At 39.6% G+C, this 144,179-nt stretch overlaps 1 protein-coding gene and 1 non-coding gene across 2 annotated transcripts; one reads left to right on the forward strand and one right to left on the reverse strand.

Moving 5' to 3' along the window:
• Window positions 1-4,943: 4,943 nt before the first annotated feature.
• On the reverse strand, window positions 4,944-114,019 carry lds (transcription termination factor lodestar). The gene is made up of 21 exons (XM_076173191.1): window positions 113,859-114,019; window positions 92,591-92,790; window positions 89,932-91,153; window positions 82,688-82,801; window positions 75,992-76,126; window positions 69,148-69,269; window positions 58,784-58,898; window positions 57,012-57,147; window positions 51,652-51,861; window positions 46,533-46,730; window positions 46,064-46,234; window positions 37,428-37,590; window positions 33,151-33,256; window positions 30,735-30,959; window positions 24,066-24,280; window positions 22,184-22,290; window positions 21,275-21,402; window positions 11,641-11,844; window positions 7,906-8,112; window positions 7,398-7,555; window positions 4,944-6,817 (listed from the first exon to the last, which is right to left on the reverse strand). Exons 1-21 carry the CDS (start codon window positions 113,859-113,861, stop codon window positions 6,667-6,669), a joined length of 4,290 nt encoding a protein of 1,429 aa, XP_076029306.1. The 5' UTR covers window positions 113,862-114,019; the 3' UTR covers window positions 4,944-6,666.
• Window positions 84,425-84,580, forward strand: LOC143018445 (5.8S ribosomal RNA). The gene has a single exon (XR_012965743.1). It is a non-coding gene; the product is annotated as a 5.8S ribosomal RNA (ribosomal RNA).
• Window positions 114,020-144,179: the final 30,160 nt, after the last annotated feature.

Below are 144,179 nucleotides of genomic sequence, written 5' to 3' on the forward strand. Positions count from 1 at the left end.
AGGATCAGAAGGATCATCGTTGTCATGGCCGTGCATCACTTCCTTAGCTATTTCTTTGGTTGATTGGAGAGCGTAACCTGGGTCCCCCTCATCCACAGTGAGCCACTCCTTGACGTCCTCCTCTGTAACTGTCTCGTAATCACCCAGGGCCTCCTTCACCTCTCGCACCTCCTGATCAAATCCTTCAAACACTTTTCACATATCCTCATGGCCTTGTAGCAGGGGATTCCAGGCATTGGCCAATGTAGAAGGGGGCACCTGTTTCCACACTTTCTCAAGGTTGTAGATTGCTATTGTCCTCTGGGCTCTGGTGTCTCCTTCTTCTTCCCCCTTGAGCGTCACACAGAATTTCCTGCATAAAGTGCCGGCGGTAGCGCATCTTTACTGCTTGTATGACGCCCTGATCCATTGGCTGGATGATTGAGGTGGTGTTGGCGGGCAAAAACATGCAACGGATCCTGCCATCTCGTGACACTAAATCCTCCTTGGCAGGGTGGGCAGGGGCATTGTCGAGGAGGATTAAAGCCTTCACGTTGTGTGGTGTCGTCTTCAGTTTGGTGATCTGGTGCTTGGTGATGGAAGGGACAATGATCTTATGAAACACGTCCTTGAAAACGCTGGAGGTGAACCAAGCCTTTGCTGAAGAAAAATAGTGGACAGGCAGGTGGTCCATGCAGTCCTTCAGCACACGGGGGCTCCTTGATTTCCCCACCACAAATGGTGTAACCCGGTGTGTACCGTCAGCATTAGCGCCAAACAAGACAGAAATGCGGCCCTTGTCCAGCTTCCTTCCTGGCGTGTCCTTAACAGCTGTGCTTGCCTGTGTGTTGTTGGGCAGTGCCTTCCAGAATAGTCCGGTCTCATCAAAATTGTAGAGTTGATGGGGTAGCAGTCCTTCGTCACTCACTAATTTCCAAAAATCGTTAATGAAAGGCTCCACAACATCGATAGCAGCACTAGCAGTCTCTCCACAGACCCTCTTGTTTGCTAAAAGATGACACTTTCTGAACCTAACAAGCCACCCAGAAGAAGCTCTGAAGTCATTAATACCTAAATCGTTTGCCAGGGTTTCCGCTGCAGACTGTAGATCTACACCCCGCACTGGCAATCCGGAAGATACGTGCTGTTGCTGCCACTTGAACAACGCCTCGTCTAGGTTTTGGTATTTACCCAGTTTCATGGTCCTCGGTCCTGAATCTTTGTTCTTGTGGTGGAAGACAGCTGGGAGATGCTTCTGAGTGAACTGCCTTAACTGTGGCCCTGCCTTTTTGATGTCCGTAACAGTAGCATTCCCAATGCCATATTCGTGGGTGATGGACGTTCCCGATTGACCCGCCTTCAGCTTGTCCAATATCTCCAGCTTCTGCTGTATGGTAAGGACGACTTTCTTCCTTTTCCCGGTTTCTTTCGGCATGGTGATGTAGAAAGAAGTGAGGTCGAAGCACAGGTAGAACGCGACTGCCCAGTGTGAACTCTGTGATGCGACTGCCGCCGACTGACGATGTAAACAATGAAACCAAACACACGCTACGCTAAACATAGTACGCTTAAAACGTATTCATTTTAACTGTTCTTATCAATTTTAAATGTGTTAATATAGTACATATGTAGTTACTTTTATTTATTTTCATGTTTTTGATGTTTTATAACGTTTTAGTATAGAAAAAATTTGAATTTAAATACATTATCCAAATCAATTTCGGATAATCCCGTTTTTCGGATAATTGGGGTTTTACTGTATAGTCAAATGTGCTAATTATTATAATTGAATTATCCCAGCAACCATCACCCAACACAAAGTGAGGTTGTCTGGACACAAATATGAATGTGTAGGTGATGAATACGAGAAATGAAAGTCTATAAATTTTTATTTTGTACAAAATCAAAATACATTTTTCTTTCCAAAAAGTAGTAGGCTCAGAATCACACGAACTTCAGAAAATTGAATAAAAATAAATAAATGGTGAATGGATGAGTGAGTGAGTGTGGGGAAGATAAGAGTAAATGACAGTATACTGAAGAAATGAGAAAACAAGATTTCCTCATATTCCCTAAGAGGGGAAACAAATGGGTGCATAAATACTAATCAAAGATTGTGTAGCAGAAATTTGTACATATACCAAGGGCCACTCCCACCCATTTCATCCCCATACTCCACTACCATTCACCATCCCTCCCTCTTTTCTTGGCTCCTTCTGGATGACTGGTCATCCACTGCTCTGGATCAGAAGCAATGCAACAAGAGACAGCACACCCACAGTAAGGCTGCTTCATTTAATTGGTGACCCCCCCCCTTTCAGCTATATCAAAATACCACACATATACTCCCTCACATCACAGCATCATCCATATACAATCATTCTCCACTCACCCCTTCCTTCCTCAACAGACATCCCCCTTTCCCAATTCCCTTTAAACCTTCAAACTACATCCTTGGTTGCCATCTCTGCCTTCTACACCTTTTACTAATCTTTTTTTCACTCATTCTTTCATCAACCCTATCTCCCAACTCCCTTTCCACCCCCACTCTCCTCACCTCCACATTTCTCACTCTATCCAGCCCAATAACCCATGCCATTTCATCTCACACACATTTAAGCTCTTCCTCTCTTATTCCATGTTTCTGCCCTCGCACAGTGTTGTCAATACACTCAGAAAGCATCCATTTCTAAATGCCTATTTCTCATTATACTTTTTAATCCCCCAATCCTTTCTATCTACATTCTACCTCCACTCCTCCCTTTCCCACCACATCCGTCCCCAAATATTTAAAGCTGTCCACTTCCTATAATCTTTCTTCCTTAATAACTTCCAATTTGCTGCCATCCTTTCCCCTTGTACATCTCATCACCTTACTTTTACCCACATTTATCTTCAACTTCCTTCTTTTGCACACCTTCTCAAACTATCACTAATTTCCTTAATCCCTCCTCTGATCCTGCTACAAGTGCAGTGTCATCAGCAAACAACTGGTATCTCCCATTTTTCTCCTAACCCTTACATTTACCTGTCGCACCACCCTATGTATAAATTGAACAGCCATGATGACATTACATATCCCTGGAGAAGTTCCACGTTTACCTCAAACCACTCGGTCTCTCTATTTCTAATTCTAACACAGGCTCTATTACTTTCATAAAAACGCTTGACTGCTCTTAACAGCTTTCTTTTTATCCTATATATCTGCAATACCTCCCTCAGTGCATTCCTGTCTACCCTGTCATAAGCCTTTTCCAAACCCATAAAGGCCCAAAAACCATCCTTACCTTTTCCTAAAGTTTTCTCACCTATCTGCCTTACCACAAAAATCTGATCCATGCAATCCCTACTTGTCCTAAACCCACACTGTTCCTCACCAATTACTCCTTCTGTTTCTCTCAATCCTTTCAATCAAAACCCTCCCATAAGCCTTCCCAACTACACTCAACAAGCTGATCCCTCTGAAACTGCTACACTTGTCCCAGTTTCCCTTGTAAAGTAGAACTATACATGTACTCTTCCAGCACTCTACCCTCTTTTAGACAAACATTAACCTCACCAGCCATCACTGTATCTCCCTTTTTTTTTTTACTCTTTCCACATGACACCCATCCAATCCAGGTACCTTACCTGGTCTCATCATTTTAATAACTGCTTTCACCTCATCTTTTGTCTAAAAGAGGGTAGTGCTGGAGGAGGAGGTGCCTGTATGGTCCTGTTTTTCAAGGGAAAAGGGGGACAAGTGCGAGTGTATTAGTTTCAGAGAGATCAGTTTGTTGAGTGTAATTGGGAGGGGTTTTGATTGAAAGGATTAGGAGAGGAACAAAAGGAGCAATTGGTGGGTTTAGGACAGGTAGGGGTTGTGTAGATCAGATTTTTGTGTTAAGGCAGATTTGTGAGAAACATTTAGGAAAAAGTAGGATTTTTTTGGGCCTTTAGAGATCTGGAAGAGGCTTATAAGATAGACAAGAAGGCACTTTGGGAGTATTTCAGATATATGGGATAGGAGGAAAACTGTTAAGAGTGGTCAAGAGTGTTATGATAGTAGGAGAGCCTGTGTTAGAATTAGAAATAGAGAGTAAGTGGTTTGAGGTAAAGGTGGGACTATGCCAGGGATTATGCCTTGGCTGTTCAATTTATACATGGATGGGGTGGTGCAAGAGGTAAACGCAAGGGTGATGGGCCAGGAACTGGAGATGGTTAAGAAAATGGGAGATAGGCCAGTTGTTGTTTGCTGATGGCATTGGACTTTAGCAGGATCAGAGGAGGAATTAAGGAAGTTAGTGATGGAGTTTGGGAAGGTGAGCAAAAGAAGAAAGTTGAAGATAAATGTGGATAAAGGTAAGGTGATGAAATGTACAAGGGGAGAGGATGGCAGCAAATTGGAAGTGGATAGCTTTAGAAACTTGGGTGCAAATGTAGTGGGAAAGGGAGGAGTGGAGGTAGAATGTAGATTGAGAGAAGCAAGGAAATGCCTTGGGGTATTAAAAAGTGTAATGAGGAGATTGTATAAAGGAGTGATTGTGGTGACAGCATTGTATGGGGGGCAGAAACATGGAATATAAGAGAGGAAGAAAGAATTTTAAATGTGTTTAGATGAAATACCTGAAAAGTATAATAGGGGTTACTAGGCTGGATAGTGTGAGAAACAAGGAGGTGAGGAGGAAAGCAGGGGTGGAAAGGGAGTTGGGTTGATGAGTTCTGGGATGGTTTGGGCAGATGGAAAGAATAAATGAAGAAAGGTTAGTATAAAAGGTGTGGAAGACAGAGGTGGGGGGAGCGAACAGGAGTGGGCGACCAAGGTTGATATGGATGGGGTAACAGAGATATTGGGAAATAGGGTACTTTCTATCGGGGAATGGAGAAGATAGGGGTAAATGGAGAATGGTTGTGTATGGATGCATGGGAGTGGGTGGGGGATGAGGGATTTCTTCTCAAGCATGAGGGGATGGAGAGGAGGGGGGGGGTCACCAGTTAAGTGAAGTGGCCTTGCCGTGGATGTTGCTGCATTGCTTCTGACCCAAGGCAGTGGACATGATGTTGGGATGATCCTTCATCCAGGAGGGAAAGGGGTGGTGAATGGGATTGGAGTATGTGGGGATGAAATGGATAGGAGTGGACTTTGGCTACCTCTCTTGTAAAGGAGAAAAAAGCTTTTAGTATATGTATGTACCTCATCTTTTCTTGTTTTGCTCCCAATTTGTAACTTTATAATAAAGAGTGAAAATCATATATTTATTTCTACCACCCTACCTACAACACATGGCTTGTATATAGTTTTACATGTACAATGGAAAAAGGGTCAATGACCCCAGTTTTACAAAGTTTGGGGCATTCACTTGAGATTGGTTGGTTTTCTATATGTCAAGATAACTGAATGAAATAAGAAAATATATGCAACAGCAAAGCAAAGACAAGACCCAAAGCCCCCAAATAACTGGCAACTGATTAGTAATAAGGTGTATGATGTTTGAGATGATTAGAACCAGGGAATTATGATATATATATATATTTTTTTTTAAGGAAGTTAAGAGAAGGGGAGGGAGGTGAGTCAGCCAGAGAGGAAAAGGTAAAAGGTGCAGATGGTCAGATGTTACTAGAAATGAAAGTGTATTGGGAAGATGGGTTGAGTATTTTAGCTGTACAGTATGGAGGAGTATAGGGAGGGATTGATTGTGACAGTGGGAGGTGCTAAGAAAATTATGGTGATGGGAGTGGAAAGTGGAAGATATGTAAGAAAAGATGAGGTACAAGGAGCTTTGAAAATAATGAGAGCTAGTAAGGCACCTTGGTTGGATAGGTATCATGCAGTGTTAAAAATACAATTATAGTGGCCTGTATAGTTCCACTTTAAAAAGGAAAAAGGGACAAATTGTGTTGTAGTTTTAAAGAGACCAGTTTGTTGAGTGTAGTTGGGAAAGCTTATGGGAAGGTTTTGAGAGTATTAGGAGAGGAAAAATGGGGAGTTGTTGGTGAGGAGCTCTGCGAGTAGATGCGTGGATCAGATTTTTGTGGCAAGGCATATTTGTGAGAAAACTGGCAAAAGGTAAGGATATTATTTGGGCATTTATAGATTTGGAGAAGGCTTATGACGGTGGACATTAAGGCACTGTGGGAGGTATTGCAGAGAAAATTGTGATGGGGGTGGATGTAAACTGTAGATTGAGGGAAGCAAAAAAAATTTCTTGGGAAATTGAAAAATGGCATAAGATGTAGGCATCTGGGAATGGATGCACAGAGATGATTATAAGAAGAGGGTGATTGTGCCTATGACACTGTATGGGGTGGAAACTTGGAATTTAAGAGACAGAAAGAAGTGGTGGATGAGAGTGGAATAGGTGGGAATGGGTGCATGCCTCTGACTTGGCTATTTCCCTTATATGGGTGAAGAAACCCTTGAAATATATATATATATATATACACCCACATACATGCATAAGACCTGTTCTCCTTTACAAAGGTGGCCAAGTCAAATCACACACCCTTTTTATATACATTAAATATTGTTGAAACAAGCCCAGACTCGTGAGAAAAATGCAGAAAGGGGAATCTCCAGTCCCCTTAAACCTTCACCCCCCATTAGATACTTTTTATGACAAGCATGGTGGCATCTTATTATACACAGAATTTATATGAATTCCAAATCTATTGTTTCTGGTAACAATAGGGTAGCAACCCAATGAAGATCTATTGGACATTGAAGAGTGCTTTGATATCATCCAGGGTGAGTTTCTGTACAGTCTTTCTTTGTGCTCCAGACATCACATCGCCTGCCAACTGGATTTTCTTCTTCTGCAGGTCAAGTATTCTTTCTTCCACACTGTTTTCGATGATAAACCTGTAAATTAATTAAAATAAATAAAAACATAAATTATATCATGTTCATGTACGCATCCCTTTTCCAAGTTATAAAAGGTGACAAAAATGGTATGGGTATAGGACTAAGCATCCTACTCTTTGTAGCCCCCCCAAAAAAAATCAAACCAGAACCCCAAGGTTTGGGTCTTTTAATGTGTGTGGATGTGGTACAGATGAGAGTAAAAGGTAAGAGATAAGCATTATGTCTGTGAGAAGAATGATGTGTTGGCATTGAGTGAAACAACAAGTTGAAGGGGAGGGGCAAGTTTGATTATGGGAGGGTGTCAGGAGTGAAGAGAGGATGAGGGAGGCACATACATTACTACATATTTTCTACTTTTCATGCATTCACAGATTGGTTACAAAGTAGGATGAGAGAATCATATAAGAGGTATTTTTCAAGTGGATGAATGTGTGGGTGGGTGCATGAAATAAATCTGAATGGCAATTAATAAATAGGTTTGACACTATAGTCCTCAAAATTGTATTGTTTTCATAAACCAAGACCACCCACAGGAATTAGTGAGGTTTCATTATTTATTATATTTTGTCATTCTTACCTATGAATAAAGACTTCTCTCTTTTGCCCGACCCTATAGATACGGTCACACGCCTGTGCCTCCATCTGGGGATTCCAATGAATGTCAAGCAGGAACAAATGATTGGCTCCAATTAAATTGAGACCAACACCACCAGCAGCCAGTGAAAGAAGCATTACCTGGAGCAAATATTTCAATATCTGAAGTTCCACAGGATTTTTTTTTTTTTTTTCGTTTTCCTTTTTTCACGTCATTATGCAACATTTCTAAAATATTCAAAAGGGTGAGAAAATTATATTACCACTATTGTTGTTCTTTTTGTTCTATAGCACCAATTTCAGTAGTTAACTAAAGATTATTGCAGTCTTATAGCTGAATTAATCTTTTAACACAGTAACCATAACAAGAGAATGCCCATTTCCATTATACTCTAATGTGATGAATAGAAAATATAATTCCAACTTCCTTTTATGAGTTGTATAATGATTCATATCCTCACTTGGCACCAAAAACTATTATATTGACAAACCTGTGGTCCTTTTCTATTGTTATTGAAGTCATCCACAATGCCGCCTCTTTCTTTAACATTGACTTGCCCAGTGATAGCATGACATCTGAAGCCTGAGTTACACAGATGTGACCTGACAATTTCTAATAAAGAAGTCCACTGAGACACAATCACTGCTTTTTCACCACTGTCTTTCAATTTTGCAAGTTCTTCTTCAATCTTTCGTATCTGAGGAATAAAAGTGAATGATTCTCAGAAATAAATGTACATGGTTATCATGATGTAGTATTGCTTTACTGAAAACGATGAGGACAAATAAATCAGTTGATTGATTAATTGATTAATGACAAAATATACTCAAGTATATTTTGTCAATTAGTAATATTTGGACAATTAGTAAACAAATGAAGGACAGGATAAAAGCAGTAGAAATGTGGATTTGGAGAAGGATGCTGAAAATTTCATGGACAGAATTTAAAACAAACGAAGAAATACTGCAGCAAATAGGAACACAGAGGGAAATATTAACAACCATCAGGAAAAGACAGTTACACTTTGTAGAACATGTCATGAGAAAACAACAATTAGAACATACGTGCCTAACAGGAAAAATAGAAGGAAAGAGGTCAAGAGGAAGACCACGCATAAAATATGTAGACGGATTAAGGACGTTTGAAGGAGAAGAAATAACAAATGCCATCTTGTTAAGAAGAGCCATGTGCAGACAGGAATGGAGTTCCATGGTGGCCAACATCCAAGTCGATACGGCACCCCGGTAAGGTAAGGTAATACTTACGTAACAGCAATGGCAAAATAAATATACAACAAATTTCATTACAAAAATACTGTATAATACTGGGAGAAAATGAGAGAAACATACAAGGTTTATGTTTGATATTTAGGAAGCACTTGAAGTTTAGTGCTGCCATACTCAGTAAATGCACCCCATACCATAAACAAGTCTGGGTGTTTTACAGTAGCTTGGATGAAGCATAAGTCAAGAGGGTCACTTCAGGGCTGCTGATACACATTTCCACCTCTACTGTCAGACACTGTAAAGGTGGATTCATTGCCCCACAGTACACTCGGCCACTTGTCACTATCCCAATTACTATATTTATGGGCAAAAGCGACTACTGTGCCTCGGTTTAAGGGTGAGAAGAGGCTTCTTGACATGTCAGTGACTTAAGTATAAGCGCTGCAATCCTACGATTCACAGTTTGGATTGACACCTTGCCAAACAATTCAGGGTTACTTTCCTTGCAGTCACTCATGGATGAGACTGAACCTAATGTTTTATAATTGTCTTGGCACCTTTTACTGGTTTTCAGTGCCTTTCCCCCTTTATCTGAGTGGGAGTGGAGAAGCCATCCGGGTGAAACTTGACAACCCAATGTCTAACGTTTTGTGAACACATACCAACCTGTTCAACTATTTCCTTCATTGTAAGACTGGATTTCTTAAGGCCAAGACCTGGGCAATGGTTTCTTGCAATAAATCCTTATCAGAACCCATATTCACTACACCCAAAGACCTTTATTACGCACAGATACTCTCTTCTCTTCCTTCACAACCACCAAATACCAGCCTCCGGAAACATATTCATAATCATATCACTCACCGCTCCATTAACACACTGAAAGACAACACACTGCTGCATGCCAGACCCCCTGATATCCACCCTTCTGAATCCTCTCTCCCACGAAAGGACAGAGTCCACTTGGCCAGACTGCGATGCGGTCACCACCCAGCACTTCAAATCTACCAGAAGAGGCTGGACGACCGTGTTGTGAACAGCTGCCCAGGATGTAACACTTCACCCCATACCATACAACACATAATGGAAGACTGCATTATACACAATCATGCACGCAAACAACACAACATACACTCTATAAAGGATTTGTGGGAAAACCCAGTTTCGGCTGTGGCCTTCCTTGGGGAGACGGGACTGCTCGGACAGACAGTCTAGGGAACGACAACAACAACAACACTGGGGGGGTTACAAGGGGCTGCAGTGGAGGATGAGAGGCAGGGACACACAGGACACTTGTGGCACAAATCCTCCCCCCATGGTGGCATGAACAACTGAGCATATTGGTTTCTGGCAGGATGATTAGCTTCACCCACAACACAATGATGGCAGGCAGCACATTCAAATGGCACAAAAACTCACCCCCCTTAAGGGTGTTTCCATTTTCGACATTCCACTGGTCCACCATGGCCCTGGCAGACTACCTCTATATAAACCACTGTACACACCTTTGTGAATGGACAATATATTGATGTGGCTCAGAGGGTTTTCTCTTTGTCTCCTCTATTTACACACAATAGGGCAACGAGGGAGTGTCACCATATAAATGAAGCAGTGGGAGTAAACCATCTTAGGCTGTCAGGCCCAGCCATAGGTGTGCTGCATCTTGCTGTATTGCTTCTGACCTAGGCAGTGGGTGGCTGGCAGAGATGAACCTTCATCCACAAGGAGCTAAGATAAAAGGAGAACAAGTGGATGTTGGATGGATATGGGATAGTTGGGGGCTGGATTCATACCTGGCTGGCTACCTCTATTATGGTAAAAAGATTTGATAAACACCTCTTCTCAGTCATTACCGCTCACCACTCCTACTTCCAGCCATTCACTTCATCTCATGTATTTTTTCACACACTTCAAAACTTCCTCCTTAAAACACATATTCTTTTTCCACTATCTTTTCCACCCTTAGGGCCACAGACATAGGCTATCTATATACCAAAGGCATCTTCCCCATTATAAGGGAGGTAACCAGCCAAGGCACGAACCCACCTCATCCATCCCAATTCCATCCATTATCCATCTCTTTACCTTTCATCTTGGTTCCTCAAAGAAACATGGTCATCCCTGTCTCTAACCCACTGCTTGGACAAGAAGCAATGTAGTACACATAAGTCTCGTAGAAAAAACCCTCTCATATCTTGTAAGAACTACACTGCCACAATTTTGCTCAGGGCACCATCAAGCACTGGAACAGTACCAACACAGAATAGGCCTTGGCATAAATTCAAAATTCACCAGATGCAACCACACTAACAATCATTATACAACAACACAATGCATCTTCCCTAAGTGATTTAAGAATCTTCCTGGAGGCTGTTGCTAGTTACCTGAAGGCCATGGGTCTTCTGTGAGAGAGACCAGAGACAACAGATTGACTGATTGATCTTCCACCCTTTCTTTAAATTTATTCTACATATTCCTCTGATTCACATGGTACTTATAGTATTTCCCTTTCTCACTCCACTCACTCTGCCTCCCTTTCATTTCTCCACATCACATTCACTTTCAATCCTTCTAACAGATGATGATCAGACATTAATCCACTTTCTTCCCTCAAAACATTTACATCTTTTACTCCACATATTTTATGGACACCATTACATAGTGCATTAATATTTTCTCAGTTGCTTTGCCAATTCACTTAGTTGATTGGAATGGAAAACAAGGGTTGGTAAGTGGGTGGTATGAAGAACTTTCAACAATGATACCACTAACCACTCCGACCCATATATATTTATGTACATATTTTTTCTTTAGCTCAGTAATTGCAATGATCTATCCTCTTTACATACCCATCTCCAGCATTTTCTTTCCACTTTCATTTCTATCAGGTACACCATACTTCCTAATTGTATTAGCTACTGGCTCATCTATTACTTTAACATTAACTAGATAAATCCAAGAAGAATAACCTTAATAAGGCAACTGAGTCAAACACTAACCTTAGAGCTTTTTGTTTCGGTCTTGAACAATGGGTTGTTTAAACACAAGACTTTCTCACGAATGCTCTGATCCACTTCTTGTTTTGATTCTGCTGGCTCATGAAGACTCATCTCATTCATTTGGGTAGCAAGATCTACATCCAGTGAACCACTGCTATTTGGGGTATCAAAACCATCTAACTCACAGGTATCTGAATCGGCCATCTGTAGGAAATATGTACATGAAGCACCTAAGGGCATACAAAATGAACAACAAAAAATAACACAAATCAGCACCTGCAACTTTAAGGTAAATTTAGAATGTGACAAGATTAGATTAATATGGTCTGGAAATTCTGTCAGCTGTAAATAAAATACAGACCCTTTCATCAAGTTCAGCACCTACTAAACTGAGGTATCAGTTATTAGTTAACCTGTTAAGCGTCTGCAACTGCTTATGCGGTTTTCCAATTTCTTTCCACAATTGCACTCAACAGTATATACCGTTCTCAACTTTAAAAGCTCCTTTCAAGCTGTTTCTGACATCATATCATGTTTATACATATAGAAAACTACAGGAACATCATCTGACAACATTCTGAGTGCATCTTGAAGTTTGTGGCAACTTTTGCTGGTTTGCTAGAAGGTAGCAAAGAAACGTTTTCAGTATGCGATGAGCATTCATAGAATTATATTTTCATATTTCCTTGAGATATTAAAAAAAGGGACAATTACTTTCGTTTTTCTGGATTTTTCATGTGTGTGTGTGTGTGTGTGTGTCCTTTTCTCCATTTTCTTGTCATTGAATTTAGCATTTTTTTTAATAAAAAGAAATCAAGTAATTTTTTTTCTTTTCCCTAATTTGTTCATTATTCCAACATTGACTAAATATGTATATTTATGTCAAAATAGACAAATAGTTTGAAAAATACAAAAATTATAAAACAAAAGCAAACAAGTTCATAAGAAATGAGTAATAGCAACAACAACAACAAAAAGTGCCCTACACTTGAAAGAGGGTGACACTGTCAAAGTGCCAATGGTAGCAGCGGGTGATGCTTAACAGGTTAAGTGATGTTCTTTACATGAAATTGAAACAGGCATTCACTACATCAAACAGCTCTAATTTAAATAATTCAAATATAGGGACTGGATTTATATATATGTATTAATATATACATAAATACATACATACCAATTGCTTTTCCCCCCTACAAGGCAGGTAGCAAAAGTCAAAGGCATAATCCTTTCCCACCCATTTCATCCCCACTTACTCCACTCCCATTCACCACTCTTCCCTCCCTCTTTTCTTGGCTCCTCCTAGATGATAGATCATCCCTGCATCTCGCCCATTGCCCTGGGTCAGAAGCAATGTAGTAAGACACAGCACATCCACAGCAAGGCTGCTTCATTCAACCTCTTCACTCCGGGGCACATCACACGTCTGGCAGCATTAGCTGCCCGACGTGCGATGTTGCGTCATAATAATCGCATTATAAAAAATAAAGTCAGTGCTCAATTGTTCGTTCTCTTTCACCCGTGTATTTTGATAACCATAGAAAATTGATGAAGCCAGTTTAGAGAGAATGGAAATTATGTAGGTATGACTACAATAAATATAATCAAGATGGCGACGTCGGCATCATCGAGTACCCATTTGCTCCTCACGCCGCCTACGTAGGCGTCACCGTATGGAAGTGGTTAATAGGCGACCCTCCTCTCCATCCCCTCATGCAGAAAAGAGAAGGCAGGGAGAAATCCCTTCAGGCTGCATCAAAATATCATCCATACATACTCCCTCAACCCTCATCCCCTACTCACTCCCTTCCATGCATCACAGCATCATCCATACACAACCATTCTCCACTCACCCCTATCTTCATTCTTCTCTCTTCCTTCCTGTATCTGTGATGGGGTGATACATGGTCAGTCCGGATGTCATTAGCGCAGTCAGGGGTTGGGTCATGGAGGGTAATATGTGTACCTTGGGTCAGGTCACTTGCCAGCTCGGGGTTAACCCTTCCATACGGTGCCGCACACGTAGGCGTCATGAGGAGCAAGTGGATTCGCGACGCTGCCATATCGGCGTCTTGATTATATTTATTGTAGTCGCCCCTGTGTTTTTACATTCTCCCAAATGCGCCCTGAATCCCATTCTCTGTGGTTTTCAAAATTCGCGGGTGAAAGAGAGAACGATCGATATAAGCGGTGACTATATTTTATGATGCGAGTATTATTACGACACGTCATACGGCTGGCATTGGCTGCTGCCCCGCGAGATTTAAGTCCCGTACCGAAGTGGTTAACGGCCGGTCAGTGACTTGGATGAAATGTATAGTAACCTAACAGCTTTAATTCTACATGCACAAAATAAATTTATTCCCCTCGAGTCATTATGGAAGAATGGTAATACTCCCAAACGGATGACAGGCTGAAACATGAGATCCGAATGAAAAGAGGACTTTACATAAGAATAAAAAACAGGGAAACACATCTCAGATCCAAATATAACGATACGGCAAGACTAGTTAAAAAGAATACATACACAGCGAAATGTAACTATGAAATTAAGGTTGCCAGACAGGTAATATCCAACCCAAATGGGCTATTTCATCTTTACAGAACAAAAAATAAAGAAAGGATAGGCCAAATTGAAATTGATGAAAATGTTATGATAGAATCGGAGGAAAAAATGAGTGAGGCGTTTAACAAGTATTTTCTCTTAGTGTTTATTAAGTAGTGGTTAGATAAGGTACCGACTGCAATCCAATTTTCAGTGGGGATAAAGAAAACAGACTAATATCAGCATTAGTAGGGTAGAGGTAGTCAAGCAGATTGAATGACTTAAAGCTACAAATTTCCCGGGTCCAGATAAAAAAAATTCCGAGAGTGCTTAAAGAGTGTAAATTTGAAATCTGCGACCAGTTAACAGAAATATTTAATAAGCCGGTAGACACTGGTTTTGTGCCTATTGCTTAGGGGTAGGCAAATGTTCCTGTTTTTAAGAAGGGAGATAAGTCATCTATATGCATCTACAGGCCAATCAGTTTGACATTAGTTGTAGGTAAAATGCTTGAATCAATAATAATTAACAGACTCAGAGATCACATCAAGAGACATAATTTGATTCGTGACACACAGCATGGTTTCTCCAAGGGCAAGTTATGTGTGACTAATCTTCTATCCTTTTACAGTGAAGATATAAGGCATTCAACAAGGTGCCCCACCAGAGACTACTAAATAAAATCAAAGGCCATGGCATAGGAGAAAAAGTGTTAGAATGGATGGGAGCTTGGATCAAAGACAGAAAACACTGTGTCACCATAAATGGTGTAAAATCCTGGTGGGGGAGTGTTTCTAGTGGGGTCCTCCAGAGCTCTGTTTTGGGTCCCCTACTGTTCATTATGTACATAAATGACTTTGTCATAGTGGCACCCCATACAGACCCTAAAGTATCAGCTGCATGCTACTTAGCAGCTTTTAACCCCACAATAACATGCAGCCAATACCCAGACAGGGTATGTAATTATTTATTTCTATATTTCTGAGAATTTATATATTTACATAGTGCTTGGTATTATGTACTGAATCCTCTCTTTATTTATGTACTGAGAGTCTGTCTATTATTTGATTGTTTGTATATAGCTGTTGGCTGAATGTATCGTTATTTAGGTTGATCTATGTGGATTTGAAGATTTGGTTGTGGATTCAGTTTTGTGTGTATCTATTACTTTATGTCTATGTATGTAGATTCTAATGAATGCTTCAGTAATGTTGATTTGAAAAATTGGCAGTGAATTATGTGAGTATTTATTACTTTAGCTCTGTTTGATGCCTCAGGTATTAATATCCACCACTCTGTGTGGGAAACTATTCTTTTTCAGATCTCTTCTATAACTCCTTTTTGAGTTTCTTTTCATGTCCTCTTGTTTTTCTCTTATCCCACTTTATCAAATCATCTCTGTTGAGGACTTCCATCCCTTTCATAATTCTGTAGATGGTCAGTAGATCTCCTCTTTCTCTTCTTTGTATCAGGGTTGGTAGTTCCAATTTGGACAATCTTTGTTCACTTGTCAATTTAGAGAGAGTTGATGCTGACTTTGTTGCAGCTCTTTGAATTCTTTCTAATTTTTTTATATTCTTTTTAGTACTGGGTGTCCATAGTGTCACAACATACTCCAATCTTGGTCTTATCAGTGTAACTAATATTTTCTTTACCATTTCCTCGTCCAAGTAGTCAAAGGCCACTTTCACTGATCTTATTAAATTGAAGATTTCTCCAACTATTGTATTGATATACTTGTCTGGTGATATGTCTTTGCTGATAATTACTCCCAGGTACCTTTCCGAGTTTACTTTTTTAACTTCCTTTGTACCAAGTGTGAATGTAGTAATTTCAGAGGGATTAGCTTGTTAAGTGTAGTTGGGAAGGCTTATGGGAGGATCTTGATTGAGAGGATTAGGAGAGGAACAGAAGGAGTAATTGGTGAGGAACAGTGTGGATTTAGGACAGGTAGAGGTTGTGTAGATCAGATCTTTGTGGTAAGACAGATATGTGAGAAAGCTATAAGAAAGGGGAAGGATGTTTTTTGGGCTTTTATGGATCTGGAAAAGGCTTATGATAGGGTAGACAGAAAGGCACTGTGGGAGGTTATGCAGATATAAGGGATAGGAGGAAAGCTTCTGGGAGCTGTCAAGAGTTTTTATGAGAGTAGTAGAGCTTGTGTCAGGATTGGAAATGGAGAGAGTGAGTGGTTCGAGGTAAAGGTGGGACTTCGTCAAGGATGCATTATGTCGCCCTGGCTGTTCATCTTATACATGGATGGGGTGGTGCGAAAGGTAAATGCAAGGGTAGTGGGTCAGGGATTGGAGATGGTTAAAGAAAATGGAGAAAAGTGGGAGGTGAGCCAGCTGTTGTTTGCTGACGACACTGCGCTTGTGGCAGGATCGGAGGAGGGATTGAGGAAGTTGGTGGCCGAGTTTGGGAGAGTATGTGATAGAAGAAAGATAAAGATAAATGTGGGTAAAAGTAAGGTGATGAGATGTACAAGGGGTGAAAGTGGCAGTAGACTGAAAGTGAGCATTAAGGGAGAGCGACTGGAGGAAGTGGATAGTTTTAGATACTTGGGTGCAAATGTGGCAGGAAAAGGTGAAGTGAAGGTGGAGGTAGAATGTAGATTGAGAGAAGCGAGTAAATGCCTTAGTGGATTAAAGCGTGTAATGAGGAATAGACATTTGGGAATGGATGCTAAGAGGAGACTATATGAAGGAGTGATTGTGCCAACAGCACTGTATGGGGCAGAAACATGGAACATAAGCGAAGAAGAGAGAAGGAGTTTGAATGTGTTTGAGATGAGGTGTCTGAGAAGTATGATGGGGGTTACTAGGCTAGATAGAGTGAGAAATGAGGAGGTGAGGAGGAGAACAGGAGAACAGGAGTGGAAAAGGAGCTGGGAGATAGGGTTGATGAAAGAATATTAGGATGGTTTGGACACATGGAAAGAATGAGTGAAGAAAGACTGGTAAAAGAGGTACAGAAGGCAGATGTGGAGGGAGTGAACATGAGGGGACGTCCTGGGATGAGGTGGATGGATGGGGTGAAGGGGGCTTTGGGGAAGAGGGGAATGTCTGTTGAGGAAGGAAGGGAGAGGACAGAAGACAGGGGTGAATGGAGAATGGTTGTATATGGATGATGTGATTGCATGAGGTGGAATGGGTGGGGGATGGTGGGTGAGGTAGTATGTGTGAGGAAAATTTGACGCAGCCTGAAGGTATTTCTCCCCGTCTTCTCTTTTTATGCAATGGGGGAACGGAGAGGGGGGTCGCCGATTTAATGAAGCGGCCTTGCTGTGGATGTGCTGTGTCTTGCGACACTGCTTCTGACCCAGGGCAGTGGACAAGGTGCAGGGATGACCCGTCATTCAGGAGGTGCTAAGATAAGAGGGAGGGTGGAGGGGTGTGGAGTGTATTCAGGGATGGAATGGGTGGAAATGATTTTATGCCTTTTTCTTTTTGGCTATCCCCCTTGTAAGGGGGAAAATGCCTTGGTATATGTATGTACTAATATTCTATTTTTAATTTTTTTCCAAACTACATTATACTACATTTCGATGTTGAAGTTCACTTCACCCTTTTGACTCCATTCCTAGACTTTATCCAGGCCTTTCTGTAGTGATTCACAGTCTTCCTCTGTATTTACCTAGTTGTATTTACCTAGTTGTATTTTGCGGGAAGGGGAGCTATGCTCGTGTTGTCCCGCCTTTGTATCTTGCAGTGTCTAGTTTGTTTTTAAACTCATGAATGGTTTTTGCGCATACTATTTCATTGTCCAGTTTGTTCCAAGTGTCCAAAACTCTATGAGGAAAACTGTTTTTCTTCAGTTCTCTTCTATAGCTATGTTTTTTTATTTTCTTTCCATGTCCTCTTGTGTTTCTTTTGTCCCAGTTAAGTAAGTTCTCACTATCGAGTACCTCTGTGCCTTTCATGATTCTGTAGATGGTCAATAGGTCACCTCTCTCTCTTCTTTGCTCCAGTGTCGGTAACTCCAGTTTAGCCAATCTCTCTTCGTATGATAGGTTTGCAAGTGCAGGTGCCATTTTTGTAGCTGCTCTTTGGATTCTTTCTATTTTCTTTATATTCTTTTTGGTACTGGGGGACCACAATGTCGCTGCATACTCTAATCTAGGCCTTATCAATGTAACCAATATTTTTTTCATCATGTCTTCGTCCAAGTATGTAAACGCCACTTTTATTGATCTTAGCAAGTTGTAAGTCTCCCCGACAATTTTGTTAATCTGTATATCATAGGACAAGTCGTTCGTGATAATTACTCCCAAATCTTTTTCGGATCCTACTTTCTTTACTTCTTTGGTTCCAATTGTATATTTTCCTGATATTCTGTTTTTGCTTTTTCCAAACTCCATTATGCTACACTTCTTCGTATTAAAGTCCACTTCCCATTTCTGACTCCAGTTCCATACCCTATTTAGGTCTTCTTGCAGTGCTTCACAGTCCTCATCAGTTTCTATTTTCCTTAGCAGTTTGGCGTCATCGGCAAAGAAGCTCATGTAGCAGTTCACGTCCTCATCCATGTCATTCATATAGATAGCAAACATTATTGGTGCCAGCACAGATCCTTGCGGTACTCCACTGATCACCTCTTTCCAGTCTGAATATTTTTCTCTGAGCACTACTCTCATCTTTCTACCAGTCAGAAAGTCCTCTATCCATTTTAGTAGGTTTCCCTGTATTCCTCCTATGTGTTCCAGTTTTTTTAGTAGTTTTCTGTGTGGTACTTTGTCAAAGGCTTTTTGCAAGTCTAGGAATGCACAATCAGCCCATCCATTTCTTTCTTGCACTATGTCTATTAGTCTTGAGTAAAAGCATATTAAGTTTGTGGAGCATGATCTTCCTTGTCTGAATCCGAATTGTCTTGGGTTTAATATGTCATTGTCTTCCAGATGTTTTACCCATCTATTCTTGATTATTTTCTCACAAATTTTGGCAATGGTGCTTGTTAGAGATACTGGCCTATAGTTGGTGGGTTCTTCTTTGTTTCCTCCTTTGTGTATTGGTACAATGTTAGCGTTTTTCCAGTCCTCGGGTATCTTTCCTTCTTTGAGTGAGCTGTTTATTAAGATGTGTATTTTGTCTGTTAGTTCTTCTTTGCACTCCTTTAGAATCCAATTTGCAATACCGTCCGGGCCATGTGATTTTCTGACATCCAGCCTTGATAAATGTTCTGATATTTCCTTTAGTGATGCTGTAAACTCATTCATGAGGGGAGATTTCTTGTTTTTGTCTATGTCACAATTCGGTATTTTCTCTCTGGTGAAAACAGATTTAAAGTGATTGTTCATGACTTCGGCCATCTCTAAATCTTCTGTGTATTCTATGTTTCCTTGGCATAGTTTCACCAATTCCTGTTTGTTTTTAAGTTTACCATTCACATACCGATAGAATAGTTTGGGTTGCTCTTTGCATTTGTCTATAATATCCTTCTCATGGTTCCTTTTCTCCTCTCTTCTCACATTAACATACTCATTTCTATAGTTAACATAAATTTGCCATTTGCTTTGTTTTTTGTCTTTTCTCCACTTTTTCCAAGCTTTGTCCCTTCTGTACTTTAGTAGTTTTGCATCATCTGCAAAGAAGTTCATATAACATTCCACACTTTCATCCATGTCATTTATATATATGGCAAACATTATTGAAGCCAATACAGAACCTTGTGGGACTCCACTTATCATTTCTTCCCATGTCAAGTTTTTGTCTCTAAGTACCACCGTCATTTTTCTCCCATTCATTTCAATAACTTTCCTTGTACACCACCTTTTGTTTCAATTTTTCTTAGTAGCTTATGGTGTGGTACTTTATCAAATGCTTTTTGTAAATCTAGGTAAGCACAATCCACCCATCTGTCCCTTTCTTGTATTATTTCTATTAGCCTCAAGTAAAAGCAAATCAAGTTAGTGGCACATGATCTTCCTGGTCTAAAGCCAAATTGTTTTGGATTCAGTATATTATTTTCTTCCAGATGTTTAACTCCTTCAATATGGGCCAAAATCTCGTGGGCAGCATTAGCTGCCAGACGTGTGATGTTGTGTCACAATACTCGCATTATAAAAAATAAAGTCACCGCTGTATTCATGGTGCTCAGATGAGAGGGAGGGTGGGAGGGGTGTGGAGTGTATGTAGGGATGAAATGGGTGGGAGTGTTTTTATGCCTTTCCCTTTTTGGCTACCTCCCTTGTAAGGGGGAAAAAGCCTTGGTATATGTATGTATGTATGTACTGCTGTATTAATCGTTCTCTCTTTCACCCGTGAATTTTGATAACCATAGAAAATATGATGAAGCCAGTTTACAGAGTATGGGGGTCACGCAGGTACAACTACAATAAATATAATCAAGACGCCGACGTCAGCATCCTTGCGTACCCACTTGCTCCTCATGACGCCTACGTAGGCGTCACCGTATGGAAGGGGTTAATCCATTTACTTTTGATAACTTTTTCACATATTTTTGTCATTGTGCTTTTCCCAATTGGTGTCTTGTATTCCATATTATCCACAATTTCAGGCACTGGCATAAATATTAAGTCTACTCTCGATGGTTCTTCATTGTTTCTATATCTGGTATTCTCCTTTACCCATTGAGTCATTGTGTATTCAATGGTCATATCCAGAAGTTTATTACCCCAAAGGTCTTCTCAACCTTTCATTGTTATTTCTTCCCAACATATTTCTTTTAAGTTAAAGTCACCCATAATTACTATGTTTCCTCCTCCTTTCAGTAATTCAATTAATGCTTTCTAATGTATTGACCACAATGTACTAACTAAATGATATAATGTAGGTAATACACTAATAAGGTATATATATCTATGAAATAACATCTTGTGTGCACATGCTACATGTAATACTTCTAGATTTTCAGGTCGTTTTCTTATGCCATATTTTCATAATGATTTTAAATACTTAATCACTAATATCTTCCATACTCAGACTCAACTTTTCATGTAGGGTTAAGATCTTGATGAGTTCTAAAAATGGGCAGTGAGGGAGAGGAATTTCACCAACTGGTCCCTCCATTACAAAACTTTGATCAAACTGACCTGCAGGAAATAAAACCATGGATATGCAAATATTGACCCACCGCTTTGATGAGAGATGCATGGCAGCACACCTGACGCAGCCTCAGGAGGAGAACTAGCACATGGTGTGTTTTGATGTCACCAGAAATGGCCAAATTATCTTCATTAAGGGAAGGGGTAAACCTGTAATCTGCAAATTCAATAAAAAGAAAAAGATTAGTCCATGTGTATATTACAATATCAAATGAAAGAGAAAGAGGGAGAGAGAGAGGGAGAGGAACAGGGAGAGGAGAGAGAGTGAGGGGGGGAGTGGGAGGAAGAGAGAAAGGGAACAACAATAGAAAGAGAGAATGGGAGAGAGGTGGGGGAAGGAATGAGAGATGAAGGGGAAAAGGGAAATGAAGGAGGGAGGAGAGAGAGAAAGAGAAAGATGGGGGTTGAGAGAGAGGTGGAGGAGGGGAGGGGGAGATAGAAAGAGAGAGAGGAGATGGGATGGGGAGGGAGGGAGGGAGGGAGGGAGGGAGAGAGAGAGAGAGGAGAGAAGGAAAGGAGAGTGATAGAATGATACAAAGGGCGAGACAGAAAGAGGGAAGGAAAGGGGAAGAGATTTGGAGAAAGAGAAGGAGAGAGAAAGAGAAAAGGGGATGGAAAAGGAGAGGATGAAGCGACGAAGAGGGGAGGAACAGGGGTGGGAAGGAAGGAAAGAGAGAGAGGGGGAGGGGAGGGAGAGGGAAAGAGTGCTAAATGATTATGGAATATTTCTTATAATTCTTTGCAAATGAGATCCCTTCCACCTGTCATAAGTTTTCTTCTAGCTAATGCCCTACAATCTGATTCAATTTGCAGATGAAAGTGGCAACTTCATCTCACTGATTTTCTTTTTACTGTAATCCCCAAGGAATTTCAGTCAGCTTGTAATGTACTCTGAGTTTAAGTCCTTATCTGTACAAATACAAAAGAAGCCATTTTACCATTAGATTTCTTCTGAATATCCAGCTGAGGCTTGTCTCCTCCCCATTTCTGTTTCTTCTCCTCATCCTTCTCCTCTTGGGTTTTCATGTAATGGATGAGTGTAGACCTGTCAAACACAAATATTAATACATACAAACATACATATACCAACAACTTTTTTCTCCTTACAAGGGTGGAAGCCAAAGTCAAAGGCTGTCCACTCCCACCCTTTTCATCCCCACATACTCCACTCCCATTCACCACCTCTCCCTCCCTCTTTTCTTGGCTCCTTCTGGATAACAGGTCATCCCTGCATCTTGCCCCCTACCCTGGGTCAAAAACAATGTAACAAGACACAGCACATCCACTGCAAGGCTGCTTCATTTAAAGGGCAACCCCCCCCTCCATCCCCTCAGGCAGAAAGAAAGATGGAGAGAAATCCCTTGGGGATGTGTCAAAATATCATTCACACATAACCACTTCCTAACCCCCCCCCCCCAAATCCCCTACCCACACCCATCCTTGCATCACAGCATCATCCATACACAACTATTCTCCACTCACCCCTATCTTCTGTCTTCTCTCTTCCTTCCTCAACAGACATTCCCCTCTTTCCTAATGCCCCTTTTAACCCATCCATCTCATCCTTGTTTTCCCCTTCATGTTCATTCCTTCTACTGGTCTTCCACACATCTTTTACTAATCTTTCTTCATTCATTCCTTCCATGTGCCCAAACCATCCCAATACTCATTCATCAACCCTATCTCCCAACTCCCTTTCCATATCCACTATCCTCCTCACTGCCTAATTTCTCAATGAAAGAAGCCTTTGAATACATGGATGAAGAAATGGTAAAGAAACACTGATAAGACACACACACACACACAAAAAAAAAAAAGAAGAAGAAGAAGAAGAAGAAGAAGAATTCACAGAGCAATGGCAAAGATGGCACCAACACTCTAATTTTGGATAAACTAAATCTACCAGCCCTGGAACAAAGAAGAGAAAGAGGTGATTTGCTAACCATCTACAGAATTATGAAAGGGATGGAAATTCTTGATAGAGACGACTTACAAAGTGGGACAGAAGAAAAACAAGAGGACACAAGAAGAAACTAGAAGGACAGTTACAGAAGAGATCTGAAAAAGAATAGCTTCCCACACAGAGTGATAGATATCTGTAACAAACTGAATGAGGAAACAGTGAGTGCTAAAACTATACAAGATTTTAAGAACAAACTGGTTGTGGAAAGATACAAATTAAGCAGGTCACTATGAGATGTGGATGTGCTGTGTCTTGTGACAATGCTTCTGACCCAGGGCAGTGGACAGGATGCAGGGATGACCCGTCATCCAGGAGGTGCCAAGATAGGAGGGAGGGAGGAGGGTGGAGGGGAGTGGAATATATGGGAAATGAAATGGGTGGGAGTGATTTCTATGCCTTTTTCTTTTTGGTTACCCCCTGTGTAAGGGGGAAAAAGCCTTTGGTATATGTATGTATATATGCACTATGAGCATAGCTCTCTTTCCGTAAAATATAACTAGGTAAACACACACACAAAACACAGACAAATGTCCAAAGTTTCTTCTCAGACAGATATATGTAAAGGCCTGTGGACCACTATAAGCCACTGTGGAGCTGCAGGTTTCTGGTCAGTGAAACTCAAGTCAACAATTATCATTACCAACCCATTTAACACCCCTTACACCTCAACTCAAAGGGTCACTCCTCTTCCCTGCCACACTGTTCAAGTCAAGGGCAATGCAGTTGGGTACAGCAGTTAATTTTAAGAGGTGCTGGATTAAATCATTATGAATGAATTTACTGAATAAACAAACAAAATCACAAATCTACAACTACACATTATACATGATTATACATGAAAAAACCCTTGAACACACCTGGAAAAGGCAAAAACTGTGTCATATATCTTCCTCTCCTCTTGTGATAGCTCCAACTTGTGTTGTATTGCCTGCCTAGGTGGCAACTGGACAATGGCTTTGCCTGTCTGATTGTCCACTTGGTCTTTTGTCCTTCGAAGCATCATGGCCTTGACCAAGAGGTTCAGCCGTTGCATTCCCTGGGCACTGTTGTTCTGCACCTGATGCTTCCAGCACTATAAAACCAAAATAAAACAAGGTAATATACATGTCTGTAAGCATCACCTTTATCCCTCTATCCCCAACACTTACTGATAAAATCATAAGAGTACTTTCAAAATATTGTTTGCTATAAGGAACTATCTATACATTACCAAGGGCTTCTTCCCTCTTCAAACGACAAGCCATCTCATTCCTCACTATGATGACCAATGTATCATCTGACATAAGAAAGACTTCCCCACACTCAAGACTATACACCCTTCATAGAAAGCCAGACAAAGCATACAATCTATAATCTCAAGCACTCACCTGCTTCTGGTTCATACAACACAAGTAACATCCATCTGAAACACCTTGGACAACATGGAATGCATGCACTTACCAACATTGCAAACTACAGCTATTCACACAACACATTACAATCTCCAAACCTAAAAAAGACCCAAGAGTTCCAGCATCACACCACCCAATCACACTTCTCTGCACCCCCTCTAGTCATAAAATACCTCATACTACAACTCTTCACACCACATATCCCCCTTGCCAAATCACAACACATTTTTAGACCGACACACATAACAAACACTTCTCTAATTGACCTTACATAGAGTTTTTGACAGCATCACTTCAGATAGGCCTCCAGAAACACAATATATGATACAGACATGCACAATAATATCAAAAGATGGCTGGCCAGTTATTTACATACATATACAAAGGAGACAGACGAAGGAAAAAAAAAAAAAAAAAAAAGGGGGGGATAAAATCCACTCCCACCTATTCCAACCTCCACATACTCCACTCCCATTCATCCCCCTCCCTCCCTCTTATCTTGGCTCCTCTGGATGATGGGTCATCCCTGCATCTTGCCCACTGCCCTTGGTCAGACGCACTGTAGCAAGACATAGCACATCCACAGCAAGGCCACTTCATTTAATCAGTGACCACCCCTCTCCATCCTCTCATACATATAAAGAGAAGACTGGGAGAAATCCCTTTGGGCTGTGTCAAAATATCATTCACACATACTCCCTCACCCCATCCCCCTACTCCTTCCATGCATCACAGCACTTTCCATACACAACCATTCTCCATTCACCCCTATCTTCTGTCTTCTTCCTTCCTCAACAGACTTTCCCTTCTTTCCCAAAGCCCCTTTTACACCATCTATCTCACCCTTGGTCACACCTTCATGTTCATTCCTTCCATCTCTGCCTTCCACATCTCTTTCACTAACCTTTCTTCACTCATTCTTTCCATGTGTCCAAACCATCCCAATACACTTTCATCAACCCTATCTCCCAACTCCCTTTCCAACCCTACTCTCCTCCTCATTTCTCACTCTATCCAGCCTAGTAGCCCCTATCATACTTCTTAGGCACCTCATCTCAAACACATTCAAACTCCTCTCTTATGTTCCATGTTTCTACCCCATACAGTGCTGTTGGCACAACCACTCCTTCATACAATCTCCTCTTAGCATCCATTCCCAAATGTCTATTTCTCAGGCAGAAATACCTGTGTTATATAATGGCCAATCATCACACACAAGAAACTTTAGGAATGCAGTACCTCAGGGCTCTGTCCTATCCCTCATACTCTTATCTATACATGCACAATATACCCACACCCCATAACCCAGAAATACAAGTCACTTCATATGTAGACAACATAACAATTACATGCACACATTCTAATGCAGAGCCACAGAAATACTACAACCATACCTCAATACAACCAACACCTAGTTTACTACAGACTCAAAATTGCCCCAACCAAATTCACAGCCACACTTCTCATCAAATGGACAGCAAAGAACACAAATACATACCATGCCTTTTTTTTATCAACAACACATTCATACCACACCATTCTTGGCATAGCATATCACATCATTCAAACTACACATCACAAAGACAAAATGCACACCTGGACTCAATGCACTTAAATCAATTGCAAGTACAACATTTGGACATGACAAAGAAACTACCATTACAGTATACAAACTATATGCTCAAGTTTTGAATTATGCAACCCCTGGATGGGCCTCTAATCTCACTGAGACCCATAAAGATAATTACAGGCAGCACAAATACAACACCTACAAACCATTTACACCATGAAATGAAAGTCCTCAAAGACATGAGCGGTACACAAACACTTGCTGCAGTCTCCACAAACACAGAACACCCACTACACCATATGGCAGAACACCCATGCATTTAAATCATTCACTGGAACAACATTTGGACAAAACAAAGAAACTAATACTACAATATACAAACACTGCATATGCTCAGTGATGAATTATGTAAGTCCCACATGGGCACCTAATCTCAGTGAGACACACTTCAACACCATTGAGACCATACAAAACAAAGCCCTAAAAACAATTGCAGCCTGCACAAATACAACACCTACATACCATCTACACCATGAAACAAAAGTTCTCAAAGTCAAGTATCACCTTGACATGAAAGGCACACAAACACTTGCTGCAGCCTCCACAAAAACAACACACCCACTACACTACATAGCAGAACATCCACACACACCAAAAAAAAACCACCCAAATACCTATATCACACACAAATACTCTCTTCTCTTCCTCCACAACCACCAAATACCAGCCTCTGGAAACATATTCATAATCATATCACTCACTGTTCCATTAACACACTAAAAGACAGCACACTTCTGCATGCTAGACCCCCTGATATCCATCCCTCTGAATCCTCTCTCCAACGAAAGGACAGAGTCCATCTGGCCAGACTGCAGTGCTGCCACCACCCAGCCCTTCTGAGCTATTAAAAGAGACTGGATGATCACACTATGGACAACTGCCTAGGATGTAACACTTCACCCCATACTATTCAACACATAATGGAAGACTGCATTATACACAATCATGCATGCAAACAACACAACATACACTCTATAAAGGATTTGTGGGAAAACCCCATCCTGGCCATGGCATTCCTTGGGGAGATGGGACTGCTTGGACAGACAGTCTAGGGAACGACAATAACAACAACATTACAAAGGATTACAAAGGATTACAAAGGATTACAAAGGTGGAGCATGCCGACAGGAGACCTTTTGGTCCATATCTAGGTCGGATGCGAAAAAAATCATAATAATAAAATAATAAATAAAAACTATAATAATGTAAATAACAAATAAAGTACATAAATGAATGCATAGGTATAGTTAAATAACAAACAAACAGGTGAATAGTAAATAAGGATAAATTGACATAGAACTAATAATAATTGAAAATCAAACAGACAAATGATAACAAAACAAAAACAAATAATATAAAATAAATCATAATCTTTATAGCATCTTGCTTAGGTGTTTATATAAATGATTCTTAAAGCTTCGAACTGAACTACATTGCACTACCTGTGCAGGAAGTTTATTCCATTCATTAACTACATGGTTGGCAAAGTTGTTTCTACCTACTTCCAAATTGAATCTATTTTCGGACAGTTTGATACCATTGTTTCTTGTCTGATTCTCATTCAATGTGAAAATTTTGTCACTTTTGATGTTGTCAATTCCCTTTAGAACTTTAAAGACCTGTATCAAGTCACCTTTGAGTCTACGCTTTTTTAGGGAAAACAGATTCATATGTTTTAGTCAATTTTCGTATGATTTATTCATGCCAATATCAAAAGAATACTCAAATGCCTATATCACACACAAATACTCTCTTCTCTTTCTCCACAACCATTAGATACCCACATCTATAAGCATATCCATAATCATATTATTGTTCACTGCTCCATCAACAACACATTACTGCATGCCAGATCCCCTGACATCCATCTCTCTCAAGCCTCTCTTTCTTGAGAGGACAAAGTTCACTTGGTCAGGTTGTGGTGCAGCCACCACCCAGTCCTTCTAAATTACCGTACCAAAGGCAGATAGATGAACGCACTGCAAACATCTGTCCAGGCTATAACACTTCACCCCATACTATACAACACATTATGGAAGACAGCATTGTACACAATTATGCACACCAACAACACAACATATACTCTATAGGTACTCCGGAATCCACGCGCGACGCCACTGTCGACCATGTAATGTTTACGTCGCCATTTGTTGCGGACCACTAGCTTCTGTTTAGTTTAATCTGAATGCTTCCCACATTCAGCGGATGCGCAAGATATTAAAATTACCTTGTTGTTTTGCAAGTGTATGCCCAATTCTTTAAATAGAAAATTTCTTCAGCGATTTGAACGGAAATTTGGTTATCAAACTCGGCAACATAGTTTTCCGAGTAAAAATATTAAGGTAAGGTATCACTAAATATTATTTAAATATACATAAACATGTTTATCAACCTATTTTCTCCCGGATATGAGAAGCTTAAGAGCGTTGATCACTTGATGTTTGAGCTTAGGGTCATCACATATAGGCATATCACCCATGAATCTGATGTGTCCAGTTCATGTTTGATTTTGTTTACACATCACCATTGACGACCAAAACCACACAATGACGTTTTTGCTCAAATGCATAATTTATATATAAAAAATAGCATATGGTTGCATTATTTGACCTATTTCCTTCAAAATGTGTGATTTCCATGTAAAATGATTGAAGAGAAGTTACGTTTTTATCCTCTGCAAAATTACCAACCGGCAACCAACGCCGACCAAACCCAAACAATGATGGCTTTTGCTCAAATGTATAATTATAAATAAAAATTAGCATATGGTTGTATTATCTGACCTATTTTCTTTAGAATGTGTGACTTCCATGTAAAATCATCAAAGAGAAGTTACGTTTTTATCCTCTGCAAAATTAACAACCGCCAACTGCCGACCAACGTCGACCAAAGCCGACCAAAACCACGCAATGACGGTTTTTGCCCAAATGCATAATTTATATATAAAAAATAGCATATGGTTGCATTATCTGAACTATTTTCTTTAAAATGTGTGATTTCCATGTAAAATCATCAAAGAGAAGTTACGTTTTTGTCATTTGAGCAAAAGCCATCATTGTTTGGGTTTCGTCGGCGTTGGTTGCCGGTTGGTAATTTTGCAGAGGATAAAAACGTAACTTCTCTTTGATCATTTTACATGGAAATCACCCATTTTAAAGAAAATAGGTCAAATAATGTAACCATATGCTATTTTTTTATATATGAATTATGCATTTGAGCAAAAACCGTCATTGCGTGGTTTTGGTCGACGTTGGTAGACTTTGGTCGGCGTTTAGCGAGACCCACCATTGACAGCCCCATGGTTGCCATGAAAAGGCAAATATGGTATGATGGAGATGTCTCACATTGTTTTTGACATGCTCATGTGATTTGTTGATCTATAAAACCCAAGTATTCCGAATTTTAATCAAATTGGACCAGTGGTTTAGAGTTAATGTGTATTTCTTTACTGTAATTTTTACAAATTACTACCCTTAATTCTAACACTTTGTTATGGTAAAGTCTAGCCAAAAATGTGGGCTAAAAAAATAATTTAAAAATTGTATCTCCCTTATTTTTCAAGCTATTTCAAAATTTTTAAAAGCATTTTGTTTCTAATAAAGTTGTCTTTCATATGCAACAATAATTCAAGTTTTTTTTTTTTTTGTGGGGGTACCTATACTCTATAAGGGGGGGTGTTGAATATCCTTTTGGACTGCATCAAAATATCATCCATCCATCATATAGATATATCAATCAATTAATTTGCTACTCCAATCCTCAATTGCTACAAGCCCTTGAACCCTATAGCCACCGGTTCAGCCCATATGTCACTCAATGAAAAGATATTCTGTTGCTGTCTGGAAGGCTATCTCCAAGTCTCTTACCACATTACCACTGCACTTTGGTACAACCTTCCAGGCTATATATCTATATATCATGCCTTGGCTGGCTACCTTCCTAATATGGGGGAAGAAGCTCTTGGTATATAAATAGACTTGTAGATAGATACAGGAGCATTTCTTTGTGCTGCATCATTTACTGATCTACTTTATCTCCTTCCACACATTCCCATTTCTTACACTCTCTCTTCCCTATTCTATTGACAGATCATGTGCATTCAAAGCTCTTACCACCTCATCTATCTATTTCATTCTAATTTTTTTTCTCAGGATCACCTCCACATTTTTCACTCTATCCATTCTTTGAGACACCATCATATTTCCCAAACACATTCTAAAAACATTCACCTCTTTTTTTCAGCCTCTCTTACACTCCAAGTCTCTCTTCCATCACAATCACTCCTTCATACTATTCTTTCTACATCTTCCTAAACAACAATTATTCACCACACTTTCCAACAGCATCCAAACATTTATTCACTTCCTTCACTATGTAACTCTTTTCCACCACCTTCATCCCTTGATACTTAAAACTTCTCCACTTCTGTGACACTAGAGTACTTAATACACCAAGGGCTTTTCCCTCCTGTATTACAAGGGAGGTAAATTACACTTAATACTCACCGTATATTCATCAAAGGGTGAAGCTCTGAGGAAGCGAAGGAGCGAGAACAAATCCATTTCCTTGTTGTGCAATGGTGTCCCTGTTACAGCCCAGCGCCTGCCACCCTTCAACATGCAAACTGCCTGTGCTGTCTGGCTCTTATGGTTACGGATAGAGTGTGCTTCATCCAGGATAATTCGGGTCCAGCCAACATGATAAAGACACCCCTGATTCTTGGGTCGCATCTGAAAATTCATCACAGAATAGAAAATTTTTACAATGCAATAAGTACAAATTCAATAAGTCCAATTCAATAAAAACATAGTTGTTAAAATCAATTCAAAACCCCTCAAAATCATCTATGAAAGATTAGGACCAAAAAATAATAATTCTAATTTCCAGGTTTTAAACTATTTTAAATACAAGTGTAATTACGAAAGTGTAATGAGGAATAGACATTTGGGAATGGATGCTAAGAGGAGACTATATGAAGGAGTGATTGTGCCAACAGCACTGTATGGGGCAGAAACATAGAACATAAGAGAGGAAGAGAGGAGTTTGAATGTGTTTGAGATGAGGTGTCTGAGAAGTATGATGGGGGTTACTAGGCTGGATAGAGTGAGAAATGAGGAGGTGAGGAGGAGAACAGGGGTGGAAAGGGAGTTGGGAGATAGGGTTGATGAAAGAGTATTAGGATGGTTTGGACACATGGAAAGAATGAGTGAAGAAAGACTAGTAAAAAAGGTATGGAAGGCAGATGTGGAGGGAGTGAACATGAGGGGACGTCCTAGGATGAGGTGGATGGATGGGGTGAAGGGGGCTTTGGGGAAGAGGGGAATGTCTGTTGAGGAAGGACGGGAGAGGACAGACGACAGGAGTGAATGGAGAACGGTTGTATATGGATGATGTGATGCATGAGGTGGAATGGGAGGGGGATGGGGGGTGAGGTAGTATGTGTGATCAAAATTTGATGCAGCCTGAGGGGATTTCTCCCCGTCTTCTCCTTTTATGCATGGGGGGACAGAGACGGAGGGCTGCCGATTTAATGAAGCGGCCTTGCTGTGGATGTGCTGTGTCTTGCGACTCTGCTTCTGACCCAGGGCAGTGGACAAGGTGCAGGGATAACCTGTCAGCCAGGAGGTGCTAAGATAAGAGGCAGGGTGGAGGGGAGTGGAGGGTATTCAGGGATGGAATGGGTGGGAATGATTTTATGCCTTTTTATTTTTGGCTACCTCCCTTGTAAGGGGGAAAAAGCCTTGGTATATGTATGTATGTAATTACGAGATTGGTAGAGCCTGTGTTAGAATTAGAAATGGAGAGAGCAAGTGGTTTCAGGTAAAGGTGGGACATCACCAGGGATGTGTCATGTCACTATGGCTGCTCAATATGTACATGGATGGGGTGGTGAGAGAGTAAATGCAAGGGTAATAGGCAGGGGACTGGACATGGTTAAAGAAAATGGAGAGAAATGGGAGATAAGCCAGTTGTTCTTTGCTGATGACACTGTGCTTGTAGAAGGATCAGAGAAGGGATTAAGGAAGTTACTAATAGAGTTTGGGAAGGTGTGTGAGAGGAAAAAGTTCAAGGTAAATTGGGTAAAAGTAAGGTGATGAGATGTACAAGGGAAGAGGATGGCAGCAATTTGGGAATGAGTATTAAATGAGAGGCTGGAGGAGATAAAAAGCTTTAGATACTTGGGGGCACATGTGGTGGGAAAGGGAGGAGTGGATGTGGAGGTAGAATGTACATACATACATATAACTATGGCTATTTCCCCCTTAAAAGGGAGGTAGACAAAAAAGAAAGGAATACAACCCACTCCCATCCATTTCATCCTCTCATTCACCAAACCTCCCTTCCTCTTAGCTTGGCTCCTCCAGATGATGGATCATCCCTGCATCTTGCCCACTGCCCTGGATCAGAAGCAGTGTAGCAAGCAGCGATCAGGGTGAACAGCAATCCCTAGCAGATGAAGAGAGACTATCACTCTACAACCTTGAATCTCTTGCAGAAGACTCATGGTTCTCAGGAATCTGGGCATAGACACCAGGTCCATCATTACATTGCTCCAGATCTCTTTTGCAGGAGACCTGCAGTCACTAGGTAACTGCCCCAGATGTAACCATCACACAGAAGACAATGAATCCCTCATATGCTACACTGTCCCTCTCACTACGATAATACAAAATATCTTGTTTGAGTGATTTATGGGCCAAACCAGAGGCTATTGCCAGTTACCTAGTGACTGCAGGTCTCCTGCAAAAGAGATCTGGAGCAATGTAATGATGGACCTGGTGTCTATGGCCAGATTCTTGAGAACCATGAGTCTTCTGCAAGAGATTCAAGGTTGTAGAGTGATAGTCTCTCTTCATCTGTTAGGGATTGCTGTTCACCCTGATCTGGAGCACCAGACAACAAAATTAAAAGTCAACTTACCACATTACCATTGCTGTCAATGTCTGTACTCTTCGGTTTCCCTGTTGGAAAGGCTTCTCTCATGGCCAGCTGGTATGTTGTCAGAACTATATCATACCTTGCCAGCCTGTACAAAAATATATTTCAAATTATAATAAAATACAGTTATTGTATAGTATTTATGATAATCCTTACAATATGAAAAACATATATCAACATTAGCACTGAGACTATGTGAATTTATTTCCTTATTCAAACCCGTAAGGCACCTGGTCTGGATAGATGCCATGCAGAATGTCTAAAAAAAAGGAGGTACAGTGATGGTGGACTGGTTGGTGAGGTTATTCAATGTGTGCTGGAGAGAAGGTAGAGTGCCGGAGGACTGCCCGTATAGTTCCACTTTACAAGGGAAAAGGAGACAAGTGTGAGTGTAGTAGTTTCAGAGGGGTTAGCTTGTAAAGTGTAATTGGGAAGGCTTATGGGAGGATCTTGATTGAGAGGATTAGGAGAGGAACAGAGGGAGTAATTGGTGAGGAACAGTGTGGATTTAGGACAGGTAGAGGTTGTGTAGATGAGATTTTTGTGACAAGACATATGTGAGAAAGCTATAGGAAAGGAGAAGGATGTTTTTTTGGCTTTTATGGATCTGGAAAAGGCTTACGAAAGGGTAGACAGGAAGGCATTGTAGGAGGTTTTGTGGATATACGGGATAGGAGGAAAGCTTCTAGGAGTTGTCAAGAGTTTTTGTGAGAGTAGTAGAGCATGTGTCAGGATTAGAAATGAAGAGAGTGAGTGGTTTGAGGTAAAGGTGGGACTTTGTCAGGGTTGCGTTATGTCACCCTGGCTGTTCAACTTATACATGGATGGGGTGGTGCAAGAGGTAAATGCAAGGGTAGTGGGTCAGTTCAGGGATTGGAGATGGTTAATGAAAATGGAGAAAAGTGGGAGGTGAGCCAGCTGTTGTTTGTGGATAACACTGGGCTTGTGGCAGGATTGGAGGAGGGATTGAGGAAGTTGGTGACAGAGTTTGGGAGAGTGTGTGAAAGAAGAAAGCTGAAGATAAATGTGGGTAAAAGTAAGGTGATTAGATGTACAAGGGGTGAAAGTGGCAGCAGACTGGAAGTGAGCATCAAGGGAGAGCGACTGGAGGAAGTGGATAGTTTTAGATACTTGGGTGCAAATGTGGCAGGAAAAGATGGAGTGGAGGTGGAGGTAGAATGTAGATTGAGAGAAGCGAGTAAATGCCTTGGTGGATTAAAAAGTGCAATGAGGAATAGACATTTGGGAATGGATGCTAAGAGGAGACTGTATGAAGGAGTGATTGTGCCAGCAGAACTGTATGGAGCAGAAACATGGAACAAAAGAGAGGAAGAGAGGAGTTTGAATGTGTTTGAGATGAGGTGTCTGAGAAGTATGATGGGGGTTACTAGGCTGGATAGAGTGAGAAATGAGGAGGTGAGGAGGAGAACAGGGGTGGAAAGGGAGTTGGGAGATAGGGTTGATGAAAGAGTATTAGGATGGTTTGGAAAGAATGAGTGAAGAAAGACTAGTAAAAGAGGTATGGAAGGCAGATGTGGGGGGAGCGAACATGAGGGGACGTCCTAGGATGAGATGGATGGATGGGGTGAAGGGGGCTTTCAGGAAGAGGGGAATGTCTGTTGAGGAAGGACGGGAGAGGACAGAAGATAGGGGTGAATGGAGAATGGTTGTATATGGATGATGTGATGCATGAGGTGGAATGGGTGGGGGGATGGGGGGTGAGGTAGTATGTGTGAGCAAAATTTGACACAGCCCGAAGGGATTTCTCCCCGTCTTCTCCTTTTCTGCATGGGGGGACGGAGAGGGGGAGTCGCAGATTTAATGAAGCGGCCTTGCTGTGGATGTGCTGTGACTTGCGACACTGCCTCCGACCCAGGGCAGTGAATAAGGTGCAGGGATGACCCGTCATCCAGGAGGTGCTAAGATAAGAGGGAGGGTGGTGGGGAGTGGAGTGTATTTGGGGATGAAATGGGTGGGAATGATTTTGTGCCTTTTTCTTTTTGGCTACCTCCCTTGAAAGGGGGAAAAGGCCTTGGTATATGTATGTATGTATAAGGAAAAATAAGGCAAAATGAGGTGAAAGCAGTTATTAAAATGATGAGAGCAGGTAATTCACCTGGGTTGGATGGATGTCATGTGGAGTGTTTAAAAAAACAGGTACAGTGATGGTGGACTGGCTGGTGAGGTTGCTTAATGTTTGTCTAAAAGAGGGTAGAATGCCAGAGGACTGGAGGAGTGCATGTATAGTTCTGCTTTACAATGGAAAAGGGGGCAAGTGTGAGTGTAGTAGTTTCAAACGAATCAGTTTGTTGAGTGTAGTTAGGAAAGCTTATGGGAGGGATTTGACCAAGAGGATTAGGAGAGGAACAGAGAGAGTAATTGGTGAGGAACAGTGTGAGTTTAGGATAAGTAGGGGTTGCATGGATCAGATTTTTGTGGGGAGGGGTAGTGAATGGGAGTGGAGTATGTGGGGATGAAATGGCTGGGAGTGTATTTATGCCTTTGACTTTGGCTACCCCCTTGTAAGGGGGAAAAAGCTGTTGGTATATGTAAGTCTATCTACCTATATACTAAAAGGTTTCTTGCCTCTTACAAGAGAGGTAGCCAACAAGACATGCACCAACCCACCACCCATCCCATTTGTTTCTCTTTTAAAATCTCGTCTACTTATGAAGGGCCATCCCTGTCTCTTGCCCAGTGCCTGAATCAGAAGCAATGCAGCAAGACACAATACCTCCACAGTAGAGCCTGACAGTCATAGTTTATCCCCACAACCACTCATCACCTAATCAGTCAAGAGAAAAAATGAGGAGAAATCCCTTTGGGTCATGTCAGTTTATCATCCATTCTTATCATTATCATAATCCTTTAATACATTACCTCATCACTCCTTCAACTTACAATGAAACTATAAGTACATCATTAAACTTAACTGATACCATTCTGCAGTTCATTTCACAACAATTGCTTACCTTTTCCAACCAAAACTCTCATTTGTAAATTGTACAGTTTGGACATAATATTTGATATTTCACCAATATTAAGGATTATTTTGGGCTCAACGAGTCTGGTGGGAGGCATGGAAGTTGTTGCAGAATGTGGGTACACATGCACATTAAACTTAACTGATACCATTCTGCAGTTCATTTCACAACAATTGCTTACCTTTTCCAACCAAAACTCTCATTTGTAAATTGTACAGTTTGGACATAATATTTGATATTTCACCAATATTAAGGATTATTTTGGGCTCAACGAGTCTGGTGGGAGGCATGGAAGTTGTTGCAGAATGTGGGTACACATGCACATACACTAAAAAACTCTCCTCCATTGGAGGGGGGTTGAACAGTCCAAGCATACACTCATTCCAGACCCCTCCAAAAACCCATCTGTTGTCCCTCCCATCTTAGCACCTTGTGGATAAAGGGTCATCCCTGTTCCTCTCAACACAATTCAGGTCAGGGGCAATGCAGTAAGACAGAGCACTTCCACAGCAGGGCCTGACAGCCAGAGCTCATTTATCCCGTTTCTTTAAATGGCAACTCCCCTCCCTTATTTAATCAATAAATATACAGAGCAGACAAGAAGAATATAATTTCAGGGAGTGTCATTTTCTCGTCCATTTACAACCACTCTCCATTCACTCCCATCTTTTGTATTCTCTTCTTTGCTCAACATTTCTCATGCATTCAATATACCTTTAAACCCATTCATCCACCTCATTCTCAGGTTCCCTCTATCCACTTCCACTTTCCACACTATCTTTCTTCACTCATTCTTTCCATAAGCCCAAACCATCTTAGCATTTTTTGATCAACCCAATTTGCCAGCTCTCTTCCCACCCCTACTATCCATCTCATTTCTCACTCTATCCTTGCAATAACCACCATACTATACTTTTCAAACAAGTTTAAGCTCTTCTTCACTTCCTTCTTCAAATTCTAAATCCTTACTCTATACAGTGCCATGGGCAAATTATTTCCCTTGTACATTCATCCTCAGATACCCACTTCTCATGACACTTTTCAATACTCCTAAATATTTACTTGCTTCCCTAACTCTATGGTTTACCTTCACTACCTACTCCTTCATTACCTGCTACATGTGACACCAAATACACAATTCTTTACTTTCTCCAACCTTTCACCCATCGAACTCATCCCAACCATCAACCCCTGCATATTTCATCACCTTAATTCTTTCTTCATTTACTCTCGGCTTTTTCTTCTTACATACCCTCCTAAACTGCCATAGTTTACCTCTTTAAACTCTTCTCCCGATTTTGTCCATGATAGATAAGAAAGTCTATCCTATGAGGTTTGATGTGTCTATTAATTTCTCCTTCCCACTGGCTCAAGAGAGAGGCTGGGCACACCACCAGAGTACCGCTGGAGGTCACAAGTTGTGGACGTTTCCTGTGTTCTGTAACATATTAAAATACAAAGCTAATATGCATGTGATCACATCATTTTTAGCTTCTATATTTTTAAGGATACCACATACCATATACTAAAAACTACATACTACATACAGACTATATACTACATATATACATATACCTCCCTTATAAGGGAGGTAGCCAAAAAACAAAAGCATAAAAACCACTCCAACCTATTTCATACTGGATAAGAAATAATTATATCCACTGTTGGACCAAGTTTTATTGAGAGGACAACCACAGTTAGTGATCGATAATAGTCCATGGAAGGAAATGCAGATTCCTGTCCATTCTGTTTTATAGGTCTGTTTCCATATAGCTATTCTATCTCTCTATATAACAAGGACTTCTTCCCTTTATAAGGGAGGTAGCCAAATCAAAGGCAAGCATCCAATCACACCCATTCCACTCCTATCCACAACTCATGTTTCCCTCTAATCTTAGCTCCTCAAGGATGAAGGGCCATCCCTGTTTCCTGCCATATGTCCAGGTCAGAAGCAATGCAGCAAGACACAGCACAGGAAGTAAATGTCTTGGGGAGGTTGAAAAGGGTCATGAAAAATAGACATCTGGGAATGGATGCAAACAGAAGATTATATAAAGGGATTGACCATGCCTATGGCACTATCTGGGGATTTCAATTTCAGGAAAAACTTAGTTGTCCTCCTTATTTATTTACGGGACTTTAATTTACCGAGGATTTAATGTTAACCTCATTCAATTCTTAACACGCGAGAATTCCTCTCACAAATGGAATTATAAAATTTCACTTATATTTTTCTTTTAACATGTTGGATGTTCATTTACTGAGGAGCTAGCCCAAACTCGTGGGATTAAATTATTTCACGGCATAACTTTAATTCTTTGGGTTTTTTATATATCGAAGAATTAGATTTTTTCTATTTTACTCACATGCAGGACTTTATCTAGGGAATGTTTCATCCTCATTTAATTGCATAATGTATAATTACTTTCGACGAGGGAAATGTTTCAACCTCAAAACCTCATTTACCGAGGATTCATTGTATTTCACATAGTTTTTGTTTGAGATATCATATACCAAGGGGATTGTTCATCCTTGGAACATGTACAACCGCACATGCCTCAGGCACAGAGGATTTTGTAAATTCCATGTTTTTTGATAGTTTAACGGCTCCTTTCACGACAATCACTCATATATATTTTTATATATATTTTTTCATTTATAGAGGGAATTTCATTTCATCAAGGAAAGGCATAAACCTTGGACACCACATATATCCTTTTTTAAATTAATTTCTAGTGGGACTTTTAATTTTTCGTAGTTCCTTTTTCCTAGGTAAAGGTATAACCTGAAACATAATTTTTTCGTATCTCCTTTTTTCCTAGGTAAAGGGATAACCTGAAACATCGTTTTTTCGTATCTCCTTTTTTCATAGGTAAAGGTATAACCTGAAACATTGATTTTTTGTAGTTCCTTTTTTCCTAGGTAAAGGTATAACCTGAAACATAGATTTTTTGTAGTTCCTTTTTTCCTAGGTAAAGGTATAACCTGGACACGACCGCACTTTTCGTACCTCCTTTTTTCCTAGGAAAAGGTATAACCTGGACACGACCGCGCTTTTCGTACCTCCTTTTTTCCTAGGGAAAGGTATAACCTGGACACGACCGCGCTTTTTGTACCTCCTTTTTTCCTAGGAAAAGGTATAACCTGAGACATCGTTTTACAAAAATAAAGTTTCCAAAATATTTTCTGGTTCTTTTTCCAATTTTAGATCGCGACACATGTTTTTTCAAACCGAGGAAAATTTCTTCCTCTTTGTACTTTTCAACCGAGAGGGAACCGACTTCCTCCGTGATTTCATAAATCTTGTTTAATTGCCATTAACCTTGGCCTCAATGGTTTATGTTTTTTGCCCGCTAATACATTCATAGCTTGCTAATACATTCATTAGCCCGCTAAAATACATTCAGTAGCCCGCTAATACATTCAACAAATCATTCAATTGCCTGCAAATACATTCAATAGAGAGGGACTCGACACCTTCACTGGTTTCTTATTTCTGCCCGCAAATTCTTTCCATTTTTTCTTTCGGTTTGTTTCGATATTTTTCGTAGACTTATTCTGATATTGCCGCTTAAAAACGTAAGGGTATAGATCCTCATATGTTTCAATGTTGCCCATTTATTTTAGATATCCTCGTAGGTTTTATTCAATGTTGCCCGTTTATAAGATATCCTCATAGGTTTTATTCAATGTTGCCCGTTTATAAGATATCCTCGTAGGTTTTATTCAATGTTGCCCGTTTATAAGATATCCTCGTAGGTTTTATTCAATGTTGCCCGTTTGTAACAGATATGGTTTCACTCAATATTGCCCATTTATAAAATTAATATCTCTATACTCGTAGGTTTCATTCAATGTTGCCCGTTTATAATTTTTTAAACCTTGAGGGAATCGCCAAAAATTCTCACGTAAAATTTGTAGGACACCCTGTTTTTTTTTTTTTTTTTTTTTTTTGGGGGGGAGTATGCCTTCTTCATATCACTAATCACACTTTTTTAAATATATATATGAATATATCACATATTTCACAAATCTCATATATGCTCATAAATATTTCATACATGCTCATAAACAATGTCCTTCTCTCACGAGTGTACTGTTTAGCAATGTATTTGTGGTTAATGTATACAGGGAAATTTTTAGTTGTTAATGTATACAGGGAACTTTATCGTTAATGTATACTGGGAACTTAATTGTTAATGTATACAGGAAACTTAATCATTAGTCTAAACATGAAACTTAATCGTTAATAGGGAACTTTAATCCCACCGCGGCGCCACCAATGTCGTCCTCCTTGTTTACGAATAAATATGAATAGGTATATGTAAGTGGTAGCTGTGGCCAAGATAACTAGAATAACAAGGAACACGAACAAACGTATGTTTAAGAAATTATCACTTCACATTTGGTGGTGAATGAGACTAATGTTTCCTAAGTATGTGACTTTTATTATTGTGTGATATTAATTTATATTCAAATTATATAGTGAATGACTGTGATGTGTACGAGTGTGCGGGTGTGGGAGGCTGGACTTAATTAATAGACACCGAACTTGTATGAATGTCCTGGTTGCAGTTCCAACTGTAACCGCTGATCGTTGAACAAATCACTTGTACTTAGCTTTAGGCTAGACTGATAATAGTTTAGCTCTGATAACTTTAACTGAATACTTTTGGGTGTCCAAGCAGACTGAACTTGACACTGTTATGTTCTTAAGAGAGAAGACTGAAGACTGAAGTTTACACTATTGTTGGCTATAAGGAAACCTCTGGATGCTATAGGCTCCTCCTACAACTTATTATGATTGGTTAAGATTCTCTCTGTATACCACAAATGACCAATGGGCACACATGACTTTTTCGTAAACATCTCATGCAACTTCAGCAGAACAGCATATGGCTCGATAAGGGCCCAGCGTGCGATGCGTCATGCCCCTCGCGCGATGCAATGACGAAAACTAGTATCGACTAGTATCACTGTACTAGTATCAACCTCTAGTAGCAACTAGTGGTGATGGTGTTGGTGGTGTCGTCAAACCAATCACCACATAGAGAAGGTAATCTTTTTTTTTTTTCAAATATGTGTTTAATGAATATAGGTATAAATACCCCTTACATTAGTGTGTAATTCCACAGGGTATTGTGTTCCTCCCATGTATATATAAGGCATACTGAATATTTAATGACGATAAAATGAGCTTTATTGAAATTCTAATTACTTATGGGAAAATCCTTCCACATCATTCAGCTTGGTATGAAATGAAAGCTTAGAGTCTGGGGAACAAATCTTATTGAATACATTTTTTCAACCTAATACCTCTGATTTTTTTTTTTAATTTGTTTCTCTGAGTAATAAAAAAAATGCTGCAAAATTTAGGTTTCATAAAAAAAAAAAAAAAAATAAAAAAAAAAAAAAAAAAAAAAAAAAAAAAAAAAAAAAAAAAAACTGTAGAAAATAAAGGGCATGATGTTTACTTTCAAATTAAACAAAAATGACAAAAATCCATAAAGAACAACCAAAGATATTACAACAGAAAGAACAAAAACAAACTTTACAGGACGGGGGATTTAAATTTTCGTAATCATTTGTTTGATGGTTGCAATGTATGGCAAATCTCCAATTTCCTCTTCTTTGCTGATGAAGGGTGAGGTGAGGGTGAGTGGCATGGTGTGGGTGGAGGTGTAAAGTGGGCGTGGCTAGTAAATGCTTGTGGAGTGTTGGGCGCAGCTTTGCTGCTTTCCTCCTCTTTTTTTTTTTTTTCTTCTTCTTGTTTCTATTTCAGGCACTCACAGGCCCTCTCTATATTCTGCCATTTCACTCTCTTGTTTCTTGTTAATTTTCCCATGATCACAGCAACATTACAGGGCAAAGAATCAAAATTGTTGCATATGGTGAGAGCACCAGGAGTGATGTCATCTTCCTCTGACCTTTTCAAGAGTACAGGTGCCCTGTCCACTGTCTTTGTGGGGGTAAGCTGGTGGGAGGAATTGCCAAATATCTCCATAAACACAATTCTGTAGCAAAAAACGAAATAGCTATAGAAATGTTGACGCTATTTTAATATACAGAATGTTTTTTTTTCTTATACAATGGGGTAGCCAGAGGTTGCCAATATTTTATCTATTTTATTCTGTATAAAAAATTAGAAACAAAATACAACTGTATAACTTTGTACGAGTGTTGTCACCAACATAGAGATTCTTTTGAAATATTTACCTAAATTTCACTCATGTACCAGAATTTTTCGAAATATCGCTGGCGACGCTCTCTTAATGTTTGTCTAAAAGAGGGTAGAGTATAGGAGGACTGGAGAAGTGCCTGTATAGTTTTGCTTTACAAGGGAAAAGGGGACAAGTGTGAGTGGAGTAGTTTCAGAGGGATCAGCTTGTCAAGTCTAATTGGGAAGGCTTTTGGAATGGTTTTAATTGAGAGGATTAGGAGAAGAACAGAGGGAGTAATTGGTGATGAACAGTGTGGGTTTTAAGACAGGTAGGGGTTGCAAGGATCAGATGTTTTTGGTAAGGCAGATGTGTGAGAAAGCTTTAGGAAAAGTTAAGGATGTTTTTTGGGCCCTTATGGATTTGGAAAAGGCTTATGAGAGGGTAGACAGAAAGGCACTGTGGGAGGTTTTGCAGACATATGGGATAGGAGGAAAGCTGTTAGGAGCAGTCAAGAGATTTTACGAGAGTAGTAGAGCTTGTGTTAGGATTAGAAATGGAGAGAGTGAATAATTTGAGGTAAAGGCGAGACTTTGCCAGGGATGTGTTATGTCACCTTGGTTGTTCAATTTAAACATGGATAGGGTGGTGTGAGAGGGTAATGGGCCAGGGACTGGAGATAGTTAAAGAAAATGGAGAAAAATGGGAGATAAGCCAGTTGTTGTTTGCTGACGACACTGCCCTTGTAGCAGGATCAGATGAGGGACTAAGAAAGTTTGTGCCAGAGTCTTGGAAGGTGTGCACAAGAAGGAAGTTTAAGATAAATGTGGGTACAAGGGGAGAGGATGGCATCAAATTGGAATTGAGTATTATAGGAGAGAGGCTGGAGGAAGTGGATAGCTTTAGATACCTGGGTGCAAATGTGGCAGGAAATGGAGGAGTGGAGGTAGAATGTAGACTGAAAGTAAATGCCTTGGATTAAAAAGTGTAATGAGAAATATACATTTGGAAATGGATGCTAAGAGGAGATTGTATGAAGATGATTGTGTGGACAGCACTGTATGGGGGAGAAACATGGAACATAACAGAGGAAGAGTTTAAATGTGTTCAAGATGAATAGACTGAGAAGTATGGTAGGGGTTACTAGGCTGGATAGAGTGAGAACAGAGGAGGTAAGGAGAAGAGCAGAGGTGGAAAGGGAGTTGGGAGATAGGGTTGATGAAAGAGTATTGGGATGGTTTGGACATATGGAAAGAATGAGTAAAGAAAGATTGGTAAGAGGTGTGGAAGGCAAAGGTGGTGGGAGTGAACATGAGGTGCGACCAAGGATGATATGGATGGATGACGTAAAAGGTGTACTGGGAAAGAGGGGAATGTCTGTTGAGGAAGGAAGAGAGAAGACAGAAGATAGGGGTGAATGGAGAATGGTTGTGTATGGATGATGATGTGATGCATGCTATGATGCTGTGAATGACATTTTAATGCAGCCCAAAGGGATTTCTTTCCTTGTTATGGATGTGCTGTGTCTTGCTGCACTGGTTCTGACCCAGGGCAGTGGGTAAGATGCAGGGATGACCCATCATCCAGGAGCCAAGAAAAGAGGGAGGGAGGGGTGATGAATGGGAGTGGAGTACAGTTAGCGCAGACCATTTTGCAAACTTTTCAAATATGCATAACAGTCTGCATTTTTGGGACCTGTGTGATATCTCGTTCACAAAAACCATGCACATGAAAGTGACTAAATTGTAACCTTAAGCCATCCACCCACTCAATAGCCATACGAGACAAAGCACATGTGGTACTACTTTCAGTGGAAGTGTTTTTTTGTTTTGTTTTGTTTTTTTCATTGTCACTGGGTTTCTTTGTTTTTCCTCAGTGTTCACTGACTTTTGGGGTGTACCCTGCACTTTGCATGATGCCTGGAAATAGCACAGTGTGATAACATTGTGAAAGTGATTGAACTACACAATGTGGGAAAGAATAATCAAGAAATAGCCAAGGCAACAGATGTGACTGAGTGTACTTTATCCTGACTCCTAACAAAATGGTGCACAGGTGGAGGGGTTGATACCATGCCCCTCCACCATCATGCCAGGGGCAAAGCCCTGAAGGATAAGGCATGCACCCACCCATTTGTTTCCCTTTCAAAAAAAATCTTTTAGCTCCTTGTGGATGATGGCCCATTGTCAACTCTGGTTGTCAACTATCCTTATTTAACCCCTTCCATACGGTGCCGCACACGTAGGCGTCATGGACTTAGATCTCGGTGGCAGCAACCAATGCCAGCCGTACGACGTGTCGTAATAATACTCGCATCATAAAATATAGTCACCGCTTATATCGATCGTTCTCTCTTCACCCGTGAATTTTGATAACCATAGAAAATGCGATTACAAAAGAATTAGAAAGAATGTCATTATGGAGGGGCGACTACAATAAATATAATCAAGATGCCGATATGGCAGCCTCGCGAATACACTCGCTCCCCATGACGCCTACGTGTGCGGCACCGTATGGAAGGGGTTAATACCTATCTATCTGTATACCAAGGGCTTCTTTTCCCTTAGAAGAAGGTAGCTAAGTCAAAGGCACAAACCCGCTCCCACCCATTCCCCTTCCATCCACCATTCTTGTTTCCCTCTAATCTTTCCTTATTTAAAGTGGAGGAAAAATGAAAATAGAAATAAATAAATAAATAAAATTAAAGATGATAAGACACAGATCTTGAACTTGGTCCAAAGACAGAGTGCAATCTACTCAGAAACATACCTCTAGATACAGGTCATGGTGTTTAGTTTTAACAGTCTACTCTCCTTGACATCCATTTTGTAGTACAACTACATACATACCAATTGCTGATCCCAAAGTAAGTAATATAGTAAAACTTCAAAGATCCAGACTACCTGATGGTGCAATCCTGTCTAATCTCTAAAAATACAGGTCTTTCCTAAGTTAGGACCTGATCTAACCCTCACTGACCTATCTATATATCAAAGGCCTCTTATCCCAAACAAGGGAGGTAGCCAGCCAAGGCATGCACCCACCTCCACTCATCCATCACATTTGTTTCCCTATTATCTTAGCTTCTCGTGGATGAAGGGTCATCCCTGCCTACCACCCACTGTCTGAATCAGATGCAATGCATCAATCTGTCCAGATTAAAGGTGTGAGCATAACACCATGTAGGGCCTGTGCAGTTGCAATTCCACCCTCCTCCAGTTATGACACCAACTTCCTCTCTCATCTTATTGCCATTTCTTTCCCACACTCTCTCTCTCTCTCATTATTCTGCTCTGCTTTCCAATCTAAATATTTAGAAGGTGGGGAGATTCTTGTTCTTCAAAAGCTATGGTTATAAACTCTGGTGAAGCCAATGACTTCTGCCTGGGATCAGTATCTGACTGAGGTAGTGGCTGGGTTGAGACAGGAGTGGAGGATGACTGCATCACCACCCTACTTCATTTCCTCTTCCTCCTCCTCCTAGCACCAGACAAAGTTGACAGTTGTATACATTAGGGTCACTATTATGATCCTTAAACTGTATATTACAGTCTGCTTGCTTCAGAGCTAAAGAAGATAGGATTTCCATTATCTGAATAAGCAACCAGACATATGATAAATCAATACTCCAAGCACGTGTGGTACTACCTACAAATTAATTATGCATTTCCAAACACCACAAAGAAATTCTAAAATATAGTTACACAGCATGTTACATCTATAAAATTAATTCTATAACATTCTTAGTTTTACCTTTCCTTGAGAACCAGTCATCTTTAACTTCCTTGTTCTTCTCTTTTTCATCTTCACTTCCTAAGTCCAGCCCTGGGAAGTCCTCAGCAATGACACCATCTGTGACAAGTTCTTGGTGCTTCAGATGCAGGGACAGCATGATCAATGTTTTTCCTAGGCCCATATCATCCGCTACAATATAGGATGAAGACAACCACATAAGCTAATTCACTGATTTTCTTGATAAAACTGTGAGATATCAATTGACAAGATAGGAGGATGGCACTTGTATTTAGTATTTCATCAGTGATAACCAGCACTTTGAAGGAGAGACAAGACAATACAGTGTGAGGAAAGAGACAGGAAAATGAGAAAGAGGAAAAGTTATGAAGCAAGGATTAAACAGATGTTATTCAGAGTTCATCTAAATTGTACAAAGGGCATCCACATTCTCACATGGTTTGAGAACATGGATAATGACAATTCTTACCAAGTATTCCTCCTGGTGGTAACTGCTGCTCCCTCCACATCAGCCATGCTAGGCCCCTGCGCTGATGAGTCATAAGGTTTGACACCAATCCTTTTGGAGGTTCTTCTTCCTTTCTGTCTGTGTCAGGAGCAGTTTTCAGAGTATGATGAAGCTTCTCTATGGCATCACTGGTAATTCGCACCATCTCACGTTCACGAACTGGTAATACAAATGCAGCGGATTATGAGTAAAATACCAATAGTTTGAAAAATCAATAAAGAAATCAATCATAATCTTCCTCCCTTCCCCCTTATGTTTGCTTCTGTGGCTTTGATTTCTGTACTATTGGTGCAAACATGTGAATGACTGTGGATGCCACAACTTGATTACAGTTGCAATATGAAATCCATATCATGGTTGCTTTATCAACAACCAGATTATAGCTCTAATCAATATACCTAAGGACCTTTCCCTATTATTGAGGAAATGGACATAGCAAAGCACACATCTATTACATACATACATCAAATACCATCTAAAGCACCTCTCATCTTTGCACCTCATGAATGAGGATCCATTCTCCCTGCCACACTGCTTGAGTCAAGGGCAATGCACCAAGACATGGCACTTTCACAGTATGGCCTGACAACTGGAGTTGGCTTAACTCTACTGCCTCATCATATGGCAATTCCCTTCCTTATCCACTTAACCACTTCCATACAATGACAACAATGGTATCATGAGGCACAAGTGTGTATACGAGGATGCTGGTGTCTGTGTCTTGATTGTATTTATTTTGAAGTTGTAGCTGAGTGACCCCCTGTGTTCTGTGAACAGGTTTGATCTCATTTTCTATGGTTATAAACATTCAAGGTGAAAGAGAATGAGTAATACAGCTGTAATTTTACATTTTATGATGCAAGTATTGTGATGCATAATCAAATCATTGTACATCAGGCAGCCGATGTTACGCACGAAAATTTGACTCAAATTGAAGAGGTTAACTTCTGCAATACATTGGGTTGCCTGATGTATGATGATCATCACAATATGCACTTTATAAAATATAAAGTTACAGCTGTTGTACTCATTCTCTTTTACCCAGAATGTTTATAACCATAGAAAACGCAATCAAATCTGTTCACAGAATACGGGGGTCACTCAGCTACAACTACAAAATAAATATAATCAGGACTGATGCTGACTTTCTTGTATACTCACTCACACCTCATGATGTCTATGTAAGGCATCATCATATTCTAGGGGTTAAAATACATCATGGAGCAGATGAGAACATTCTTTTGGTCTGCATCATTCTTTCATCCATAAACAATCTCCCTCCACTCACCACTGCCTTTTACATTCTTCCTTGCTCTACAGATATTCCTCATGTATCCAGTGCCACCTTCATCCAGTCCATTCACCTCATTCTTGGTCTTCCTCTTAAGTTCATTCTATCCACTTCTTTTTTCCACACATTTTGCCAGTTTTTCTTCATTCATCCTTTCCGCATGCCCAAACCATTTCAGCATTCTTTTATTCACCCTATCTGAGAACTCTCCTTCCACCCTGTTCTCTGCATCACCTCCACATCTCTCACTCTAGCCATTCTAGTAACACTTGACATATTTTTTAAACACTTCATCAACAAAACATTCAACCTCTTCCTTTCTGCCTCCGTTATATTCTAATTTTTGTTCCTTAGTGTCATGGGTACAACCACCCCTTCATGAAAGTTCCTTTCTATTGGAACTTTCAAACCAACCAGAAATTAATTTGTTTCCTTTACTCTATAACTTACACATCCACTCTATTCACAGCCACCTGAGACCCCCAGTACTCAAAACTCTCCACTTCCTCCAGCCCTAAATATTCATTCAATATGCCACCATCATTACACCTTATACATCTTGAACACTTTACATTTGCCCATATTCATTCTCAACTTTCTCCTTTCACAATCCTTCCCTAACTCCACTGCCAACTGCTTCAGTATATCCACTGACTCAGATACAAGTGCAGTGTCATCTGCAAACAACTGGCTCACCTCCCACTTCCTCCACTCTCACTCACCAATTCCAAAACCATACCTAGCACCCTTATATTTACTTCCCTCACCATCCCATCCATATACAGGCTGAACAATCATGGTGACCTTATGTCATCCTGGTGCAAACCATTTGTTCTCTCCTTTCCTGAACCTCACACAAGCTCTACTACTTATATACAGGTAAACGTCGACTTACGATGGCCGCGACTTACGATTGTTCGACTTTACGATGACGACGACGACGACGACGATATGATAATTTAACCCCTTCCATACGGTGCCGCACACGTAGGCGTCATGAGGAGCAAGTGGATTCGCAACGCTGCCATATTGGCGTCTTGATTATATTTATTGTAGTCGCCCCTGTGTTTTTACATTCTCTCAAATGTGCCTGAATCCCATTCTCTGTGGTTTTCAAAATTCGCGGGTGAAAGAGAGAACGATCGATATAAGCGGTGACTATATTTTATGATGCGAGTATTATTACGTCACGTCGTACGGCTGGCATTGGCTGCTGCCCGCGAGATTTAAGTGCCGTACTGAAAATACATATTATAGTGTTTGAATATGGTAAAAAGGATAAAAATAATTAAATAAACTACTGTACATGTTTAATAGGCTATATTCAGTATCTCTGGTGGTTAATATACAGGTAGGCTAGGTACAGTGACCACGGAACAGTGATACACAAATTGGGGATCGACTTACGATGAAATCGTCTTACGATGGCTCTATCGAAACCTAATGCCATCGTAAGTCGACGTTTACCTGTATAAACTTTTGACCACTCTCAACAGACTTTTACCATCCCATAGAACCACAACACATTCCATATCACCTCTCCATCAACCCTGTTGTATGTCTTTTACCCATCAATGAAAGCCACCCCCCCCAATAATAATAATAATAATAATAATAATAAAAACTCATGTTTTACTACAAATACTTACACCACCTTCCTCTCCTAAACCCACTGTTCTTCCCTATCTTTCTGTTCCCATCTCAGTTATCTTTGTTAACACCTTCCCACTCATCTTAAAGACTGCACTTAACAGATTGATCCCTTTACAACAACTTAATTCATATTTATTCCTTTTTCCTTTGGAGAGTAGGATTATACATGTATTCTTCTTGACCACTAGTACACTTCCTTCCCATAGGCACACACTAAATAATCTCACCAGCCATTCCACTATAAATATTTCTCCCTTTGTCAGGCAGTTCATGTAACATTATTTAACCCAGATGCTTTACCAGCTTTCATCTTCCAATGCTCTTTATATCTCCTCTTTTGCTATAGCCCTATCATTCATCTCTTACATTACTGTCCTTTTCTTGGCATCTACCATGAACATAAATCAAATCCTCCCTATCCTTCTCTCCATTCAGCAAATCTCCAAAATACTCATCTTCCCTTCAATTAACATCTGTCCATCTGTATCCTTTATCTTATAAGCTTTACCCAACTTATCTCACTTGATTCCAAAACTTTCTTCCAAAACTTCTACCATTTTTCATATCTTCTATCAAACACCTAGCACACCTTTTGGCTCCTCATTTGTGAACTTTCCTCACACTGTATTTTGCTTCCACCCTCTTCATTATGTACCTCTCTTGTGCTTCCTTATTTTTTTTAATGACCATTGTTCATATGCTCACTTCTTTTCTGCCACCACCACTTTCACCTCTTCATCCCCATCATTCACTGTTTCTCCTGTTCCCTACCTTCCTCTTTATCCCACATGTCATCCCTGTACATTTTGGCTCCTCCTCCTTGAAGCATTCCAATTCTTCCTCTACTCCTTTACCCTTCACCATCCCATACATCACATAGCTTCACCTGGTATTCTTTCTCTTTCTCATTCAATTTGTTCATCTTCAGTAACCTCATTGCTTTCCTCCCTTTACTTCTCTTTTCACTCTTAATTTCCCCTCCACAATGTCAATCCACTCCCTTTTCTTTAGAACTCTTCCAGTCCTCCTTTTAGGAGCACTAAATACTTCTTTAATGCCATTTCAACTACCACTCCACCATTCACCCTGACCCACATATAGAAGAAATCACCTGTATGTGAGAGGGACATCTACCTCTAAACACTTGTATACTGATAATTCATATATTAAAGCAAAACAGGTGCTGCAATCACTCATGTAGTAAACTTGGTTCTGTGAATCATTTTTATTAGGTTTTCATGCTACTTTTTGAAGCATATGCCTTTTGCATAGAGAAAATTGAACTAAATTTTTACTTTTCTTACTTTCAAATCTTCATACATTGGAGTTTTGTAAATAGGGGATTCCCTGTACTTATGCTCAGCTTTCTTGTTGAATACTGTTTGCTATAATTATTTCCTTTTCAATACACATCTCCCAACATCTCTCCACTATCATTCCTTCTTACCACCCTAACCCTTTCTACTACTTCATCTATCAGCTTATCTCCTACACTAGCATTAAGATCCCCCAACACCATTACATTTACATCTCTCCCAACTCTCGGTTCACTTAAATCAATCCATACATCTTTCCTCTCCTCCTCACTTGTCTCACTACTAGAGCCCTATGCACTCAAATGCATTTATCTTCCATCCCAATTTCATCTTGGCACACATTATCCTTAATTACAATTCTCTCCACTCCACCATGCACTTACATATCTCATCACTTACCAACAGTACCATTCCTTTCCTTCCTTGTCCTCATGCCACTCCTAACACCCTACTCACTAACTCCAACTCACCTTTCCCTTTTGTTTCAATCAATACTAACAAATCCATCTTTCTTCTCACAAACATTGTACCAATCTTTTATCTTTTGCTTTCAGCTGTGCCATATCCATGTACATTTGACATTTAATAACCTAATTACTAGGGTTCTGGTTGCAGTCCTCCTCCAAGACCTTCTTAAGGCTGGACTATTCATGGGAGAAAAATACAGTGTGGGGAATCCCTAGTCCCCCTTACTCCATCCCATTCAGTTGCCTTCTACAACACACACAGGAACACAGTAGTGGTATTCTTTTCTCTCTCTCCTTCCACATCAAGATACCATAACATAAACCCTTAATTATGACATGATATCTAAACTTACCTGTGGACAGTTTTCCTCCATAATTGCGAGCCCCATAGTCCATATTAGTAGCATACATGGCATTGAGCACATTTTGAGGTAACTGTTTCAGGTGTGTTGCAGGTGGGTATAGTGGGTTTCTGTTCTTCTTCCCCTCATCATGATCATCATCATGAGTGATATCAATTAATGTGGTCTGACGAGGGCCTTTCTTCTCCGTACCTGATGAACCTGAAAATTTACTAATATTAAAGTTACTATGGTTGACTAATACATTAGATGCTATCTCTTGATGGGTACTGATATAGATAGATATGAATATATATATAAAGAAAAAGAGAGGTTAAGAAATATAGAAATAGGCATGATAAGTGAAATATATGATGAAAAGTCACAAGAATTCAGAAAATAGGTCAAGGACCTGTGAGTTGATACCCATGGCAGTTGGCAGAAGTAGTGTAGATTTTGGTGTTGAATCTGAACAGGAAATTGTCAATTTTTATATTAACGAGATAACTTTGAATCAGCCAGGAACAAGAATGGCATGAATGTATTACTGAAGACAGTAGTCAATTGGATGAAGACAGAAATGTCTATACACACGCTTAAACCAAATCTCAGAGGGAAAGAAAAGATGAATGAATAAATTGCATACATATACTAATGGCTTTTTCCCCCTTACAAGGGAGTTAGCCAAGGTCAAAGGCATAAATCCACTCCCACCCATTTCATCCCTACATACTCCAATACAGCAGTCCTTGAAAGAGCCAAAGTCACCAGCATCAAGGCCATGATCATGAAACACCATCTAAGATGGTCTGGCCATGTGGTGCGCATAGAGGACAAGACTACCAAAGAAAATACTCTTCAGTGAGTTAAATATAGGTGATCGCCCAAGAGGCCATCTTATGCTTCAATTTAAAGACCAACTCAAGAAATCCCTCAAGGAAGCTAATATAGACTCAAACACCTTTGAAGCTTCAGTGAGCAACAGGAACGAGTGGAGAAACAAAATTAAAGTGGGCACAGACCTCTTTGAAGTCTATGCCCACTTTAAATGACAGCAATGGGCAGAAAGAACAAATCAACCACAACCACCTCCCATGATTCAGTGTGATCAATGCCTTTGATTATTCAGGGCATGAAGGCTCACCACCATAACAATAACTAACCTATTATGACCCCCTCCTCTATTCAACCTTCTATTGGGACTGAAAACTATGATATTCGGATACAAGTAATGCCAACTCCACTCCCATTCACCACCCCTCCCTACCTCTTTTCTTGGCTCCTTCTGGATGACAGGTCATCCCTGCAACTTGCCCACTGCCCTGGGTCAGGAGCAGTGTCGCATCAGGGATGTGTCATGTTGCTGTGGCTGTTCAATGTGTACATGGATGGGGTGGTGAAGGAGGTATAGGTGAGGGTAATGGGAAGGGACTGGAGATGGTTAAAGAAATTGGAGAAAAGTGGGAGGTGAGCCAGTTGTTGTTTGCTGACAACACTGCACTTGTGGCAGAGCCAGAGGGGGGATTAAGGGAGTTAGTGATGACATTTGGGAATGTATGTGATAAGAGAAGTTGGAGGTAAATGTGGGTAAAAGCAAGGTGATGAGATGTACAAGGGGAGGAGATGGCAGTGAGTTAGAAGTAAGGCTTAAAGGAGAGAGGCTGGAGGAAGTAGATAGCTTTAGGTATTTGGGGCCTCATGTGGCGGGAAAGGGAGGAGTGGAGGTAACTTGTAGATTGAGAGAAATAAGTAAGTGCCTTAGGGGATTAAAAAGTGTCATAAGAAATAGGCATTTGGGAATGAATGCAAAAACGAGATTGTATGAAGGGGTGCTTATGCTGATGGCTTTGTATGGGGCAGAGACATGGAATTTAAGAGGCATAGGGGAAAAGTTTGAACATGTTTGAGATGAAATGTCCGAGAAGTATGGTTGGGGTTATTAGGTTGGATAGAATAAGAAAAGAGGTGATAGGAGAGGAGAGTGAAAAGGAGATGACAGATAGGGTTGATGAAAGCATATTGGGATGGTTTGGACAAACAGAAAGAATGAGTGAAGAAAGATCAGTACATACATACATACATATACCAAGGCTTTTTCCCCCTTCCAAGGGAGGTAGCCAAAAAGGGAAAGGCATAAAAACACTCCCACCCATTTCATCCCTAAATACACTCCACACCCCTCCCACCCGAGCACCTCCTGGATGACGGGTCATCCCTGCACCCTGCCCACCGCCCTGTAATCAGTAAGATTAGTAAATGAGGTGTGGAAGGCAGAAGTAGAGGGAGTGAGTCTGAGGGGATGACTGAGGATGAAATGGATGGGGTGAAGGGAGTGCTGAACAAGGAAAGGAGAAGGCAGGAGATTGGGATGAGTGGAGAGTAATTGTGTATAGATGATACTATTATGCAAGGAAGGGAGGGGCGGGAGATGGGGTGCTTTTGCGTGAATGATATTTTGACGCAGCATGAAGGGATTTCTCCTCTTTTTCTGCATGAGGGGATAGAGAGGGGGAGGGGGGTCGCCAATTACGTGAAGCAGCCTTGCTGTGGATGTACTGTCTTGCTGCCTGGCTTCCGACCCAGGGTAGTGGGTGGGATACAGGGATGACCTGTCATCCATGAGGAGCCAAGATCAGAGGGAGGAAAAGGTGGTGGAGGGGAGTGGAATGGGTGGGAGTAGATAGGTGTCTTAGACCTGGCTACCTCCCTTATAAGGGGGGAAAAGCTCTTGGTATATAGAATAGATAGAACATTGGTATTCACCAAAGATGGGAATAATTAGATGTATTAAACAATGTAAAGGTGTAAAAGCTCAAAACAATTAACCTTTTCAAAATTCTAGGTCTTGGGACCTGATGGGATCTCAAACAGGTTATTAAAACAAAGTGGGGAAAAATTGGTGTGGGGATTAATCATGGGTACCTGCATGTGGTGGTCCTGTTAAGATGTCAATTTTCAAAACCCCTCACCTCTATAAGGAGGTACAGCCCTGAGGGGCTGCCACTCAGTCCCTGGACTGGGCCCAAGATCTGTCTGTTAACTTTAAGTGTGTTTATTACGGCTCGGGTTCCAAATAGCGACTGTCAATAGAGCGACTTCACAACTGCGACTCTTTTAAAACAGCGACTATCACAACAGCGACCACATGATAGTGATTGTATTATAAGAGTGATCGTCATAATAGCGACATCATAGCATCAACTGCATGAATCTGCTCAGTGATAAAAAATTGAAACCTAAAGGGAATGGAAAACAATATTTTATTTGGAGTAGCTATAGAAGTCACATGATTTAAAAAGAAAAAGGCTAGTCAAACCAAACAACAGAAAGTCATATAGTCAGCCGGAGGGACCATGGGGGAAGGTCTCGAGCAAAGGAGGGGTGAGATGGGTAAGAACACCAGCCCACGGAGGGAGGGATTGGATTTGCCGCAACTTGCATCCTTTTTGTCCTGCTGTTTTGTCAGATCCTTAATGGTCCTGCTAGAATGTCCCACTACTTGAATATTACTTGGCTCAAGTGTCCGGGTGAGGAGGGAGGTGACGTTGCTGGTTGGTAAGATTAGTCTTCTTGTTGGTTCATTTTGTTGTTGCCGACCTTCCATTATTTTAATTAAGTAATATTCATGTAGTGGGACATTCTGTGAGCACCAATGTCAATGTTCTTGATAAAGCTCTAACGTGCGAAATGTTGTACAGACGCTCCTCTACTTACGTTCATTCGTTTTACGTTTTTTTTATTTTACGTTTGAACTGACTGTAAAAAAATGGTAAATTTTTTTTGTGAATTTTTTAGTTTAGCGCGCTCTCCGTAGTTCAAACGATACTTACGCATGACGCTGCATCCATTGTTTACATGATACAAACGACAGACTGAACGTGCCTTGCCTCCTCCTCCACCACCATCTCAATTTATGTTGCTTGAATTTAATTTATTTGAAATTAATGTTACAGTAAACTCGCGCTTATCTGAACGCATTTTAACCGAATAATAGCATTAACCGAATATTTTCTCAATACGGTAGCCATCGCTTCAACCGAATGTATTTGGATCTCAACCGAGCATTCAAACACCCCGCCGCCTCTTCCGCCACCCGCAAGCTTCACTAAGTGCTCACACGGTGGGAGCACACTCCATGTTTACACCTAATCGGCTGTTTATATTCTATAGAATATGTTTATGAACTATTATAAGCATTTCCATGTGTATGTTAAGTTTACAGGTACGAATATTGCATACGACATTACAGCATAAAACTCTACGGGAATGAAACACACAAAGTCGGATTAACCGAACATTTCGGTTAATCGGACATTTCTAATCCCCCTTGGAGTTCGCATAAGTGGAATTTTACTGTATTTTACAAAGTTATGTGTATAATTAATGATTTAGGGGTGTTTTATAAGATACGGTAATAGAATTTACGGATGTGTAGTACAGTAACAACTTACGTTCATTTTCAACTTACGTTCGGCCGTTCGGAATGCAACTAAAACGTAAGTTGAGGAGCGTCTGTACTACCAATATAGGCTTCGACCTTACATGGTGTTGTTCTTCACATTCTTGTCAGCTTTTGCCATTTGTATTCAAGTCTTAACAACCCAAACATTACTATGACCGATGACCGAGCGACCGACCAGTAAATTCGCTTCAGTGAACTTATCTCACAAAGTGAACATAAACATGTAAACACGAACAAATAAACATGAGCGATAGAAACATAAGTCTGCGACCTTTTGAGCATATTTCATTCTGAACCTATCTCACAAAGTAAACACAACTGAACACGTAAATACAAACACGAAAACACAAGCAATTGAAACATAAGTCTACAACCATTCTGACCGGTTGATAGTAAAGTCGCTATTGTTACAGTCGCTGTTATAATGCGGTCGCCATTATGACAGTCGCTGTCTTGAATGTCGCTCACCTAATTACGTCGCCCTTATGAAGCCGCTATTATGACTGTCGCTGTTTTGACAGTCGCTATCCTGCCCGGATCCCGTTTATTACACTCTTCCACATATGGGTAACTGACAACTGACAACTGTTCTCCTCTTCCTACCACTTTCAGTTGACTCCATTTCCTCCATCTTTCCATATTTGATTTGACTAATAGCAACTGCTCCCCTCCTGTAGCTATATGCCAGTGACATATAAACTGCCCCATACAACACAGTTAAGCCCAAATTTTCTTCCTAAAGAGATCAATGGGAGGGACTGGGGACACCACCAGCTGCTGTGAGACTGCTGGTTTCCAGTTGGTGAAAGCCAAAGGAACACCTATCATTATCATCTCTGCCCTGCATTATACAGGTGAGCACATTTAGGTTTTCTCATTGAAATCAGGTCTTCTTCTATTTCTTACTGACCTTTTCTTTCCTGAGTTGCAATGTTACCATAAGTGATCTGATGAATCATAATCTCCTTTTCTAACTGCGATATTTCTTGTCGGAGTTTGGCTCCTCCATCAGCCAGTATTCGGAGGTTGGTAGCATTGTAGATCATCTGTAAAGAAATACATTTACAAAATAAAAAAACAATTGGAGAATACATACATACATATACCAAGGCTTTCTCCCCCTTACAAGGGAGGTAGCCAAAAAGGAAAAGGCATAAAATCATTCCCACCCATTCCATCCCTGAATACACTCCACACCCCTCCACCCTCCCTCTTATCTTAGCACCTACTGAAAGACAGGTCATCCCTGCACCTTGTCCACTGCCCTGGGTCAGAAGCAGTGTCGCAAGACACAGCACATCCACAGCAAGGCCACTTCATTAAATCGGCGACCCCCCCTCACCGTCCCCCCATGCATAAAAGGAGAAGACAGGGAGAAATCCCTTCGGGCTGCGTCAAATTTTGCTCACACATACTACCTCACCCCCCATCCCTCCGTCCATTTCACCTCATGCATCACAACATCATCCATATACAACCATTATCCATTCACCCCTGTCTTCTGTCCTCTCCTGTCCTTCCTCAACAGACATTCCCCTCTTCCCCAAAGCCCCCTTTACCCCATCCATCCACCTCATCCTAGGACGTGCCCTCATGTTCACATAATATTGGGGAGAGGAAGGTTTCATCATATGATGATGATGTGAAGGGGATAAACTAGCTCTGGTTGTCAGGCTCTGCCTTGGGTGCTGACAAAGTTTGCCTTCCTGTGAAGGTGCTGAATTGTTGGATGGAGCATGGACCAGAACAAGTACCACCAACCACACTGTTAATCAAAGAAACCAAGGTAAGGGAGGCCAACAGGACAGCAGGTGTAAAGTTGGGGGCATGTTTAATGAAGAATCTGGAAGGGGGGAATGTTCATCAAAAAATCCAGGTATCCTTGTACACAACACAACAGACTGACCCACAAATTACTCATAGAAGAGATACTATGTTGGTGTCTGGGTATGGCTATAGTAGAGTAATGTAAGATTAGCTGCTTGGCATCTTCTGCTTGGTGACTGCATCTGAAGCGATTTGCACCTGTGGCTAGGCCTATTCTGTGTTACATACATATACTCAAAAGTCTTTTCACTTTTATAAGGGGGGTAGCCAGCCAAGACATACATAAACACTTCACCCATCCTACACCCATTTCTATCCCTTTCATCTTAGCTCCCTGTGGATGAAGGGCCATCTCTGTCCCCTGCCCAATACCTACGTCTGAAACAATACAACAAGACACAGCACCACAGCAGAGCCCAGTAGCCAAAGCTGTCGAGTGTGAACCAATTGATGGATGGATGGATAGACATATGGATGAGGATAGTTTTTTCATTTAATGAGAGGTGCCAAGATAGGAGGGAGGGAGGAGGGTGGAGGGGAGTGGAATATATGGGAAATTAAATGGGTGGGAGTGATTTCTATGCCTTTTTCTTTTTGGCTACCCCCCATGTAAGGGGGAAAAAGCCTTTGGTATATGTATGTATGAGAACCTATAACTTCTTCCTCCTACTAAATGACATAGCTCCAGTGACAATAAACAACAGTCTGCTTCTTCATACCAAAGTCTATGGGAGGGCCCAAGGATTGCCTGATGTTGTAGGTCTGCAGTTTCCATTAGGAGAGCTACAACTATTGACTGGATATGCATACTAGTGCCCCACTGATACTAACATATGAGCTAAATTTGTCACTCACCCTTTTTTCATTTAATTTCTTCTTCAAATCTTCCATTTTGCTTTCCACACTTGATTTCTTGCCTTTGTCTTCTGATTCCAATTTTGGAGAGGTTTTGTAATTGCTGGGATCAAACCTGTAAAATATTATCTTGCTTTATGATATACTTGACACATGGGGTTCCAACCAGGACCCTAAGGTTTTAATTTCTTAATGTGCATGTATGTCTGTGATAATTTTGGAAGGAATGTCAATGTAGGAGTATTGGGAAAGCTCAATGCTAGAATAGGGGATGAAGCAATAGATGGAGTGGTTGAGAAGTTTGTAGTGCCAGATAGAAATCATACTGGAGAGCCAATAGTAAAGATGCATTTTGAAAGAGTTGATGACAGCTAACACAGCATTTAAGAAAAAAGTCAAGCATAAGTACACATGGGAGAGGGTGGTGGATGGAAGGGTGTTGGTAAGGCATTAATGGACTATGTAGTGGTATCCAAAAGAAGAATAGTAAGGATGTCCATGTTCTTAGGAGAGACAGTGGGGGGAATATCAGATCATTTTTTGGTGGAAGGAAGTTGAGAGTGGAGGATAGGTGGAGAAAGAGGAAAAGGGCAGAAGGTAGAGAGGTCCTTAGAGTAAACTGTTTTAAATGAGAAGAAAAAGGAGCAGGAGTACAAGATGCTGAGAGAAGTGTGGGAGGCAGTGAAAGATAGAGTAGAGGTAGGAGTGGAAGAGGAATGGAGGTGTTTCAAGAAGTGCCTGTATAGTTCCACTTTACAAGGGAAAAGGGGACAATTGTGTTTGTGGTAGCTTAGATGGATCAGTTTGTTGAGTGTAGTTGGGAAGGCTTATGGAAGGGTTTTAATTGAGAGGATTAAGAGAAGAACAGAAGGAGTAATTGATGAGGAGCAGTATGGGATTAGGAAAAGTAGAAGATGCATGGATCAGATTTCTGTGGTTAGGCAGATTTGTGAGAAGGGTTTGGCAAAAGGTAAGGATGTCTTTTGGGCCATTATGGACTTGGAATTAGGCTTATGACAGGGCACACAGGAAAGCACTGTGGGAAGTATTGCAGATATATGGGATTGGGGGAAAGCTATTAAGAGCAGCCAAGAGTTTTTACAATAGTAGTAGAGCATGTGATAGAATTGGAAATGGAGAGAGTGAGTGGTTTGAGGTAAAGGTGGGGCTACATCAGGGCTGTGTCATGTCTCCATGGCTGTTATTGGTGTACATGGACGGGGTGGTACAGGAGGTAAATGTATGAGTAATGGGCAGGGGACTATCTATATACCAAGAGCTTTTTCCCCCCTTATAAGGGAGATAGCCAAGTCAAAGGCATGTACCTACTCCCACCCATCCCACTTCCTGCCACCACCTTTTCCTCCCTCTCATCTTAGCTCCTCATGGATGATGGGTCACCCCAGTATCCTGCCTACTGCTCTGGGTCAGAAGCAATGTAGCAAGACACAGTACATCCACAGAAAGGCCACTTTACTTAATCAGTGACCCACCCTTTCCTTCCCCTCATACAGAAAGAGAAGATGGCAGGGAACTGAAGATTGTTAAAGAAAAGAGAGAAGTGGGAGGTGTGCCAGTTTATGTCATTTGCAGATGATACTGGTTGTGGCAGGGTCAGGAGGGGGGAAGTTAGTGACAATGTTTGGGAAGGTATGTAGTAAAAAGCTGAAGGTAAATATGGGTAAAAGTAAGGTGATGAGATGTACATGGGGAGAGGATGGCAGCAAGTTGGAAGGAAATCTTAAAGGAGAAAGGCTAGAAAAAGTGGACAGATTTAAGCATTTGGGGTCACATGTGACAGGAAATGGAGAAATGGGAGTGGAGGCAAACTGTAGATTGAGAATAGCATGTAAATGTCTTCAGGGCCTGAAACGTGTCATGAGAAATAGGCACCTAGAAATGAATATAAAGAGAGAATTAAATGTAGGGAGGGTTGCCAATTAAGTGAACTGGCCTTCTTGTGGAAGTACTGTGTTTTGCTGCACTGATCTGACCCAGGGCAGAGGGTGGAAGACAGGTATAACTCTTTATCCATAAAGAGCTAAGATAAGGAGGAAAGGGTGGTGGATGGAAGTGGAATAGATGGAAGTGGAATAGATGGAAGTGGAATAGGTGGGAGTGGAATGGATGGGAGTGAAATGGGTAGGAGTGGGTATGTGCCTTTTGACTTGGCTACCTCCCTTATAAGGGGGAAAAAGCTCTTGGTATATAGACAGATAGATAGATGGATTGTACCTATGACACTGCATGGAGTGGAGACTTGGAATCTAAGAGGCAGAAAAGTTTAAATGTGTTTGAGAAGTGTCTGAGAGGTATGGTAGTGATTACAGGGTTGGTCAGAGAGAGAAATGAGAATGTGAGGAAGACAGTGGAGTGGAAAGGGAGTTGGAAGATAGGGTTGATAAAAGATTATTGGGTTAGTTTGGAAACATAGAAAGAATTTATAAAGAAAGATTAGTAAAAGAGGTGTGGAAAGCAGAGGTGGATGGAGTGAACTTGAGGGGATGACCAAGGATGAGATGGATGGATGGGGTGAAAGGGGCTTTGAGCAAGAGGGGAATGTCTGTTGAGCAAGGAAGGGAGAAGGCAGGGGATAGGGGTGAGTGGAGAATGGTTGTGTATGGATGATATTTTGATGCAGCCTGAAGGGATTTCTCCCTGTCTTCTCTATTTTCCATACGAGGGAATGGAGGGGGGTCAATGTGAGAGTGAACTGACCCTCCTGTGGCTGTGCTGTGTCTTGCTGAATTGCTTCTGATCTGGCCAGTGGGTAGGAGATAGTGATGACCCTTCATCCATGAGGAGCTAAGATAAGAGGGAAACAAAGGTGTGGGTGGGAATAGAAAGGGTGAGAGTTGGTGCATATCTTTGATTTGGCTACCTCATTTGGCTACCCTTGGCATATACTGTAGATAGACAAGCAGTGCCACTCCTTCCCCCCTTCACCCACACATCACTCCCCACCACACTCTTAAACTCAATCTCACCCCTCCCTTTCAACTTAGTTTCACTCAACACAAACACATCCATCTTCTTACAAACATACTGCCACTCTGCAAGAGTATACATAAAAAGCTGGTACAACAAAAAATGTAGAGAGGCTAAGGATAAAAGAGGCAAAGCTTGGAAAAGATGGAAAAAAAACAAAACAAAAAAACGAGTACAGACGCTCCTCTATTTACGTTCATTCGTTTTACATTTTTTCGATTTTACGTTTGAACTGACGGTAAAAAAAAAATTGTAAAAAAAAAATTTGGAGTGAATTTTTTAGTTTACTGCGCTCTCCGTAATTCAAACGATACTTGCGCACGACGCTGCGTCCATTGTTTACATTGCGCAGACGACAAACTGAAAATGCCTTGCCTCCTCCTCCTCCCCCTCCTCCTCCATCTCAATTTATGTTGCTTGAATTTAATCTATTTGAAATTAATGTTTTTATTTTACAATGTTATGTGTTTAATTAATTATTTAGGGGTGTTTTATAAGATACGGTAATAGAATTTACCGATGTATAGTACAGTAACAACTTACGTTCATTTTCAACTTACGTTCGGCCGTTCGGAACTTACGTTTTAGTTACGTTGACATGGATGAAGGAGTGGAGTGTTATGTGAATTTCTTCACAGATTACGCAAAAATACTAAAGAAAGTAGGAACAGAAGAGGATTGTGAATCATTATAGTTAGACCTAGACAAAATCTGGAAATTGATTCAAAAGTGGTAAGTGAACTTCAATATCAAGAAGTGTAGTATAATGGAGTTTGGAAAAAGTAAAAATAGAATATCAAGAAATTATAAAATTGGTGAAGTCAAAAAAGTGTACTCGGAAAGAGATCTTGGAGTAATAATCAGCAAAGACATGACACCAGATAAATGTATCATTAAAATAGTCGGAGAAACCTTCAACCTATTAAGGTCAATGAAAGTGTCATTTGACTACTTGGATGAGGAAATGATTAAAAAAATATTAGTTACACTAATAAGACCAAAACTGGAGTATGCAGCAACACTATGGACACCCAGTGCTAAAAAGAATATATGGAAATTAGAAAGAATACAAAGAGCAACGACAAAGTTGGCACCAACTCTCTCCAAATTAATATACGAACAAAGATTGTCCAAATTGGAACTACCAACTCTGGAACAAAGAGGAGAATGAGGAGATTGCTGACTATTTATAGAATCATGAAAGGAATGGAAATCCTAGATAGGGATGATTTATTAAAATGGGACAATGGAAAAACAAGAGGACACAAAAAGAAACTCGAAATGGATAACCACAGAAGAGATCTGGGAGAGAGAGAAAAAAAAAAAAAAAAAAAAAAAAAAAAAAAAGTTTCCCACATAGAGTACCGGAAACATGGAATAAATCAGATAAATAAACAGCATTTGCAAACACTATTCAAGATTTTAAGAAAAAAGTTGATGCTGAAAGATACAAAGATGGGTCACCACGAGCATAGCTCCCGTCCCGTATAATACAACTAGGTAATACCCTTTTACTCTCACATGTACCACATACCTCCACATCTGACTCAATTACTAGGATTATGGTTGAAGTCCTCCCAGACCCTGTTATACCTTCACTTTGCAATGTTTACAAAAGAGAGGTTTGATATGGTATTTGACTGCTACCCAATTTTCAGTGGGGATGAAGGAAGTAGACTGACATCAGCATTAGCATAGTAAATGTAGTCAAGCATATTGATAGACTTAAAAGCTACAAAATCCCTGGGTCCAGACAACAATTTTCTAAGAGTGCTCAAAGAGTGCAAATTTGAAATCTGTGACCAGTTAATGAAAATATTTAATCCTTTCCTGGCAATAATGAGTACACTCATTTTGTCAGTTTTTTTTTTTTCCAGAGCTGGACGAGTATATTTCTTTAAACATTTTACATTCTAAAGCTCACTACATGTATACTCGTCAATATTCAAATTCTCTGAGCATTTCTTTGTTCAAGACGAGTGATCTCATATGTCTGGCAACACGGCACAGTCACGTGTGTGTGCTTGGCACCAGTTTCCCCAATCCCCTAAAGACATTCAAAGAGATACATGCTTGGCTTTCCACCCTTCACCATACAACATTTTACTTTTATTTTTTGCATACTATTAATGGGTAGGGGTGAGTGTTGGAAGAGAGGCTGGAGGAAGTGGATGGCTTTGGACACTAAGGGCCAATGTGGTAGGGGGTGGGTTGGGAGGGGCAAGTGGATGCCTTGGTGGATTTGGGGGTGTGGTGAGTAGACTTTGGAAGTGGATACTGGGAGGAGAGTGTGTGAGGGGTTAGCTGTGCCTACAGTGATGTTTGGGGCGGATACATGGTACATAAGAGAGGAAGAGTTTAAATGTGTTTGAGACAAAATGTCTGAAAAGTATGGTAGGGATTTCTAGGCTGGATAGAATGAGAAATGAAAAGGTGAGGAGGAGAGCAGGGGTGGAAAGGAACATAGGAGATAGGGTTGATGAAAGCGTATTGACATGGTTTGGACACATGGAAAGAATGAGTGAAGAAAGATTAGTAAAAAAAGTGTGGAAGGTAGAGATGGATGGAGTGAACCTGAGGGGGTGACCAAGGATGAGATGGATGGATAGGGTAAAAGGGGCATTGGGAAAGAGGTTAATGTCTGTTAAGGAAAGAAGGTAGAAGACAAGATAGGGGTGAGTGGAGAGTGGTTGTGTGTGGATAATGCTGTGATGTATGCAAAGGAATGGGTGGGGGATTGGGGGGAGGTTAGGGAGTATGTGTGAATGATATTTTGACCCTGTTATACTTGTTCTCTTTCACCCTGAATAATATGTCACAGAAAACATGATCAAACCTGTTCACAGAATATAGAGGCCAGCAACAACTACAAAATAAATATAATCAGGAAGTCGATGCCGGCATCCTCATATACCCAACTCATGGCTCATGATGCATACATAGGTGTTATTGTATTCAAGAGGTTAACAAATTGTTCACATGGTTGCTGAAATGGCAAATGGACATACATCAAAGTACAACGTGCTAAATGTGGGTTTACACAACCCAGAAAGCAGGTATAGCTTAGATAACACATTTTTAGGGAAAACCGAGTGTTAAGAGACTTGGGAGTTCTAGTGAGTCCTGACCTTAAATCCAGGAAACAGTGCATTAGCACCAGGAATAGAGCTAACAGAGCATTAGTTTTCATTGCTAGGACGGTTATGAATAAAAATGCATAGGTAATCATCAAACTCTATCTGGCATTAGTTAGACCCATCCTTGACTATGCAGAACAGTTTTGGTCTCCATCCTATAGAATGGATATAAATTCACTAGAATCAGTACAGAGGAGAATGACCAAAATCATACATGGGCTCAGAGGTTTACCTTATGAGGACAGTCTTAAGCACCTTAACTTATACTCTTTGGAAAGATGCAGAGTGCAGGGTTATCTAATAGAGGTGTTCAAGTAGATCAAAGGCTTAACAAGGTCATCATATTAAGACAACAGGTCAGGACTCACAATAATGGATTTAACCACTTCCATACAATGACACCTACATAGGCGGGATGAGGAGCAAGTGGGTACTCGATGTTGCCGAAGTCGCCATCTTGATTATATTCATTGTAGTCATATCTACGTAATTTTCATTCTCTCTAACCTGGTTTCATCAGTTTTCTATGGTTATCAAAATACACGGGTGAAAGAGAACGAACAATTGAGCACTGACTTTATTTTTTATAATGCGATTATTATGACACAACATCGCACGTTGGGCAGCTAATGCTGCCAGACGTGCGATGTGCCCCGTAGTGAAGAGGTTAAACTGCACAAATTAAGAAGGTAATAGGCAAGAACTGGTTTACCAATAGAGAGTGGTCAACAAATGGAATAGACTTAATAACCATGTAGTGACTGCTGAAACTCTGTTGTTTTAAGAAAAGGTTGACATATGGTAATTGACATGGAACTGCCTAGTGTAAGCCTTATGGTCTTTTGCAGTCTCCTTCATTCTTATGTAATATAAAGTAGAAGATCCTGTCCTCTTCCTCCATCCCACTTAGCTGCCTTTTACAACACAAGAATACAGTGCCAGAATTCTTTTACCACACCCACACGAGATACAAGACTTTCATTAAATGAAATGCTAAAGGATGGAAGTAAAATGGAACTTATGGGAGATTTTAACTGCAAAGAAATCTGTTGGGAAGAGATGACAGTAAAAGGTGGAGAGGAACAATGGGGAAATGTATTACTCGACATAACTATAGAACATACGACACAATGGGTAAAAGAAAACACTAAATTTAGATTGTAGAAGACCTGCAGCCTTCAGATAAACATAATTGTTATTCCAGCTAATGTATATGGATTTTTTTATGCAATTTCCTTGTGTACACCAAAATAATGGTGTGTAAAGATAAATGCATTCTTAAAATATCTCAAGATAAATCAGTATAATATGAAATGCACATAACAAAGAGGTTGCAAAGAGGAGAGCAGATGTGAAATGGGGTAAGAGTTTGACAGAAAATTTTGAAAGTAATAAAAAGATGTTTTGGAAAGAAATAAAGAGAGGAAGAGGAGGCGAATCAAGTAGAGAAGAAAAGGTAAAACGTGCAGATGGAGAGATGATAATGGAAGAGAAGGCAGTAAGGGGAAGATGGGCACAATATTTTAGGGAGTTGCTAAATGTGAAGGAGGATAGGGAAGGAAAGATTGCTGCAGTGGGAAGTGCGAAGAAAATGAGAGTGATGAATGAGGAGAATAGAGGAGAAATAAGGAAGGATGAGGTGAAGGCAGTTGTTAAGATGATGAAAGTAGGTAAGGCACCTGGTCTGGATGGATGCCATGCAGAATGTCTGAAAAAGGGAGGTACAGTGATGGTGGACTGGTTGGTGAGGTTATTTAATGTTTGTTGGAGAGAGGGTAGAGTGCCGGTGGACTGGAGGAGTGCCTGTATAGTTCCTCTTACAAGGGAGAAGGGGACAAGTGTGAATGTAGTAGTTTCAGAGGGATTAGCTTGTTGAGTGTAGTTGGGAAGGCTTATGGGAGGATCTTGGTTCAGAGGATTAGGAGAGGAACAGAAGGAGTAATTGGTGAGGAACAGTGTGGATTTAGGACAGGTAGAGGTTGTGTAGATCAGATCTTTGTGGTAAGACAGATATGTGAAAAAGCTATAGGAAAGGGGAAGGATGTTTTTTGGGCTTTTATGGATCTGGAAAAGGCTTATGATAGGGTAGACAGGAAGGTACTGTGGGAGGTTATGCAGATATACGGGATAGGAGGAAAGCTTCTGGGAGCTGTCAAGAGTTTTTATGAGAATAGTAGAGCTTGTGTCAGGATTGGGAATGGAGTAGAGCTTGTGTCAGGATTGGGAATGGAGAGAGTGAGTGGTTCGAGGTAAAGGTGGGACTTCGTCAAGGATGCGTTATGTCGCCCTGGCTGTTCAACTTATACATGGATGGGGTGGTGTGAGAGGTAAATGCAAGGGTAGTGGGTCAGGGATTGGAGATGGTTAAAGAAAATGGAGAAAAGTGGGAGGTGAGCCAGCTGAAGTTTGCGGACGACACTGCGCTTGTGGCAGGATTGGAGGAGGGATTGAGGAAGTTGATGACAGAGTTTGGGAGAGTATATGATAGAAGAAAGCTAAAGATAAATGTGGGTAAAAGTAAGGTGATGAGATGTACAAGGGGTGAAAGTGGCAGTAGACTGGAAGTGAGCATTAAGGGGAGCGACTGGAGGAAGTGGATAGTTTTAGATACTTGGGTGCAAATGTGGCAGGGAAAGGTGGAGTGAAGGTGGAGGTAGAATGTAGATTGAGAGAAGCGAGTAAATGCCTTGGTGGATTAAAGAGTGTAATGAGGAATAGACATTTGGGAATGGATGCTAAGAGGAGACTGTATGAAGGAGTGATTGTGCCAACAGCACTGTATGGGGCAGAAACACGGAACATAAGAGAAGAAGAGAGAAGGAGTTTGAATGTGTTTGAGATGAGGTGTCTGAGAAGTATGATGGGGGTTACTAGGCTAGATAGAGTGAGAAATGAGGAGGTGATGAGAACAGGGGTGGAAAAGGAGCTGGGAGATAGGGTTGATGAAAGAATATTAGGATGGTTTGGACACATGGAAAGAATGAGTGAAGAAAGACTAGTAAAAGAGGTGTGGAAGGCAGATGTGGAGGGAGTGAACATGAGGGGACGTCCTAGGATGAGGTGGATGGATGGGGTGAAGGGGGCTTTGGGGAAGAGGGGAGTGTCTGTTGAGGAAGGACGGGAGAGGACAGAAGACAGGGGTGAATGGAGAATGGTTGTATATGGATGATGTTGTGATAGCATGAAGTGGAATGGGCGGGTGGATGGGGGGTGAGGTAGTATGTGTGAGTAAAATTTGATGCAGCCCGAAGGGATTTCTCCCCATCCTCTCATTTTAAGGAATGGGGGGACAGAGAGGGGGGGTCGCCGATTTAATGAAGCGGCCTTGCTGTGGATGTGCTGTGTCTTGTGACACTGCTTCTGACCCAGGGCAGTGGACAAGGTGCAGGGATGACCCGTCATTCAGGAGGTGCTAAGATAAGAGGGAGGGTGGAGGGGTGTGGAGTGTATTCAGGGATGGAATGGGTGGGAATGATTTTGTGCCTTTTTCTTTTTGGCTACCCCCTTGTAAGGGGGAAAAAGCCTTGGTATATGTATGTCCATCCATATCCATCCATATACCAAGGCTTTTTTCCCGCTTACCAGGGGGGTAGCTATGTACATAACAAAAAATACTTTATGATCAACATGATTCTGCTGGAAAAAAACAATCATAAAACACTAAAGATATAAATTCTTTAAAAAAGAATTTACAGTGAAAATATGTCTTTTAATATGGAAATGGAAAGGATTTACACATTCATCCTACCTCAAGGAAAATTCCACTGGAACTTGAGGCATTAGTTAACAAAACTGCTGCAGGCATGACAATGCATATCTCAAGTCATGGCATGATAACAGATAAGTCTTAACAGATAATAGGTATTAAATTGTGTGCCTAGTTCCCAAAACCTGCTTATCTCCCCCTTACATGAATAACCATGGCATTAGATAGAGCAAAAGCTGTGAAGTATATGATAGGAAAAGAGGTTATTAACTTAAATACAATGACACCTACATAGGCGTCATGAGCGTGAGTGGGTATACGAGGATGCCAGCATTGGAGTCTTGATTATGTTTAATTTGTAGTTGTAGCTGAGTGACCCCTGAATTCTGTGAACTGGTTTGATCACACTACTCACAAGTAAGACAGCAGTGATTTTATAACTTATAATGTGAGTAGTGTGATGCATCATACATTAGGCATCCAATGTTGTGGATGATATTTTGACTCATACTGAAGAGGTTAAACCAACTTACTTATGGAGAAGATTTGTGGTGCCCTCCTTTCTGGCAATTTCCCTTTCCAGTTCTACAATTTGTCGTCGTACCTTCCGTCCTCCATCTGGTAGTGCTGCTGCATATGTAGAAGCTAATATCATCTGTAGATCATCAATGAATATGAAAAGTTACTTCTTCAAAGCATCAACACATTCATTTTCTAATTTACCATCTCTCTCCCACACACTGAAAGAAACCTCTTACTAACCCTGAAGAAGGAGGGTATGAGCCATTTCCTTACTATAATGGAGAATTATTCAACAAAAGTTTTCTACATTTAACCATCTATCTATATACCAAGGGCTTCTTCCCCCTTAAAAGGAAGATAGTCAAGTCAAAGGGATGTACCCACTCCAACTCAATCCACTCCTGTCCACCACCCATTGTTTCCCTCTTATCTTATCTCCTCATGGATGGAAGATCATTCCCATCTCCTGCCCACTGCCTACGTCAGAAGCAATGCAGCAAGACAGTGCATCCATAGCAAGGCTGTTTCATTTAATCAGCAACCTATCCTCTCTATTCCCTCATAGAGAAGACGGGGAGAAATCCTATCAGGCTGAATCAAAGTATCATCCATACACAGCCATTCTCCAGTCAAATCTATCTCCTGCCTTCTTCCTACCCTGTTCAACAGTAATTTCCCTCTTGCTCAAAGCCCCTTTCACCCCATCCATCCATCTTATCCTTGGTCATCCCCTACCATTCACTCCATCCACCTCTGCCTTCCACACTTCTTTTGCCAATCTTTCTTCATTCATTCTTTCCATGTGTCCAAACCATCCCAATACTCTTTTTACTCATTTAACAATAAATAACCAAATAACTCATATATATAAAAAATTTCAACCTCCAAATTTACTAAAAATTGAAATAGCAATAGACACTATGGAAAGTACTATGTCCAAATTTCCTGGTAGGAAATATTATCAAGGCTATTAAATACCAAAAACAGAAATACATATACATATATTAAAATAATTTTCCACTTTATTATGGGGGTAGCAAAGTTGAAACATACACTCACTTCATACACATCCCTTGTCACACTACTTGGGTCTAAGGCAATACAGTAAGGCACATAAGTTCCACAAAAAATAATGATAATAATAATAATCTATCTCTATCTATATACTAAGGGTTTCTTCTCCCTTTTAAAGGAGGTAGCTAGCCAGGGTATGCATCAACTCCCAACCATTCCACTTCCATTGTTTCCCTCTCATCTTAGCTCCTCATGAATGAAGGGTCATCCCTATCTCTTGCCTACTGCTAAGGTCAGAAGCAATGTACATCCACAGCAGGGTCACTTCACTTTCATGGTGACCCTTCCTCCTCATCCCTGATGCAGAAAATAGAGAATACAGGGAGAAATGCCTTCAAGCTGCATCAAAATCTCATCCATACACATTCTCCACTCACACCTATCCCCTGCCTTCTCCCTTTCTTGCTCAGTTGACATTCTCCTTTTGCTCAAAGTACTTTTCACCCCTTCTATCCATCTCTTCCTTGATGGTCCTCTAAAGTTCACTCCATCCACCTCTACTTTCCATGTGCCCAAAACATCCCAATAATTTTTCATCAGCCCTATCTGCCAGCTCCCTTCCCATCCCTCTCCTCCTCATTCCATCCAACCTTGTAACTCCTTCCATACTTCTCACACTTAATCTCAAACCTCTCCTTTCTGCCTCTCTTAAATTCCGAGTCTGCCCCATGCAGTGTTGTAGGCACAATCATCCCTTCATATAATCTCTTGGCATCCATTCCCAGATGCCCATTTCTCACATTTTCCTATACCTGTAGACATTTACATACTTCCCTCACTCTACAGTTTATCTCCATCCCAACTCCTCCATTTCCTGCCACATGTGACCCAAAGTAGTTGAAGCTATCCACTTCCTCCAACCTCTCTCCTCATTTCCAATTTACTCCCACCCTCTCCCTTTGTATATTTCATCCCCTTACATTTACTCACATTTACCTTGAATTTTCCTTTATGGCATAATTTGGTTTAATGTTACAAACTCCCCCTATTGGGAGGCTAGGGCAGTGCCCCTTACAGAGGACTTTGTCGCGTGGAATTTAATAAACCATGCCCTAGTTCAACTCGCCCCAAGCAGGATTCAAATTATCATTTCAGTCTCTGCCGCAAGTAATGATCCCCTAACCCGCTTGGCCAACGATCATCCTTATTGCATACCTCTTCAAATTCTGTCACTAACTGCCTTAATCTATCTATATACAAAGAGCTTCTTCCTCCTTGTAAGGGAGGTAGCCAGTCATGGCATGGACCAATTCCCACCCATTCCACTACCAACTGTTTCCTTCTCATCTTAGCTTCTATTGGATGAAGGGTTATCCCTGTCTCTTGCCCACTGTCTGGGTCAGAAGCAATGCAGCAAGACACAGTACATCCACAGCAGGACTGCTTCACTTACACAATGACCCTCCCTCCTCATCCCTTCATGTGGAAAATAGAGAAGACTGGGAAAAATAATAATCTGTCTATAATAATAATATTGAGATGAAATGCCTGAGAAGTATGATAGGGATTATTAGGTTGGATAGAGTGACAAATGAGATAGTGAAGAGGAGAGCGGGATTGGAAAGGGAGTCCAGAGATAGGGTTGATGAAAGAGTATTGGGATGGTTTGGACACTTGGAAAGAACGAGTGAAGAAAGATTTATAAAAGAAGTGTGGAATGCAGGTGGAGGGAGCAAACATGAGATGGATGGACGGGGTAAAAGTAGGCATGATAGTAGGAGGAGAGAGAGGAGAAAAAAAAAAATAAATATATAAATAAAATAAAAAAATAATACATTGACTGGGGGTCCAGGAGCAGAGCCCCAAGTGGGGGGTCAGGGGGCCGCGGGCCTAGGCTGAGTCCCTGGGCTGAATCACTAGTAAACAAACGCATGCTAGCTGTTCCGTTGATGTTGCTATCAATATAATTCAGCCAAAATAAAATCTATCCCAGGCATTACCTTGCTATACATACATGTGTGCACCAGACCATGCAATGCTACACAAAACGAATTACTCGTGGGCCAGCACAAAATAAACAGCTTACACACAGGTACAGCTGACATAAAAATCACCCAAAACTTCACATCAACCAAAAATTATTCGACCACAACAAAATATATATACATTTTTTTAACAGGATCGTTTATTACAATCGGGAATTAATGACAAAAAATCGAGATCATTGTCAGGAAAAGAAAAAAATTGGAATTCTGATTTAAATCGGAAGAATGTTATGTCTGTAAAAAGGTTACTGGGAAAGAGGGGGTCTGTTGAGGAAGGAAGGGAGAAGACAGATGATAGGGGTGAGTGGAGAATGGTTCTGTATTTACCTAGTTGTATTATACGGGAAGGGGAGCTATGCTCATGGTGACCTGTTTTTGTATCTCGCAAGATCAAGTTTGTTCTTAAATTCTTGTATTGTGTTTGCACACACTATTTTTTCATCCAATTAGTTCCATATATCTATCACTCTGTGTGGGAAGCTGTGCTTTTTCAGGTCTCTTCTGTAGTTATCCTTTTTGAGTTTCATTGCATGTCCTCTCGTTTTTCCTCAGTCCCTACTTTACAAATCCTCTCTATCAAGGCATTCTTTTGCTTTCATAATTCTGTAGATGGTTAGTGGGTCCCCTCGTTCTCTTCTTTGTTCTAGGGTTGGCAATTCCAGTTCGACCAGTCTTTGTTCACATGTCAGGTTTGCAAGTGTTGGGACCAACTTTGTCATTGCTCTTTGTATTCTTTCTAATTTTCTTATATTCTTTTTTGTACTGGGTGACCATATCAGCGCTGCATATTCCAGTTTTGGCTTTATCAGTGTTTGAAATATTTTCTTGACCATTTCTTTATCCAGGTATTTAAAGGCCACCTTTATTGATCTCATACATACATACACACATATACCAAGGCTTTTTCCCCCTTACAAGGGAGGTAGCCAAAAAGGAAAAGGCATAAAATCATTTCCACCCATTCCATCCCTGAATACACTCCACACAACTCCACCCTCCCTCTTATCTTAGCACCTAGATGACGGGTTATCCCTGCACCTTGTCCACTGCCCTGGGTCAGAAGCAGTGTCACAAGACACAGCACATCATTGATCTCAACAAATTGTATTTTTCTCCGACTATTTTATTTATATGTTTATCTGGTGACATGTCTTTGGAGATGATTACTCCTAGGTCCCTTTCAGAATTTACTTTCTTTACTTTCTTGCCATCAATTTCATACTGTCCTTTTATTCTCTTCTTGCTTTTTCCAAATTCAATTACATTGTACTTCTTGATGTTGAATTCTACCGCCCATCTCTTGCTCCACTCTGAGACTTTGTTCAGATCACTCTGCAATGAGTCACAGTCTATTTCGGAGTTTATTCTCTTTAATAATTTTGTGTCATCTGCAAAGCAGTTCATGTCACTTTCAATGCCTTTGTCCATAATATTTACATATATAGCAAACATTATCTGAGCTAGTACTGGCCCCTGTGGGACACCACTACTCATTTCTTCCCATTTTGAATATTTGTCTCTGAGCACCACTCTCATTTTTCTTCCATGTAGGAAGTCCTCCATCCAATTCAATAGTTTTCCATGTATGCCTCCTATTGTTTCCAGTTTATATGGTAATTTTCTGTGTGGTACCTTAACAAATACCTTTTGTAAGTCCAGGAATGCAGTCTGCCCAGCCATCTCTTTCTTGCAATATATCTATCAATCTTGAATACATACATATATATACCAAGGCTTTTTCCCCCTTACAAGGGAGGTAGCCAAAAAGGAATTGCATAAAATCATTCCCACCCATTTCATCCATGAATACATTCCACACCCCTCCACCCTCTCTCTTAGCACCTCCTGGGTGACAGGTCATCCCTGCACCTTGTCCACTGCTCTGGGTCAGAAGCAGTGTCGCAAGACACAGCACATCCACAGCAAGGCCGCTTCATTAAATCGACGACCCCCCCTCTCCGTCCCCCCATGCATAAAAGGAGAGAAGACGGGGAGAAATCCCTTCAGGCTGCGTCAAATTTTGCTCCCACATATTACCTCACCCCCATCCCCCCGCCCATTCCACCTCATGCATCACAAAATAATCCATATACAACCATTCTCCATTCACTCCTGTCTTCTGTCCTCTCCCGTCCTTCCTCAACAGACATTCCCCTCTTCCCCAAAGCCCCCTTCACCCCATCCATCCACCTCATCCTAGGACGTCCCCTCATGTTCACTCCCTCCACATCTGCCTTCCATACCTCTTTTACTAGTCTTTCTTCACTCATTCTTTCCATGTGTCCAAACCATCCTAATACTCTTTCATCAACCCTATCTCTCAACTCCCTTTCCAACCCTGCTCTCCTCCACACCTCCTCATTTCTCACTCTATCTAGCCTAGTAACCCCCATCATACTTCTCAGACACCTCATCTCAAACACATTCAAACTCCTTCTCTCTTCCTCTCTTATGTTCCATGTTTCTGCCCCATACAGTGCTGTTGGCACAATCACTCCTTCATACAGTCTCCTCTTAGCATCCATTCCCAAATGTCTATTCCTCATTACACTCTTCAATCCACCAAGGCATTTACTCGCTTCTCTCAATCTACATTCTACCTCCACCTTCACTCCACCTTTTCCTGCCACATTTGCACCCAAGTATCTAAAACTATCCACTTCCTCCAGTTGCTCTCCCTTAATGCTCACTTCCAGTCTACTGCCACTTTCACCCCTTGTACATCTCATCACCTTACTTTTACCCACATTTATCTTTAGCTTTCTTCTATCACATACTCTCCCAAACTCTGTCACCAACTTCCTCAATCCCTCCTCCGATCCTGCCACAAGGGCAGTGTCGTCCGCAAACAACAGCTGGCTCACCTCCCACTTTCCTCCATTTTCTTTAACCATCTCCAATCCCTGACCCACTACCCTTGCATTTACCTCTCGCACTACCCAATCTTGAATAGAAACAAATTAAATTAGTGGTACATGATCTTCCTTGTCTGAATCCTAATTGCCTTGGGTTCAGTATAATATTCTCCTCCAGATATTTTGTCCATCTATCTTTGATGATTCTCTCATGCATGGAAGAGTGGGTAGGGGATGGGGGGTGGGGGAGTATGTGTGAATGATATTTTGACACAGCCTGAAGGGATTTCTCCCCATCTTTTTTCTGCATGAGGGAATGGAGAGGGTTGGTTGATAATTAAATGAAGTGGCCATAATGTGGATTTACTGTGTCTTGTTGCATTGCTTCCAACTCTGGGCAGTAGGTGAGATGCAGGGATGATCTGTCATCCAGGAGGAGCCAAGAAAAGAGGGAGGGAGGGATGCTGAATGGGAGGGGAGTATGTGGGGATGAAATGGGTGGGAGTGGATTTATGCCTTTGACTACTTCCCTTGTAAGGGGGAAAAAGCCTTTGGTATATTATCTATACACCAAGCGCTTATTCCCTGTATAAGGGAGGTAGCCAAGTTGTTATGCATGTACCCACTCCCATCCACCACCCTTTCCCCCCTCTCATCTTAGCTCCTCATTGATAAAGGGTCTTTCCTGTTTCCTGCCCACTGCCTTGGGTCAGAAACAATGCAACAAGACACATCACATCCACAGCAAGGCTGCTTCACTTAACTGGTGACCTCCTCTCTCCATCCCTTCATGCAGAAAATAGGGAAGATAATGAGAAACCCCTTCTGCAGGTTAGGTTCTGTCCCTATGCTAAATAAAATCTGCACTGGCATTATGAAGAACAAATCATGTAAGGCAGATGTTGCTGAAGGGAAACAACGCCTGCTCTATGTACACTTACCTTCTTGGTCTCCAACTTCTTCCTGAGCTCTTCAACAGAACTGCTAGGGACTACAACTGGTTCACTGTCAATTGAGGAGTCCACACCACTAGAGGCACTAGAGGCATTGGAGGAACTGGAGATATCTCGACTGTCCTGAAAAAAATAAAATAAAATAAAATAAAATAAAATAAATAACAATAATAATAAAATAAATAGAAAAAATAAAATAAATAAATAAAATAAATGAATAAATAAAAATTAAAAAATACATACATATACCAATGACTTTTCCCCCTAACAAGGTAGGTAGTCAAAGCCAAAGGCATAAATCCACTCCCACTCATTTCATCCCTACATACTCCACTCCCTCCCTCTTTTCTTGACTTCTCCTGGATGACAGGTCACTCCTGCATCTTGCCCACTGCCATGGGTCGGAAGCAATGTAGCAAGACACAGCACATCCACAACAAGGCCACTCATGCAGAAAAAGAAAAGATGGGGGTGAAATCCCTTTGGGCTCCATGAAAATATCATTCACACATACTTCCTCACCTATCCCATCCCACACCCCATCCCTTTCATGCATCACAGGATCATCCATACACAACCATTCTCCACTCACCCCTATCATGTCTTTTCCCTTCCTTTCTCAACAGACTCCCCATCTTCCCAATGCCCCTTTTACCCTATCCATCCATCTCATCCTTGGTTGCCCCCTCATGTTCATTCCATCCACCTGTCTTCCACACCTCTTTTACTAATCTTTCTTCATTCATTCTTTCCAAGTGTCCAAACCATCCCAATACTCTTTCATCAACCCTATCTCCCAACTTCCTTTCCACCCCCGTTCTCCTTCTCACCTCCTCGTTTCTCACTCTATCCAGTGTAGTAACCCCTATCATACTGCTCAGGCATTTTATCTCAAACACATTTTAACTCTTCTTCTCTTATGTTCCATGTTTCTGCCCCATACAGTGCTGTCCCGACAATCACTCTCTTATACAATCTCCTCTTAGCATCCATTCCCAAATGTCTATTTCTCATTACACTTTTTAATCCTCCAAGGCATTTACCTGCTTCTTTCAATCTACATTCTACCTCCACCTCCACCCTTCCTTTTCCAGCCACATTCACACCCAAGTATTTAAAGCTATCCACTTCCTCCAGTCTCTCTCCCTTAATACTCACTTCCAATGTGCTGCCATCCCTTGTACATCTCATCACCTTACTTTTACCCACATTTATCTTCAACTTCCTTCTTTCACACACCTTCCCAAACTCCATCACCAACTTCCTTAATCCCACCTCTGATCCTGCTATATGCGGAGTGTTGTCAGCAAACAACTGGCTTGTCTCCCATTTCTCTCCATTTTCTTTAACCATCTCAAATCCCCGGCCCATTAACCAGTTCAGTATGATGACGCCTATGTCGGCATTGAGGTGAGAGTGGGTATACGAGGATGCCAGTGTCAAATCAACATCTTGATCATATATATTTTTTAGTAGTTGTACAAGAGTTTCACCCGGATTCTGTAAACTGGATTGATAAAGTTTCCTGTGTTTACTATTACTCAGTAAAAGAGAACAAGTAATACAGCAGTGATTTTATGTTTTATAATGCGAGAAGTGTGAAGCATTGTACATATGGCAGCTGATGCTGCGCATGAGAATTTGATTTGTACTGAAGTGGTTAACCTTGTGTTTACCTATTGCACCACCCAATCCATGTATAAATTGAACAGCCAAGGTGATATAACACATGCCTGGCGAAGTCCTAACTTTACCTCAAACCACTCACTCTCTCCATATCTAATTCTAACACAAACTCTACTACATACATATACCAAAGGCTTTTTACCCCTTACAAGGAAGGTAGCCAAAAAACAAAGGCATAAAAACCATTCCCACCCATTCCATCCCTAATACACTCCACTCCCCTCCACCCTCCCTCTTATCTTGGCACCTCCTGGATGACGGGTCATCATCTTGTCCACTGCCCTGGGTCAGAAGCAGTGACTCAAGATACAGCACATCCACAGCAAGGCTACTTCATTAAATCAGTGACCCCACCCTCTCCATCCTCTCATGCAGAAAAGGAGAAGACGGGGAGAAATCCCTTCGGGCTGAGTCAAATTTTTCTCATACATATTACCTCACCCCCCCATCCATTCCACCTCATGCATTACATCATCATCCATATACAACCATTCTCCATTCACCCCTGTCTTCTGTCCTCTCCCATCCTACCTCAACAGACTTCCCCTCTTCCCCAAAGCCCCTTTCACCCCATCCATCTATCTCATCCTAGGTTGCCTCCTCATGTTCACTCCCTCCACATCTGCCTTCCATACCTCTTTAACTAGTCTTTCTTCACTCATTCTTTCCATGTGTCCAAACCATCCTAATACTCTTTCATCAACCCTTTCTCCCAGCTCCCTTACCATCCCCGTTCTCCTCCTCACCTTATTTCTCACTCTATCCAGCCTAGTAACCCCCATCATACTTCTCAGACACCTCATCTCAAACACATTCAAACTCCTTCTCTCTTCCTCTCTTATATTCCATGTTTCTGCCCCGTACAGTGCTGTTGGCACAATCACTCCTTCATACAATCTCCTCCCAGCATCCATCCCCAAATGTCCATTTCTCATTACACTTTTTAATCCACCAAGGCATTTACTCGCTTCTCTCAATCTACATTCTACCTCCACCTCCACTCCTCCCTTTCCTGCCACATTTGCACCCAAGTATCTAAAACTATCCACTTCCTCAAGTCGCTCTCCCTTAATGCTCACTTCCAGTCTGCTGCCACTTTCATCCCTTGTACATCTCATCACCTTACTTTTTACCCACATTTATCTTTAATTTTCTTTTTTCACTCTCCCAAACTCTGTCACTAACTTCCTCAATACCACCTCTGATCCTGCTACAAGCGCAGTGTCATCTGCAAACAACAGCTGGCTCACCTCCCACTTTTCTCCATTTTCTTTAACCATCTCCAATCCCTGACCCACCACTCTTGCATTTACCTCTCGCACCACCCCATCCATGTATAAGTTGAACAGCCAGGGCGACATAACACATCCCTGACGAAGTCCCAACTTTACCTCGAACCACTCACTCTCTCTATTTCTAATCCTGACACATGCTCTACTACTCTTGTAAAAACTCCTGACAGCTCCTAAAAGCTTTCCTCCTATCCCGTATATCTGCAAAACCTCCTACAGTGCCTTACTGTCTACCCTGTCATAAGCCTTTTCCAGATCCATTAAATCCCAGAAAACATTCTTACCTTTTCCAATAGCTTTCTCACATGTCTTACCATAAAAATCTGGTCTACGCAACCTCTACCTGTCCTAAATCCACATTGTTCCTCACCAATTACTCCCTCTGTTCTTCTCCTAATCCTCTCAATCAAGATCCTCCCAAAAGCCTTCCCAACTATACTTAACAAGCTAATCCCTCTGAAACTACTACACTCACACTTATCCCCTTTTCCCTTGTAGAGGGGAACTATACAGGCACTCCTCCAGTCCTCTGGCACTCTACCCTCTCTTAAACAAACATTAAATAACCTCACCAGCCAGTCCACCATAACTGTACCTCCTTTCTGCATGGCATCCCTCCAAACCAGGTGCCTTACCTGCTCTCATCATCTTAACAACTGTCTTCACTTCATTCTTTCTTATTTCTCCTCCATTTTCCTCACTCATCACGGTCATTTTCTTAGCATTTCCCACTGCAACTATCTTTCCCTCCCTATCCTCCTTCACATTTATCAACTCCCTAAAATACTCTGCCCATCTTCCTCTTACTGCCTTCTCTTCCATTATCATATATGTATGTATTTACTTATTTATTACTTGTAAGTTGGAAAAAGCCCTTGACACATGTATGTACATACATACATATACCAATGGCTTTTCCCCCCTTTACACAGTGGGGGAGGGGGGGTTTAGCCAAAAAGAAAAAGGCATAGAAATCACTCCCACCCATTTCATTTCCCATATATTCCACTCCCCTCCCTCTCTCCTATCTTGGCACCTCCTGGATGACGGGTCATCCTTGCATCCTGTCCACTGCCCTGGGTCAGAAGCAGTGTCGCAAGACACAGCACATCCACAGCAAGGCCGCTTCATAAATTCAGCGACCCCCCCCTCTCCGTCCCCTCATGCAGGAAAGGAGATGGGGAGAAATCCCTTCGGGCTGCTTCAATTTTTTTCTCATACATCCTCACCCCCCATCACCCACCCACTCCCCCTCATGCATCACAGCCTCATCTATACACAACCCTTCTCCATTCACCCCTATCTTCTGTCCTCTCCCATCCTTCCTCTACAGACATTCCTCTCTTTTGTAAAGCCCCTTTCACCCCATCCATCCATCTCATCCTAGGGCGCCCCCTCAAATTCACTCCTTCCACCTCCGCCTTCCACACTTCTTTTACTAATCTTTCTTCACTCATTCTTTCCATGTGTCCAAATCATCCTAAAACTCTTCCATCCACCCTATCTCCCAGCTCTCTTTCCACCCCTGTTCTCCTCCTCACCTCCTCATTTCTCGCTCTATCTAGCCTAGTAACCTCTATCATACTTCTCAGACATTTCATCTCTAACACATTCAAACTCCTTCACTTTTCCTCTCTCATGTTCCAGGTTTCTGCCCCATACATTGCTGTTGGCACAATCACTCCTTCATATAACCTCCTCTTAGCATCCATTCCCAGATGTCTATTTCTCATTACACTTTTTAATCCACAAAGGCATTTACTCGCTTCTCTCAATCTACATTCTACCTCCACCCCCACTCCTCCCTTTCCTGTCACATTCGCACCCAGGAATCTAAAACTATCCACTTCTTCCAGTTTCTCACCCTTAATGCTCACTTCCAGCCTAATGTCACTCTCTCCCCTTGTACATCTCATCACCTTACTTTAAATACATACATACATATACCAAGGCTTTTTCCCCCTTACAAGGGGGGGTAGCCAAAAAGAAAAAGGCATAAAAACATTCCCACCCATTCCATCCCTGAATACACTCCACACCCCTCCACCCTCCCTCTTATCTTAGCACCTCCTGAAAGATGGGTCATCCCTGCACCTTGTCCACTGCTTCCTTCTTTCACACACCTTCTCAAACTCTGTCACTAACTTCCTCAATCCCTCCTCTGATCCTGCTACAAGCGCAGTGTCATCAGCAAACAACAGCTGGCTCACCTCCCACTTTTCTCCATTCTCTTTAATCATCTCCAACCCCTGACCCACTACCCTTGCATTCACCTCTCGCACCACCCCATCCATGTAAAGATTGAACAGCCAGGGCATATGTATGTAAAGGAGGCAAAGTGGAGAACAGATGTGAAATGGAGTAAGAGTATGACAGAAAATTTTGAAAGTAATAAAAAAATGTCTTGTAAAAACTCTTGACTGGTTTTAAAAGCTTTCCTCCTACTCCATATATCTGCAATACCTCCCACAGTGCTTCCTCTCTACCCTGTCATAAGCCTTTTCCAAATACATAAAGGAAAAGAAAAAAGAAGAAGAAAAAAAAAACTTTTCCTAAAGCTTTCTCACATATCTGCCTTACCACAAAAATCTGATCTGTGCAACCCCTACCTGTCCTAAACCCACACTATTCCTAACCAATCTCCCTCTGTTCCTCTCCTAATCCTCTCAATCATAATCCTTCCCAACTACACTCAACAAACTGATCCCTCTGAACCTAGTACACTCACACTTGGCCCCTTTTTCCTTGGATAGCAGAACTATACAGGCACTCCTCCAGTCTTCTGGCACTCTAACCTCTTTTTGACAAACATTAAACAACCTCACCAGCTTGTCCACTATCACTGTACTTCTCAACAATTATCTCCCCTATTCTTTAACTGTTTTATTTTATATATTGAGGTAAGTACCCTAGCACCTGCCCTCCCACACCAAAGTTGGAGAGATCTTGGGCCCAACCCAAAGAATGAGCATATGACCCTTGGGGCTGTACCTTCTGATGAAAGTGAGAGGGTTGATGGATTTTGAAAATGGGCAGCTTAGCTGCCCAGCTTGCAGGACCACCACAAGTAGGTTAGCAACTGTCCCTCCATAACATTCCTTAGCTGCATTAATCAGTCTGATATTTGCCAGCAGAATGTTCACAAAACACTATGGTAATAAGTTAAACATTTACAGGGCACCAATCTACTAATTTTTGGGTTTTGTTTAACCTCTTCACTCCGGGGCACATCGCACGTCTGGCAGCATTAGCTGCCCGACGTGCGATGTTGCGTCATAATAATCGCATTATAAAAAATAAAGTTGCTCAATCGTTCGTTCTCTTTCACCCGTGAATTTTGATAACCATAGAAAATATGATGAAGCCAGTTTAGAGAGAATGGAGGTTATGTAGGTACGACTACAATAAACATAATCAAGACACCGACGTCGGCATCATCGCGTACCCACTTGCTCCTCATGACGCCTACGTATGGAAGTGGTTAAATAATTTCTTTCTAGTGCTGATGCACTTCTCCTTGGGAATGAACAGAAAGAACTAATATCTATTCATCTATATACCAAAGGTTTTTTTTCCCCTTATAATGGAGACAGCCAAGTAAAAAGGCACAAATCCCCCCTCTCTGTCCCCTTATGCAGAAAAAGAGATGGGAAACAATCCCTTCGGGCTGTGTCAAATGAGCTACCACTTTATAAACATTACTTACCAGACTATGTTCCAAAGATAGTTGTTCCAAGGCTTCCTCCAAATCCACCACTTGAGACTTGATCTTGAAACCTTTATCTGGCAGAGCCAAAAGATTGGTGGTTTTCAAAATTTTCTGCAGAAAATTAGACATTATATTATAACCATCAACATAACATTTAACTCCTTCAGCAGGGAAATATAATCAACAGATCTCATTCTAGCTCTAGGGCTCTGACTAAACAAAAACATTCAGTTTGGGGTCAGTTCTTCTGCTAATCAACTTGTATCTTTTTTTTTTCTACCTGCAACCTTCAGAATATCATTCGGGTGCAAGGAAAACCAATTAAAGTGAGAGGGTTACTTCTCAAATACATTATGTAACATACCTTACAGCTGCCACCACATGATGATTCTCACATGAGGAAAACCCCTTCTTTAAGCACATGCATACTTCTTTAAGTAACCATCCTTTATCAAAACACTAAAGTCGCTACGCATGAGCTAGATATATCCCCACCCCTTTCACTCCCATCACAGTTGCCCATTTAAATCATGCAAAAATTGCATCTCATTTCTTTCCCAGTAATATTGCCAGTTCATCCACAATGCACCATTCTTATGCCCTTCAGTATTTGATGATGATGATGATATGGTTTAACGTCACACACTCCCCTCCCCTATCAGGAGGCTAGGACGGTGCCCCTCACAGAGGGCTTTGTAGCATGGAATTTAATGAACCATGCCCTTGGTTCAACTTTGCCGATGGCAGGATTCAAACCGCCCTCACCTTGACCTTTGCCGCAAGTAACAATGCCCTAACCCGCTCAGCCAGTGAGCTTCCTTTCTGTATTTGAAGTATATAAAAAAAAAAAATTATTATTATTAACTTTATGGCAGGGGACGGGGATAAACCTTCATTCATGAGGTCAAGATGGGAAGGGTGATTAATGGTTTGAATGAGTATGGGATGGGTGTAGGATGTGTGTATGTATTCACCTGATTGCAGTATACAGGAACGGAGCAATGTTCGTGGGGGACTGGTCTCTTACTCTCCAATTATATCTTCAAATTCATGCATGGTTCCAACTTGGGCTATATCTCTCTATTCTCTAATTATTATACTTAAATTTGAATTGAGGTATTGTTCCAGGTTGAGCAATGCACCTAGGTCTCTTAATCCGACACTTGCCAACCCCCACTTGTGCAGATATTTGGGCTCAGGAGAAAACACCACCAATTCCCAAAGTAGGTTTATGTCCTATGCCCAAATATCTCCACAAAGGACAGTTGGTGAGTATTGGATTAAGAGACCTAGGTGTGTTGGTTTTTAACCACTTCAGTACAAGTCAAATTATTATGCACAGCATCAGCTGCCGCATGAATGAGGCAGCACACTACTCGCATTATAAAATATAAACTCACTGCTATATTACTCGTTCTCTTTTACTTTAGATAATAATAAACACAGAAAACATGATCAAACCAGTTCACAGAATTTGGAGGTAACTAATGTACAACTAAAAAAAAAAAAAAAAAAAAAAAAAAAAATTATATATATACATATAGAATCAAGCCACCGACACTGGTATCCTTGTGTACCCACTCACTCCTCATGACGCCTACGCAGGCATCATCCTACCGAAGTGGTTAAGCTATTCCAAATATTTATGCATTTGTATGGAAAGCTTGCGGGTTCCGGGAGGCTCAACGGGGCGGGGCCATGGAACCTAGGTGCCCTCCAGTTAACCGGAGACACAACTCTTAACGGTGGATCACTTGGCTCGTGGGTCGATGAAGAACGCAGCAATATGCGCGTCGGCATGTGAATTGCAGGATACAATGAGCATGGACTTGTCGAACGCACATGGCGGCCGCGGCCAAGAGTGCCGTGGTCCAACCCGATCGAGGGTCGGTTCCCACAACCATCACGACCCCCGCCTTGATTGAGCGGGGGGAAGGAACTCTCCCAAAGGGGGCCAGCCGGGTCCGGGAGCGAGCGCCATCGATGGCCGGCCACCCAGCCAGCCATCGGCGGCGTTCCTCCCGTCGAGCGAGGCGCCCCCGCTGGTCCCGGCAGACAGATAGACTAATATCTATCTATCGGAAGCCGGGGCCCTGGGGGTGTGTCCTGGGCTCTCGCCCGCCGCCGACTGACTGACTGGCGAAGGAGCGGGCCGGACGGACGTTCGCCGGCAAACGTCCGGTTCCCCGCAGTAGCTAGCTAGCAAACAGTCGGGCGGTGCGTGGCCTCAAGATGAGAGGATGGCATGGCAGAGTGCAGGGCTCTGCTCGTCCGGAGGGCGGCTAACTAACTGACCCCTCTAGACGGACCAGGACGGGTTCAAAGACTTGACCAGCCTGCGTCGTAAACGCAAACGAGGGGAAGGTGTCGCAGAGTTTGGGAGAGTATGTGATAGAAGAAAGCTAAAGATAAATGTGGGTAAAAGTAAGGTGATGAGATGTACAAGGGGTGAAAGTGGCAGTAGACTGGAAGTGAACATTAAGGGAGAGCGACTGGAGGAAGTGGATAGTTTTAGATACTTGGGTGCAAGTGTAGCAGGAAAAGGTGGAGTGAAGGTGGAGGTAGAATGTAGATTGAGAGAAGCGAGTAAATGCCTTGGTGGTTTAAAGAGTGTAATGAGAAATAGACATTTGGGAATGGATGCGAAGAGGAGACTGTATGAAGGAGTGATTGTGCCAACAGCACTGTATGGGGCAGAAACGTGGAACATAAGAGAAGAAGAGAGAAGGAGTTTGAATGTGTTTGAGATGAGGTGTCTGAGAAGTATGGCGGGGGTTACTAGGCTAGATAGAGTGAGAAATGAGGAGGTGAGGAGGAGAACAGGGGTGAAAAAGGATTTGGGAGAGAGGGTTGATGAAAGAATATTAGGATGGTTTGGACACATGGAAAGAATGAGTGAAGAAAGACTAGTAAAAGAGGTATGGAAGGCAGATGTGGAGGGAGTGAACATGAGGGGACGTCCTAGGATGAGGTGGATGGATAGGGTGAAGGGGGCTTTGGGGAAGAGGGGAATGTCTGTTGAGGAAGGAAGGGAGAGGACGGAAGACAGAGGTGAGTGGAGAATGGTTGTATATGGATGATGTTGTGACTGCATGAGGAGGAATGGGCGGGGGGGTGGGGGTGGGGTAGTATGTGTGAGTAAATTTTGACGCAGCCCAAAGGGATTTCTCCCCGTCCTCTCCTTATATGCAAAGGGGGACGGAGAGGGGGGGTCGCCGATTAAATGAAGCGGCCTTGCTGTGGATGTACTGTGTCTTGCGACACTGCTTCTGACCCAGGGCGGTGGGCGGGGTGCAGGGATGACCCGTCATCCAGGAGGTGCTCAGATGAGAGGAAGGGTGGGAGGGGTGTGGAGTGTATTTGGGGATGAAATGGGTGGGAGTGTTTTTATGCCTTTCCCTTTTTGGCTACCTCCCTTGGAAGGGGGAAAAAGCCTTGGTATATGTATGTATGTATGTATGGAAAGCTGTATTTCTTTATATTCTTTAGACATTTAGTCTTTCTCTCTCTGTTCTTGTCATGCCTTGCTGCATTGTTTTAGACCCAAGCAGTGGGCAGGGATAGCCCTTCATCCACAAGGAGCCAAGAAAGGAAAATAAATGCATGTTGGTTACATGGACACCATATTTGTTCTCATGACCTCTTAAGGGGGGTTGACTCTCATTTCGGTGATTCGCTCGATCGGATTATGCATTTCTGGTCCTCCCAACCTTATCTTTTTATGTAAGACAATGGAAATTTAACACAATGTGCAGGGAAATGGGATGCATCTGTGACAGAAATTTCATTGAAATCCATTAAGAAATTTTTACACAACAGACGATTTACTTGCAATTTTGAGTTATTTTTGAAATAACGTTTATGAGGAGAATAAGGATTTCCTTTGGTGTACAGTTAGTAGACATCCAGATGTACCTAAACTAGTATACTCGTAATTATAAGTGAAAAAGAAAGAAAGTCAGCCTTACAGCAAATTATAAAAAAAAAAAAAAAAAAAAAAAAAAAAAAAAAAAAAAAAAAAAAAAAAAAAAAAAAAAAAAAAAAAAAAAAAATCACAACTTTAATTTTTTTTCAAAAATATATATCAAGTAGGTTAAGAATTAATTTACTAATATTGTTAGATATAAGTATCACGATCATTTTCCAACAAGAATGATCAAAATTGCTTATTTACACACGAAGTTATAGTTACTTTTGTGCGAAAAAACTAGTTTTGAGAAAATAGCATTTTTATGTTTATATATTCACTACTCCATAAAAGTGCCTCCAAAGAGTATCAAATGCACATATCTACTTACATAATCTTTGACCATTTCTGGGAAGTAAGCAGCAGATGTTCATTACATTTCTTTTGTACCCATGCCAGCTGAGAATCGTGACAATCCTAACCTTCCATATCCTTCACATAATGAATGGTACACATGCATTACAATCCCTTTGCTAAGGTGAGTATTCTTGCACTTCTCAGGTTCAGAATGGAGCAAAATACTTCGGCAACTATCACATCTGACATATTTAGTTATGGAGTAGTGAATTTATAAACAAGAAATGTATAAAACAGGATAGCACGTGGAGAAATTACGCACGCATACGCTGAACCCTTTTTCGATCGCACTGAGTGTGGTGACTGCTGCCTAACCTATCGTACAACAATATCAGAGTATAAAATTCTCAAAAACAACAACAAAAAATGACAAAATACAAGGAAAACAAACCTAGCAAAGAAAGGGGCGTGGCTGACGGGCGGACCTTTAAATCTCTGGCCCTTTAAACCCGCCATTACCTGAGAAGGGTGGCGTTATACGTCTGGAAACCAGTCCCGCGGTGTTCAGGGACACCACACCAGTCCACACACGAAGTTTGACAAAATCGAGTATTTTTCACCGAAATGAGAGTTAACCCCCTTAAAACCCTTCCATTCCTAACCAAGAGGTTTGTTACGTCAATATAGTCTATCCCCTTTAGTGACCTGAGTATAGTCAAGTCACATTTTTTCTCTAATCTTTCAATGTTGGCAGATTCAATGTCTTTCCTCATATGGCTTATCTGCCAGACTGGGAACCAGTTTGGTTGTTGCTCTTTGTATTTTCTTGATCTTGTCATGTGAGAATAGTTGGCTATTTAATGACTGCTGGACACTTCTTTGATCCACAGCAATTAGGATAACCCATGTCACTGATGATTCCAGAAAGGAAGCCAATATGCTGTTTTGTCTCAGCCACACTCCTAGCTTGTGAAGGTTGATTTGTATGTTTTTAGCCACTATTATGTAGCTTTTGTGTTGGGCTATAATTGTTGGGTTTTATGCATAGGTGAGAGATTTGACAATATGATGTGGGTTTGGTATGGTAAGGTCACTCATGAATAAATCTAGTAGCATTCATAACAGCACTACTACTTTGGGGATTCCATTGTACACTACTAAACAATACATTAATGTTTTTTGCAAAGACCATCCACAATCTTGTTCATCTTACTCCCACAAGCTACAGGTAAAATTCAACTCCAACTACACACAATTAATATCCACCCTCAAGAAAAAGGAAATAAACTAAAAAAACAAAAACAAACTAACAAGAAAAAGAACAACTACAACAGTGGAGTGTCTGATCACTATCTGGTGGAAGAGAAATTGAGAGAGAATGTAAAGTGGGGAGAGACAAGAGAAGAAGAAAAGAAAAAAGAAAAAGAAAAAGAAAAAGAAAAAGAGAGAGAGAGAGAGAGAGAGAGAGAGAGAGAGAGAGAGAGAGAGAGAGAGAGAGAGAGAGAGAGAGAGAGAGAGAGAGAGAGAGGGGGGGGAAGGAGGCAGAGAGGTGCTCAAATTGAACATGATGAGGGAGAAAGGGAAAGAGGAAGAACACCAGGTGAAATAGAGGTATAAAAAGTAGTGAAAAAGAAAGTAAAAGTGGGAGTAGAAGAGCTGATTTGTTTTATGAAGGAACTATTGATGAGCACAAAGACAGTGTGAGGGATAAGGTGGATGGATGAAACCAGAGGGAAGGGCAGTGAATGGTGGAATGAAGAGGTCAGTGTAATGGTGGCAAAGAAGAAATTCACCTAAAAGGAATGGTTCCACAGAAAAAACAAAGGTACATACATACATATACCAAAGGCTTTTTTCCCCCCATATAAGGTGCATGTGGAAGTTATAGAGTACAGATAGTGCAAGTGAAATGCAAGGTGAAGGAGGCCAAGGGAAGAACAGATAAAAGGTGAGGTACATTTCTGACAGAGAATTTTGAAGAGAATAAAAAGACATTTAGGATGAAAAGAGTAGGAGGAGGCAAGTGAAGTGGATAAAGGGAGAAGAGAGAGCTGTTAATGGAGGAAAATGGTGTAAAAGATAGAATGTTTTAATGAGTTTTGAACTTGGATAAGGATAGGGAGATTTTTAATTAAGGCAATGGAACATGCCAGGAGAATGACTATATTGGAAGATGAGAATGATAAGGCTATAGCAAAAGAGGAGGCACACATAGCACTGAAAGAGATGAAAATTGTACCTCCAGACAGAGGATATGGAATTTCCAGGTTTTGAAAATGAACTAGACAATTCTTTCCGCCATTCATTTTGCAAGACCACTACTACCATGTACCTATCACTGGTCCCAGGCATAATGAAACACATGGTGAAGGAAGAAGAAGAAGAAAAAAAAAAAAAAAAAATGAGGTAGGAAAATAAATGGGTTTTAATGTAGATGTAGTGGATGTTTGCTTTGATTCGGCCACCCCCTTTAAGTGGGGGGAAAGGGCCTTTGGTATGTATGCCTGTGTGTATGTATGTATGCAATAATCCAAATTTATATTCAGCTGAAGGACTGACCCCATACAAGGAAAGGTCTTAATTATTTAAGGCCCTCTTCGGTACATTTTTACTAAAGTTCTTAATACTCTTGATTTATACATAATTACTACTTCACAGAATTGCCCTAGTAATGCCTGTCAAACCCTTTACTCAAGAAACAGGTAAAATTACAGGTAATACAGAGCCATCATGTGATGTTTACACATTTACAGACATGGCTCACACCAAGCTCCTCCCATGACCCATGACTGCTAATTCTTGAGAGCATGGCACAGTGTTGGCATATCACCTGTTTCATGAGAAAAGGATGGATAGATGAATTTATGGTTATTTGGTAAATGGTGCTTGGTGTTGCCATGACAAATGGGGTACAAGATATACAAATGTGGTGACTACCTCTACTGAACAACTTAAACTAGACTAAGAGCTATATTACCTTTTTCTGATCCAGGATTTTTTTAATATCTGCTTCTGACATATTTTCCATTATGATCTGTGATGCTGTGCTCCTAGCTGAAGCCTGGGATATACCAGATACATCTGACACTGCAGAAACACTTGATATGTTCTGTGACTTGTGGGAAGCTGTTGACACATCAGGGCTATTTAGGATAGATATCTCCTCACTTTCTGATGAAACATTTATGGGTCTATGTTTTTCTGGAGTACGTTTCTTGATCTTGTATTTGCCCCCATATTTCTGCTGGGGGGTGAGAGATTTGCTAGAGTCCTGCTCATCTTTGAAGTGCATGTCTGATGAAACTTCAGCACATGACAGTTCTGAAGATACTTCCAGTGGTGCTTCAGAGACACAGCTACTAACATCTTGCTCTATTTCAGCCTCAATTCCATCACTGTGTGTAACATCTTCAACTTTATTACTGTCCTTTTCATCAGATGAAATTTCTACTGTGACCATCTGGGATCTTTCATGGGTCCCATGAATGTCAGGATCAAACTCTGTGGTTGAATTAAGGTCTTCATCATCTGAGATAATGACTTGATTCCTTCTTGTAGATAAGTGTTTAATTGCAATTGGACTATCCTCATCCTCATCCTCGCTGGATATATTAAGAACCTGACTACGCCAGGTTCCAGCAGGAGTAGCTGGGTCAATAGTTGGAGTACTTGAGGTTAGACATTGCACTTGTCCTTCAATTATATCAGGTGTGCTGGATAGTGGTTCCGTGCTGAATTTGTGCGAGAAATTTGGAGTACCACATTTACCACTAGTGCCACCTGCATCTTTGTTGCTTTTGTCCACTGTTAAACATGGGGAAAAGGTGCTTCCTATACCTTGTCTAGAATCCACAGGTCTTGCACTTGTTAGACTATTTTTCTTTAAAGACTGGTGAAAATTATCAATGTTTACATTCCTTCCAGATATTGACTTGTCTGGCACAGATGGATAGCTGGTGTTTCCAACCTTCTCTTTAGAATTTGCAGCTCTTAATTTACTAGATGATTTAGGTTTACCAAATTGTGGCTTCATTATCTCCTCCTCTGAATCACTAATAGCACTTTCATAATCTGATTCATCTGATGCATCAATGATGTTTCTTGAGGAGGATGAAGAACAGGAAGAAGACCCTTTTGCTCTTGTTGCTTCAGGCTTGTCATCTTCAGAATCAGATGCTGCAACCACTTCTCTATATGAGCTGCAAGATGTAATTCCAATCAAACACATGAACTAAACAAAGACACAAGGTTAAAAGTATGAAAAACCAGCCATAAATAACAGTTATGCATTTATATAAAGTCTTGTTAATTTTTCTTAATACCTCTTTACTCTCAAAGGTGGCATGAGAAAAGAACATCTTTACCCCTTTCACTCCCACTATATACTTCCCTTTCATTCCTTTCTGCTCAAACCATACAAAAGTTGCACTTCCACTCTTCTCTAATGACAATGCCAGTTCATCCCCAGTGCAACCCTGCCACTGCCGTAGTCTCCACATTCTACTGTCACCCAGATATATTTTCACTTGTCTGACATCATGAGCACAAACTCTTACAAATTTATTCACCCTATCTATTTTTCCCTTGGTTTACCCTTTGCTCTCACTCCCATCACCAATGATGTGTGCATCTTCTAAGGATATCTACCCACATTTGTTCATATAACATGACCAAACCACCTCAAGTTGACCTGTTCTACTCTTTCCCCATTCCCATCTGACCTTCATGAATCCTATTGATCTTAACCATGTATTATTTCAAGTAAAAAACACAATTTATGTGTGGATACAGATACAAATGGGATTAGGAAAGAGTAATACAGGCTAACCTAAGGTAGTCTGATCATACTTCATGACTCTGCAGACTTCATTTCCTCAGTTCCTCATTTTCACTGCCTTCACACAACTTTCTATTTTGCATTCATCATCATGGCCTCTCTCTTATGCAAAAGTAATTATAACTACTACCTTTTACATTTCTTTCGATATTCCCACTGATATAATTTTATTTTTCCTTATCACTCAGTGCACTACCTTCTCCCAATTATTCACTCTATAGCCTATCTCTTCCTCCAGTCATCAACTTTCATGTGCATCAATTCACAAGATATCTACAACTTTTCACATGCTTGACTTTCTCCACATGCAACTGTGTCATCAGCCTTGTGCCCTCCACTCTTAGATATCACCATTACTTTACACTTTCATACATTAACTTTAGGTTTTCTCCACCATTAAAAAGACATCTATTCACTTACCAACTTCAAGCTCTCCTACTTCTTTCACACACTAGAATGTTTATCATCTATTCTTCCCCATTTTCATTTAGCCTCACCCACTACTTGTATCTTTTGTATTCACCTGTCTCATCATTCCATCTATACATAGGTTAAATAGCCATGATATGACACACACAAGGATCAAACCAAGTTTTAACTCAGACACACTCTTCTTTGTTTACCATACTCATACAAACTTCACACTCATTGTTAAAACTCCCCACTGCTTCTAAAGTTCTTCCACCAAGCCCTTCCATAAAGAATACATAAATATCCATTCAGTGTTTGATATGTGAATGCACTTCCACAATCTTGGACACCTGTGTTTTCCTCCTATAGGCTAATATATACCACCTACCTCAATGATGATGATGTAGTTGTACTGGATGATTTAGAGCTTCTGATTCTGCTCCTGAACAAGTTAAATCTATTCTTTGGAGTGTCACCTAAAAAGCTTGACCCAGGGCTTCCTGGTATAACTTCAGGAGAGCTTTCAGTTGAATTTGTACTTACAGAACAGTCAACATCATCTGATACTTGACTGTTGCCTTCCAGGTCCTGTAAAAAATTGGTTAACTATAGTAAAGTAATTCCTTGGATATCCGAAACTGTAGCATATGACATTACATAAGCCTCCATAAAATTATTTTCAATATAAGTCAAATTCTCACAGGCAGCATCAGCTGCCTGATGTATGATGATGCATCACAACACTTTGGTTATAAAATATAAAGTTATAACTGTATTACTCACTCTCTTTCACTCTGAATATTAATAACCACAGAAAATAAGATCAAGCCAGTTCACAGAATATGGGGATCACTCAGCTACAACTACATAATAAATATAATCGAGACACCAATGCCGGCATACTCATACACCCACTTGTGTCTCATGATGTCTACATAGACATCATTGTATGGAAGGGGTTAAAATTCTGGAAGACTACAAGAATAAAGGAGGAAAAGGAAAAAGTAAATAATATATTAGATATGGTTCAAGAAGATGAACCAGAGATAGGGAAACAAATAAAAGAATGTATAAGCTCAGGAAATACAATAGAGATAAGACCAGATCAATTAAGGTTAAATTCATGTTACAAACGACAGCAGAGAATATCTTAGCAAAAACAGGGAAACTAGCAGACAGTGAGCAATATCAAAAGATATGGATAAAAAGAAAAATTAATAAAGAGGACAGAGAGGATGAGAAGACAAAAAGACTAGAAGCTAAAGAAAAAAATGAGAACAGAACAGACAGAAAAAGATAAAAAAATTTAGAGAGTAGTGAATATGAAAGTGAAGAAATGGTTCATAGCAGAGGAAAACAGAAGGGAAACGGAAAACACAATGGAAGTAACAGAAAATTAAAAGTGTCTTTCACAAATATAGATGGATTAATAACAGGCTTGAAGGAACCAAATGATTATCTGAAGGAAAAAGAACTGGACATAATGGGAATTGTAGAGACAAAATTGAAAGGTCAACTACCACCCAACAGTGTAGGACATGGTGCATATAATTATTGGATTAGAAACAGAGAGGTAAAACAAGGGGGTGGAATTATGTTCCTGACCAAGGAGGATATAAATGTGAGGAATGTCACATATGGAAAGAATAGAGATGATTATGATGGAAGTGGAGGACAGGGATGGGAAGAGCAGGAAGTTTGTAGTAAATTATGTGCCTCCTAAAACAGCCTTGTGGAAAGAGAGAGAACACAAAAGTATGTTACAAGACACAAGGATAACACTAAATAAGATAATGGAAGATGGAGGAAGAATAGTTATAATGGGTGATTTTAATTGTAAAGAAATCTGCTGGAAAGAGATGACAGTGAAGGGTGGAGATGACCTATGGGGAAATGTACTACTTGGTATGATTATAGAACATACAATGATGCAATGGATTCAAGAGAATATTAGGTATAGAAATGAGGAAGAACCATCGAGACAGGACCTAATAATCACATAAGAACCTGAAATAGTGGACAAGATTGAATATAAGACATCAATGAGTAAAAGTGACCACATATTTGGTTGAACTGAAACTAAATGAGGAAAAATACATGAAAAAAAGAACAATATAGAAAGGGAAGATTGATGCATGAAAAAACAAATTTTGACAAATTAAGAGAATTCTTTCAAAAAGCAGACTGGGAAAGAATACACAAGGAGGAAACAACAGTAGAAGAGAAATGGAATATTTTGACAAAAATTTATAAAAAAAAAAAAAATAAAAAAAAAAATAAAAAAATAAAAAAAAGGAGTGGAAAAGTATGTCCCACGACAAAAACAAGAAAAAGAATATGTTAAGTGTTGGTACAACAAAAGATGTAGGGAGGTAAAAGACAAAAGAGATAAAGCTTGGATAAAATGGAAAAAAGACAAAAGACCTGAAAAATGGAAAATATATACTAGTTATAGAAATGAATATGTACATGTGTGCAGAGAAGAAAAGAGAAAATATGAAAAAGATGTCATAGAAAAATGTAAAGATCAACCAAAACTGTTTTACAGATATGTAAACAACAAACTGAAAAACAAACAAGAATTAGAGAAACTACGCCAAGGAGTGGATACACAAAGGAAATAGACATGGCAGAAATTATGAACAACCAATTTAAATCAGTGTTTACAAGGGAGAACATACAACCTAGAGGAGAAAGTCCCCCCTATGAAAGAGATAGTACCAAGGAATGAAATAATGAAACACTTGAGTAATCTCGATGTTAGAAAATCGCATGGACCTGATGAAATAGAAAACTGGATTTTGAGAGAATGCAGGAACGAACTAACAGACAAAATACATACCCTAATAAACAGTTCATTGAAAGAAGGAAAAGTTCCAAAAGACTGGAAAAGAGCAAATACAGTACCAATATATAGAGGGGGAAACAAAGAAGACCCTACTAACTATAGACCGGTCTCTCTAACAAGTACATACATACATATACCAAGGCTTTTTCCCCCTTACAAGGGAGGTAGCCAAAAAGGAAAAGGCATAAAATCATTTCCACCCATTCCATCCCTGAATACACTCCACACCCCTCCACCCTCCCTCTTATCTGAGCACCTCCTGCATGACGGATCATCCCTGCACCTTGTCCACTGCCCTGGGTCAGAAGCAGTGTCGCAAGACATAGCACATCCACAGCAAGGCCACTTCATTAAATCGGCGACCCCCCCATTCCATAAAAGGAGAGGACGGGGAGAAATCCCTTCGGGCTGCATCAAATTTTGCTCACACATACTACCTCACCCCCCATCCACCCGCCCATTCCACTTCATGCAATCACAACATCCATATACAACCATTCTCCATTCACCCCTATCTTCTGTCCTCTCCCGTCCTTCCTCAACAGACATTCCCCTCTTCCCCAAAGCCCCCTTCACCCCATCCATCCACCTCATCCTAGGACGTCTCCTCATGTTCACTCCCTCCACATCTGCCTTCCATACCTCTTTTACTAGTCTTTCTTCACTCATTCTTTCCATGTGTCCAAACCATCCTAATATTCTTTCATCAACCATATCTCCCAGCTCCTTTTCCACCCCTGTTCTCCTCCTCACCTCCTCATTTCTCACTCTATCTAGCCTAGTAACCCCCATCATACTTCTCAGACACCTCATCTCAAACACATTCAAACTCCTTCTCTCTTCTTCTCTTATGTTCCATGTTTCTGCCCCATACAGTGCTGTTGGTACAATCACTCCTTCATACAGTCTCCAATTAGCATGCATTCCCAAATGTCAATTCCTCATTACACTCTTTAATCCACCAAGGCATTTACTCGCTTCTCTCAATCTACATTCTACCTCCACCTTCACTCCACCTTTTCCCGCAACATTTGCACCCAAGTATCTAAAAATATCCACTTCCTCCAGTCGCTCTCCCTTAATGCTCACTTCCAGTCTACTGCCACTTTCACCCCTTGTACATCTCATCACCTTACTTTTACCCACATTTATCTTTAGCTTTCTTCTATCACATACTCTCCCAAACTCTGCCACCAACTTCCTTAATCCCTCCTCCGATCCTGCCACAAGCACAGTGTCGTCTGCAAACAACAGCTGGCTCACCTCCCACTTTTCTCCATTTTCTTTAACCATCTCCAATCCCTGACCCACTACCCTTGCATTTACCTCTCGCACTACCCCATCCATGTACAAGTTGAACAGCCAGGGCGACATAACGCATCCTTGACGAAGTCCCACCTTTACCTCGAACCACTCACTCTCTCCATTTCCAATCCTGACACAAGCTCTACTACTCTCATAAAAACTCTTGACAGCTCCCAGAAGCTTTCATCCTATCCCGTATATCTGCATAACCTCCCACAGTGCCTTTCTGTCTACCCTATCATAAGCCTTTTCCAGATCCATAAAAGCCCAAAAAACATCCTTCCCCTTTCCTATAGCTTTCTCACATATCTGTCTTACCACAAAGATCTGATCTACACAACCTCTACCCGTCCTAAATCCATACTGTTCCTCTTCTAATCCTCTCAATCAAGATCCTCCCATAAGCCTTCCCAACTACACTTAACAAGCTAATCCCTCTCAAACTACTACATTCACACTTATCCCCTTTTCCCTTGTAAAGAGGAACTATACAGACACTCCTCCAGTCCTCCGGCACTCTACCCTCTCTCCAGCAAACATTAAATAACCTCACAAGCCAGTCCACCATCACTCTACCTCCCTTTTTCAGACATTCTGCATGGCATCCATCCAGACCAGGTGCCTTACCTGCTTTCATCATCTCAACAACTGCCTTCACCTCATCCTTCCTTATTTCTCCTCCATTCTCCTCACTCATCACTCTCATTTTCTTCGCATTTCCCACTGCAGCTATCTTTCCTTCCCTATCCTCCTTCACATTTAGCAACTCCCTAAAATACTCTGCTCATCTTCCCCTTACTGCTTTCTCTTCCATTATCATCTCTCCATCTGCACCTTTTACCTTTTCTTCTCTACTTGATTCGCCTCCTCTTCCTCTCTTAATTTCTTTCCAAAACATCTTTTTATTACTTTCAAAATTTTCTGTCATAATCTTACCCCATTTCACATCTGCTCTCCTCTTTGCCTCCTTTACCTTTTGCTTTACTTCTCTTTTCTTTTCTTTGTACCTCTCATATGACTCCCTCATCCTATTTTGTAACCAATCTGTGAAAGCTCACTTCTTCTCTTCTACAACCTTCTTTGTTTCCTCATCCCACCATTCACTACCCTTTCTTCTATTTCCCCCTGTTCTTCTTGTTCCACACACCATCCTTGCACACTTTATGACTCCCTCCTTGAACCATCCCCATTCCTCCTCCACACCCAGCTCTACTCTATCCTTTACTCCCTCCCACTCCTCCTTCAGCTTCTTTTCGTACTCCTTCTCCTTTCCCTTTTCATTCAAAGAGTTCACTCTAAGAACCTCCCTAACTTTTGTCCCTTTCCTCCTTCTCCATCTATCCTCCACTCTCAACTTACCTTCCACCAAAAAATGATCTGATATTCCCCCGCCCTCTCCCCTTAGCACATGTACATCCTTAACTCTTCCTATCATAATCCTATTTACCACAACATAATCCATTAGCACTCTATCTACCACCCTTCCATCCACCACCCTCTCCCATGTGTACTTATGCTTGACTTTCTTCCGAAACACTGTATTTGCTACCATCAACTCTCTTTCTAGACACATTTCCACCATCAACTCTCCACTACGATTCTTTCCTGGAACTCCACATTTCCCAACCACTCCATCAATTGGACCATTTCCTACACTAGCATTAAGGTCTCCCAGTACTATTACATTTACATTTCTTCCTAAACCCTCTATGCACTCATTTAAATCTATCCAAAAGGCCTCCCTTTCTTCTACACTCTTCTCACTGCCAGGCCCATATGCACTTACAAAGACCCACATCTCCTTTCCCAGTTTCACCTTCATCCACATTATCCTTGAGGAAACCTCCTTCCACTCCACCACCCGTTTACCTATCTCTTCACTTACTAGAATAGCCACCCCTTCCCTCCCTCGCCCTCTCTTCACTCCTGATAACCTCCCACTTACACTCCCTTACACCCTTTCCTTTCAACTTAGTTTCACTCAAAACCAACACATTCATCTTTCTTCTCACAAACATACTACCTATCTCTTCCCTTTTACTCTCATCTGTACCACATCCACGCACATTAAAAGACCCAAACCTTAGGGTGCTGGTCTGAAAACTCCCAGACTCTCTTATGCCTTCTCTTTTTTGTTTAGGAATGTCCCCTGTGGGGCTACAAGGAGAAGGATGCCTAGTCCCAATCCCCGTCCCTTTCTTCTCACCTCTTATGATCCAAGTGGAAAAACTTGGTGGCAGTATTCTTTTCCCCCACCACAGAAAAAGAATACTCAGAGAAATGGTACAGGACAGCAACAAGGGGTTGGGGAACAGCATAACGGAGGGACAGTCGTAGTATAAAAGTGTCATCATTTCTCTATGAACAGAGTTTTCCTCTATCATTGACAAAATGATGTGTGGCTCTGGTCTGTAGGGGTGCCCCATATAGACCCTAAAGTATCAAGTGCATGCTACTTTGCCACAATAACAAGCAGCCAATACCCCAGACAAGTACAATAGCAAAAACTTGTGAGAGAATTATCAAATGTAGATGAGATAGTAGAAATACAAGAGGAGAACACGGAAAGAGAATCAAGAAAGATAGTTATAGAAGAGATCTGAAAAAGAACAGCTTTCCCCACAGAGTAATAGACATTTGGAACAAGTTAGATGAGAAAGTGGTGTGTGCAAAAACAATACATGAATTTAAAAACAGTTTAGATAAAATGAGATATGAAGACAGGACACCACGAGCATAGCTCCCCTTCCCGTAAAATTCAATTAAGTAAATACACACATATGAAGAGAGACTGGCTAAATTGGAGTTACTGACTTTTGAGCAAAGAAGAGGCGACCTACTGACCATCTATAGAATCATGAAGGGCACAGAAATACTCGATAGAAAGGACTTGTTAAATTGGGACAAGAGAAACATAAGAGGACAAAAGATACAAAAGTGGGTCACTAGTAGCATAGCTCTCTTCACGTAAAATACAACTAGGAATATATATATGATGTATATATATATATGTGTGTATTTACCTAGTTGTATTTACCTAGTTGTATTTTACGGGAAGGGGAGCTATGCTCGTGGGGTCCCGTCTTCATATCTCATTTTATCTAAACTATTTTTAAATTCATGTATTGTTTTTGCACACACCACTTTCTCATCTAACTTGTTCCAACTGTCTATTGCTCTGTGAGGAAAGCTGTTCTTTTTAAAATCTCTTCTATAGCTGTCTTTTTTTATTTTCTTTCCGTGTCCTCTTGTATTTCTGTCATCCCATTTTATCAGATTCTCTCTATCAGTAATTTCTATGCCTTTCATGATTCTGTAAATAGCTATCAAATCTCCTCTCTCTCTTCTTTGCTCTAGTGTCTGTAGTTTAAGTTTTTGTAGTCTCTCTTCATATGATAGTTTTGAGAGTGTTGGTGCCAGTTTTGTAATTGCTCTTTGTATTCTTTCAAGTTTTTTTATACATTTTTTTGTACTTGGTGACCATATCGTTGCTGCATATTCCAATCTTGGTCTTATCAGGGTGATTAGGATTTTCCTCACCATTTCTTCATCCAGGTATGTAAATGCCACTTTGATTGTTCTTATTAAATTATAAGTTTCTCCAAAAATCTTATTTATATGTTTCTCAGGTGACATATTATTCATAACAATGACTCCCAGGTCCTTCTCATTTTCTACTTTTTTTATTCCTTCTTCTCCCAAATTATATGATCCTGTTATTCTGTTTTTGCTTTTTCCAAATTCCATTATACTACACTTTTTTGTATTGAACTCCATCTCCCACTTCCTACTCCATTCTTGTACTTTATTTAGATCTCTCTGTAGTGATTCACAATTTTCTTCAGTTTTCACTCTTTTCAGTAATTTTGCATCATCTGCAAAGAAGCTCATATAGCTTTCAATTCCTTCATCCATATCATTAATATATATAGCAAACATTATTGGGGCCAGAACTGTTCCCTGCGGGACACCGCTTATTACTTCATTCCATTTTGAGTGCTGATCTCTTATCACTACTCTCATTTTTCTTTCTTGCAAAAAGTCTTCCATCCAATTTAGCAATTTACCTTGTATTCCTCCTTCATATTCTAATTTCTTAAGCAACTTCTTATGTGGTACTTTGTCAAAAGCTTTTTTTAGGTCTAGAAATGCACAATCAGCCCATCCATCTCTTTCTTGTATTATATCTATTAGCCTTGAATAGAAACATATTAAATTGGTGACGCATGATCGTCCTTGTCTGAATCCAAATTGCCTTGGATTTAGTACGTTGTTTTTTTCCAAGTATTTTACCCATCTACTTTTGATAATTCTTTCACATATTTTTGCTATTGTACTTGTTAGAGAGACTGGTCTATAGTTGGTAGGTTCTTCTTTATTTCCTCCTTTATATATAGGTACTATATTTGCTTTTTTCCAATCTTCTGGAACTTTTCCTTCTTTTAAGGAACTGCTTATTATGCTATGTATTTTGTCTGCCAGTTCATTCCTGCATTATTTCAGAATCCAGTTTGCTATTTCATCTGGCCCATGCGATTTTCTGACATCAAAATTACCCAAGTGTGTCAATATTTCATTCTTTGTTACTTCTATTTCCTCCATAGGGGGGACTTTTTCCTTCCACTCAATCTCTTCAGGTTGTATATTTTCCCTTGTAAACACTGATTTAAAATGTTTGTTCATAATTTCTGCCATTTCCATTTCCTCAGTGTATTCAACTCCTCCTTGTCTTAATTTCTCTAAGTCTTGTTTGTTTTTCAGTTTATTGTTTACAAATCTGTAGAATAGTTTTGGTTGATCTTTACACTTTTCTATAACATCTTTTTCATATTTTCTTTTTTCCTCTCTGCACTTTTGTACATATTCATTTCTATAACCAGTATATATTTTCCATTTTTCAGGTCTTCTGTCTTTTTTCCATCTGGTCCAGGCTTTGTCTCTTTTGTCCTTTAACTCCCTACAACTTTTGTTGTACCAGCATTTTACATATTCTTTTTCTTGTTTTTGTCTTGGGACATACTTTTCCACTCCTTTTTTGTAAATTTTTGTCAAAATATTCCATTTCTCTTCCACTGTTGTTTCTTCTTTGTATATTTCTTCCCAGTTTTCTTGTTGGAAGAATTCTCTTATTTTATCAAAGTTTGTTTTTTCATACATCATTCTTCCTTTTCTATATTGTTCATTTCTTTTCATATATTTTTCTTCATTAAGTTCCAGTTCAATCAATATGTGGTCACTTTTACCTATTGGTGTTTTATATTCAATCTTGTCCACTATTCTAGGTTCAGATGTAATTATTAAGTCTAGCCTCGATGGTTCTTCTTCATTTCTATACCTAGTGTTCTCTTGTATCCATTGTGTCATTGAATGGTCAGTAATCATCTCAAGTAGAGCATTTCCCCATGAGTCATCACCACTCTTTACTGTCATTTCTTCCCAGCAGATTTCTTTGCAATTAAAGTCGCCCATCATAACTATTCTTCCTCCGTCTTCCATTATTTTAGTTAATGCTATCTTTGTGTCCTCTAACATACTTTTATGTTCACTCTCCTCCCATGAGGCTGTTTTCGGAGGCACATAATTGATCACAAATTTTCTGCTCTTCTTATCTCGGTCTTCCACTTCTATCATAATCATCTCTACTGTATTCTTTCCATATATGACACCTTTCACGTTTATACCCTTCTTAGTCAGGAACATAACTCCACCCCCTTGTTTTTTCTCTCTGTTTCTAATCCAATAATTGTATGTATCATGTCCTACACTGTTGGGTGGTAGTGGGCCTTTTAATTTTGTTTCTACAATTCCCATTATGTCCGGTTCTTTTTCTTTCAAATAATCATTCAGTTCATTCAATCCTGTTATCAATCCATCTATATTTGTGTAAGACACTCTTAGTTTTCTGCCACTTCCATTGAATTCTCTGTTTCCCTTATGTTTTTCTTTAGTATGTCGAACTGCTTTATTTTCATGTTCACTACTCTCCAATAGAATCTCTCTTTCTCTGACTCCGTTCTTTCCTCGTTTTTTGCCTTAGCTTCAATTCTTTTCTGCTTTTCTGCCTCTCTTTCCTCCTTATTCATTTCTCTTTTTATCCATACCTTTTTATATTGATCATTTGTTGCTAGTTTCCCTGTCTTGGATAGAATTTTCTCTGCCGTTGTTTGTGACCTGAATTTAATCTTAATTGGTCTGGTCTTATCTGTACTATATTTTCCGAGTCTGAATTTTTCCTCGATTTCCTTTATAATTTCTGGTTCATCTTCCTGGACTAATTTTAATAAACTGCTTACTCTTTCATTTTCCTCCTTGATTCTTGCGGTTCTATCTGGGTTATGTTTCTCTTCCATTCCTAATATAATTATACATTTCTTTTTGTCAGCTAATTCTCTTACTATATTCTCCTTCTGTCTCATCACTTTAATAACTGAGTCTTCATTATGTTCTTTCAATTGCTGTTTGACTATGTCAGTGAATGAAACCTTATTCCCTTCTTGAGTTATTCTCCAATTTTTAGCTTCTGTAGCTATTTTCTCTCTGTTTTCATTACTATTCTTCTTCAATTTCTCATTCTCCTCCTTTACATTTCCTAACTGTCTTTTTAGGTCCTCTATTTCTTCAGTTAAGTTTCTGTTAGCCTTCTCTAGTTGTTCCAACCTTTCAATTCTCTGGAAAATGGAGTCTACGTTACCTAACTTACGCTCCAAGTCCTCGATCACCTTATCAACTCTCTCCTCTAGTCTTATCAGTCGGGGGGCGGGGGTTGTGTCCCCCCCACCCTCTTTAAATCCCTGGAACATATTCTCGTCACTTTCTTCTGTATTGCTCCTCTCTATACTTCTAATCTTTACATTTTTATTAGACATGTCATCTTCACTCAGTCTTTTGTTTACCTTCCGCTTGTCTGGCTGGGCCAAGTCTACTCCCTCCTCATTTCCTTCCATTTCCCTCAGTAATCCCTCCCCTTTTCCTCTTTCCCTACGTTCCCACTACTCCACGAGCAATTTCCCCCCCACCCTGCAAAAACACTAGGCACTTCTCTTTGCGTTGGGTTCCACAGACTTCAGTTTTCTTCAGAACGTCATCCAAGCCGTCCATTCGCTGAAGTGTGTATTTACCTAGTTGTATTTACCTAGTTGTATTTTACGGGAAGGGGAGCTATGCTCGTGGGGTCCCGTCTTCATATCTCATTTTATCTAAACTATTTTTAAATTCATGTATTGTTTTTGCACACACCACTTTCTCATCTAACTTGTTCCAACTGTCTATTGCTCTGTGAGGAAAGCTGTTCTTTTTAAAATCTCTTCTATAGCTGTCTTTTTTTATTTTCTTTCCGTGTCCTCTTGTATTTCTGTCATCCCATTTTATCAGATTCTCTCTATCAGTAATTTCTATGCCTTTCATGATTCTGTAAATAGCTATCAAATCTCCTCTCTCTCTTCTTTGCTCTAGTGTCTGTAGTTTAAGTTTTTGTAGTCTCTCTTCATATGATAGTTTTGAGAGTGTTGGTGCCAGTTTTGTAATTGCTCTTTGTATTCTTTCAAGTTTTTTTATACATTTTTTTGTACTTGGTGACCATATCGTTGCTGCATATTCCAATCTTGGTCTTATCAGGGTGATTAGGATTTTCCTCACCATTTCTTCATCCAGGTATGTAAATGCTACTTTGATTGTTCTTATTAAATTATAAGTTTCTCCAAAAATCTTATTTATATGTTTCTCAGGTGACATATTATTCATAACAATGACTCCCAGGTCCTTCTCATTTTCTACTTTTTTTATTCCTTCTTCTCCCAAATTATATGATCCTGTTATTCTGTTTTTGCTTTTTCCAAATTCCATTATACTACACTTTTTTGTATTGAACTCCATCTCCCACTTCCTACTCCATTCTTGTACTTTATTTAGATCTCTCTGTAGTGATTCACAATTTCTTCAGTTTTCACTCTTTTCAGTAGTTTTGCATCATCTGCAAAGAAGCTCATATAGCTTTCAATTCCTTCATCCATATCATTAATATATATAGCAAACATTATTGGGGCCAGAACTGTTCCCTGCGGGACACCGCTTATTACTTCATTCCATTTTGAGTGCTGATCTCTTATCACTACTCTCATTTTTCTTTCTTGCAAAAAGTCTTCCATCCAATTTAGCAATTTACCTTGTATTCCTCCTTCATATTCTAATTTCTTAAGCAACTTCTTATGTGGTACTTTGTCAAAAGCTTTTTTTAGGTCTAGAAATGCACAATCAGCCCATCCATCTCTTTCTTGTATTATATCTATTAGCCTTGAATAGAAACATATTAAATTGGTGACGCATGATCGTCCTTGTCTGAATCCAAATTGCCTTGGATTTAGTACGTTGTTTTTTTCCAAGTATTTTACCCATCTACTTTTGATAATTCTTTCACATATTTTTGCTATTGTACTTGTTAGAGAGACTGGTCTATAGTTGGTAGGTTCTTCTTTATTTCCTCCTTTATATATAGGTACTATATTTGCTTTTTTCCAATCTTCTGGAACTTTTCCTTCTTTTAAGGAACTGCTTATTATGCTATGTATTTTGTCTGCCAGTTCATTCCTGCATTCTTTCAGAATCCAGTTTGCTATTTCATCTGGCCCATGCGATTTTCTGACATCAAAATTACCCAAGTGTGTCAATATTTCATTCTTTGTTACTTCTATTTCTTCCATAGGGGGGACTTTTTCCTTCCACTCAATCTCTTCAGGTTGTATATTTTCCCTTGTAAACACTGATTTAAAATGTTTGTTCATAATTTCTGCCATTTCCATTTCCTCAGTGTATTCAACTCCTCCTTGTCTTAATTTCTCTAAGTCTTGTTTGTTTTTCAGTTTATTGTTTACAAATCTGTAGAATAGTTTTGGTTGATCTTTACACTTTTCTATAACATCTTTTTCATATTTTCTTTTTTCCTCTCTGCACTTTTGTACATATTCATTTCTATAACCAGTATATATTTTCCATTTTTCAGGTCTTCTGTCTTTTTTCCATCTGGTCCAGGCTTTGTCTCTTTTGTCCTTTAACTCCCTACAACTTTTGTTGTACCAGCATTTTACATATTCTTTTTCTTGTTTTTGTCTTGGGACATACTTTTCCACTCCTTTTTTGTAAATTTTTGTCAAAATATTCCATTTCTCTTCCACTGATGTTTCTTCTTTGTATATTTCTTCCCAGTTTTCTTGTTGGAAGAATTCTCTTATTTTATCAAAGTTTGTTTTTTCATACATCATTCTTCCTTTTCTATATTGTTCATTTCTTTTCATATATTTTTCTTCATTAAGTTCCAGTTCAATCAATATGTGGTCACTTTTACCTATTGGTGTTTTATATTCAATCTTGTCCACTATTCTAGGTTCAGATGTAATTATTAAGTCTAGCCTCGATGGTTCTTCTTCATTTCTATACCTAGTGTTCTCTTGTATCCATTGTGTCATTGAATGGTCAGTAATCATCTCAAGTAGAGCATTTCCCCATGAGTCATCACCACTCTTTACTGTCATTTCTTCCCAGCAGATTTCTTTGCAATTAAAGTCGCCCATCATAACTATTCTTCCTCCGTCTTCCATTATTTTAGTTAATGCTATCTTTGTGTCCTCTAACATACTTTTATGTTCACTCTCCTCCCATGAGGCTGTTTTCGGAGGCACATAATTGATCACAAATTTTCTGCTCTTCTTATCTCGGTCTTCCACTTCTATCATAATCATCTCTACTGTATTCTTTCCATATATGACACCTTTCACGTTTATATCCTTCTTAGTCAGGAACATAACTCCACCCCCTTGTTTTTTCTCTCTGTTTCTAATCCAATAATTGTATGTATCATGTCCTACACTGTTGGGTGGTAGTGGGCCTTTTAATTTTGTTTCTACAATTCCCATTATGTCCGGTTCTTTTTCTTTCAAATAATCATTCAGTTCATTCAATCCTGTTATCAATCCATCTATATTTGTGTAAGACACTCTTAGTTTTCTGCCACTTCCATTGTGTTCTCTGTTTCCCTTATGTTTTTCTTTAGTATGTCGAACTGCTTTATTTTCATGTTCACTACTCTCCAATAGAATCTCTCTTTCTCTGACTCCGTTCTTTCCTCGTTTTTTGCCTTAGCTTCAATTCTTTTCTGCTTTTCTGCCTCTCTTTCCTCCTTATTCATTTCTCTTTTTATCCATACCTTTTTATATTGATCATTTGTTGCTAGTTTCCCTGTCTTGGATAGAATTTTCTCTGCTGTTGTTTGTGACCTGAATTTAATCTTAATTGGTCTGGTCTTATCTGTACTATATTTTCCGAGTCTGAATTTTTCCTCAATTTCCTTTATAATTTCTGGTTCATCTTCCTGGACTAATTTTAGTAAACTGCTTACTCTTTCATTTTCCTCCTTGATTCTTGCAGTTCTATCTGGGTTATGTTTCTCTTCCATTCCTAATATAATTATACATTTCTTTTTGTCAGCTAATTCTCTTACTATATTCTCCTTCTGTCTCATCACTTTAATAACTGAGTCTTCATTATGTTCTTTCAATTGCTGTTTGACTATGTCAGTGAATGAAACCTTATTCCCTTCTTGAGTTATTCTCCAATTTTTAGCTTCTGTAGCTATTTCTCTCTGTTTTCATTACTATTCTTCTTCAATTTCTCATTCTCCTCCTTTACATTTCCTAACTGTCTTTTTAGGTCCTCTATTTCTTCAGTTAAGTTTCTGTTAGCCTTCTCTAGTTGTTCCAACCTTTCAATTCTTTTAAAAATGGAGTCTACGTTACCTAACTTACGCTCCAAGTCCTCAATCACCTTATCAACTCTCTCCTCTAGTCTTATCAGTCGGGGGGGGGTTGTGTCCCCCCCACCCGCTTTAAATACCAGGAACATATTCTCGTCACTTTCTTCTGTATTGCTCCTCTCTATACTTCTAATCTTTACATTTTTATTAGACATTTGATCCTCGCTAAGTCTTTTGTTTACCTTCCGCTTGTCTGGCTGGTCAAAGTCTACTCCCTCCTCATTTCCTTCCATTTCCCTCAGTAATCCCTCCCCTTTTCCTCTTTCCCTACGTTCCCACTACTCCACGAGCAATTTCCCCCCCACCCTGCAAAAACACTAGGCACTTCTCTTTGCGTTGGGTTCCACAGACTTCAGTTTTCTTCAGAACGTCATCCAAGCCGTCCATTCGCTGAAGTGTGTGTGTGTGTGTGTGTGTGTGTGTGTGTGTGTACAACACTGAATGGGTCCCTGTGATTAGAGATACATTTATGGAGTGGCCTTGCTGTGGATGTGCTGCATCTTGCGACACTGCATCTGACCCAGGGCAGTGAACAGGATGCAGGGATGACCCATCATCCAGGAGGTGCCAAGAGAGGAGGGAGGGAGGAGGGTGGAGGGGAGTGGAATATATGGGAAATGAAATAGGTGGGAGTGATTTCTATGCCTTTTTCCTTTTGGCTACCCCCCATGTAAGGGGGGAAAGAGCCTTTGGTATATGTATGTATATAAATATATATATATATATATATATATATATATATATATATATATATACACAGTAGAAGCCCGATTTAACAAATCTCAATTTAGCGGAAGCTCAAATTAGCGAACTGCAAATACCAATAACGAAAATGCTCAACTTAGCGGAAATGGTCCGCAAAGTTGACCATTTTCCGCTAGCTGGCCAGACGCGCGTCTATGGAAATAGCTCAATTTAGCGGGAACGGTAAGCTAAGTTGAGCATTTTCCGTCAACTGGCCACATGCGTGTCTAAGAGTCCAATGTTACCAGATTGTGGTGGTAGAGTCAAGGAAAAATTTATAATTTAGTACTTTCGAAGTATATAAATATATATATATATATATATACTATAATATATATACAATATATAATTCAGTATATGTATAAAGTATAATTGTAGCAGAAATATATTCAAGTAGAAATAGATGGTATAATTGGAAAACAAAATAATGAAACAGTAAGTTGATGGGAAAATTCAAAATCAGTACGCGAGAGTAATCACCACGAAAAACACTTCTATAACAACGAACTACGTTTTCTGCAACACAACAATAACGCTCACTATCCAAAAACCAACTGCCCTGTCCTATTAATCGCTAGAATTATGTACATCGGACCAAACATGAAGCTATGACTAATATTCCGCGAAATTCACAGACAGCTCATATCATTGTTACATGACACACACACATACACACGTTGCAACAAATTACTGCACGTTGCTGTTCGTTTGCAATTCACGATTGTACTGCCTATAATTCACTTACAATAATATATATACTGTATGTGTGTGTGTGTACACTAGGGAATTTTTAGGTACGTATCATTTTTATAATCTGCTCTGGCAACACTGTTACACCAACGCTCACTCAAACAATTTAACGGAAAATTCAATTTAGCGGACTGGACCTTGGCTGAATTAGTTCGTTAAATTGGGCTTCTATTGTATATATATATATATATATATATGTATATATATCAATCAATCAAATCAGCCATCCTGAGTCCACTGCTGAACAAAGGCCTCCTTCATAGCATTCCATGATTCACACGACCGTGCCATCCTCTGCCACGTCACTCCTGCAAACTTCTTAATCTCGTCTCTCCACCTTCTGTCTGGTCTCCCTCTTCCACGCTTCCTATCTCGCGGCGTCCATTCAGTAACACACTTGCTCCATCGCTCATCAGTCGTTCGCACCAACTTACCTGCCCAATTCCACTTCCTCCACAATATCTTTCACTCTAGTCTGCTCTCTCACCCAACTTGCTCTCTTTCAGTCTCTCAGTGTTATTCCCATCATTGATCTCTCCATTCTCCTCTGTGCAGTCCTTAGCATTGATTCCATTGCCCTAGTCAGCTTCCAAGTCTCACATCTGTAGATTATTGCTGGTAGAATGCATTGGTTGTTAACTTTATGTTTCAAACATAAAGGTAGAGAGCCTCTCAGGATTTTATTATACTTACCAAACATTTTCCAACCAATTGTAATGCGTCTTTTTATTTCATTATCATGATCTTTCGTCACCTTCACCATCTGACCTAAATAATTATACTCTTCAACTTCCTCAAGACTCTCATCATCAATTCCAATCTCTTTACTTTGAACTTTTATGTTGAACGTTACTTTGGTTTTACTCTTATTCATTTTTAAACCTACTTTGATACTTTCTTTTTTTAGATCGCTCAGTATATCTTGCAAGTCTTCTGCTCTTTCTGAAATAAGAATGATGTCATCTGCAAATCTTAGGTGGTTCAAATATTCGCCATTAATCTTCAAACCTTTCTTTTCCCAACTCAATCTTCTGAAAATATCTTCTAAACAAGCTGTAAATAGTTTGGGTGAAATTGTATCGCCTTGCCGTACTCCTTTCTCGATCTTTATCTTTTCTGTATCTTTATGTAGTCGAACTATAGTGGTACCTTTCGAATAAATCTTTTCTAAAACTCTTACGATCTGTTTGTTTGTACCCTGTTTGCGTAGCGAGTTTAGTATTGCTATTTGTTCTACTGAATCAAAGGCCTTCTTGAAATCTACAAAAGCTAAACACAAAGGTATATTATATTCTGTCGTTTTCTCGATTAGTTGGTTTATTGCCTGCAAATGGTCTAGAGTTGAATATCCGCTTCTAAAGCCTGCCTGTTCTCTCGGTTGGTTTTCATCTAAAACTTGACTCAGTCTATTTGTAAGGATCTTGGAGAATACTTTATATATGTTTGATAGCAAGCTAATCGGTCGATAGTTACTAAGGTCCTTCTGGTCTTTTTTATGAAGTAAAATCACTATAGCATTGCACCACGCATCCGGAACGCTTTCTTGACGTAAGCACTGGATGTACAACTGAGCTAATTTAATATGAGCTAATTTACCTGCGTCTTTCAACAGATCTATTGATATACCATCTTCCCCAGGTGCTTTTCCTTGTTTCATAGTTTTTTGAGCAAATTCTACTTCTTCCTTTGTAATCTCTGGTACACTACTAACGTCTACACATGAACTTACTGACTCAACTACGGCCTTCGACGAGTAAAGCTCTTGGTAAAATTCTTCTACTCTTTTTACCATTTTGTCTCTACATTTAATTATTTTTCCATTTATATCTTTCAAACATATATATATATATATATATATATATACAGATGCTCCTCTACTTATGTTCATTCGTTTTACGTTTTTTCGATTTTACTTTTGAACTGACTAAAAAAAAAAATTTTTTTTTGAGTGAATTTTTGAGTTTAGCACGCTCTCCGTAGTACGAGATGTTCAAACGATACTTACGCATGACGCTGCATCCATTGTTTACATGGCACAAACGACAGACTGAACGTGCCTTGCCTCCTCCTCCTCCTTCTCCTCCACCATCTCACTTTGTTGCTTGAATTTAATTTATTTGAAATTAATGTTATTATTTTACAATGTTATGTTTATAATTAATGATTTAGGGGTGTTTTATAAGATACAGTAAGAGAATTTATAGATGTATAGTACAGTATGAACGGTCATACATTATTGGAACGTACAGTAACAACTTATGTTCATTTTCACGTTACGTTCGGCCGTTCAGAACGTAACTAAAACGTAAGTTGAGGAGCATCTGTATATATATATACACACACACACACACACATATATATATATGTATATATACATATATATATACATATATATATATATATATATAATATATATATATATATATATATATATTCTGATTAAAGTCAACTGCGCTAATAGGTTTGGCTATTTTGAAATCCAGCCTCTTCAGTTTGAAGAATAATTTTTTGTTTCCCTAGTTCAATGTAGGCACAAAATCATTCATATATATATATATATATATATATATATATATACACACACACATATATATATATTTGATTAAAGTCAACTGTGCTAATAGCTTTGGCTGTATATATATATATATATATATATATATATATAGATACATATATATATATATATATATATATATATTTATATATTTGATTAAAGTCAACTGCGCTAATAGCTTTGGCTATTTTGAGATCCAACTTCTTCAGTTTGAAGAATACCTTTTTGTTTCTATAGTTCAAAGTATGAACAAAATCATTCATGATGTCAATCCCATGGATAAATAGGTGTAGAGATAGGCGCTGATGAATGGCAAAAAATATAATAATACTCCATAACAGTACAAAAAGCTGTTGACACTGACACCTAAAACTTAAGTTTATTCGCCTCTTACAGAGGCTTCTTAAGGGTGAGAACTACAACTCTGATGGCTATAATGTTTACTTTTGATGAAGAGTAGGTGAAGAATAATGCATAATGTCTGACCATCATACTTTATGAAGCCAAGAAATTTGGGAAGTAGGAGGTGAGGTCACTGGGGGAAAGGAAGGTCCTAGGTGAGGTCACTGGGGTAAGACAAGGTCCCAGGAAGTCTCTAGGCGAGGTCACAAGGGAAGGCGGTGACGAAAGAAGACTCTGGGTGAGATCACTTGGTGAAGTAGGCGAGGTTGAAAAGAGTCCCTGGGTGAGGTCACTGGGAGGGATAAGGAAGGTCATCACCCAGAGACTCCTTTCAACTGTTCAACCTCGCCTACTTCGTCCAGTGATCTCACCCAGAGACTTCCTCCATCACCGCCTTCCCTTGTGACCTTGCCTAGAGACTTCCTGGGACCATGTCTTACCCCAGTGACCTCATCTAGGACCTTCCTGACCTCCAGTGACCTCACCTAGGGATCTTTGGTGACCTCTCCTAATTCCCAAAGTTCTCAGCTTCATAAAGTGTGACGGTCAGCCATTATGCATCATTCTTCACCTACTCTTCATCCAAAGTAGACCTTATAAGTTTTCAGTGTCAGTGTCAACAGCTTTTTGTACTGTTACATAGTATTATTATATTTTTCGGCATTCATCAGCGCCTATCTCTACACCTCCTTATCCATGGGATTGACATCATGAATGATTTTGTTCATACTTTGAACTATGGAAACAAAAAGGTATTCTTCAAACTGAAGAAGTTGGATCTCAAAATAGCCAAAGCTATTAGCGCAGTTGACTTCAATCAAAATTGTTTACGTGAAAATCTGTGCCCAAGAAATATATGTATATATATATATATATATATATATATATACATATATATATATATATATATATATATACACACACACACTTATAAAGTTGTTTGCCAGTCTCACAGATACAATTCTGATCTATAACATCAGATAGCTATTGTCATTCTGAGTATTTTCAGCTCAGTTGTGTGAGTGGTCACTAGAGGTGACCATGGTGTATTCTGTAAGCACACCTGCTTGGTCAGTGGTAGGTCCTAGGTATGAACTATGATTCCCAGATGGTGCCAGCTTTTCTGTGATACTCTCTACCCAACATGGCACAGTGAGCAGGATCCCCAAACAGTGCACATTCCCGGACTGGCAGAGGCCCAGGAAAGGAAGATGTGCGAGAGATCACTAAAGGCAATCATAGTATAATTGGTAACCATGCCTGCCCAGACAAAGAGAGGTCCCAGGATCAATTCTTGGGCAGTGCCAGCTTTTTAGTGATTTTCTCTATCCAGCATCCATGAATAAGTACCACAAATTAATAGTATCATCAATAGCAATTCTTTATTTTTTTTTATTTCTTTATTTTTTTCTTACTGTGGGTAGCACATTCATACCTTAAAGAGACATTAAGGAGTGGATGAAGTGGTCTGGGATACGAGGCAAATTCCTCTTTCAGTATTTGGCCAGATATTTATTCATCAATGTCCACAAAGAGGAAACGCTTTGCCATGCTTTCTTCACCCAAGCTCTATTCCCCTAAGGGTGACCAGCATCACTGTCCATATGGTGACTTGTGACATGTAGTATACGAGAATGCTGGCGACAAATAGAAAGTAATGCCAATGGGACAGATTTTTTTCCCTGGAATATATCTTTATAATTACCTGGTTAGACTTGGTTTGGTTAGGTTATACTAGGTGCAGTTGTGCTATTCACCACAGCCCTTTCCAAAAACCCACTAAATCTTTAAAAATTTAAAATCGCTACTGACATGACTATTAATTTGTTGTACTAATTCATGGGAGTTAAAAATGATAAGAATTATAAATCTTAAAAGCTATCCAATGATATAGATAAGAATTGCATCTGAGGCTGGAAAACAATTATATACTTTCAAAAATTAAATAAATAATACAAGTAACAATCACAGTGACAATGATTTAATGTTATGTACATGTTTGAATGTTGAAGAGAAACCTTTTGCTTTTACTCTCTGTTGACAATAATTATAATATCTATCTTATAATTGATAGATTTTCTTTATATTCAGATTCCTCACATTATATAGAAATGTATAATCTGTAACAGCAGCCTATGGCCCCTTTAAATTCTTGTCATGGCTCCCTTCCTTGGGGGCCAGTGCCCCAAGATTGAGAACCACTGACCTAAATAAACACAAGTACAACAATTACAATGTTATTCAATGCTTACCATACTGTCTAATTTCAATTATAGACTGGATTCTCTATTCAGGTTAAAGTGTGTTCTGGTTCAAGGATATAACGGGACGTATTCCCTTTTATTTGTCACTTCCCTGCATGCTTACTTCAAAACAACAACTCTATGTTTTGAACCAGTCGGGAACTTACGGGAAGTTGTGAAAGGGAACAAATGAGTATCTATAGTAATGTAAACATCAATTTGATGTGTTTGCTTTCATCATATAATCAGAACTAATGAATCTAGATATAATATACGAATAGATTAATTATTTTCTTATAAAAATAGATTAGATGATAAAGATAATTCATATATACGATCACGAATGTCGTTAAATATTCGAGGTTATTTTGACCAAAAGTTAAGTAATGAAGTAATGATATGATAATACCAACAATCTTAAATAGAATCTAAAGTAAGATATTTTTTCGCTTTAATGTAATTTCTTGATTCCATTTCATATGAATAATCACGACAACCCATAACCAGTTTACGGGGGTCAATTGACAATTTTAGAGGATTTACCAAGCATTATATCAATTTTCTTAACCTTGTTAGACTGTTTAGAACTAGGGACCGAGAGATATTTGGTAAAAATTGGGGTGTGTTGGGTAGTTCCCCTATTGGCACTAAACAAAGGACTACATTGTAAAATTGGTCCTGCCATAGATATTTTTATATAATAGTCTACTGCAGCTTTGGTTTGCTCATAGTGTAAAAATGGCCCCGCCTTGAATATTTATATATATAAATGTTCCATTGCAGCTTTTGTTCGCGCGCACACCTCAGCGTGAACGAATTGGAGGGGGTGCGCCAGCAGCTATTTTACTGTAAGCAATCGATAAAAACTAAATTACGCTTTTTAGTTTATTCTTGTAATTCTCAATAAGATAGTCATAGTTACTCCTTTTCTTCCAGTATTTATCCTAATTAAGGACACCGACCCAGGGCTATGCACGAGCGGAGAAAGTGAACATTCTCCAAAAATATTGAGAATCCACAACCAGTGCCTTTTTCAGAAGACTCCTAATCCATTGTTTATCTTGGTCGGATACACAGGAGACAGGGACCACCAACTCCTTGCAAAAATCACCGTGTAACACATTTTTATTCCCCGTTTCTTAGTGTCATTTCCTGGTTTGTTATATCCCAATATTATAAAAAAGCTATCATTCATATTTTTCAATTTTTGAATTCATCAGTTCATATAATTAAATCAACAAAGTAGATATTTATTTCATGACACAAGCTTAAAAAAGCAAGTAAAAACAAACGACAATTACTAAATTTAAACACGCCAGAAATGACTGGATAGTCTGGATTTGCGTCGTACTCCCGCACCAGTTCCCAGATATAGTTCCCCATCATTTTCTCATTGTAGTAGCCCTGGTGCCTTCGCTCTATCTCCTTCACATCTTGATGGAGTCGCTCGCCTTGTTCTTCTGAGTAAGCGCCCATATTGCCCTTGAATTTGTCCAGATGAGCATCCAGCATATGAGGTTTAAGGGACATCCTGCATCCCAAGACGCCAAAAGCCTTTACCAGATCTTGCACCAGCTGCTGGTAGTTTTCAGCTCTGTGGTTGCCCTGGAAGCCCTTGACAACTGCTATGAAACAGTTCCATGCTGTCCTCTCAATCCTACTGAGCTTATTGAAGAACTCAGTAGACTCAAGTACCTACTTTATCTGAGGTGCAACAAAAATCCCACCTTTGATATTGGTCTCATATACATTAACTTTGGGAAGAACTCAAGAAGATACTTAAAAGCGACCGATTCCTGGTTGAGAGCCTTCACGGACTGCTTCATCAACCCTAATTAATAAGTAGTGGTGGCATGAGCGCAATCCAGGGATCAACCAGTGGCTTCCACATGACGTTCCGAGCCCCAACTACAAATTCTGTTCGCTGCTCCCAGTTCTTCCTGTCCCAAAGGCAGAGGAAGCATTGGAATTTGATAAAGCCTCCCTCGAGACCAAGCAGGAAAGCCACCATCTTAAAGTTTCCAATTGTTTCCCAATTGGTTAGAGCTCTCGCTTTCCAATGCGGGTTGTTACTCCAACTCTCGTGGGGGAGGAATTGGCTCTGTGTGTGTGCGTGTAATGTCATATCATTACCCACAGATCGGTCATACGAGCTCTGAGCTCTCATCCGGGAGGTTAATAACTATCGATCACGAGTGCAACACGTGATCCAGGATCATGGTGAATGGTGGTGAATCACACACACACACATACACATACACAAACACACACACACACACACACACACACACACACACACTTCAGTGAACGGACGGCGTAGAAGACGGTCTGAAGAAAAAGTGAAAAATAGAGGATTCCAAAGCAAAGGAAGTACCTATTGTATTTGCAGGGTGGGGGGAAATTGCTCGTGGGGTAGTGGGAAAGTAGGGAAAGAGGAGAAGGGGAGGGATTGCTGAGGGAAATGGAAGGAAATGAGGAAGGAGAAGACTTGGCCCAGGCAGACAGACGAAATGTAAACATAAAAAAAACGGCCCCCCGACCAACTGAGTGACGACGAAATGTCTAATAAAAATGTAAAGATCAGAAACATAGATAAGAGCAGTACAATGGAAGGTGAGGATGATAATTTCAAAGGATTTAATGAAAGGGCGGCGGGTACCAACCTCCCCCGACTGACAAAACTGGAGGAAAAACTTCAACAAATGTCTGACAACTGGGAAGTTAGGTTTGGCAAGATGACAAAAATCGCCGAGAGGTTTGAAAAATTGGAAGAACTAGAGAAGGCGAACAAAAACTTAACTGATGAAATAGAAGACCTAAAAAGACAGTTAAGAAAAGTAAAGATGGAGAATGAGGAATTGAAGAGGAATAGTAAAGAAAACAGAGAGGCCATAACTAAAGAAGCTAAGAATTGGAAAACAACCCAAAAAGACAATAAAGTTTCATTCACTGACATAGTCAAACAACAATTGAAAGAACATACTGAAGACTCGGTTATTAAAGTGATGAGACAAAAGGAGAATATAGTAAGAGACTTAGCAGATAAAAAGAAATGTATAATTATATTAGGAATGGAAGAAAAACACAACCCAGATAGAACCACAAGAATCAAAGAGGAAAATGAAAAAGTAAGCCAATTACTAGAATCAGTTCAGGAAGATGAACCAGAAATTATGAAGCAAATCGAAGAGAAATTTAGACTTGGAAAGTATAGCACAGATAAGACCAGACCAATTAAGATTAAATTCAAGTCACAAACGACGGCAGAGAATATCTTATCCAAAACAGAGAAACTAGTAACAAGTGAACAATATAAAAAGGTATGGATAAAAAGAGAAATGAATAAAGAGGAAAGAGAGGAAGAAAAGCAGAAAAGACTTGAAGCTAAGGAAATAAACGAGAAAAGAACGGAGTCAGAAAAAGAGAGATTCTATTGGAGAGTACTGAATATGAAAATAAAGAAAGTCGACATACAAGAGAAAAACAAAAGGGAAACAGAGAACACAATGGAAGTGGCAGAAAACTAAGAGTGTCTTACACAAATATAGATGGATTAATAACAGGATTGAATGAGCTGAATGATTATTTGAAGGAAAAAGAACCAGACATAATGGGAATTGTAGAAACAAAATTAAAAGGTCCACTACCACCCAACAGTGTAGGACATGATGCATATAATTATTGGATTAGAAACAGAGTGAAAAAGGAAGGGGGTGGAGTTATGTTTCTGACTAAGAAGGATATAAACGTGAAGGGTGTCATATATGGAAAGAATACAGTAGAGATGATAATGATGGAAGTAGAAGACAGAGATAAGAAGAGCAGAAAGTTTGTGATAAATTATGTGCCCCCGAAAACAGCCTCATGGGAAGAGAGTGAACATAAAAGTATGTTAGAGGACACAAAGTTAGCATTAAACAAGATAATGGAAGAGGGAGGAAGAATAGTTATGATGGGCGACTTTAATTGCAAAGAAATCTGCTGGGAAGAAATGACAGTAAAGGGTGGAGACGGCTCATGGGGAAACGCTCTACTTGAGATGGTTAATGACCATACAATGGCACAATGGATACAGGAGAACACTAGGTATAGAAATGAAGAAGAGCCATCGAGACTAGACCTAATAATTACATCTGAACCTAGAATAGTGGACAAAATTGAATATAAAACACCAATAAGTAAAAGTGACCACATATTGATTGAACTGGAACTTAATGAAGAAAAATATATGAAAAGAAATGAGCAATATAGAAAAGGAAGAATTATGTATGAAAAAACAAACTTTGATAAAATAAGAGAATTCTTTCAACAAGAAAACTGGGAAGAAATATACAAAGAAGAAACAACAGTAGAAGAGAAATGGAATATTTTGACAAAAATTTACAAAAAAGGAGTGGAAAAGTATGTCCCAAGACAAAAACAAGAAAAAGAATATGTAAAATGCTGGTACAACAAAAGTTGTAGGGAGTTAAAAGACAAAAGAGACAAAGCCTGGACCAGATGGAAAAAAGACAGAAGACCTGAAAAATTGAAAATATATACCGGTTATAGAAATGAATATGTACAAACGTGCAGAGAGGAAAAGAGAAAATATGAAAAAGATGTCATAGAAAAGTGTAAAGATCAACCAAAACTATTCTACAGATTTGTAAACAATAAACTGAAAAACAAACAAGACTTGGAGAAATTAAGACAAGAGGGAGTTGAATACACTGAGGAAATGGAAATGGCGGAAATTATGAACAAACATTTTAAATCAGTGTTTACAAGGGAGAACATGCAACCTGAAGAGAACGAATGGAAAGAGAAAGTCCCCCCTATGGAAGAAATAGAAGTAACAAAGAATGAAATATTAACACACTTGAGTAATCTTGATGTCAGAAAATCGCATGGACCAGATGATATAGCAAACTGGATACTGAAAGAATGCAGGAATGAACTGGCAGACAAAATACATAGCATACTAAACAGTTCCTTGAAAGAAGGAAAAGTTCCAGAAGATTGGAAAAAAGCAAATATAGTACCTATATATAAAGGAGGAAATAAAGAACCTACCAACTATAGACCAGTCTCTCTAACAAGTACAATAGCAAAAATTTGTGAAAGAATGATCAAAAGTAGATGGGTAAAATATTTAGAAAAAAAAAAACAAAGTGTTAAATCCAAGGCAATTTGGATTAAGACAAGGACGATCATGCGTCACCAATTTAATATGTTTCTATTCAAAGCTAATAGATATAATACAAGAAAGAGATGGATGGGCGGACTGTGCATTTCTAGACCTAAAGAAAGCTTTTGACAAAGTACCACATAAGAAGTAGCTTAAGAAATTAGAAACTCAAGGAGGAATACAGGGCAAACTACTAAATTGGATGAAAGCCTTTTTGCAAGAAAGAAAAATGAGAGTAGTGATAAGAAACCATCACTCAAAATGGGATAAAGTGATAAGCGGTGTTCCGCAGGGAACAGTTCTGGCCCCAATAATGTTTGCTATATATATTAATGATATGGATGAAGGAATTGAAAGCTATATGAGCTTCTTTGCAGATGATGCAAAACTACTGAAAAGAGTGAAAACTGAAGAAGATTGTGAATCACTACAGAGAGATCTAAATAAAGTACAGGAATGGAGTAGGAAGTGGGAGATGGAGTTCAATACAAAAAAGTGTAGTATAATGGAATTTGGAAAAAGCAAAAACAGAATAACAGGAGCATATAAATTGGGAGAAGAAGGAATAAAAAAAGTAGAAAATGAGAAGGACCTGGGAGTCATTGTTATGAATAATATGTCACCTGAGAAACATATAAATAAGATTTTTGGAGAAACTTATAATTTAATAAGAACAATCAAAGTTGCATTTACATACCTGGATGAAGAAATGGTGAAGAAAATCCTAATTACCCTGATAAGACCAAGATTGGAATATGCAGCAACGATATGGTCACCAAGTACAAAAAAATGTATAAAAAAAACTTGAAAGAATACAAAGAGCAATTACAAAATTGGCACCAACACTCTCAAAACTATCATATGAAGAGAGACTACAAAAACTTGAACTACAGACACTAGAGCAAAGAAGAGAGAGAGGAGATTTGATAGCTATTTACAGAATCATGAAAGGCATAGAAATTACTGATAGAGAGAATCTGATAAAATGGGATGACAGAAATACAAGAGGACATGGAAAGAAAATAAAAAAAGACAGCTATAGAAGAGATTTGAAAAAGAACAGCTTTCCTCACAGAGTAATAGACAGTTGGAACAAGTTAGATGAGAAAGTGGTGTGTGCAAAAACAATACATGAATTTAAAAATAGTTTAGATAAAATGAGATATGAAGACGGGACCCCACGAGCATAGCTCCCCTTCCCGTAAAATACAACTAGGTAAATACACCACACAAAGAAGAGAGGCTTAGGCACCTTAACTTACACTCTCTGGAAAGACGCAGAGTGTGGGGGTGATCTAATAGATGTGTTAAAGTGGATCTAAGGCTTTAACAAGGGTGATGCAAACATGGTCATAATATTAAAACAACAGGGCAGGACTCGCAGTAATGGTTATAAACTGGACAAATTTAGATTTAAGGAGGAAATAGGCAAGAATTGGTTTACTATTAAGGTGGTCGACGAATGGAATAAACTTAGTAACCATGTAGTAAGCGCTGAAAGTATCAGTTGTTTTAAGAAACAATTAGACAACTTTATGGATGGGGATGACAGGTGGTAATGGATACGGAGCTGCCTAGTGCATGCCTTATGGTCTCTTGCAGTCTCCTTCATTCTTTTGTTCTTATGTTATATATATATATATATATATATAAATACATATATACATATATACATATATATATATATATATATATACATATATATATATACACACACACACACATATATATATATAAGTATATATGCATATATATATATATATATGTATATATGTATGTATGTGCTGTATGTATGTATGTATGTATGTATGTATGTATATCTTATATCTTCTAGGTAAGATGTAACTTGGTTGGTACTGTATCACTTTGTCGTATTCCTTTCTCAAACTTGATTTTGTATTAATTCTTATTCATTTGAATTACAGAAGTACCTTGCTCATAAATATTTTGTAGAACCTTTACGATGTGTTTGTTTACACCCTGTTTGGGTATAGTGCCATTTATTCTTCAAATGACGTTTCGTAATCTATAAAAGTTAAACACATGAATTTATTGGATTCCTTCGTTTTTACGATTAGTTGATTAATATTCTGCAGATGGCCTATAATGGAATATCTGTTTCCAAAACCTTCCTGTTCTCGTGCCTGGATCCCATCTAAAACTTAGTCTATTTGTAAGAATGTAAAAAAACACTTAACATAAGTTTGATGACAAATTAATGTACATTTAACTGTCAAGGTCTTTCTGGTCTCCCTTTTCGTGAAGTAAAACCATTATAGCATTGCACCAGGATTCAAGAACGTTTTTTTCACCTAAACGTCGGGTACATGGTTGAGCAAATTTACAGTGAAGCTGTCTCTGCGACTTGCAATAGATCTATCAATATCCCAGCCTCTCCAGGTGCTTTTCATTGCATACTTTTTATAGTTAACTTTATTTACTCATTTGTAATTTCTGGTACTCCAGTAGTGTCTACAGATAAATCTGCTATGGTACTTAAGGAATTAAGCTGATGGTAGAATTCACGTAATCTTTTTTTCCGTTTTCTCTATGCATCTATTTCTGGAGGTCCAAGGTTTCTCTTGAGGCCCGGAGTTCTTCCTGAGGCCTGGAATTCCTCTAGAGGTCCGGGGTTCGTCTTAACCCATTCAACTCATGTCAGCCGCTTGTGGTGTAGATACGAAAAACCGGATATGGTAGGCCTCGCGCCGGCCCGTACATCCGAATATCATCTCGAGGACTGACGTCATATTTTTCTGGTGTTTGATCGAACATTTTGGTGTTTTATGATTTTTTTGTTTTATTTGACCAAATGACAAGACATCTTGTCATCGGAGTTTAAAGGGTTAAGGCCCGGGGTTTATCTTGAGGCCCGGGGTTCGTCTTGAGACCCGGGGTTTCTCCGGGGGCTCGGTGTTCATTTGAGGGGCCGGGGTTCGTCTTAAGGATTGAGGTTGCTCTAGAGCCCCAGAGATACTCTTGAGACCCGGTGTTCCTCTGGGGGCCCGGGGTTTCTCTGGGGGCCCGGGGTTCCTCTAATCGGCCCGGGGTTCCTCTTGGGGCTTGGGGTTCCTTTTGGGTCCCTGAGTTCCTCTAGGGGTCGGAGTTCTTCTGGTGGGCCCGGGGTTCCTGTGGGGAGCCCGGGGTTCCTCTGGGGGCCAAGGATTCCTCTTGGGAGCCCAGTGTTCCTCTTGAGGCCAGGGGTTCCTCTGGGGGGCCCGAGGTTCTTCTGGGGGCCCGGGTTCCTCTGCGGGGCCCGGGGTTCCTTTGAGGGCCCAGGGTTCCTTTGAGGGCCCGGAGTTCTTCTGGAGGCCTGGGGCTCCTCTGGGCCCTGGGGTTCTTCTGGGGGCCCGGGTTCCTCTGAGAGGCCCAGGGTTTCCCTGGGGGCCCGGGGTTCCTTTGGGGATCCAGGGTTTCTCTCGGGGCCCAGGGTTCCTCTGAAGTCCCTGGGATTCTCTGGGAGGCCTGGGGTTTCTCTAGAGCATGGGGTTCCTCTGGGGGCCTGGGGTTCCTCTGGGGGGGCCGAGGTTCTTCTTGAGGCCCGAGATTCCTCTGGGGCCCGACATATATAGATATTTTTTACGACATGCCAGCCATTAGGGCGGAGGGCTTTCAGTGAAATCATTCGATGAAGAGGAGCCGATAATATCAGAGGAGGAAACTGAATTGGGATTTATTGAGATACCAAATACAAGTTATAAAATTTCTAAGGAAGCCGCAACGGCAATGATCGTGTCAAATGGCGACTACTTCATCGACGAATCGGATAAATCTATTCCTTTAAAAGTTTGGGAAAACCTTTCCAAGAAGAAGAAGAACAACTAAAGAGGGAAAAAGAAAAACTAAAGAAGGAAAAGGATTGGAAAGAACGAGAACTTATGAAAAAGGAAGAACTAAAAAGGGAAAAAACTCAGCTCTTGAAAATAATCAACATTATGGAACATGAAAGAGTTACCGAAGACGACATCGACAATAAAAAAAAAAATGTGTGTGAGACGACCCTTGAGTCTCAGGGCTTCGGAAGCGCCCCTTGCAATGGCCTTTCCACAGTAGGAGAGACCGCCATCGTCATTTCCGGCCACAGGGCTCAAGGCCGGAGGCATGGGCGCAGCGCCGCAGGCCAACGCTGGGGTGCCTTGTGTCGCAGGGCTCTCATATAAAAAAAGGTCAAAGGAGCCCTGAATATTTTACCGTAAAATACGGATTTTGCATTAGAATCAATAGAATATGATTTTTTCCCTTTCTGCAATAGGGACATTAGAAACAAATTCTAAAATATGTTTAAATATTTCGCAAACCAATAGCTAAAACAGGCTGTAAGGAATGGTGGAGATGGGAAGTGGTGATGGGGGGGGGGGGGCGTCACCGAGAACTTTGTCCCGGGGCGGCACTTTGGCATGTAAGGGCTCTGCTTGTGTGTGTACACACACACACACACACACACACACACACACACACACACACACACACACACACACACACACACACACACACACACACACACTGGACAATGAAATAGTATGCGCAAAAACCATTCATGAGTTTAAAAACAAACTAGACACTGCAAGATACAAAGGCGGGACATCACGAGCATAGCTCCCCTTCCCGCAAAATACAACTAGGTAAATACAACTAGGTAAATACACACACACATATATATATATATATATATATATATATATAACATATATATATATATATATATTATGCAAATCGCAACTCGCTACGCAAGCAGGATGCAAACGAACAGATCGTAAAGATTCTAGAAAATATTTATGCCAGAGGTACCACTGTAATTCGACTACATAGAGGTACAAACAAGATCAAGATCGAGAAAGAAGTATGGCAAGGCGATACAATTTCACCCAAATTATTTACAGCTTGATTGGAAGAGATTTTCAGAAGGTTGGGTTGGGAAGAGAAATATTTGAAGATTAATGACGAATCTTTTGACCATTTAAGATTTGCGGATGACATTATTCTTATTTCTGAAAGAACAGAAGATTTACAAGATATGGTGAGTGATCTGAACAAGGAAAGTCTCAGTATGTCTAAAAATGAATAAGAGTAAAACCAAAGTAATGTTCAACACGAAAGTTCAAAGTAAAGCTGTTATAATCGATGGTGAGTCTTGAAAAAGTTGAAGAGTATAGTTATTTAGGCCAAATGGTGAAAGTAACCAAAATCATGATAATGAAATAAAAAGGCGTATTACAATTGGATGGAAATTGTTTGGTAAGTATGATAAAATCCTGAGAGGCTCTCTACTTTTATGTTTGAAACGTAAAAATTGCAATGAATGTATTCTACCAGCCATAATCTACGGGTGAGAGACGTGGAAACTGACGAAGGCGATTGAGACAAAAGTAAGGAATGCACAGAGGAGAATGGAGAGAGATGAGAATAACGCCGAGAGACCGAAAGAGAGTAAGTTGGGTGAGAGAGCAGACCAGAGTGAAAGATATTGTGGAGGCGGTAAAAGAGAGGAAATGGAATTGGACAGGTAATCTAATGCGAAGGCCTGATGAGCGATGGAGCAAGTGTGTTAATGAGTGGACGCCGCGAGATGGGAAGCGTGGAAGAGGGAGACCAGACAGAAGGTGGAGAGACGAGATCGAGAAGTTTGCAGGAGTGACGTTTGAGAGGTTGGCATGGTCGTGTGAATCATAGAATGCTATGAAAGAGGTTTTTGTTCTCCAGTGGAATCAATATGGCTGATTTGAATATATATATATATATATATATATATATATATATATATATATATATATACATATATATATACACATATGTATATATACACACATACACACACATATATACGAGTATACATACATACATACATGTATATATATATATATATATATATATATATACATATATATAAGTATTCATTCATTTATTCATATATATCTACCTATCTGTCTACACACACACACACACACACACACACACACACACACACACACACACACACACACACACGCACACACGTACACACACATACACACATACACACACACACACACACACGCATACAAACGCATTGGTCTAGCGAATTGGGGCGTCGTTACTTACAGCGAAGGTCGAGGGGGTGGCGGTTCGAACCCTGCCACCGGTGAAGTTGAACCAAGGGCATGGTTCATTAAATTCCACGCTACAAGGTCCTCTGTAAAGGGCACCGTCCTAGCCTCCCGTATATATATATATATATATATATATATATATATATATATATATATATATATATATATGCAAAATAACCACAGGTTAAAGGAAACTTGTAGACAGTAAGTACTTTCATATATTACATCTTTAGATGTAATATACGAATGTACTCACTGTCTACAAGTTTCCCTTCTCCTGTGGTTATTTTTTATTTTGTATCACGGTGATGTGATTGCTTGCATATATATATATGTATATGTATATATATATTATATATATATATATATAAATATATATATATATATGTGTGTGTGTGTGTGTGTGTGTGTGTGTGTGTGTGTGTGTGTGTGTACAACACTGAATGGGTCCCAGTGATTAGATACACATTTTAACAACCACAATGCACTTTAATTCTAAGCCATCAAAGGCCAGCATGCTGAAATTGAAATGTGGTACTGCCCAGGACTCGAACCCGGCATCTTCATGACAAGTGCGACAGTGACTTTCCAACTAGGCTATCAAGAGAGATAAAGGTTAAGCGCATTTTTTTCTTATATATTTGTATGCTCGAGTTACATACACATATATGAAATTTTGCGTTCAACCCATCTCCACTATGATAGTACAATTGGAAGTATACAAACTCGGGAAAATATTTGTACAACCCTGAATGGGTCCCAGTGATTAGAGATACATTTTAACAACCACAATGCACTTTAATTCTAAGCCATCAAAGGCCAGCATGCTGAAATTGAAATGTGGTACTGCCCAGGACTCGAAAAGCGCTTAACCTTTATCTCTCTTGATAGCCTAGTTGGAAAGTCACTGTCGCACTTGTCATGAGGATGCCGGGTTCGAGCCCTGGGCAGTACCACATTTCAATTTCAGCATGCTGGCCTCTGATGGCTTAGAATTAAAGTGACTTTAAACTGAACAACTTAGACTGCCATGACTCTGTGCTGCTGGCCAAGATGAAACCTCTGGAATAGATAGGCTCCTCCTTCAACCAATTACGACTGGCTAAATTTGTTCTGTTTACTATATACTAGCCAATAGGACACATGTCTCTTCGTAAACACCCTTGCCTTCCTCGAAGAGAGCTCCAATTACTGGGTCAGCACTGGGTCATGTTGTCCATTAAGGAAGCCTGACCTCAATTAGAATGAAACGGCGTTTATGGCTCGAGAAGGGGCCCCGCGCTCGATGCGATGATAAAAACTAGTATCAACTAGTATGAACCAATTGTGATGTCATCGTCAAACCAATCACCACATCCTGACATACATCATCATAGAAGGAATAACTTCCTTTTTTGAACTCTGTGAAGTTGGTGTATCAATGTGATTTTATTTTTTAAGAGATTATCTTTTATATAAAGTAGTCTAATCACAATTTATAGTACCCTATCATGTTACTCTTTTAAATCAAGAATCCCACTACACTGGATAGTTCCCCCTGTTCTTTTCTATAGATAAGTGATGACTGTTTTGTAGCTGCAAGAACTTCACTTCCTTTCGAACTTCACTCAGCCCCACGATATCCCAACTGATGTTCTCCAGTTCTTTAAACTCTCCTGGTTGCGGTTCTCTGCGAGGGTACTTCCGTTGTATGTGTGACTTCCCACTTTCTTCAAGTTGTTTAATATTCAAGATTTGGATCGCTTTGGACAATTCTTACATTCAGCAGCACACTGCAATACACACGAGGAAATATGGTTGGACCTTTAGGTGATCATGATCAAATAGGATTGGCCGTGATAACACTGGTAATCCTGTTCCTGGTGGGTTGAAAGGTTGAGGCGATCTCTCCTCCTTGCCAGTTTTTAGTGAAATACATGATTTGTACCATCTTATTCAATATGATTCAGTAGAGCTCTATAAATTCATACAGGTGCCCCAATGGTCTAGGCTGTCATTATGACGGTACTTAATATATCTATAAGAATTTTCCCTTTTCGTCACCAAGGACGTGCGGCTTTATGTATGCACGAGCTTATCACTGTCTCATTTTTCGTGCATGACCTGATTAGTATGAATGACTACGGATATTTTGATCTGTTCATCGGCATAGCTCCTGTTATCATCAAAATATTCAAACCTACTCACGGAGATCAAGAGATCATTCTCAAGTACTGAAAGAAAAGGACAAAGGGAACAAATGATGAGATGAAGAAATAAAGGAAGTGTTGGATGAGAAAAGAAGATTGCATTGGGTATATGACAGTGGAAGTAAGGATGACAAAAGAAGAAGAAAAATAAAATAAAATAAAAGAAAGGACCCGGAGGCAGTCAAGATACCCAATGTATTTTTTTTTTTTACCCTTTCACTGTATTTTACTAACTGTATATTCATAGTTCCTTTCTTTTAACAAATTTTCCCGGTACGTGAAGTTGTTAATCTACCACCACCCTTACTTCTTTTTGAGAGAAGAATATGAGGAATAGAGTCCTCGGGGTGGTACAGGAGCTTTAGACAGGAGTTTCTTTGACTAAGACCTAACCCTCCCTCCTCTGCAGAGGAAGAATTCAGTATATCTCGTTTAATCTTATTAGTGCGTTTGGCAGGAAATAGGAGTGATGTCAGTGTTGGATTTAATAGAAGAGTGGAAGATGAGGTGGTACGGACACGTTATGAGAATGGAAAATTGGAGGTAGTACCCAAAACAAATACTGGAATGGGTACCCACCGGAAGAAGACCAGTAGGGAGACCCAGGACAAGATGGATAAAAGGTGTGGAGGAAACATTAGAAAGAAGAGACACAAATTTACCAGAAGTGCAGGAGGGAGAGACCTACGAGGACAGAGACGCGTGGAGAAGACTAGTGAAGAGCTGCCGCTGACAGGATTATTCCTACTTGGCGAGGGTGAGAAAGTGAGAGTATAAATATATATATATATATATAAATATATATATATAAATATATATATATATATATAAAGTATATATATATATATACACTATATAAATATATATATATATATATATATATATATATATATATATAAATATATATATAAATAAATATATATATATATATATATAAATATATATATAAATATATATATATATATATAAATATATATATATATATAAATATATATATATATAAATATATATATATATATATAAATATATATATATATATATAAATATATATATATATATAAATATATATATATATATAAATATATATATATATATAAATATATATATATATATAAATATATATATATAAATATATATATATATATATATAAATATATATATATATATATATATATATATTTATATATGTATATATGTATATATATAAGTATATACATATATATATAAATATATATATATATATATTTATATATGTATATTTATAAGTATATATACATATATATATATATATATATAATATATATACGTACATGAATATAGATATATATATATATATGTATATATATATATGTGTGTGTATATATATAACTATATGTATATTGTTACGGGCGGCTGGTATGTGAAGAGACGTTACGTATAACGTCTAAGTGCTTAAGAACCAGCTCACTTCTAGAAGCCATTGTAGGACTGAACTATCTGGTCAGGGCCTAGATAATTCGTAAGACTAGAAGTAAAGGTAACAAAGAAGATTCCAGGAAAGGAATATTAAACTAGCGATAAAACTAGTAAACGAAATTATTAATGGAAAATATTTACAGGCAATCAACACAAAAGAGAATGGGCAGTAAGGTCAATGGGACCGTTACATGATTATGAGAATATGGAAATTATCGTTCAAATAAGAAACAAGATAAGTATACAATATGGTACTATCTAAGTACAAAGAGATCAGGAACATGCATCAGAATAAGTAATAAGTTCAAATATAAGTAAAGTAATGCAATGTATATCAGACACGTAATGTAGGCAAAAAGGGTGATCACTTCACACCAATCGTCTCATGAATCTAAACCTTCTAGTTTTTATCAAGAGATCAATATGTGGGAATATGACAAGGAATGAGCGGTTTCAACCGCTTATATACCATTGGACCGGAAGCGGGATACTTCCGGTTAAGGGTGCGGGTGAGGAGGAGGGTAAGTTAACACGTCAACATGGGTAGTTTTAGGACCCTCGACTTGCTTGAACAATCTATTTATTTAGTAACTGTCAAATCTGTGCGCTCCAAACTATTCAGGATTTCGCTTGTCTGTTTGTTCTACAAGAGTGCGCACCTCTCCGCACGTAGGCAAGATTACATATAGTGGACGGGCGTTACTGCTTAACATTGTTACAATACATACATAGACAAGAAATATGAACATAGTTATGTAATACAAAGGAACACAATTCTATAACATAATTACACATATGACGTAATATCTAATATTACGTTACACCTCCACCGTTTGGGAAAGCTTTTCACTTTCTGTTGAAAAGCTATGTTCTAGAAAGGACGTCGGCTAAAACATTAAAGACGCCTTTTATATGATGAATTGTTAGATCAAAGGGTTGGAGAAATAAACTCCAACGTGTAAGTCTCGGATTCTTGTTTTTCATAGTCTGTAGGAACTTTAAGGGGTTGTGATCCGAATATACTTGAATGGTAGTTGAGGAACCCAGGTAGACTTCGAAGTGGATAAGGGCCTGGACCAAAGCGAGCGTCTCCTTCTCAATTGTTGAGTAGTTCTTCTGCGCAGGGGACAGCTTCTTGCTGTAGTAGGCGATAGCGTGAAGAACTTCATTGTGTTCTTGCAAGAGGGCGGCACCGATACCGGTGTCACTGGCGTCGACTTGCAGAAGAAAGGGTCGTTGGAAATCGGGTGCCCTTAGAACTGGTGCGTTAGTGAGAAGGGACTTCAGGTTTTTGAAGGCCGTCTCACAGGTAGGCGTCCACACGAAGTCGTGGTCTTTTCTCAACAGGTCAGTCAATGGTTCTGCTACATCTGAAAAATTTGGACAAAAACGGCGATAATAGCCACTCATTCCGAGGAATCGACGTACCTCTCTACGATTAGTGGGTGTTGGTACATCATTGATGGCTTTTATCTTGGCGTCTATTGGAAACACTTGGGAATTTCCAACTTTAAATCCCAAATAGGGGACCTGTGTATGTCCGAAATCACATTTGGACAAATTGATGGTAAGGTTTGCTTGTTCTGCTCTATAAAAGAAATTATTTAGGTGTTCAATGTGTTCTGTCCAAGACTGACTAAATATTATCACATCATCTAGATAAGTTTTTACTCCTGGCAATCCTGCAACAAGATTACTTATCATTCTTTGGTAAGTGGCAGGGGCATTTTTAAGCCCAAATGGCATTGCTCTGAATTGGAACAATCCCTCTTCCGTAATGAAAGCGGTAATTTCTCTTGAGCGAGGGTGTACAGGGATTTGATAGTATCCCCTTAACATATCCAACTTGGATACATACTTGGCAGTTCCTAGACTGTCTATGATATCATCTATCCTAGGGATAGGAAAAGCATCGGCCTTAGTGTGGGCATTGATTTTCCTGTAGTCAATGCACAGGCGATAAGATTTGTCAGATTTAGGGACAAGAATGCAAGGAGATGCCCAAGGACTACTGGAGGGTTCAATTATTCCCTGTTGAAGCAGAGTGTTAATTTCTGCTTTTATGAAATCCTTCTTTTTTGGATTGACTCTATAAGGGGCTTGTTTGATAGCTCTTGGCGAGTCTAGAATTATTTCGTGTTCTATCAAAGAAGTGAATCTTGGGGAATCTAGAAATAATTTTGGAAAACTTCTTAAGAGGAAAAGAATGTCTTTACCTTGTTTCTCAGATAAGTGTCCTACTTTTATCTGAAGATTTTGTAGTATCTGAGAGTTTTCCAAGGGAATCTCAGGAGGATTAGGCAGGTTATCAGGAGGCTCTTCCGATTCTATTGTGGTAGAGCTGCAAGCTGGAATTGGATCTCGGGAATGATAAGGTTTTAAGGTATTTATGTGACAGAGACGGGAACTCTTTCTTCTGTCTGGAGTTTTGATTATGTAGTTGAGATCACTGGCTCTGGACAAGACTTCATAGGGTCCTTTGTATTTAGCCTGCAATGGATCTCCTGGTATGGGAAGATAAAGTAACACTTGATCTCCTGGAGAGAAAGTTCTAAGTTTAGAATTTTTATCATACCGACCTTTCATTACTCGTTGAGCATTCGTCAAGTTCTCTCTTGCCAACTTCCAAGCTTCTAACAACTTCTCGGTGACCTGGGACACGTATTTCAAAGAAGGAACTGGTGGTTCTTCTTTCATCCATTGTTCATGAAGTATCTTTAGGGGGCCACGGACTTCATGACCGAAGACTAATTCTGACGGGCTGAATCCAAGGCTTTCTTGAATTGTTGTTCGGGTGGCGAACAACAAAAAGGGGAGTCCGTCTTCCCAATTTCGAGTGTTCTCAGCACAGAAGATTCTTAACATTGTCTTGAGCGTTTGGTGAAAGCGCTCTAGAGCACCTTGTGATTGAGGATGATAGGCGGAGGAAGTTACATGATTTATACCTAGTGTTACAAGAGTTTCTCTAAACTTGTTGGAAAGAAAATTACTTCCTTGATCACTTTGAATGTTCTTAGGAAATCCTACCATAGTGAAATATTTCAACATTTCTCTGATTATGTTTTGAGCTTTAATATTTTTCAAAGGAATTGCTTCTGGAAAACGAGTGCTCATACACATGATTGTGAGAATGTACTGATTTCCTTTACTTGAAGGAGGTAAAGGTCCTACACAGTCAATAAGAACTTTTTTAAATGGCTCTTCCATTACAGGAATGGGATGGAGTGGAGCTTCTACAATTTTCTGGTTGGGCTTACCTACAAGTTGACATGTATGACATGTTTTACAATATTGGGCAACATCTTTGACAACCGTGGGCCAATGGAAATGTTGGGTTATGTTGAACAAGGTCTTTCTTACCCCTAAGTGACCTGCTAAGGGAGTATCATGAGCCAATCTTAGAACATTATTCCTGAAACCAAGAGGGAGGACTATTTGATTCCTTACTTGCCATGGCTGGTCAGCGGTTGCGGTGGATGCTCTCCATTTTCGCATTAGGACTCCGTTTTCTATATAGAAACCTCGTGACATATTTTCAACTTCTTCTGGAGATGAAACAATCTCGTACAAATTTTTAAGAGAAGGATCTGACTTCTGTTCTTTGATTAATTCTGCTCTAGATAGAGAAACTGGTGAAGAAGAAGATGGGTCAGTTTGGGAGAATAGGGACTCTAAATTATAGGTCTCCTCTTCAGATTTCTTGTACTGAGATCTGGTTACAGCACAAGCGGGAAACAACTGTAAGTTATCTGAAGGTTCTACTGAGGTCTTAGGGTTATTTGTTATTAAGGGAGAAATGACTTTGCTTCCAGCGATGTCATTGGCCAACAATAAGGATATTCCTACTATGGGAAGAGAGTCTACTACTGCTACTTTAACCATTCCGGTTGTTAAATCAGACCGCAAGAAAACATTATGTAATGGACATTTTACAATTCCTCCAACTCCTTCTATCAATATATCATAACCTGTATATGACTCACCCAGATTCTGCAAGACAGAATTTAAAATCAGACTTTGCTTTGCTCCTGTGTCTCGGAGTATGGAAATAGGATATTGTTGTGAACTACTACTATGAGATATAGTTCCTGAAGATACAAATGGTTTGAAACAAGGATCATGATTTGATGAGGGGGGTTCTACATTACTTGACAATACCGGCTTCTTTGGTAGTTTATCCTGAATAGAGGATTTTGAATCATCTGATTTTATATTACTTACAAGAGTTGGTGTCTTATTGGAGAATGAGGGTGTCAGTCTCTTTCTGCAATTAGAAATGTGATGGCCAACCTGTTTACAATATGAACAAGTTACAGGGGGATTAGTCTTAAACCTTTCCATTCTTTGCCAAGGTTGGTTTGGAGGATATTGATTGAAATCAGACCTGTAACTGAAATGTGATGGGCTAGACTGATTTTCAAAGTGTTTCTTTGGGGACCAAGGATCAGAGTATTTTGTTGAATCTGGAATATGTGACTTTGACTTTTGGGATTCCATTTGTCTTGACTTAGGTTTATGATTTAGTGTGAACTCATCAGCCAATACAGCAGCTTTAGTTAAAGTTTCTGGAACATGATCATCTATAAAAATCCTAAGATCTGTCTCTAAGGTATTCTTAAACTGCTCCAACAAAATCAACTGTTTAAGTCTATCTAAGGTGTCCGTTTCACTAGCCAAACACCACCTATTGAATAACCTCTCTTGTTGAGCCGCATATTCTACGTATGTTAACTGAGGTGTCTTCCTATAATTACGGAATTTCTGTCTATAGGCCTCTGGTATTAGTTCATAAGCTTTTAAAATACAAGCTTTCATATTATCATACTCGCTTTCTGCTTCTGAAAGAGAAGTATAAATTTGCTGAGCCTTACCCTTAAATTGTGTTTGAATGATTAATGGCCAATTTTCTTTAGGGATTTGTAACTGTTGCGCCAATTTTTCCCACTGAAGAAAGAAAATTTCTGGCTCTCCTTCTGAAAATTGGGGTAGAAGTTTTACATACTTTGAAATATCTATATGACCTTCCTGAACTACGGGTTGTCTATCAACAATCCTAGCTTCTACTTCTGCCTTCTTTAATTCTAACTCTGCCAATTTGACTTTAGTTTCTCCTTCTCTAGCTCTAAATTCTGCCTCAATTTGCATTTGTTTCAGTTTAGTTTCCTCCTCTTTAGCTACTTGTTTCGCTTTAGCTTCCTCTTCTCTAGCTCTAAATTCTGCCTCAATTTGCATTTGTTTCAGTTTAGTTTCCTCCTCTTTAGCTACTTGTTTCGCTTTAGCTTCCTCTTCTCTAGCTCTAAATTCTGCCTCAATTTGCATTTGTTTCAGTTTAGCTTCCTCCTCAATTTCTACGACCTTTAATTCAATCTCCTTAATCTTAAGTTCGGTTAGTCGTGCCTCTATTTCTAACCTATTTGAAGGAATTTGTATAGCTGTAATCTCTTCTGGAGATAAGATCTCATCTTCGATCAGATTTTCAACGAGTTCCTGAAGTATTTTTTTCTTTCGCAAACTTGTATCAATGTCTACTCCAAAGTGCTTGCCTATTTCTATCAAAGTGTCTTTAGTTTGTTTCTTTAAGAAACTTACCTTGGGATTTTGAACGAATTCTTGAACTATATCATCCATCTCTATAAGAATGTGTTAAATACCTGATCCAATATATCCTTGGCAAGGGTCGCCACTTTGTTACGGGCGGCTGGTATGTGAAGAGACGTTACGTATAACGTCTAAGTGCTTAAGAACCAGCGCACTTCTAGAAGCCACTGTAGGACTGAACTATCTGGTCAGGGCCTAGATAATTCGTAAGACTAGAAGTAAAGGTAACAAAGAAGATTCCAGGAAAGGAATATTAAACTAGCGATAAAACTAGTAAACGAAATTATTAATGGAAAATATTTACAGGCAATCAACACAAAAGAGAATGGGCAGTAGGGTCAATGGGACCGTTACATGATTATGAGAATATGGAAATTATCGTTCAAATAAGAAACAAGATAAGTATACAATATGGTACTATCTAAGTACAAAGAGATCAGGAACATGCATCAGAATAAGTAATAAGTACAAATATAAGTAAAGTAATGCAATGTATATCAGACACGTAATGTAGGCAAAAAGGGTGATCACTTCACACCAATCGTCTCATGAATCTAAACCTTCTAGTTTTTATCAAGAGATCAATATGTGGGAATATGACAAGGAATGAGCGGTTTCAACCGCTTATATACCATTGGACCGGAAGCGGGATACTTCCGGTTAAGGGTGCGGGTGAGGAGGAGGGTAAGTTAACACGTCAACATGGGTAGTTTTAGGACCCTCGACTTGCTTGAACAATCTATTTATTTAGTAACTGTCAAATCTGTGCGCTCCAAACTATTCAGGATTTCGCTTGTCTGTTTGTTCTACAAGAGTGCGCACCTCTCCGCACGTAGGCAAGATTACATATAGTGGACGGGCGTTACTGCTTAACATTGTTACAATACATACATAGACAAGAAATATGAACATAGTTATGTAATACAAAGGAACACAATTCTATAACATAATTACACATATGACGTAATATCTAATATTACGTTACAATATATATATATATATATATATATATACACACACACATATGGATATATATATATATATTATATATATATATATAATATATCTATGTGTGTAAATATATATATATATATCTATATATATATATATATATATATATATATATATATATATATATTCCCACTTGAAAGAGAACTACATTATATCGGCAACCGAGTCGGTTGTGTGTTGTCTTCTTGTTTACTAAAAATATTTTATCCATCTTCGCGCAGTACTTCAACTTTTAAACTCCTTTTGCGACATTAAATGTTTGATGTATAAGTTTGGCAGTATTTCTAATATGTGGGAGTAAAATTGCGACCTTTAAAAATGTCTTAAAATTAAACGTTTATGGTACGGCCCTGCACGCTCTTACCACAGACATGAGGTCATTCTGCTGAGCCGTTCACTGTATGTCCTCGGGGTAGGGTTGCCAACTCTGTTAAGCTACAATAAAGGACACAAAAAATTTATTGATATTTATCTAAGTGGCTATGGATCATAATAGATGCCAATATTAAATGCAGATGAAAATACAAAAAAAAAAAAAACAAGAATGAGAAGAAATTTATTTTACCTTGATCAAAGAATTTTAATCTTTAAAACTATATTTGCCTTAGGTTTTTGCTGCCTTCAGAAAATTTGTATCATCTTTGATGTTTTTAGCGAATTCCAAGCAATTATCTTTTATGTTAAAATATATGACTTCATTCTTAATTCAACAGAGCATCAGTTCCTTTCATCTCTCCATTTAGATGACATTAAACTAAAAACTTTCTCATAATAAGATGATGGTCTGAATTGATAGTACAAAAGAAACTATTTTGAAAACATTGATACATTTAAAGTCCATAGATTTCAAAATAAAATACCACTATCTGCTTTTTGTTTTTGAGTCTGTGGAGAGTTCAGAGCTTTTGATGATGTCGAAGTTTCTTTGAATCAATACTACTTCATCAAAAAGTTCATCCATCTTTAATTTAAGCTTTCCTTCTAACTTCAAATATTCTATTACCTCTACAAATTTCTGAAACTTTGGGAATGAATGGCCTAAGAAACTTAGGTTTGATAATTAGCCGAATGTTGAATTTCCATCGAAATCTATCCTGTTTTTCCAAATATCTGATAATAACATGAAATGTTGGCACTACTATTACAAGTTTTCTCGCATAAATTTCACTTTTCTTCTGGTATTTATAACAAATTACGGCTCGATTTTGTGAATGGCTTCATCACTACCTTGTATAATGCGCCATATTTGTTTTGGTTCTTCGTGAGTTCAGTTGATAGACGGAGATATTGCCTTTCCAAACGTCAACGGCACCTCCTTTCTTCCTCTATTTATTTCTTTTTTCTTTTTTGTGGTGATTCTCAGATTTAGGAACATCGTTTATGATTTTCTGGTTTTCCCTAAATGAACGCATTTTCTAATGGAGAATTGAGTTATACATAAAATGAGGCTATGCGGTATGCGGTCTGCTGCTCTGTGCTTTTGATATTGTACGGACTAGAAATGACAGAGTCTGCACCCTAACAAGAAATAAACTCTTTCGCAATCACGTCTTGAGAGCAGGAAATTGAACTACCAGTCAAAACTATTTCAAAATAAAGGACAAACAGTGTAATTTCAAATGTCAATAAAGGACAAGGACAAATAGAGCTGAATAAAGGACTGTCCTTTGAAATAAAGGACGGTTGGCAACCCTACCTCGGGGGTACTTGAAAGGGTAAAGCTGCCATATATTGCTACATTGCGGTTTTATTTCGTTAGACCAAAATCTAGTAACGTATTCTATAGATTCGTCAAATGAGCACGTTAAATAGTTTGGAGAAATGTGAGATATAACATCCATTTTTAAAAGCCTGACCTATCAGAAAGACGTGATTAAATGTTTCATATTTGAACCATGTACTCTGCCTATGTTTTATATAATTTGTTTATCTACCATGACCTATCCGAAGTCCTGAACTTCCGTCTATTGTTATCACAGGGGTGAAGTCACGTGCATCATGCACACAGAGGGTGCACACATGCATACACACACACACACCTTTTTTTTTCTCTCTTTTTTTTTTGTCAGAGGTTGGGGGGGGGGGTTGTCTGGCACATCGTGTTTGGCTTCCAACATCATGTCTGAAAAGACTTTCAGCCTTCTGGGAGCTTCTCAGACCCCTAGACACATATCCTCCTGTTCTTTTTCTTCTCCTCTTCCATGTGATTCTGAACAACCTATAGACAGACGACGGGACTGAAGGACTTTAACCACCTGTAGAACTCGAAGCTCCTCCTCGATACACTAAGACTTCAAAGTATGTACGGAAGGTGTTCTTGTACTCCGTCTACGCTCAGAGAGACAGAGAGAGAGAGAGTATTCCATCTACGCTCAGAGAGAGAGAGAGAGAGAGAGAGAGAGAGAGAGAGAGAGAGAGAGAGAGAGAGAGAGAGAGAGAGAGTATTCCGTCTACGCTCAGAGAGAGAGAGAGAGAGAGAGAGTATTCCGTCTACGCTCAGAGAGAGAGAGAGAGATAGATAGATAGACAGACAGATAGATAGATAGATAGATAGATAGAGAGAGAAATTCAAATTCTAATCATGAGCAGATACTTGCGTGATACGACACGCCCGCAATCCGCATATCTGTCCAAGTCATAGATCAAGATAGTTCTTCAACGACGTAGCGTTCTTTGGTCTGTTTCAGCATCTGAACTGACAAACCCAAATACAACCGACTTTTCTCTAGTGCTTTTACGACCCGAGTTCATTCTGACAGCCACCAGTTGAGATAAAGACACCCTCCAGTATGTCTCTCCAAGTTACATTCTCTTTAACCTGTTACCATTCAGCGCATAAGATCTGATCAATCCTTTCCGTGGTTAATGGGATTATAACATGATTGAGTGACACGCTTATCACTTCATAAGTAACTGTAATACACCAAAAGCTTTCTAGGTCCTCGACGACACCGCTTTGAATCAACTGCGTCTTGACTTAAGCATGGATTTTGCTAGCAATATTCAAAATCAATTTAATGGTAAATAAGCTAACTACAAAACTGAAATTATCATCTAGCACTCCTTACGGTAAAATCATAAACTTCCTTTCAAGAGCAAAAGGTTATATTGGAATCCTTACATAAAAGAAAACAATAAACGCACAAAATCGTAAAGAGAAAATGACTTCGTGAACATTTTTTACATTCATCAACGAAACGTAAATGAAAGGTCTGACAAGTCCTCGGTCTGTAATATTACATCCATGTCTCTCTTTCCATGGAAACTGTGGAACCATAGAAATTATGAATATGTGAACACTCGTCGGCTTTTGTGATCATCTCCGTCACGAAAAGCTAGTCGAGAACTGCCGACTCATCCTGACGAGCCATTCCTTCACTCGTCCGAGTTGCCAACTCTCGCCTGAAGTTCGGGACAAGGCCGGGGTGTGGGGGTTGGGCGACAAACCCCCTCCCCTCCCCCCTACACACTCCCTGTCTTTAAAAATAAATAAATGAATAACCAAATGAGTAAATTAACAGGAAATAAAAAAATAGAATACATGCAGCAGGGGAATGTCCGTGTAGGGGGGGGGGGAGTCATTCATAAATTTCATATCGTGCTTCCTTTATTCTTCGACTTTCTTCCTTTCCCACTCTGTCTCCACCAGTCTTTCTATTATTTTACACGAATTTAAATAAAGGAGATATCTCAATATAACCGAATAATATGAAGTTATCTTTATATAGTTCTTCATAGCTTAAATTTTATCTTTCATTTCCATTTGAAAATGGGTTTATTTCTTTTAAACGCTACAGCTGAAGTTAAGTGTGCAACTTGCCATTCTATTCTGCCCTCTAACTAACTATGGTAAAAAAAAAGGATAAGTCCACGAGACTATAAAAATAACCGAGCAAGAGGGTCTGCCCCACACCAATCATAACTTCCATTTCATTCTTTCCTTCCACTAAACCCACAAATCCCCCCTTCCTCCCTCTCTCCCATTTTATCTATCCTGCCCTCTATCTATCTATATGGTAAAAAATAATAATAATAATAATAATAAAAACAAACCAAACATCGGATGGCGTCCCTATCTGTTCTCTCCCCGTCTCTCCTTTCCAAATGTTCGCTACCCTAAAACTCTTTCTTCTTGTTACCTTAAGCTAATATAATAATTCTGTGGTCAATGCACAAGGGGTGTCGTTCCCTTCTTTTCATTACACACTGTATTTCCTTTCCAACTTAGACATAACCACCAGGCTGTAGAACTCTCTCTAATGTACTTAACCCATCCTAGTAAAAGAATAAAGTAAATAAATAAATATATAAATAAATAAATAAATCAATCAATAAATAAAAAATAAATAAATATGTAAATAAATAAATAAACAGATAAATAGTAAATGAATGAATAAGTAAATAAATGAATAAACAAATAAATAATAAATGAATAAATAAATAAACAAACAAATAAACAAATAGATAAACAAATAGATAAATGAATAAATAAACAAATAAATGTGGTCACTTACGGCCTCTGCCTGAATCTTAGAATCGCGTAGAGCGTGCTACAAGTGTGGCCCAAAAAGGTGCACTGCTGCCGTCGCAATCACTTATGTTGAAATATGAATATGTGATAATGACAGTAATGATAATCATAATGGTTATACGTACAGTGGTAGAACTGTTGGTAATAATGATACAAAGAACTGTGTACATGTCCGTCCGATGGGATCTATGAAGAAACACTATTTTTCTTAGTTTCCTACCAGTAGAGTTTATATTCCAATGGTTGTGGTTATCTGTATCGGTTGTTCCTTATGTGGGTTCTTACCAACATTTTCAAGACTATGTTCTTACTGGGAGCTACAGGAGAATCAGCTGGGTACAGAGTAATAAGTCCCCCTGGGGAGAATCCACAACTCTTACTCTTATGAAATGCTGTTAGCTGCCACTGATGCCTTGCGTGCATGGGTATGGATGGGTGAGGAGCATACGGCAGGAGGCGCTAATCAGTGCCTGCCAGAGCCGTCAATTTAGCATATGTGCTCGGACAGCCGGGACATATTTTAGTCACAGGTTGCCGCTGGGGATCGTCCTCTGGATGACTAAAGAGCCAACCCCCCCACCCAACTAGTTAATGTCCCGTATTAAATCAACCAGCCCCTTCAGATACCTGTTCTGTTCAACCGCAGGTGATTTTAGTCAACAGTGGCGAGAAGGGGGAGGAAAACATCGTGCGTTCATCGAATTTTCTGGAAATGACATGACGCAAGAGCATACCGTACTACTGTAAGCTTCGCCGTCGACAAAATTGCTTTATTTTTACCATATTCCAGTGTTATGATTGATTAATTACATTTGCATCAAGTGATGCAGAGATTGGGGTGTGGCCAACTTGTTGCTAATATCTGGGAAGGAGACTGCGAATGTGTTAATACCTATTCATTTTTTCCCAGAAGTTCACAAATGTGGAAACCAACGGAACAGTTTAGTCATGTCCATCGCTTTGATAAGGTTCTTTATTCGGCCCAACGTGATGTTTTGAAGGCGGCAAAAGAATTTTCTCCTAGTCAATGACAGTGATTTAATAAGTGTTATAGTTTTTGTCAATATCAGTTACTTAAGGGCCGTTTACATAAGAACGACGGTCAAACATCAAACATCTGTAGTTATTCACACCTTGAAATAGAAAAAACAATTATATCTTCTGTCGGAAGTACGGATATCGAGGAATATAATGGAGAGAAGCATAGGAAGAGGTGTTATTAGAATTTATCCACAAATATAGAGAACATCCAGCTTTATGGAAGGAGAGATCGATATCGACAGAGAAGTTGGTACGTGAATTTTTGTCTCTTTTCAACAATCAATCATTTGTCCACTTCGATCTTCTTTTCTTTTTCCTTAATGCCACTGCTAAACCAATACCAATTAATATCTCTTGGTCGAGAGGCATCTTTGCTTAACAACTGAATAAGTCACACTGAGGTTTGATCGTTTGGTTTGACCGTCTGACATCTCTTCAACCCTCTTGACAAATCGGTTTGACAAACCGTCTGACTATGTAAATGGTCCTTTACGACACACACGTCTGTTTAAAATTGAACTAGTTCTCTTATAGGCTTTATAGTTCCACTGAATATTCAAGTTATTTGTTATTCTGGGTGATTATTTGGAAGCAAGATTCAGTCGTTAAATTGTGATTGTACAAGAGTGTTATGTAACCAGTTGCATCCTTAAAGTATTAATGTACACTTATCTGGAATAATAAATTCAGAAATAAGTGATACTATTGATATAACCACTATGTTATTCTTTAGATGATTATGTATATTACAACAATAAACACTATCTGAGAACGAAGCCTAACTTACCTGCCCAATTCCACTTCCTCCCTTTAACCGCCTCCACAATATATTTCACTCTAGTCTGCTGTTACCCAACTTGCTCTCTTTCGGTCTCTCAGCGTTATTGTCATCATTGATCTCTCCATTCTCCTCTGTGCATTCCTTAGTTTTGTCTCCATCGCCTTCGTCAGTTTTCACGTCTCACACCCGTAGAATGCATTCATTGTAAACTTCACGTTTCAAACAAAGTTAGAGAGCCCCTCAGGATTTTATTATACTTACCAAACACGTTCCATCCAATTACAATACGTCTTTTTATTTCATTATCATGATCTTTGGTCACTCATTATCTGGCCTAAATAATTATACTCTTCAACTTCTTCAAGACTCTCAACATCGATTATAATCTCTTTACTTTGAATTTTCGTGTTGAACATTACTTTGGTTTTACTCTTATCTTTAAACCTATTTTGAGACTTTCCTTGTTCAGATCGCTCAGCATATCTTGTAAGTCTTCTGCTCTTTCTGAAATAAGAATAATGTCATCCGCAAATCTTAGGTGGTTAAAATATTCGCTATTAATCTTCAAACCTTTCTCTTCCCAACTCAGCCTTCTGAAAATCTCTTCCAAGCAAATTATAAATAATTTGGGTGAATTTGTATCGCCTTGCCGTATTCCTTTCTCGATATTGATCTTTTTTTTTGTCTCTTTATGTAGTCAAATTACAGAGATACCTCTCGCATAAATATTTTCTAGAACACCTTACGATCTATTCGTTTGTACCCTACTTGCGTAGCGAGTTTAGCATTGCTATTTGTTTTACTGAGTCAAAGGCTTTCTCGCAATCTACAAAAGCTAAACAAAGTGGTATATTGTATTCTGTCGTTTTCTTAATTAGTTAGTTCATCGCCTACAAATGATCTAGAGTCGAATATCCGCTTCGAAAGCCTGCTCTCTCGGTTGGTTTCCATCTAAAACTTGACTTTGTCTATTTGTAAGTATATTGAAGAATATTTTATATACATTTGATAACAAGATAATCGGTCGGTAGTTACTAAGGTCCTTATGGTCTCCTTTTTTTTTTTATAAAGCAAAATCACTATAGCATTGCACCAGGATTCAGTAACGCTTTCTTGACGTATGCACTGGGTGTACAACTGAGCTAACTTAATATGAACTTCTTTCTCCGCGTCTTTCAAAAGATCTATTGATATACCATCTTCCCCATGTGCTTTTTCCTCGTTTCATATATTTTAGACAAAGTCTACTTTCTTTGCAATTTCTGGTACACTACTAACGTCTACAGATTAATTTACTGACTCAACTAAGGTCTTCGACGAGTAAAGCTCTTGGTAAAATTCTTCTACTATTTTTACCATTCTGTTCCTGCATTTGATGATCTCTCCATTTCTATCTTTCAGACATATCATTTGCTGTCTTCCTAAAGCATGTCTGCGTTCGGTCATTTTAATACTTCTACTTTTCCGAATAGCTTATTCTATTTCATCTATGTTTCTTTTTCTTTTTTCTGATATTTGCCTTTTGTTGATAAGCTTGTTTAGTTCTACTCTTTCTATTTCGTCTCTCCTACTTTTAATCTGCATAGTTCTTCTTTTAATTGGGCTATATGTAGCTTTGGAATATTTGTTTTCAATAGTGCTTTTTGTACTTTCTTCTTTCTCTGCCGATTCCCTAATGGTATTCATTAAATCCAAATTCATATCTTCAATGGCGTCCTCGATAAAAAGTCTGAAGCTGTAATATACGAAAGTGCTTACTGTCTACAAGTTTCTCTTTTCCTGTGGTTATTTTGTATTTTCGCATCACGGTGATATGATTGCTTGCACACACACACACACATATATATATATATTATATATATATATATATATACATATATATATATATACTTTATATATATACATATATATATATATATATATACATACATATACCTAATGCTATATATACATATACATATATATATATTTATATATATATGCACATACATATACCTAATGTTATGTATATATATATATATATATATATATATATATATATATATATATATATATATATATATGTATGTATGTATGTATCTACACACACACACACACACACACACACACACACCACACACACACACACACACACACACATATATATGTATATATATGTGTATATATATTTATATATATATATATGTATACATATATATATATATATATATATATATATATATATATATATATGTGTGTGTGTGTGTGTGTGTATGTATATGTGTGTGTGTATATATATGTATATAAATGTATATATATATATAATATATATATATATATATATATATGTATATGTATACATAGCATTAGGTATATTCAAGCAGCATTCGCAGACTAGCAGTAGTATATAAAATGTTGTCAAGGCTTTAATTAATTCTAAAATATCTTGGAGAGTTCATTGATATCTAGATATATTTAGTATTTTATAG

This window comes from Oratosquilla oratoria, chromosome 34 (genome assembly GCF_046742065.1).
Source record: "Oratosquilla oratoria isolate Oo_2021 chromosome 34, ASM4674206v1, whole genome shotgun sequence".
Classification (NCBI taxonomy): Eukaryota; Metazoa; Arthropoda; class Malacostraca; order Stomatopoda; family Squillidae; genus Oratosquilla; species Oratosquilla oratoria.

Excerpts from the sequence above, each read along its gene's own strand:
- lds (XM_076173191.1), bottom strand. Across the intron at positions 51,862-57,011 it reads TGCAACTCAGGAAAGAAAAG|GTTCATCAGGTACGGAGAAG; the intron begins GTCAGTAAGAAA and ends GTAAATTTTCAG. Across the intron at positions 33,257-37,427 it reads CGGGAGAAGAGTTTAAAGAG|GCTGGCAAGGTATGATATAG; the intron begins GTAAACTATGGC and ends ATTTTTGTACAG.